Source organism: Cibotium barometz, chromosome 9, assembly GCF_041138505.1.
Source record: "Cibotium barometz isolate CiBa-2024 chromosome 9, ASM4113850v1, whole genome shotgun sequence".
Lineage (NCBI taxonomy): Eukaryota > Viridiplantae > Streptophyta > Polypodiopsida > Cyatheales > Cibotiaceae > Cibotium > Cibotium barometz.
Genome location: NC_141054.1, coordinates 25,988,625 through 26,132,803, shown reverse-complemented (window position 1 = coordinate 26,132,803; position 144,179 = coordinate 25,988,625). Strand labels below are relative to the sequence as shown.

The 144,179-nt window shown below is 40.8% G+C and overlaps 2 protein-coding genes across 4 annotated transcripts in view; both read left to right on the top strand.

Annotated features, from left to right (window-relative positions):
• The first annotated feature begins 23,120 nt into the window (after positions 1-23,120).
• Positions 23,121-87,183, top strand: LOC147635387 (E3 ubiquitin-protein ligase SDIR1-like). 3 transcript variants are annotated; one of them, XM_086802659.1, is made up of 9 exons: positions 23,121-23,278; positions 24,630-24,771; positions 48,052-48,109; positions 48,208-48,260; positions 48,370-48,610; positions 48,798-48,936; positions 68,115-68,163; positions 86,103-86,228; positions 86,337-87,183. In XM_086802659.1, the coding sequence occupies exons 2-9, from the start codon at positions 24,694-24,696 to the stop codon at positions 86,457-86,459; spliced, it is 867 nt and encodes a 288-aa protein (XP_086658785.1). In that variant the 5' UTR covers positions 23,121-23,278; positions 24,630-24,693; the 3' UTR covers positions 86,460-87,183. The 3 variants fall into 3 exon arrangements, with proteins under 3 accessions (XP_086658785.1, XP_086658787.1, XP_086658788.1); XM_086802661.1 differs by lacking the exon at positions 23,121-23,278 and adding an exon at positions 23,285-23,424; XM_086802662.1 differs by lacking the exon at positions 23,121-23,278 and adding an exon at positions 23,784-23,881.
• Positions 87,184-143,029: 55,846 nt separating this feature from the next.
• Positions 143,030-144,179, top strand: part of LOC147635386 (protein ALUMINUM SENSITIVE 3-like) — a 3,008-nt gene continuing 1,858 nt past the window's right edge. The window contains exons 1-2 of the mRNA XM_086802176.1: positions 143,030-143,336; positions 143,826-144,071. Coding sequence (XP_086658302.1) covers positions 143,073-143,336; positions 143,826-144,071 — 510 coding nt within the window. The 5' untranslated portion in view covers positions 143,030-143,072. The remainder of the gene's footprint in view (positions 143,337-143,825; positions 144,072-144,179) is intronic.

The following is a 144,179-nucleotide window of genomic DNA, read 5'->3' as shown; positions in this document are numbered from 1 at the left end:
GGAGATTAATTGAAGAATAAAAGAAACCCCCTCCCCAAAATGAGTAAATGCTCACATAAGATGAAGAGTGGACTAAGGACCAAAGGAAAGAATTAAAAAAACTGAATTTTGACACCTGAGTGTGGGGATCTCCCCTCATGAAGTAGGCGCCTTTTTCTCATGATTACCCCCAATTTTTAATCAATAAAATGAGATATTTTCATCTCTCCTCTCTTCTATTTCAAAACTAGATCCAAAAAGTAAGCTGAACTGACCCAAAAATGGTCAAAAATTGACCAAATTGATCTGAAAAATTCTAGAATCATTTTGTTTGGTTAGAGGCTCACTTTTTCCTATAAAGGGAAGCCTCCCTCTTTGTTAAAACTTAATGGTGTTTATGCAATGTTACTCTGCTCTCCTGTCCTGAGCCATCTACACTGAATTTTTTAATAATTCAATTGTTTTTGGTCTAATCCTCTCCAAAGCTTATTGGTGGCCACTCTTGCTTCAAACAAGAGTAGAACCCTCAATTCCTCAAGCCAAAGGAGAGCTTACAAGCTCCATGTAAGCTAATTTTCTTACTTGTTTAATGAAGAATCTATGGTTTTCTTAATTTTTATGAATTGTAGATGTTGAATTAAATTCAAATACTATGCCTTTGATAAAAAAGCAACCCCCTTCTCCTCTTTACATTCCAACCTTTCTTAATCCTAGAAAGATTAACTAAAGGAAAATTGTGTAGATTAGAGTTCTATAAATCTAATTTGGGTTAATTTAAGTTAAATAAAGAAAGAATGATAAAAATGAGAAATGGTCAGCCATACAAAGGAGATTATGGTAAAATTTTTCATAATTTTGTGGAAAAGAAAGTTTATTTTTATGTTATTTCAAAAGAGTAATTCCCACCATTTTTGCATCTAAAAGAAATATTCTAATTGCTCCATGTACATATTCACCTATGAGTATGCATGGATACACTAATATTCTCATTAAATTTGATTTTTATGCATATAGAAAGATGCACAAAGGAATTTTTTTAATTACAAAAGTGTTATTCTCATTAAATTTGATTTTTATATGTAGAAAGATGTATAAAGGAATTATTTTTATTACAAAAGTGTTATTCTCATTAAATTGGATTTTTATGCATAGAAAGATGCATAAAGGAATTTTTTTATTACCAAAGTTTTATTCTCATTAAATTTAATTTTTATGCATAGAAAGACGCATAAAGAAAAAAAATTTATTACAAAAGTGTTATTATCATTAAATTTGATTTTTATGCATAGAAAGATGCATAAAGGAATTTTTTTATTACAAAAGTGTTATTCTCATTAAATTTGATTTTTATGCATAGAAAGATGCATAAAGGAATTTTTTTTAAATTACAAAAGTGTTATTCTTATTAAATTTGATTTTTATGCATAGAAAGATGCATAAAGGAAAAAAAATATAAAACGTTATTTTTATAAAAGTTAATTTTTATGCATATATAGATACATAAAGAAATTATTTTTATTTTAAAAGTGTTATTCCTGTTTAATTTGATTTTATGCATAAATAGATGCAAAAAAAGGATTTTTATTTATAAAAGAGTTATTTCCACTGAAGTTGATTTTTATGCATAAATAGATGCATAAAGAATTTTTATATCAAAATTAGAATTCTCTTAAATTTTATGTTTAAATTATATGAGTATTTGATAAATGAATAATTAAATACTCTAAGAGAGAAATTTCTATCGTTTTATATTCACACGGATTATAAAAAGAGAATTCAGGGATGGATGGATGTGGATGTGTGTGATGAAAATGGATGTGAATGTGTATGTGAAGAATGGATGTGAATGTGTATGTGAAGAATGGATGTGAATGTGTATGTGAAGAATGGATATAGATGTGTATGTGAAAATGGATGTGAATGTATATGTGAAGAATGGATGTGGATGTGTATGTGATGAAGAATGGATATAGATGTGTATGTGAAAATGGATGTGGATGTGTATGTGATGAAGAATGGAGTGAATGTGTATGTGAAGAATGGATATGGATGTGTATGTGAAGAATGGATGTGAATGGATGTGAATGTGTATGTGAAGAATAGATGTGAATGGAATGTATGTGTATGTGAAGAATGGATGTGAATGTGTATGTGAAGAATGAATATGGATGTGTATCTCAAGAATGGATGTGGATGTATGTGAAAGAATGGATGTGGATGTGTATGTGAAGAATGGATGTGGATGAATGAGATGAGATGTGTTTGAATGAGATATAACGTGGATAGAATCAATGTGATGGCATGGTTATGAGAATGAATGTGGTGGATATGAATGAATGAATGTGATGGATATGAATGAATGTGATGTGATGGATGTAAATGGATGTGATGTAAATGAATGTGATGGACGTGAATAGATGTGATGTGATGTGAATCGAGATGTGAATGAATGAGATGTGATGTCATGTGAACCGGGATGTGAGTGAATGAGATGTGATGTAAATTGGGATAGATGTGATATGTGATGTGAATGAATATGATGTGATGAGATGTCGATATGGCTAGATGCGAGTGGATGAGATGTGGATATGGGTAGATGCAAGTGGATAAAATCTAATGCGGATAAATGAGAAAAGATGTGATGAGATGGAAAATGATGTGATGAGAATGGGAATACTTATGAAATAAATGAGAATTGATGTGAAACAATGTGGAAAGACGAGAGTTCGTTATAGAAACTATATTTATGACCTGTTTTTAAATGACTGTTTTATGTCAAGAATGCTAGTAGGGAAGCATTTTGACCATCTTGTGAATGAGATCATGGAGACCTAGCTAATAAAGTTGCAACAACTGACGGTGGAGGACGTTTCGCATAGCAAGGGGGGCCGAGGTCTTAACCAGCCTCGGTTCGATTTAAATGGTGAGCTTCCCGTACAGTGGATGAGGGACCAAGGAAGGAGCCTATGAGTGAAGCGCTAGGTGACCTGTGAAGGATCCTAGAGTGAAGCGCTAGGTGACCTGTGAAGGATCCTAGAGGGTGCTGACCATATGGTGCTCAGGCTCTGGGCACCAAAGATACCCACACGTGCGTCGTGGAAGATATTGGAACAAGGAGTAAGAGTTATTTTTTTAATTCGGGCATGGATCTGGTTGATTGACCTTGCTGGTCCTCAACGAATGAGTCCATGGCTCTTTTATATGGTTGTTAACCTTGCTGATCTTCAACGGAGATTCTATTTTGATTTTTTTTAAGTGAATATATTACTGGGTACTATGAGCTAGGAACTATCGAAAAGACCCCTTAGTGGATAGGTGGTGAGCGTTCTGCTTGCCAATGATGCCATAGGTACACCGATGAAGAAAAAATTAGAAATTAGGACTCAATCGGATATTTTGGAAGATTATGATCAATGATACTATAGTTTCATTAAAAGATTATTTTAAAGACAGCTGAATCTATGAAAAAGGCAATTTCATATTGGGTGTGTAAGTGGTGTGGCTAGTTTTAAGTTTGCATGAATATCCGGCTAGGGGGCCTGAGAACTCTTTTCCCTGGTACCCACGAGGACAAAACCTAACCCACGAGACTCTAGGCTGGACCGATGGATTCCTAAAATGAGACTCAATTCTGTTATGGTAGGACAGATGAAGTAAATCTCGGATAAAAATTATTCTATGGAAAAGAATCAATGGTTGTGCCTCTCAATGAGGAAAAAAGGGTTGGTCTCTATGATCCAAGTGCAAGTCTTTTCCTTGATCTGACTATGATACTTATGGGTTCGGTCAGATCGGTTCAGTTAGTTAAGGCTCTTGACTACGTTAGAGTAAAAATATCTTGGAGGAATTGCCCGTGCTTTCCGGGCGAGGGAAGTTTTTTCGGGTTCGGTTTTGAAAGAACCGAGGGATTAGTCTCTTGTCTGGATATCCGTGGGCGAGGCCCCAAGTGAGGGACCCTGCCCCACGCAAGAAGTGCTACTTCCGCTGCTAGCACCCCTGAATTCATTGCGTGGAGGAGACAGAGATCTTTCAGCTAGTATCAGAGCAAATTAGCTAAAGTGGGTCAACCGAGAAACCAAAAATGTCAAAAATTTATGAAGTAGCAGTAAAAAGTTGGAAATGTGTGATGAAATTCATACAAACTGATATTCAGACTGAAATTCATAATTTAGTAATTGGGTCTACCGCAATTGTATGGAGTCCCTAACTTGCTTGAGGCCTAGACATGATGGTATTTACCTTATAATTTAGTAATTGGGTCTCCAGATGGAACTACCGCAATTGTATGGAGTCCCTAACTTGCTTGAGGCCTAGACATGATGGTATTTACCTTATAATTTCAAGGATCGTGACTACCCGTATATACTGAGAGTATAACTACAGCTCTTTACTGGCAGTATATATACGAGTAAATCTAAGACCTTGAAAATATAAGCAAAAATGCTATCCAGATGATGAATTTGAATGTGGTTGATATGATTTTAAAACTCTGGTTGAGAACTGATGAGTTGATTTGGATTCTGATTGAAAAATGATGATTCCTGAATTTTGGTTGAAAAACGTTAAGCTGAGCAAAACCACAATGAGGATGAATGGGATGAGTCCTTGTGATGATGTTCATAACTTGAATGATGATAAGGACTTCAGTAAATCACTATGAGATTAGTGGATTGTGTTGATAGATTGCTACTATTAACACTTGACCCAGTGGATCAAGTTAAGGGATGACAAATTAAAAACCTGTATAACCGAAATTTCCATGGAGGAATGTTCAGATGGAAATTTCGATCTAATGGACCATTATTGTGTTAAGGATATGAATGATATAATTTGAATGAATTGTTATCTGATGATGAGTTCTATATAAGGGATCTTTATCCCAGGATTCAAGTCGGTTTAATAGACTATAAGGAACCCTAGAATCAATTGGATCTTAAGGGAAAGAGTTGTCCTCTAGTTTGCAAGATGAGAACATCTCATGTTTTTTAAGTGGGGTAGGATGTAAGATTCCTCCCTCCAGCTTTTGAAGTGTGCAAGTGTAAGAACCTCCCCTTCTGATCTTATAATTATTCCCCTCTCTGAAATAAAAGAAAGATCTTGTTTTACCCTGTTTAGGCCTAGAGAGAGAAAATTGTCTAGAGGGAGATAATTCAAAATTGAGATATTATTGGATATAAAAATCTTCCTAGTGTCTAAAAAGATTTCCCCTGAAACAAAAATTCAAAAAGAACTTTCCAATGTACAATTGGAATTAATTGAAAATAGGTATAAAGGACCTTAGCCTAAGGGTCCAGATTTTCAAAAAAATTTGGATTATGGCCCAATTAAGGTTCCTATGGACCAATAAAATTAATACAAATGTAGGGAGGAGATAAATTGAAGAATAAAAGAAAAACCCCCCCAAAAATGAGTAAATGCTCACATAAGATGAAGAATGGACTAATGACCAAAGGAAAGAATTAAAAAAACTGAATTTTGATACCTCAGTGTGGGGATCTCCCCTCATGAAGTAAGTGCCTTTTTCTCATCATTATCCCCAATTTTTAATCAATAAAATGAGATATTTTCATCTCTCCTATTTTAGATCCAAAAAGTAAGCTGAACTGATCCAAAAATGGTCAAAAATTGACCAAACTGATATGGAAAATTCTAGAATCAGTTTGCTTGGTTAGAGGCTCACTTTATCCTATAAATAGAATCCTCCCTCCTTTGTAAAAGCCTAATGGTGTTTATGCACTGTTACTGTGCTCTCCTGTCCTGAGCCATCTACATTGAATTTTTTAATAATTCAATTGATTTTGGTCTTATCCTCTCCAAAGTGCATTGGTGGCCACTCTTGCTTTAAACAAGAGTAGAACCCTCAATCCCTCAAGCCAAAGGAGAGATTACAAGCTCCATGTAAGCTAATTTTCTTACTTGTTTAATGAAGAACCTATTGTTTTCTTAATTTTTATGTTTTGCAGATGTTAAATTAAATTCAAATGCTATGCCTTTGATAAAAAGGCCACCCCCTTCTCCTCTTTACATTCCAACCTTTCTCAATCCTACAAAGATTAACTAAAGGATTAATTAAACTCTTCTTATTGTTTACTCTCTTGAATTTAGAAAATTGTGTAGATTAGAGTTCTATAAATCTAATTTGGGTTAATTTAAGTTAAATAAAGAATGATAAAAATGAAAAATGGTCAGCCATACAAAGGAGATTATGGTAAAATTTTTGAGAAATTTATGGAAAAGAAGTTTTATTTTTATGTTATTCCAAAAGAGTAATTCCCACCATTTTTGCATCTAAAAGAAATATTCTAATTACTCCATGTACATATTCACCTATGAATATGCATAAATATCGCTGATATTCTCATTAAATTTGATTGTTATGCATAGAAAGATGCATAAAGGAAAATTTTTTATTACAAAAGTGTAATTTTCATTCAATTTGATTTTTATGCATAGAAAGATGCATAAAGGAATTTTTTTAATTACAAAAGTGTTATTCTCATTAAATTTGATTTTTATGCATAGAAAGATGCATAAAAGAAATGTTTTTATTACAAAAGTGTTATTCTCATTAAATTTAATTTTTATGCATAGAAAGATGCATAAAGGAATTTTTTTAATTACAAAAGTGTTATTCTCATTAAATTGGATTTTTATGCATAGAAAGATGCATAAAGGAATTTTTTTTATTACCAAAGTGTTATTCTCATTAAATTTCATTTTTTATGCATAGAAAGATGCAGAAAGGAATTTTTTTTATTACAAAAGTGTTATTCTCATTAAATTTGATTTTTATGCATAGAAAGATGCATAAAGGAATTTTTTTTTATTACAAAAGTATTATTCTCATTAAATTTGATTTTTATACATAGAAAGATGCATAAAGGAATTTTTTTTAAATTACAAAAGTGTTATTCTTATTAAATTTGATTTTTATGCATAGAAAGATGCATAAAGGAAAAGCGTTATTTTTATAAAAAATAATTTTTATGCATAAATAGATGCATAAAGATATTCTTTTTATTTTAAAAGTGTTATTCCTATTAAATTTGATTTTATGCATAAATAGATGCAAAAATAGATTTTTTTTATAAAAGAGTTATTTCCACTGAAGTTAATTTTTATGCATAAATAGATGTATAAAGAATTTTTATATCAAAGTTAGAATTCTTTTAAATTCTATGTTTCTATAAGTATTTGATAAATGTATAATTAAATACTCTAAGAGAGAAATTTATATCATTTTATATTCACACGGATTGTAAAAAGAGAATTCAGGAAATATATTGAGATCGAAAAATCTCATTCATTCACATCCAGTTCACATCACATCACATCTATTCACGTCCATCACATTTATTTACATCACATCCATTTACATCCATCACATCACATTGAGTCATTCATATCCACCACATTCATTCTCATAACCATCCCATCACATTCATTCTATCCACATTATATCTCATTTATACACATCTCATCTCATTCATCCACATCTAATCTCATTCATCCACATCCATTCTTCACATATACATCCACATCCATTCTTTCACATACATCCACATCCATTCTTCACATACACATCCACATCCATTCTTCATATACACATCCATATCTATTCTTCAAATACACATTCACATCCATTCTTCACATACACATCCATATCCATTCTTCAACACATACACATTCACATCCATTCTTCACATACACATCCACATCCATTCTTCACATGCACATCCAGATCCATTCTTCACATACACATCCACATCCATTCTTCACATACACATCCACATCCATTCACATCCATTCACATCCATTCACATCCATTCACATCCATTCTTCACATACACATCCACATCCATTCTTCACATACACACTCACATCCATTCTTCACATACACATCCACATCCATTCTTCACATACACATTCACATCCATTTTCATCACATACACATCCACATCCATCCATTCATTCTCATCTATCTTATTCACATCACATCTCATTTCTATGCAAGATTTTCAGTTTGATTTTCTTTTGAATACAAGGAGTATTTCCTGAATCAGTATCCCCAAAACTTCTTGATCGAAGTTCTGAATTTTATACCAGAATTCCTCGAATTCTATAACCTTGATCCACAGATCAATTCGAAGGGTCTCAACTTAGTTTCTGATTTGGCGAGAGTTTTGAGTGTATTTTTCTAAACTGGTCACACCTTCTTTCCTCAAAACTGACGACACAGTTTGGTCTTTGTCATAGTCTGATTCAAGGTTCGAGTCGGATAAGATTTTTCCTAATCTGTCTTTCTCGAAAAGGTTTGATAATTCAGTTACTATTTTACTGAATTTCTTTCTTTGAATATTCATTTAACTGATTTCTAAATTAGTTATGAATTCCAATGAGGAATAGATTAATCATTTATCTGAATATTTCGATCTCAATAGATTTTTTGAATTCTCTTTTTACAATCCGTGAATATAAAACGATATAAATTTCTCTCTTAGAGTATTTAATTATTCATTTATCAAATACTCAAATAATTTAAACATAGAATTTCAGAGAATTCTAATTTTGATATAAAAATTCTTTATGCATCTATTTATGCATAAAAACTAACTTCAGTGGAAATAACTCTTTTATTAAAAAAATCCTTTTTTGCATCTATTTATGCATAAAATCAAATTTAATAGGAATAACACTTTTAAAATAAAAAGAATTTCTTTATGCATCTATTTATGCATAAAAAATAAATTTTATAAAAATAACGCTTTTATAATAAAAAAATTCTTTATGCATCTTTCTATGCATAAAAATCAAATTTAATAAGAATAACACTTTTGTAATTAAGAAAAAACTCCTTTATGCATCTTTCTATGCATAAAAATCAAATTTAATGATAATAACACTTTTATGATTAAAAAATTTCCTTTATGCTTCTTTCTATGGATAAAAATCAAATTTAATGAGAATAACACTTTTGTAATAAAAAAATTCCTTTATGCATCTTTCTATGTATAAAAAATCAAATTTAATGAGAATAACACTTTGGTAATAAAAAAATTTCCTTTATGCATCTTTCTATGCATAAATATCAAATTTAATGAGAATATCCTTTATGCATCTTTCTATGCATAAAAATCAAATTTAATGAGAATAACACTTTTGTAATTAAAAAAAATTCCTTTATGCATCTTTCTATGCCTAAAAATCAAATTTAATGAGAATAATAATTTTGAAATAAGAAAATTTTCTTTATGCATATTTCTATGCATAAAAATCAAATTTAATGAAAATTACACTTTTGTAATAAAAAAAATTCCTTTATGCATCTTTCTATGCCTATCAATCAAATTTAATGAGAATATCAGAGATACCCATGCATATTCAAAGGTAAATATGTACATGGAGTAATTAGAATATTTCTTTTAGACACAAAAATGGTGGGAATTACTCTTTTGGAATAACATAAAAACAAGCTTTCTTTTCTACAAAAATGGTGGGAATTACTCTTTTGGAATAACATAAAAACAAGCTTTCTTTTCCACAAAATTCTGGAAAGTTTTGCCATAACCTCCTTTGTATGGCTGACCATTTCTCATTTTTATCATTCTTTATTTAACTTAAATTAACCCAAATTAGATTTATAGAACTCTAATCTACACAATTTTCTAAATTCAAGAGAGAACAATAAGAAGAGTTTAATTAATCCTTTAGTAATCTTTCTAGGATTGAGAAAGGTTGGAATGCAAAGAGGAGAAGGGGGTGGCCTTTTTATCAAAGGCATAGCATTTGAATTTAATTCAACATCTGCAAAACATAAAAATTAAGAAAACCATACATTCTTCATTAAACAAGTAAGAAAATTAGATTACATGGAGCGTGTAAGCTCTCCTTTGGCTTGAGGGATTGAGGGTTCTACTCTTGTTTGAAGCAAGACACCAATTCACTTTGGAGAGGATTGGACTAAAAACAATTAAATTATTAAAAAATTCAATGTAGATGGCTCTAGACAGGAGAGCAGACTAACAGTGCATAAACACCATTAAGCTTTTACAAAGGGAGAGGCTTCTATTTATAGAAAAAAGTGAGCCTCTAACCAAGCAAACTGATTCTAGAATTTTCCAGATCAGTTTGGTTAATTTTTGACCATTTTTGGGTCAGTTCAGCTTACTTTTTGGATCTAGTTTTGAAATAGGAGAGAGGAGAGATTAAAATATCTCATTTTATTGATTAAAAATTGGGAGTAATGATGAGAAAAAGGTGCCTACTTCATGAGGGGAGATCCCCACACAAAGGTGTCAAAATTCAGTTTTTTTTAATTCTTTCCTTTGGTCCTTTTCCTCTTATGTGAGTATTTACTCATTTTTTTGGGGGGGGGGTCTTTTATTCTTCAATTTATCTCTTCCCTACATTTGGATTAATCTTATTGGTCCATAGGAACCTTAATTGAACCATAATCTAAAAATTTCTAAAAATCTGGACCCTTAGGCTAAGGACCCTTTATACCTATTTTCAATTAATTCCAATTGTACATTGGAAAGTTCTTTTTGAATTTTTGTTTAAAGGAAAATCATTTTAGACACTAGGAGGATTTTTATATCCAAAAATATCTCAATTTTGAAATACCTCCCTCTAGATAATTTTCTCTCTCTAGGCCTAAACAGGGTAAAACAAAATCTTTCTTTTATTTCAGAGAGGGGAATAATTATAAGATCACAAGGGGAGGTTCTTACACCTGCACACTTCAAAAGCTAGAGGGAGGAATCTTACATCCTACACCACTTAAAAAATGCGAGATGTCCTCATCTCGCAAACTAGAGGACAACTCTTTCCCTTAAGATCCAACTGAGTCTGGGGTTCCTTATAGTCTAGTGAACCCAACGGAATCCTGGAAGAAAGATCCCTTATATAGAACTCATCATCAGATAACAATTCAATCAAATCATATCATTCATATCCTTAACACAACAATGGTCCATTAGACCGAAATTTCTATCTGAACATTCCTCCATGGGAATTTCAATTATACAGGTTTTTAATTTGTCATCCCTTAACTTGATCCACTGGGTCAAGTGTTAACAGTAGCAATCTGTCAGCACAATCCACTAATCTCATAGTGATTTTCTGAAGTCATTATCGTCATTCCAGTTACGAATATCATCACAGGGACTCGTCGCATTCATCCTTATTGTGGTTTTGCTCAGCTTAACGCTTTTCAACCAAAATTTAGGAATCATCATTTTTCAATCAGAATCCAAATCAACTCATCAGTTCTCAATCAGAGTTTTAAAATCCTATCAGCCACATTTGAATTCATCATTTGGATAGCATTTTTGCTTATAATTTCAAGGTCTTAGATTTATTCATATATACTGTTAGTAAAGAGCTGCAGTTATACCCTCGGTATATACGGGTAGTCATGGTCCTTGGAATTATAAGGTAAATACCATCATGTCTAGGCCTCAAGCAAGTCAGGGATTCCATGCAATTGTGGTAGTTCCATCTAAAGACCCAATTACTAAATTAAGAATTTCAGTTTGAATATCAGTTTGTATGAATTTCATCACACATTTTCAACTTTTTACTGTTACTTCATAAATTTTTGACATTTCTGGTTTCTCGGTTGATCCACTTTAGCCAATTTGCTCTGATACTGAAAGATCCCTGTCCCATCCGCGCAATGAATTCAGGGGTGCTAGCAGCGAAAGTAGCACTTATTGCGCGGGGCAGGGTCCCTCACTCGGGGCCTCGCCCACACGGATATCCGGACAAGAGACTAATCTATCGGTTCTTCCAAAACTGAACCTGGAAAAACTTCCCTCGCCTAGAAAGCACTGGCGATTCCTCCATGATATTTTTACTCTAACGTAATCAAAAGCCTTAACTAACTGAACTGATCTGACCGAACCCGTAAGTATCATAGTTAGATCAAGGAAAAGACTTGCGTTGGATCATAGAGACCAACGCTTTTTTCCTCATTGAGAGGCACAGCCGTTGATTCTTTTCTATAAAACAATTTTTATTTGGGATTTACTTCATCTATCTTACTATAAAAGAATTGAGTCTCATTTTAGGGATCCATCAGTCCAGCCTAACCCCATCCAGTCTCATGGGTTAGCCCAGCCAACCGCCCAACCACTGTAGTGATGGGATCCATTTAAGAATTTGGTTAGGTTTTGTCCCGGGTACGAGGGAAAAGAGTTCCCAGGTCCCCTAGCCGGATATTCATGCAAACTTAAAACTAGTCACACCACTTATACACCCAATATGAAATTGCCTTTTTCACAGATTCAGCTGTCTTTAAAACAATCTTTTAATGAAACTATAGTATCATTGCTCATAATCTTCCAAAATATCCGATTGAATCCTAATTTCTAATTTTTCCTTCATCGGTGTACCTATGGCATCATTGGCAAACCAGAACGCTCACCACCTATCCACTCAGGGGCCTTTTCAATAATTCCTAGCTCATAGTACCCGGCAATATATTTACTTAAAAAAATCAAAATGGAATCTCCGTTGAAGATCAGCAAGGTCAACCAACAGATTCATATAAAAGAGCCATGGACTCATCCGTTGACAGCAATGTCAATCAACCAGATCCATGCCCGAATTCAAAAAACAACTCTTACTCCTTGTTCCAATATCTTTCACGATGCACGTGTGGGTATCTTTGGTGACCCAGAGCCCGAGCACCGTATGGTCAACACCCTTTAGGATCCTTCGCAGGCCACGTAGCGCTTCACTCATAGGCCGCTTCCTTGGTCCCTCATCCACCGTACAGAAGCTTACCATTTAAATCGAACCGAGGCTGGTCAAGACCTCGGCCGACCTTGCTACGCGAGACGTCCTCCATTGACTCTCCGTTAGTTGTTGCAACTTTATCAGCTAGGTCTCCACGACCTCATTCACAAGATGGTCAAAATGCTTCCCCATCATTCTTGACATAAAATAATCATTTAAAAATAGGTCATAAATACGGTTTCTATAACGAACTCTCGTCTTTCCACATTGTTCCACATCAATCCTCTTTTATTCCATAAGTATTCCCATTCTCATCACATCATTTTCCATCCCATCACATCTTTTCTCATTTGTCCGCATTAGATCTCATCCACTCGCATCTACCCATATCCACATCTCATCCACTCACATCTACCCATATCCACATCTCACATCATATTCATTCACATCACATATCACATCTATCCCATATCACATCTATCCCACATCACATCTCATTCACTCATATCCCGATTCACATGACATCACATCTCATTCATTCACATCACATCACATCTATTCACGTCCATCACATTCATTTACATCCATCACATCACATTCAGTCATTCATATCCACCACATTCATTCACATCCCGATTCACATCACATCACATCTATTCACGTCCATCACATTCATTTACATCCATCACATCACATTCAGTCATTCATATCCACCACATTCATTCTCATAACCATCCCATCACATTCATTCTATCCACATTATATCTCATTCATACACATCTCATCTCATTCATCCACATCCATTCTTCACATACACATCCGCATCCATTCTTTCACATACATCCACATCCATTCTTCACATACACATCCATATCCATTCTTCACATACACATTCATCACATCAATTCTTCACATACACATCCATATCCATTCTTCACATACACATCCATATCCATTCTTCACACACACATCCATATCTATTCTTCACATACACATTCACATCCATTCTTTACATACACATTCACATCCATTTTCATCACATACACATCCACATCCATCCATTCATTCACATCTATCTGATTCACATCATATCTAATTTCTATGCAAGATTTTAAGTTTGACCTGATGGATCCCTAAATTGAGACTCAATTCTGTTATGGTACGATAGATGAAGTAAATCCCGGATAAAAATTGTTCTATGGAAAAAAGTCAACGGCTGTGCCTCTCAATGGGCAAAAAAGCATTGGTCGCTATGATCCAAGTGCAAGTCTTTTTCTTAATCTGACTATGATACTTACGGGTTTGGTCAGATCAGTTCAGTTAGTTAAGGTTCTTGACTACGTTAGAGTAAAAATATCCTGGAGGAATCGTCTGTGCTTTTCGGGCAAGGGAAGTTTTTTCGGGTTCGGTTTTGGAAGAACCGAGGGATTAGTGTCTTGTCCAGATATCGATGTTGGGCGAGGCCCCGAGTGAGGGACCCTGCCCCGCGCAAGAAGTGCTACTTCCGCTGCTAGCACCCCTGAATTCATTGCACGGAGGGGACAGGGATCTTTCAGAAATAATAAAAATGATCGAGAAGGAAGCTCGAGAGAACAAAGATCTTGGGTAGTGCCACCATGAAGAAACTCAAGAACTAAACTTAGGTTCTACAGAAGAGCCAAAAAAAAAAGTAATCACCAGCAAAGATCTACCATTAGAATTTGATGAAGAAATGAGAGTTTTGTTCTACAAGTTCAAGGACATCTTTGCTTGGAAACACACTGACCTCAATGGCATAAACGTCGAGTTGTGCCAACAACGGATTCCCTTCAAACCAGATGTAAGACCAGTAAGAATGCAACGCTACCACATTATGACCCAACTATGCCAAAAGAGTGGAGGAGGAAATAGATAATCTCATAAAGGTGAGGTTTATTCAAAATCATCCTGTAGTGACTGGTTTTTTCCCATAATGGTAGTACCTAAGAAAAATGGAAAAGTCAAGGTATGTGTAGATGATAGGAAACTAAATGCTCAAACAATCAAGGATCCAATTCCTTTGTCGTTCACTGCTAGACAAGGTAGGTAGGCATGAGATGTACAGTTTTATGGATGGATAGAGTGGGTATAATCAATTATTAATAACCTCAAAAGACTGAGAAAAGACCACATTTGTCCACGGAATGGGAGGCATACATGTATCGAGCAATGCCTTTTGGCTTATGTAATACCCCAACCACATTCCAAATGATGCTTGATGGAATGTTTCTTGGACTTTTTACATAAATTTATGCAGATCTTGTGGATGACTTTACGACATACTCAAAGATGGGGGAGCATCTAATGTATCTAAGAAAGGTATTCCTTAGATGCCAAGAGAAAAAAATACCCCTAAATCCGTTCAAGTGTGTCTTATGTGTGTATAAAGGGGAATTACTTGGTTATATCATATCTCGGGGTATTCTCACATCCCCGAGTAAAATTCAGGTTATAGAAAAAATGATTTCCTCAACAACAGTCACCCAGGTTAGGTCATTCGTAGGTTATGTGAACTTATATAGGAGATTTATCCAAAATTTTACAAAAATAGCTACTTCCTTACATGAGCTCAAAAAATAAGATGTCAATTTTACCTAGGGGGAGTGTAAGGAATTGACATTCCAAGCACTCAAGACAATGGCTATCAATGCACCAATCCTTAGGCAACCTAGATGGGATGTAATTTCCATGTTCATGTAGATACATCAGGGACAATACTAACCTAACCTAAGGGAAAGATTGTTTTCCAAGTGTATTTTGCAAGTAGGAAGTTCTCGAACAGTAAGAAGGCCTATACCTCCACAGAGTGAGAGGCTTTGGGGATGGTCTATAGTGTCCAAAAATTAAGGCACTATTTTTCTTGGTGGAAATTTTTTTCTTATTCTATGCTGATCACCAGACCCTATTGTACATAATTAACAAAGTGGTGATCCAAGGAAGGTTACTAAGATGGATGCTGCTTGTATAAGAAATCAACTTTAAGATAATCCATAAGCTTGGGAAAACATAATGTGGAGCTGACTACATCTCGAAATCATGGAAAATAGAGAGCAAGGAAGGGAAAGTGAAGGATTAGTTTTGAGATGCGGAGCTATTCTTGGCCTCAATGATAGAACCAGAGTGGCAAGAATTCATCAATTACTTAGCCACAAGAGAGAGAGCAAGGAAGGGAAAGTGAAGGATCAGTTTTGAGATGCGGAGCTATTCTTGGCCTCAATGATAGAACCAGAGTGGCAAGAATCCATCAATTACTTAGCCACAGGAGAGAGAGGAACTAACTTCGAATCAAAAGAGGGCATTGGTGCTAAAGTCAACAAAATTCACGATCATTAAGGGATATATTTACAGACATTAGACTGTGAAGATGTGTTCTAAGAGAAGCTCGGAATAAACTAATTTTAGAAGCACACTCAGGACCGTTGGGTGGACACATGGGTTACAAGATCATAGCCAAAATAATCGTGCAAGCTAGCTATTGGTGGAGCAATGTCTACATCGATGCACACAAGTATTGTAGCCAATGTGACCAATGTCAAAGGACAGGAAGGCCCATGATACCGAGCGACATGATGCCTCTACAGTCCATACAAGCATTAGAACTGTTTATGTTTGGGGTTGGTTTTCATGGGACTTTTCAAAAAGGTGATGTCAAGACAAAACAAGTACATCATATTTGATACAGACTATGTAACCGAGTGGGTAGAAGTAAAGGTTGTACCAGACAACTCTGTATGAAACATGACATGGTTCATTTATGACTCAATCATGCCGCGATCAAATAGTTTTGTTGTATACAACAAGGTTTGGTTGCCCTTTTGAAATTGTAGTTGATCAAGGAACTCATTTCCTAAACAAATCCATGACTCCCAATCTAGGGAGGACTCCGAGAGCGAGAATGACTTTGACAAGGAGAATGACTCCGAGTCAAGGAATACGTCCAAGATAACAAGCAAAGGCTTCTATCCGAGAAATATAAATCCGAGTAGCTAACCTTAGCTCTTAGAGCAACGTTTAAAAAAAAACACCGAGAAAAGTTAGGAGAAATGGATATGAGGAATCAAGCAATGACTGAAAAAGGGAGGCGAGAAATCAAGCAATGATCAAAAAAGTTCCACGGTAGATTTTCACAACAAATCTTTGCAATACGGTTAAGGAGACCAAGAACGATAAAGAATAATCCATTATAATCATTAAAGATTCAAACTCAAGGCAGTGCAAGATCCATCAAAATAAGAAAGTGGAGCAATAACCATTCAAAAAGGATGGACCAACAATAGCATGTCATAGAATTATGAATTATTCCAAAATTTATACAACCAAGGGGCATGCACCACCAAGAAAATACCATGTATGTGACACAAATAGCACTTTTAATATTCTTTACTAATTATGTGTGATTCATACTCCTATTTTACCCACCTTGCACAAAAGCTTGAACTTTTGATTCCAACATCATTCTCTTAGCTAGCTAACTCTATAGATCACCAAGCAAATCGTCTTATGCAAGCATGGTGATGGTTAACCACCTACCCTTTCCCGTAGCCAACGCAACATTCAAGGGAGATGGCCAGCTTCCAGGCTTAACCATCTTGAGGAATTCTACAACTTATAGTGGTTTCCACCTCGAGTGAACATCAATGAAGAAGTAATACTACAATTACGAAAGGTAGTATACTCTTATTGTAGGACACAAGGTGGAGCTGTCATGCTACAAAATATCAAAGACTTTCTCTACTTGCACAATGAGGAAATGTGAGAAGATGCACAGAGGACAACATGCTCACATAAGTGTTACATGAGAGCCACAAGAAGGTCTTGCATCAAGGTATTAACTTCAACAAAATGAAGAATCAACAAGAAGCCTCTTTTTATAGGTTTATCACAACCAGGAAAGGAAATCACTAAAATATTGGTCATAGTGATGAAAAAGGTGGTGCAAGAAAATGAGATTTTAGCAAAGGAAATTAATCACCTGCACCTATTCCATGCTTGAACCTCATGATGATGTATTTCCTCACTCTTTCTGGTAATCTATCCCTAGAAGCATAAACCCATCCATGCCAAGGCATATTGTTCAATTGTATAAGAACTCAAGGATTGAAAAGGGGAGCCACAACTCTAAAAAAGACAGTTAAGCTGTACATGGAGGAGTTCAGCTCAGGGATACAAGAGGTGAGGAATAGAAGAGATAAATAATTTATCAAGTCAACATATAAAATGACACACGATATCGTGCAGCAACAGTGGGAGAAGAAAAGCAGAGACCTCATGCAACACACAAACATGCTACAGCATAGTAGCTGGAAGTCAAAGCCTCAATAGTTGCCTCAAGGACAGTGCAAAAAAATGAAATCCTAGGAGAATGAAAGCCTTAATCAAGAAGTAGAAGAGTTTCTCCAAACCGAGAATGATTTGCTGGATCTAGTGTCATTTGTAACCAACCATAGGAAGACACATGTAGCAGACCGAGAATGATTGCCAAGATCCTAGGGCAGGTATAAAACCTTGATAAACTTTGTAAAAAGGGTTTTGAGAGTTTGTAATTCCTAGCTCCATTGAGTCTATTTTGTCCTTACTTGAGCACTAAAGCTGTCTAGGCAATCTGTACTCTCACTATTATCATAATATGAATCCTCATTTGTATATTTGGTGACTCTCTAGAATATAATGGCAAGTTTTGTTGCTTACATAATATCAATTGTTGTATTGAGAAGGAGAGTGAGCAAGTGAGGGTGAAATCATTAAACATGTTCTTGAATTCCACGAGTAAACCCCGAGAAATGTGTTAGCGAGTACCTATAGAAGCCTATAGGTGATAGCTATATGCTATTTGGCAATCCAAATCCAAGCCTCTCAAGGTAAGGAGAGAAGTAGATTACGGTTGATGGTGGACTGATTCCCGGGAGAAGCACTTCTAGTACCAAGTAGCAAGAGTGTGAAGACCCGAGGAGAAGTTCTGCCATCTATAAGGGACCGTCTACATTGATATTCCTTTGATTTTCATTGTATTAGCACTCCAACATCATTTGGGGGCTCAAATCATAAACACAAATACCATCATCCAAGCCACTTGTCTCCTTGGTCAGCTCCACAACCATAGTAGTCTCCTCAAGAATCTCCTCACCTACTAGGGAACCATCCACCATCTCCATCTCTTAAGATGAACTCAAATATGCATTCTTCTTGTCCACATATACCTTTGAATCAATTCTGGTATCATACCAGGCACAACTCTTCAAAGAAACAATTTGTGGAAAAGCACCATCAAGTCCCGCAAGATTGAACTCCACTTCCTCGATACTATGCAAATGTCCTGATCCCTAAAATGGAAGCACATATATGTTAAATTTGTGGAAGAAAACCTTGAACATAAATGGCCAAACAAGTAGGAGTGGTCCAAATCACCAAATAATGCTACCAAATGATCCTAACATTAATATCAATCATTGAGGGTTCAAATCTCTAATTAGGGTTTTGCTATTCCTTTGTTTTTCATCATATTAGCACTTCAACATCATTTGGGAGCTCAAATCACTAATCCAAAACATGGTATTTTTTTTTTTACATTTTTGCTTAAAATGGGATTAGTGCATAATTAGTGGAATTTTAGTTTTGCATTGGTCATATTTGTACTCATATTGATTGTACAAGGGTAAACACTAACCATGACATCATTCAAGTGCTAAAACCCCCTTCATAATCATGGGCATGAGATTGATAGTAGATAGGTTTATGGGTGAAGGCTTCCACACATGGCAAGTGAAAATCAAGTATCTACACTTTAATGAATGAGAAACTTGTTCAAGATGTCACTTGAAGCCTACAACTCTTTATAAATTGGGGATAACTAAAAGGGATTGATTGAATTGGCTTCATGCCTTTAGAGGTGAAATATTAAGGAGGGACATAGGTTATAACCCTGACATGGGCGAATTTGCAATAATATGGCCTAGAAGATGGCTTTAAAGTATGGTTAGGAATAGGGCTTGGGGCCTATATGTGTGAGAAGGTGTACACATAAATGTGTGTTAAGCTTATAATGTGTGGGTAAGGATTCACTCTAGCCCAATTGGGCTAGAAGTTGGCTTTAAAGTAGGCTTAGGAATAGGGCTTGCGGCCTATATGTGAGAGGAGGTGTAGACATAAATGTGTGTTAAGCTTATAAATTGTGGGTAAGGATCCACTCTAGCCCATTAGGTAAATATAGGACAACCAACCATAGTTTTCTTTTTTGTAGTTTTCTTTTTTGGGAGTACCCCTCCCAAAATATACAGCCAAAGGTTGCAACCCTCTCCTGTTTACCCCTTCCCCCATACCTCTCTCCTCTTCTTTAAGGCTCATTTTAAAATTTTAACAATATGTAAAACAAATATATATTCCCTCTGAAAAGACATATTTTTGGTGACCATCCACCCCCAAAGCCCCCTATTTAGCCCTTTTTAGGCGATCTTCTCTTGTAATAGGAGAGGGAATCTTAGCAAAAATACCAAAGCATCTTAAATTTTTTGGTAGTTTTTTTTTTTGCTTTAAATTTATACATGTGAGTGCCAAGGCCTCCATCGATTTTTTCAGACCCATTAATCTAGTGGCTTGACACACCCAAGCCTAATATATACGTATATCCTTGCAGATGATTACCATTCAGATGCCATACTACACATGGCCACCACAACGAGGTTTGGTAGCAATGTTTTTTAAAGTTCTCTATGTGTATACATGCATGTGTTAGGTGATCTAGCTATAGGGAGGTACAAGTTATCTATACAAGGGTGTTTCACTAGCTCCTACAATTTTTGCAAGAACCTCTTAACTTCTTTAAATATTATAATCCAACCAATACCTCCACATATACTTCCAATATGTTTACATAGAGTGTGAGATGTATAACATGGCACAAACCATAACTACATAGCTCTATTACTATAGAGTGTGAAATGTATAACCTGGTACAAACAATAACTATGTAGCTATTACTAAAAGACAAAATAAATTATGTAAGCTGGATAATGTTAAAGGCTACAAAGTGCAACACATTAGTATCAAGAGATCTTAATGGTTTATCTTGTGAGCCATTTTATGAAAACTTTCATTTCACAGCAAGGTAGTACCTCCCTTTACAAGCTACTTTGGTATAAAGAGTGCTTGTAAAATGGCAAGTCACTTCTCATAAAAAAAATGAACGTACTTTTTCCAAGATTCAAGTGGAGGTCATATTATTTCAAGATGTCTTGAAAAGTTTGCATTTTCATGGAACACAAAGTAATGCATTGGTTTAAAGATTGAAGAAAGTGCTTTTCATCTCATAAAAGTGCTTCAACATAGTAAATTTTATTTTCAAGTGTCCAAAATGAGCTTTCATCACGGCCAATAACATTTTAATGATTCTCTTAGCATGATTGAAGTGTAATTGCAAACTTAGTATACAGATTTTGGTGTGGGCATGTGCAAAGGTTGTAAAGGGTATAGGTTAAAATCATTATTATTTTATAGTTTAAGCAAGTTAAAAAGAGACACATTAGTAATGGGTTAATTAGGACTTATTTGAGAGGTGTAAAGTTCTTGATGATAAAAATATCAAAAAAGGAATTTGGTTTGTACTTTGGAGATTGTCTGGTTGGTGAGATTCTTTGTGTAATGCATGCATGAGTTAATTACAATGAGATTACGACCTATTTGTGAGGTGTTAATATCAAAATGGGAATTTGGTTTGTGCTTTGGCTATTATTTGGTTGTAATTATAATAAACCCCTCATCTCTTTATAAGCCTAGTATGAATTACATGTTGGAACACACACAAAATTTATGGACCAACATTCATTTAAATCACTCTCCTTTTTTGGTTTGGTGGAGAGTTGGCACATCGTTCTAGAATGATTGGCCCTCATCTCTAGATAAGGTTGTTGAGGGTCCCAACAAGGATTTGGTGAAGAAAGCAACATGGGACTTATTAATTTTAAGTTTGCCACATGAAAGCAACATGGGACTTGTCAATTTTGAGTTTGCCATGAAACAAGAGTGCAAACAAGCAAGTGTAAAACATCATGATACATTAACTATTTTCTCTCTCTCTCCCTTCCTCCCTCCCTCCCTCTCTCTCTCTCTCTCTCACACACACACACACACACACACACACACACACACACACTATATTATATATATATATATATATATACTCTCTCTCTCTCCCTCTCTCTCACACACACACACACTATATTATATATATATATATATATATATATATATATATATAGAGAGAGAGAGAGAGAGAGAGAGAGAGAGAGAGAGAGAGAGAGAGAGAGAGAGAGAGAGAGACTCTCTCCTTGTTTGTGTTTGATTTTTCACACACAAACCCATGCATGTGTGAGTGTGCCTGCACGCACGCACATTTGTGCACGCTAGATGTAAAAATTTACACTTCTAAGTATTGAATTAAGGATATTCTACTTTTGGCATTCATCACACAACATTAGAACTAAAATATAAACATAGACTAGATGATTGGTTTTGAGATGTATACATATAAGATATTCACAAACATGGCACGTCTGTGTTTAAGTATAGATTGTGGCAAATTCAAGTACAAGGTTGCATTTCTTGCAAGGGGCGCTTTACACGCTTTCACAAGTGGTTTTCTCATGAGTGCGCCTCTAGTTAGGCTATCTTACGAGTGCTTGCTTAAAGTTGCAAGATTGACATGATCTTCATGAATTGTATGATCATCTTTCCTACATGGTCACTTAAAGTGCATTGACCACTTGTGCATGTTCTTAAGACACAAAAAATGATGGAGTTTAAGGAATGGGAATGATTTGAGGCTTTATAAATTAGCACGTTGCCCTTGGGCAGGGGGACTTGTCCCCACTTGTCTAGTGCCTACAACTCACTTATACCTTAATCTAGCTATCTATCCTTATCCTCTAATTAATTAAGCCTATGACACATTAACGGGCATACCTTGTTTAAGAAAGAAAAAAATATGTACATCAAATGCCTAAGATCGGATGGTGAGAGGAAGAATATTTCTTCAATGATGGTGGGTAGAGGATGATGTGTAAAGGCCCCTAGCACCTTAAGGACAGACACATGTACCCATACACAGATGTGCACACACACATATATATACACAAAAAATATGTGGTGATAGATATCACATATATATACGTAATAGATGTCACATATATATACATACATATACGTAATAGATGTCACATATACTATAATGCACGTCTATATATATACATATAGATATCACATATACTATACACACATACAGATGCACATATACATGTACATGTGTAGTATTGCTTAGGCAAGTGTAGGTGGATCTCATCATGTACATGTACATGTGTGGTATTGCATGTACTACACATATACATATACTACACATGGACATGTACATGTGTAGTATTGCTGGACTCTAGTGTAGGTGGATCCCATCATCTGGAATTCGGTGGGTTGCAAGTCGATTTCACCGTTTCTGGCATACACCCACAAGTGCTGCAGCAGCAGCAGCAACAGCACTTGCAGAAGATCGCAACAGGTCATTTTTTTTCCCATTTTATTTATTTTTTCAGCAGTTCACCTTCTGAAAGGAGTAGTTTCGCCTGCTCGTAAAACAAATCAAAACAAAGTAGTTCCGCCTGCAAGTCTTAGCTCGTTTCCGAAACCCTAATTTTTTAAGTCCATGTAAGCCTCTTAATTTTTTTTTCTTAACTCGCTTTTGCTAATGAGTTTACTGTAATTATCTTTAAAATCTGATGATCCTCTCTGCATAACAATTAAGAGGCCTTGTAAATTTTTTCTTTCTTAAATATTTGTGGGTGGGTTCGCTTTTGCTAATGACTTTACTGTAATTATCTTTAAAATCTGATGCGTGCATGTCTCTGCACAACAATTAAGAGGCCTTGTAATGTTTTCAATGCAAATTGGCCTTAGTCCCATTTTAATTTAGGTTTGCATAAAGGATCTGCACTAACTTTGCTAAATTGAGGCGTGTTTTTTTTTTCATTTTTTTTTCATTTTTTTTTTCATGAGAGGTGGTACAGAATTCAGCTTGTCTGATGGGCTTTGTTCAGGGCCGGTTTTCAAACTCCGGCCCTCAGTTTGAGAGGCCACGAGCTACACCAACTCACACACCCATTAGGCATGCTATTTTCTGTGTTTAACAATTCAGAGGGAGGTAGGCAGGTGTGTGCGTGAGTGCCTGCACACGTGTGTGTTTTCTGTTGGATTTTTTATTTTATTTTTCGTTACAAGAAAAATGGCTGCTAAATTTCTCATGCCTGAAGCAAACCATATGCAGCATGGATGAGGCCAAAAGCAAGTTTCAAAAAAACAAAAACAAAAAAAAAAACCCTTTTCCATGGCCTCTTCAGCAACCTAACAAGGAAAACATGCAATATAAAGGTGGTTGAACCATTGCCTTCAAAAGGATTGAACTGATTTTTTTTTTTTTTTTTTGGAGTAGCCCCTATTGCTAACTTGTTTCTAGAAAGAAATCACAACCATTAATTTTTTTTAATCACAAATGAAATCACCTGCTTGACAAGCCATAGTGTGACTGCACTAGCCACACATCCATGGGTGAGAATATTAGTTATTTTCAACAGACAATTTCCTTGCTGGTGGTGGGATTTGAACCCGTGCGCTTTTTAAACTAGTGTAGAGGATTCTAGTGACTCTTTTTTTGAGGGACAAATCAACCGTAGACCCATTTGTGTTTTCTGGCAAACTCAATCGTGTCAAGAAAAAATGCCCATTTTGCGTACTTCAACATAATATCCGTTCACGTTAGCTGCATAAATAAATTTTTATTCAAAGAATTTTTGAAATAAGAACTTACCCACATGAAAGACACACACAATCTTGATGTGGGTTTTTGTCAAGTGCAGGTGACAACATTCGAACAGAAAACAAATCACTCTTTGTTGAGATTTTGGAAGCTAGTCTAGAAGTATGAGTTTCGTGTTTCGAGGATCACGTGGAGATTTGGAGAGTGGCTTTGCTGATTTCATCCCTGAACGTCGTAATGTGGTACATTCTTCTTTCCTTTTCGTCCCGCCTGCTCGTTGAAACACTAAAAGGTTGAATTGTTTTCGCATTATCTTCATAATCTTCAGGAGCTTTGTCTTCACAATTATAATCATCAGCATTATCACATCATCAACATTACCACTGTCATCATCATCATGGTTGTCGTCACCATCACACCATCACATCATCATGGCTATCATCATCCTCATCCTCATCATTGTCATCGTCATCATCCTCATCATTGTCATCATCATCATCATCATTATTTTCATTGTCGTCGTCATCATCATCATCACCTTATCCCATCCCATCGTCATCTTCATCATTGTCATGATCGTGATCATGATCATCACGTCATCATCATCATTGTAGTCGTCAGCTCATGAGCATCACATCATCATTGTCACGTGCATCCCGCACTTGGATGCCACGTGGACATATCTGAATAGTAGGTGGAGTGGTTACTAGCCCTTTGTGAGCCCTTGTTTGGGATGAGTCAATGAGGAGTCCACACATCCAAATCTACTCCAAGATTTTGTATCACATTCTAGGCTTTGTAGCATCCTTCATCCATCCCTTGTAGATTTTCAGCACCCATACAATACCTTTTTTCCTTCACGTGACACATCTTCTCTATATCTCCTTCATAGAAGCTTGCACGATAGGTCCTCCTGCTAGAAGAAGAGCAAAAGCCATCATTGAGTCCATGAGCCCAAGCAATGTGCAATGGACAATGGATTTCTACTCTATACAATGCCTGGGCTAAAACTGCGTTTCGGCCCTGAGACCTGCTGGAAACGCGTTTTCGGCACTGAAACATCTCAAGCAAAGAGAAACAACGCGTTTCTCATGTTTCTTATTGGTGAGAAACGTTTCCCAGCATGAGAAACGGCCGTTTCAGGTTTGTCAATGACACATGGCCCCAACTTTTGAAAAAACCCAAATGGGCACGTGCCTCAAGACGGCTGTTAGGTGTGGAATCTACACAACTGAAAAAAACCCAAAAACGGACTGGCCGCTAGCGTATCCTCATCGAAACGTGTGGCCCGTACAAAAAACGGCCTCTTTAGTGAGGAGAAAAAAAGAGGGCCAAATCGGCTTGCTATTCCGTATCAATCTATGAGAAAAAAATGCCCAATTTGATGCTCTTTCTGTAGCGAAGAAAAAAGCCCCATTTTTCAGCTCTTTCCTTTTTTATTCCACTCCCTCTGCACTACAAATCCTCTTGCACATCCCCTTTTTTTTTTGTGTTTACCCCTTTTCTTTTCCATCCCAATTCTTGCAGGCTTGTCACTCTCATGGCATCTAGGCAGCCACATCTTGAGAGAAAACGAGAAGGAATTCACCCAAAGTGATATTGGTGGCAGCAGGTGGATATTGTTAATAAATATAACTCCAAGAGAGGTGGGGCAAAAAGATTTCGTTGCCAACATGGTGGTCTAGAAAGAGGTGGCTGTCCAAAGCGGGTTGAAGCCCCAAACTGATATTAGCAGCCAGTAAGATAGAAAGAGCAATGTAAGGTGCTCAAGATATATAGGTCGATGATAACGACAACAATGACACTGAAGTGTAGTAAAAGACTGTATTCTTGTCAATGTCATTGTCATTGTCACTAACCAACTGTTGTCTTTTTGAAACACTATTCTTATTGTGTGTTGTAGTCCTTTCCCAGTCTATCATGTTCTACTGGTCGTTAGAAATGGCTACGTTCACATGGTAGTCATCATTATCATCACGTTCACGGTAATGGTGATGGTCATCGTCATTCTGTATTGTCTGTCAGTTGCTGCTGTATCACTTCAGATGTTGCAGTTGATTTCCCAACTGTTGTCCTTATCATCTTTATCTTTAGGGTCACAGTCGTGGGAGTTGGCTGAGGTTAGATCTGGACTGGAATCAGCCTGCAAGAAAAAACAGAATGAACAGCTCCTGCATTTGCCTGTCACTATCATCATTAAGCTTCTGTGCCTGCTCCATCATCATTAAGCTTTGATACCTGCTGATGTGTGACAATCCCCTCTGGCCACCTGCTGTCAATGTCTGCACAGAATGCTGACGAGTCTGTTGCCTATTGTCTTGCCCAGCTCCATCAGAGCTGCCTCCTCAAGGGTATGATGTATGCGAACGGTAGTTGGTCTGCTGCTCTGTTTAGGAAAATGGGTCTCCCCTGCTGTGGCTGCCAGTTTTCTTCCAAAATGCAACGGCATCTAAGTGCCATTCCCTAATACAAGAGCAAGGTTCACAACTTATAGACACAGTGCAACATGAGCATAATGACAATAAGGGGCATTTTTTGAAATGTGGTGGATTTGAAAGCCCTAAATTTTGCGATTAATTAACCATTAAAAAGACCAATTTTAAGACAGCAATTAACCAACTCCACATAACACAAATTAGATAGTACACCACACTAGGGTCGGAACAGCCACACCACCACCACCACCACCACCACCACCACCACACCCCCCCCCCCCAACCCCCTCTCTTCCTTTTTCCCTAGGGCCAAGGAATAGCTTTATTCCAGTAGAGTAAATCGGGAACAAAATTAAGATGCAGGCAAAGCTTCTATTGCAAGTGGGTATCGCTCTTTAATTAAATGTTTCTTTAAAAAGCGTCCCACCCGCCCCTGCATTTTCCTTGCCCCCACCGCTTCCTTCTCTCGTTAGCTGTGCTAGAGCTGGACAACCCTTCTTCGTGTCCATGTCTGCAACCCCGTCCTCATCGGTTGCCTGCAAACCCACCGTCGCCGCTTGCGGGCCTGGCCATACGTACACGCCGCCTACCACACAGGCTCACTGCCCGTTGACCTTGAGCGCTTCCCACCTGTAGCCCTTGCCTGCATGTAGCCTGTAGCGCTTGCTCTACTATGGACCCAAGACGGAGGGAGAAGCATGATCTTTCAGGGTGCAAGCAAAACCCTTGAAGGTTCTTCCCCCTTGGCATATGCATCTTCAAATCGGTCCAATTCAGCAACATTGAGCAGTCACTACATCCCTTCACCGCACTCGTATGCATCAAGGTTTTCATGAGAGAAGGTTGAAGCAGATGGGATATGGCTTTTGGACGCAAGAAACGGGCTCTCGTCATCACTCACACAAGCACATTCAGCAATAAGCCGACAACTCTGGCGGCTCCGACTGTAACTTGGTTGAACACAATGCTAATCAATACACTTGAATACACTAAGATTTGATGGACACTTGCTCAAAAATATAAGAAGTAAATTGCTGAATTGACAAGAGACACACAATGAGCCGGAACGGCCGACCCCTCCCTCAAATAAAGTATATTGATCTTGGGAGAATCAAGTACATAGTGTCATGGGCATTTCTAACCAGATTTCCATACCAATGTATATGAATACAGTATTGCAAACAAGTGGTTGTCGATGTAGGCTTGCAATCCACACTACCCTCTCAAGTGTCCATGTTCCCTACCATCTGCTCTCTATTGTTCCACCAACACATGGTAGCAACAATCTGCAAGAGAGCACTTAGGACAAGAGAACACTACACAGGGTATGTGATCTTGTAATCCGGTTTCTCCCTCCTGCTACTTGCTCCCATATTTAAGCATAAAAGCTTACCAATAGCAAGTAGAGTCCATGACAGCGGAAGTTCGATGGAAGTCCTTGGAGTGTTGAGATCTTTGATTTGTCGCCTTTCTTCGCGACAAAAGTCTTCAAGAGGATGAAGGGAACCTTGGGAAAGCTTCCCCTATGGTTCAACTTGAGAAAGGAAGGCTGAAATTAGAGTTTTCAGCAAAAAGACCAAAAATTACAGCAAAAATGAGAGTTGTTTTGCTGAATTTCAGTCATTGGGAGTGAGTAGGAGAGTGATTAGAACTTGGAAACACTCTTGGAAGCTTGGAAAACACCCTAGCAAGTTGGGTATGGCTATATGGAGAGCTTGGAAATGGAGAGAAATGGTTGAAAAACAGAGTTTTCAGCCTCCAAAAATCTTCAAGAAGAGAAAACACGAATTTTCTCTTAATAAGTAAGTGAATTGGGGTCCAATCAGGTGAAGGGACATGGGGAGATGCCCATTTATGAGTAAAAAGGGGAGGATCAGGTCCTGGACATTGAGTCTTGTCCGCCTCGGGACTTCAATGAGTGTGAACTTGGAAGCGGTCATAATTTATAAGTGACTTTTGGACACCCAAACTTTAATGAAGTGGGAACACACTCACTTATAAATATTGGCTAAGTCCTAAGGGCTATTTGAGCCTAGATTGGGTAGTACTTACCACCTGTTCACATGCCACATAACCATGTCAGCAGACAGTTTCACACGCACGGTTCACGGGCGGGCGTCCCCTTACCTGGAATCATGCTTAGTTCCATACGTCGTACGGATCTGGCAGTACGTACGAATCGTACCCTACGATACCGTACGGATCTGTACGATCAGGTACGAAATTTGCCTGTTTCTGCCCGTTGGAAGTAGCCGTTTCTGCCAGTTGGAAGTAGCCATTTTCTGCCCGTTTTTCTGGCCGTTTTCTGTCCCTTTTTCTGGTTGTTTTCCTTTCATCTCTCCTGAGTCCTTCTATAAAAGCCTCAAGGACCAAGCCTCTCCTCCATCTACTCCAAGCCTCTCCTCCACCACCTTCTATCTACTCCAAGCCTCAAGGACCAAGCCTCTACTCCAAGCCTCTCCTCCACCCTCCTTCACCCTCCTCCAAGCTCCTTCCATCCCACTTGAGCCTCTACTCCAAGTTTTCTTCCTCCAAGCTCTTCCCATACTTCATCTTCTCTACGCTCTCCACGCTTTAGTCCTTCTCTTATCCATCATGCCTCGGGAGAAGCATGAGGCTTTTGATTTGCATTGTCTCAATGTGGAGAAGGACACCAAGAAGTCCAACTCCCATCATTGGACATGGCGATATTGCGGCAAGTCATACACCAGTGGAACAACAAGGCTTCTCCAGCACCTTTCAAAGATTGGGGGACAAGTTGCCCCATGCAAGGAGATTCCGCAAAGCATTGTCGATGACATTTCGTGGAAGATGAGCGGCGGCTCAAATTCAAGTAGAGGAGCATCATCAACACACGCACCGGCACCACCACCAGCACCACCATCGGCACATGATGAAGCGGCCACCGGCTCTTTCATTGGTGTATCCTCCACTGCCACTTCCACGGATGCACGGTCCGCCTCCGCACCGGGCAAAAGGCAAAGGGTGGTGGAGCGTGAAGGGATGCAACCCTCTCTCCACCAAGTTACGGGTAGTGTGAGGTTCGGTTGTATTCCTAAAGGAGCGGCAACGCCTTGCAGAGATAGAGATTGCTCGCACCATTATTGAATGCAATCTTGCCTTCAATGTGAATGGGAGGATTAGGGTTAGAGTTCATGTGGGAGACATACACAGAGAAACAAGGGAGAGAGAGAGAGAGAGAGAGAGAGTTGTGGGGATAAGTCAACTCATCAAGATGAGTGTGTGACTCCCCTATCACACATGTATATTGCACTAGTACACATAGTGTACTTAGTACATTAAAAGTACTAAGTGTACTATGTACTATAACTTATGGGCTTGTACACACTATAAGGGTGGGCATAATGCCTTTACCCCAACAACCTCCCACTTAAAGGCAAAGTGCCCTTAAGTAAAGGAAAAGAAAAGAAAAAAATCAGCATGTACATGATAATATACAAGGCCATATCAAGGCTGAAACTGGCCTCATCCAATGCCCATCAAGTGTCTGCAATGAGCAAACCGCTCCGGAGGCAAACTCTTTGTCAACAGATCAGCCGGGTTGTCATCCGTATGAATCTTAACAAGCTGAATTTGCTTGTTCTCTATCACCTCTCTGATGAAGTGATACTTCACATCCACATGCTTCGTCTTTGCATGAAAGACAGGGTTCTTTGTCAACTGGATGGCACTCTGACTGTCACAATGCAACAATGGAATATCCCCTGTATAACCCAAATCAACCACTAACCGAGATAGCCATCCTTGCAAGCCTCTGTGGCTGCAATATACTCGGCCTCTGTAGTAGATAAGGCTGTGCACTTCTGCATCCTGGATATCCATGACACAGCACCACCTGTGAATGTAAATACATAACCGGTAGTAGACTTCCGGTTATCTGGATGACCGGCATAATCCAAATCCGTGTAACCATGCACTAATGCATCCTGTTTGCCAAAACAAATGCACATATCCTGTGTGCCCTTCAGGTATCTCATGACACCTTTCACTGCTTTCCAATGCTTCTTGCCAGGGTTGGCCATGTATCTAGAAACCACTCCCATTGCAAATGCAATGTCCGGCCTAGTAGCAACCATGGCATACATGAGACTGCGACAAGCTGAAGCATACGGAATCTTGGCCATATCAGCCTTGCCACTATCTGACTGTGGGCTGTCCATAGCACTGAGTTTCACATATGGAGGCAAAGGAGTACTAGTCTTCTTGCCCCCGTCCATATTGAACCTCTCCAAAACTTTGCCAATGTATTCCTTCTGAGACAAATACAACACATGCTGATTTCTGTCCCGAAGTATCCGCATACCCAAGATGTGATTTGCATCACCCAAATCCTTCATATCAAAGGTTTGATGCAGTCTCTGCTTCAAGGCATCCATCTCCTTACGAGATTTCCCGGCAATCAACATATCATCAACATACAAGATGAGGATTAATAGACTGCCATCCAAAGCTTTCTTGGTGTACAAGCAATGATCTATGTCACTTCTCCTGAATTTCTGGGATTTCATGAATGTATCAAATTTATGATACCATTCCCTTGGTGCCTGTTTGAGCCCATAAAGACTCTTTTTCAGCTTGCATACAAGCTTCTCCTTTCCACTTACTGCATAATCCTCTGGCTGTTGCATATATATCTCCTCATGGAGATCACCGTGAAGAAAAGCAGTCTTCACATCCATCTGAATCAAGTCCAGATCATCATGCGCAACCAAAGCTAACACAGCTCTAAGTGTGGTCATTTTGACCACTGGAGAGAAGATCTCCTCAAAGTCCACACCATATTCCTGCTTGAAGCCCTTAGCCACTAACCTGGCTTTGTATCTTGGCTTTGCATCTGGTGCAACTTTCAGCCTGTATACCCACTTGCATGGCAAAACCTTCTTGCTTGCAGGCAAATGCACCAACTTCCATGTTCCATTTTTGTGCAGAGAATCCATCTCTGACTTCATGGCACGCTCCCATAGAGCTTTGTCTGCCCTCTGTAAAGCCTCCTTATAACATGAGGGCTCTCCACAGTCAGTGAGCATCAAGTAGTCAACCCCTGGAACAAACCTGTGAGGGGCTCTGGAGGGTCTTGTGGACCTCCGTACCCAACGACCATCATTTGCAGGTTGCTGTCCTGCCTGCATATCACCCATTGGTGGCTCCCGTTCCATGCCATAAGGCTGAAAAATCATGCCCGGTATCTCCTCTAACTGTGGTATATCCATAGGGATATCTTCTCTGGCTGTCCATTTGGACCATTTTCAGCACCATTTAAGGGCTGGTTTTGCTGCTGTAATGGCTGATTTACAGCCCTTGGTTGTTGTCCATGATGTCCATCATCATCAAAGATGACTCTGCCAGGCTCCTGTTGCCTTGCAGGCTCCTTATACATGCATGTTTCATAAAAAATGACATCATTGCTGCGTATAATCTTTCTATTCACGGGATCCCAAAGTCTATACCCCATTTCACCTCTATCACCATATCCTAGGAATATGCATTTGTGAGACTTAGGATCAAGTTTGGTGCGCATTTCCGTGCGTATGTGCACGTACGCAACGCAACCAAACACTCTCAAGTGCTTGTATGACGGAGGCTTCCCTGTCCATACTTCCTTTGGCACTTTCCCACCAAGCCTCGTGTTAGGTGACCTGTTTATAAGATGAACGGCTGTCATAACAGCTTCAGCCCAAAAACCATGAGGTAATGCAGCATGTGACAACATAAAACGGACCTTCTCCTGAATGGTCCTGTTCATCCTCTCTGCTGTCCCGTTTTGTGGAGGATCATAAGGAGTAGAGAGCTCCCTCTTGATGCCCTTAGCATCACAAAAGTCCTGAAACTGTTTGGACATATACTCTCCACCATTGTCGGAACGCAAAGCCTTCAGTGTTTTGCCAGTTTGATTCTCAACATGAGCAACAAACTTCTGAAACACTGAGAATGTATCACTCTTCAAACGAAGAGGATAAACCCACACCTTACGTGTGGCATCATCAATAAAAGACACAAAGTATTTTGCCCCTCCCAAAGAAAGCTGAGGCATCTCACATACATCTGTATGCACAAGCTCTAACTGAGCATCTTTCTGTCCAAGAGCTTTCTTGTGGGGGCACTGGAGTTGCCTACCATATATACAATGCTCACAAAACTGAAAACTTGAAAACTTTAGAGAAGGCAAGTAACCCAAACGAGACAATTGCTCCATTCCTTTGACACTCATGTGTCCCAACCGGCTATGCCACATAGAGATTTCCGGCAGCTCGGTTGCATTTACATTAGCATGGTGACAAACACATGCATGCATGAAGTAAATAGTGTCCACCTTAGAGCCTCTGGCAACAACCAGTGAGCCCTTACTAATTTTCCACTTTCCACGACCAAATGTGGTAACATAATCAGCATCATCAAGCTGTCCAGTAGAAAGCAGGTTCTTCTTGATCTCAGGCACATGCCTGACATCATGGAGCATAAGCTGTGAGCCATCTGAAAACACAAGCCTCACATCACCTCTGCCAAGAATCTTGCATGCATGGTTATCACCCAAATAAACCACTCCTTCATTGCCAGCAGTATACCTGACAAACAAGTCTCTGCATCCTGTGACATGAAAGGAGGCACTTGAATCAATGATCCATGAGTGCATACCATGACCACCTGTAAGAAGTGAATGGGCATCAAGTGAAGACGTAAATAGGACCTCATCCTCACTGTCACCTGCATGTGACACATTGATTTCTTCAATCTTGACTCCACTTTTGCCCTTTGGCTTTACATCTTTGGCTTCATCTTTGTCTTTGTCTTTGCCTTTTCCCTTTTCCTTTTGATCATTTTTCCATTTGTAGCATTGCTTTTTGATGTGTCCCTTCTTGCCACAATAATGGCATTCCAAATCCTTTTTGGAGCGGGACTTGCTCCTTCCCCGTTCTTGGCTTTTTCCCCTTTGCTGGGATCTCCCACGTGCATTCATTGCATTGGACTTTCCAACAGAGTTGTTTTTCCTGTTCATCTCTTCTTGAAGAAGAGCACCCTCAACATCTGCATATGACAGCATAGCATTCGAATTGCTAGTGGCTGTCTTGAATGTGTCCCAACTCTCTGGCAAAGTGCATAAGAGAAAGGTGGCTTTGAACTCATCGTCCATTGCCAACTTTTGATTTATAACTTGGCTGACAATACCATTAAACTCATTTAGATGGGCTGTCATAGACGCCCCTTCCTTCATCTGAAGACCTATGAGTTTCTTCAACCAATACACTTTGCTTGAGGCACTTTGCTGGGCATACAAGTCCTGCAATCTCTGCCACATTCCCCAAGCTGTCTTCTCTTCTCGAATGCTGAAAAGTAAAGAGTCTGACACAGACAACATGATAGTAGATCTTGCCAGCACATCCATATCTTCCCACTCTTCAGCAGTAAGAGAAGCAGGCTTTACACCCCTTTCTTTGATAGGCTTGTGCTGCTTTTTCTGGAGCAACACATTATAGCACTGGGTTTGCCAAATATCATAGTTATGTGAGCCTTCAAGCTTCTTGATGTGAAGCAATGAAGAGCTCTCACCTGTAGTTGCCATAGCAATATGCAACCTGTCAATGCCTGACTCCCTGCAAAATGTGCAAACACTGCACCAAAAGCACACAAAGTGCTCACAGTTGTTCTCCCAAGCTTTATCTCCCACTGCGGAAGCACAAATGCAACTCTACTCCCACCTTATGTGATGAAATCACCAAAATCTGGTTGGTGCAGATTTAGGACAGCACCTTAAATGTGCTCTGTTGCCCTTCCAAAGTACTATACAGCAGTACTAAGTGCTCACCAATGATGTACCAAACCTGTACCGGCAAGTACAGCAGCTGAAATTGAGCCTTTTGCTCACTCAAATCAGTGTACAGCCATGTCAAAACTTGCACAAAGCTGTGCCAAATCTGTACCAGCAGGTACAGTAGCAATAAATGCTCTCCTGGCTGTCCAAATGAGTGAAAATCAGACTTTTACAGTCCTGAACACTGCATACAACAGTCCCAAACAGAAATTGGGCAAAAGCCCCTTGATTGCAAGCTGATTTCTGAGGATTCAAGGCATAAAAGTCTTGCCTGCTGCTTTGCCAAGCTTAACAAGCATAAAATCTTGAAAAGCCCCTTGATTTAAGATCAATTTCTGATCATACATGGTACATTGACACACATGAAGGCATCCAGAGTCTTCGAAATGCTTACCCCTGGCCACATATACATCCAATACATGAAAGCCCCTTGATTTACAGGCACATTGAGTGCTTGACAGGCATCAACACGTTGCCCAAAGCATCAAATACGAGTGCCTGCATGCAAATCAACCAAATCGGCACAAAAGCCCCTTGATTTGCACTGCAATTTGCTGCAATTTTGCCCAAATGTGCGATTTCTCACATCATACAGCATGTATGAATGTTTAAATTGTACAATTACATCAAAAGCCCCAAATTTCGACATCCAATTTCCTGCAAATTGATCCTGATTGTGACCAATGTCACCCAATTTTTCCAATTTTGCTCAGAAATTGAGCAATTCGGCACCTGTACCTGCTCAATTGATTGAATTGATAAGAAATTCCCAAAATTGAAGGCAAATACCTCTTAATTTTTGAATTTCTCTGAGATTTGCAGGCTGAATTTCTGTTGATGCTGTTGCAGAAATCTGATGCAGAAAGGGGGGGGACGCTTCTTGCTGATGTGCCTGCAGTGCTGCAGTTGTACGGATGGCTGCATCTACCACCAGCTTGTGTGACCGGCTGGTTGGGTTGCTTTGTAGTCGGGCTTGGGGTAGAATGCGGCCACGATGTTGCCTAGAGCCTCAGCTCCATACCAGGCTGCCCGCAGGACGATGTTAGGGCTTTCTTCATTTCCAGACGAGGAGGTGTTGCTGCTGCTGCCATCAGGACTGCTGCTACTCTTGCTCTCTTCTGCATATACTACCACGTGGTTCCGTCGGGCTCTGTATATCGGAGCTCCACGGCGAGAAGAGACAGGCGTGATCGGCAGCACGGCCGGCAATCCTTGTTGATGCGATGCCGCCTCTGCCTAGTGGCCGTCTCGCAACACTCCAACGCAGGTTGCCGCCTCCGCCGACCGGTAGCCAGCACTACACGTCGCCAGTGCTCGTTGCTGTGTTTTCGCCGCCTCCTTCAGTGGCTTGCACTGCAGGTACTCGCTCACGCCCAGCAGCCAGCTACGTGTCCGCCTGCCTTCGCCTAGCGCAGGTAGCCAAGGTTGAATGCGCTGGCCTCCTCGCTACCTCACGTATTGCTGCCCAGCGCAGTCGACGTATTGCTGGCGGCGTTTAGCTCCTCACCTGCTGCGAGCCTACGACTGGCTGTGGGAAATCCTTTGCACCTTTTCCTCCTGGTTGCTACTTCTCTAGCAACATGGGCCTACGAAGCTATGAGCACCCTTGAGAACAAAACCCTAAAACCAGGGCTCTGATACCAGTTGAATGGGAGAGTTAGGGTTAGAGTTCATGTGGGAGACATACACAGAGAAACAAGGGAGAGAGAGAGAGAGAGAGAGAGTTGTGGGGATAAGTCAACTCATCAAGATGAGTGTGTGACTCCCCTATCACACATGTATATTGCACTAGTACACATAGTGCACTTAGTACATTAAAAGTACTAAGTGTACTATGTACTATAACTTATGGGCTTGTACACACTATAAGGGTGGGCATAATGCCTTTACCCCAACACAGTGTACTCCAAAAGGAGCAATGGAAGAAGATGGTGACGGCGATTGCGAATGTGGGCCCATGTGAGGGGTGGACGGGGGTCTCTTACACGGCTATGCGCACGAGGAAGATTGATGAAGAGAAGGAGAGAATTGATCGAGCCCTTGACCCGATTCGAGCCGCATGGACGAAGTATGGATGTTCTATTCTCACAGATGGATGGAGTGATCAAAGGAAGCGTGGCATTATCAACATCCTTGTGTCTTGCCCGCTTGGCACATACTTCTTGTGTGCGGTTGACACTGGGAGAAGGGGGAGAAAGACTACCGGGAGTTTCATCTACCGCCATATTAGGCAAGCGATCATAGAGGTAAGCATTATTTTACTTGAGTGTGGCTGATTTTGTCATTTGTGCAAAGCCCTCAACTCATATGATTTATCTACCATGTAGGTTGGGGCTCAAAACGTGGTGCAAGTCATCACCGACAATGCATCAAATTGTCGACGCATGGGCCGCGTGCTTGAGGAGGAATTCCCCACCATTGTGTGGACTCCCATGTGCGAGTCATTGCATTGACTTACTCATGGAGGATGTGGCGAAGCTCAGGTGGGTGAAGAGGATTGTGCAACAAGCTACATCTATTGTCAACTTCTTCATGCTAAAGGTGAAGGTGCTTGCTATGTTTCGTGAGCATAGCAGGCTTGACTTGAAGAAGCCATCCGCCACCCGCTTTGCCTACATGTGGCTGGTTTTGGAGCGTCTATACGATGTGAGGCCTGCCCTTCGCCAGACAGTTGTTTCCACCATGTGGAACGAATGGGATGAGCACGTCACTGAAGAGGCCAAAGCCATGCAACGCTTTTGCCTAGAGGAGAGATTTTGGACTAGAGTCCGAGCAATTGTCATTGCTATGACTCCATTCTATAGGCTCTTGCGGATGACAGATTGCGAGGGGTCCACCATGGGCCTTCTTGTCCACTTCTTTAGAGCTGCCCTTGTGGAGTTGGAGGCTTGCACAGACATTACATTTGACGAGCGAGCACAAATCATGGAGATTGCACAAAAGAGATGGAGGTGGATGCACAAACCAATCCACGGGTTTGCAGCATTGGTACATCCAGCCTACAAGTCTCCAGTAGTTTGCACCGATAGGGAGCTTCGACAAGATCGGGATGCATATATGCTTCGAGCTGTGCCAGTTGATGAGCACAATGCCTTTCTAGAGGAGTTGGGCTGATATGTTGATCAGAGAGGTCAAACCTCCTTTTCGTCTCCCACTTGCTGGAGGAGGGAGTCACTTGTGAAGCCCCTTTTTTGGTGGGACAATTTTGGGTATGGACTAGAGCATCTCCAATCCATAGCCTGAAGGGTCCTAGCCCAGGATTGTTCTACGGGTGCATGTGAGAGGAACTGGAGTTCCTATTCTCTCATACACACGAGGATACGCAATCGACTGAGCACACGACAGTTGGAGCGGTTGGTCTACTGCCGCACTAACTTGCGCATGATGCAGGGCATTCTTAGAATGGGTAGTCCCAAGCAGGTAAGTGACAAGTCTAGACTGTAACTTGTCATGACTCAGAACTGTTAAGTTTTGTGTACACTGTACAGACTCTAACTTTTGTGCCTTAATATGTAGGTCAATGTTGACACTTTCACGTTGACGAGTGAAAACTTTGCATGTGTCAATCAACAACCTGATGAGGAGGAGGAGGCAATCTTCATGGAGCTCTATAGTGAGCTTGTGGCAGCAGATACTCGCAGCACCAGGAATCAACATGGACGAGGCCGAGCAGTTGGAGTTCATAGGCCTTTGCCTTCGATATCGGCAAAGGGTGGCCTTCGCACATATGTGAGGCGGGGATCCTTGAGCTCCAATCCCCGCCTTCATGATGATATTCCATTGCTCCCTCATGATGATACCCCACTGCCTAGAGAGCCCTTGTTTGATGATGATGGCAACCTACTTAGCGAGAATGATCCCAGAGTGTCTCGTCCACCTTCGAAGAGTCCTCTTCAGAGAACTCTCTTGATGGACACTCTAGTAGTGATCATGTTGATGATCATGTAGATGTTGGTGATGATGTAGACTTTTGATATGTTATAGCTCTCTAGGCATTGGGCATCTATCTCCTTCTAGCCCATCGATGATGTATTGTAGTATGTAGTATCATGTATGTACGCATGTTGGCTGTCGCCCATGCCATGAGTTTTTGGCCTATCCTTTTGTATCAATTTTGTACTCTAATGGCATGATGACATTATGTTCATGGTTCTACTATTTTGTAACTTCTTGTCTACAATTTTTAAGTTTAGGAAGTATTTTTTTTAAAAAAAACGTACTAATATCGTACCTTACCTCAAAAAATTAAGGTACCGATTAGTACCGTATTTTATCGTACCGTACCGTACCGTACCTTTCGTACTAACTAACCATGCCTGGAACTACACATTGGTCAAGCAAGCATGAAAACAACATGCAATTTCAATTGCAAGCAAGCACATAAAGATGCTATGCAATGCAGCATTGGTATGGACAATCCCCGTTCATGAGACTATACCAAAATAGACGTGCTCCAGGCAAGGACACGAGGTACCAGACCCAATGGAAAACCAATCCACCAAGCATTTCCGGGCATGTACACGAAGGCACAAATCCCAACGGAAAGCCAAGTCTACAGTATCACATGAGTGGCATCAATCCCGGCCATAAACAACTGCCATGGACACCAGTCCAATGTACATACATGATAAGAAACCACGGGTGGACCAATTGGGTGGCCAAATGGTGACATCTCCCCCGTCCCCCGGCTTCTAAACAGTTGTCTGCAGCTGAAAAGCATCCAAATATGTCTGAAGCACATACGGGCAATCTTTGAAGAACTGTTCATCTACCCATTTAGCATCAATGGGAAGATAGTTCTTAAACTTCACAAGGTAACGCCTCACAACTTTGCCTGCAGCAAGCTTGCGTTCCTTGTGAGACACAATCTGCTCTGGCTGCAAGATCTCCTCAAGCTCATCCACTTCTGGTGGATCCTCAATGACCATTTCACTGGGCTCCGGCCCTACATACTTGCGAAGGAGACTCAATTGAAAAGCATTGTGTATGTGCCAATGACTAGGTAATGCCAATCTGAAAGCCACTTCATTGATTTTCTCGATCACTCTAAAAGGCCCATAGTACCTAGTTGCAAGCTTAGGATATGCACCCTCTTTGTTAGGTCTCTTTGCAAGGCTTGCTTTCTCAAATTTTAGCGATACCCAATCATTCTCTTTAACATCCAATTGCCTTCCTTGCAATGGCTGTCCGCACCTGAGCAAAAGCAATATTCAAGTCTCTTACATACTCATCAGTTGCAAATATCTCATCCTTTGTGCGAAGGATGGGTGGCAACCTTACCATAAACTATCTCAAACGGGGCCTTTCTCGTAGATGCATGCACCGTGTTGTTGTAAGCAAATTCCACAAGCGGTAAGTACTTCTCCCAAGAAGACTTCTGATCCGCCACAACATTTCAAGAGATCCAACACGGTTGACCTTGCAGCCTCACTTTGCCCATCCGTTTGAGGGTGATAAGCTGATGAGAAGTCCAATTTGGTGCCCATATTATCAAATAAGGCCCGCCAAAAGAGACTTGTAGTCCTGGGATCTCTATCCCCCACAATGGACTTCAGCATTCCATGATGTTTGAACACTTGTGTAAGATATATTTTAACCATATGCTCAGCTTTGATGGTCTTTTTGATTGGCAAGAAATGAGCTTGCTTGCTAAACTTGTCCACAATTGTCCAAATTGCATCATTACCCTGTTGGGTACGTGGCAAGTCCATAATGAAATCCATTGTAATACTTTCCCATGGCTGTGTGGGAATAGGCAATGGTTGAAGCAAACCTGGTGCCTTTTGCCTATCAAATTTGACTTTTTGACAGGTGATACATGCACGTACATGTGTCTCTATGTCCTTCCGCATACCTGGCCAAAAGAAATACCGCTCAATCATGTGCGTAGTAGGCATTATGCCTCTATGACCAGCATATGGAGGAGCATGGCACTCATCCAAAACCATTTGCCTCATGTCAGACACTACACATAGGCAATTATCTTTCATGAGATAACCCTCTTTGATCACATATGAGGCATGTGCATGACCAGCCATCAAATCAGCCCAAATAGTGGCAAAATCAGCATCTGTATGATACAAATCACGCATGGTAGACAAGTCCCCATGAGAGGCAACCGAGATAGCTGCTACATACGGCTTTCGTGACAATGCATCGGCCACTACATTCTTCTTTCCCGGCGTGTGCAGGATCTGAAAATGAAACATAGAGAGGAAATTGGCCATCCTCATATGCTTCTCTGACAACCTAGTTTGAGTAAGAAAATACCTCAAACTCTGGTGATCTGTCTTCACAGTGAAATCAGTCCCAAGAAGGTAATGTTTCCATATAGTAAGTGCATGAATTACAGCCAAGAGCTCTTTCTCATAAATGCCAAGAGATAGCTCTGCATCATGCAATCTACGACTCTCATAAGCCACGGCATGTCCCTCTTGATTAAGGACAGCTCCTATGCAATTTCCAAATGCATCACATTCCACACAAAAAGGCTTTTGCAAATCCGGAATGATGAACAATACTGGACCATGAGTAGTTGCATCTTTCAATTTGAGGAATGCATCTCTCTCTAGATTAGTCCATTTGAACACAACCTTCTTCTTTGTCAAATCATGTAAAGGAGAAGCAATCCATGCAAAGTGCCGAATGAACCTGCGGTAGTAAGAGCATAATCCAAGAAAACTACGGATCTCATGCACCGAACTCAATTCGGGCCAATTTCGAATTGCATCAATCTTTGCAAGATCCATCCGCACTCCATCTTTGGACACAATATGCCCAAGATAATATATCTCTGATAAGAAGAGCTCACTCTTCTTTGCATTTATGAAGAGTTTATGCTTATGGAGCTCTTCAAAAACAATGACCAAATGAGCTTTATGCTCTTCTTCGGTCCTCGAGAAGACTAGGATGTCATTAAAGAAGACACGTGTAAATTTCCTGTACCCACGGAATATGTGATCCATCATTCTATTGAATGTAGCCGGGGCATTTGTAAGACCAAAAGGCATAACAAGATACTCATAAAGCCCAAACGCTGTCCTGAAAGCAGTTTTGTGTACATCTTCAGACACTACACGCACTTGATGATACCCACTCTTGAGATCAATTCGGCTAAAGCATGCCGATCCATCCAACTTGTCAAGGATGTCATCTATACGTGGAATCGGAAACCGATTCTTGATGGTAAGCTTATTCAAAGCTCTATAATCCACACATGTACGAAAGGATCCATCCTTCTTTTGAACCAAGAGGACGGGTGAACAATATGGGGAAGAGCTTGGCTGAACCAAACCCTTCTCAAGAAGCTCATTCACTTGCTTCATGATCTCCTCTTTTTGGGATGCACTTACACGATAGGCTGGCCTATTAGGTGGTGAGCTACCCGGCACAAGATCAATGCGATGATCTTCTGGTCGTACAGGTGGTAACTCATTTGGTAACTCATCAGCAAAACAATCATTGTGCTCTTGCAAAAATTTCAGTCTATCATTACTAAGAGTGTTTACATGTACATTATTTTCCTCAACATGATCTCGTACAAAAATCAAGTACGCAAAAACACTCTTTTTCATTACTTTCTTAATTTGTACATGAGATACAAGGAGAATGGTATCACCCTGTTCACCACCATCAATTACATGCTCTCGGCCTTTATGCATGAAGGTGATCCTGTTGGTCTTGTAAGCCTTGCACGGATCAATACGTGTATGCCAAGGCTTTCCAAGCAATACATCACAGCCATTCAAAGGCGCCACAAGAAAATCCTCATGATCCACATAGCCTTGAATGTGTATGCGCAATTTGCCAAAAATAGGCATGACCTGCACTTCTCTACTAACAAAGGCAGTCCCTACTTCAATTTGAGGACCCATGTCCTCCACTTCAATACCCAAAGCAACTGCCATTTGTGTGGATATGAAATTTTTAGATGCACAATCATCAAACATGAACAAAGCGGGCTGATCTTTGAGCTGTTCCCAAGCTTTACATACAACCCTATCTTTGCTATCATGTGAAGTGTTGCCCTGCACATCCGGAACCATATGCACATTAGGCTTTGATGCATTTGCATTATCACGCTTCTTCTTGTTTAGGCATGCCTTTGCAATATGCTCGGTGCTACCATAAGTAAAGCATTTTCCCTTACTCATATATTGCTTTTTCTATTCCGGAGTGAGACCAAAGTCTCTCAGTTTGAAGGGACGCTTCTTGGTAGTGTTATTTTGAGCCTTTGTACCATTTTTATCTTGGTTTTGGTCTGGAGAGAGAGACAGACAAATAGAGAGAGAGAGAGATGCTAGAGACAAAAGAGGGTATGGTAGAGATATTAGTATAGTAGAGAGGGTATAGGATATGTAACAGCATCTTTGACCCATGCAAAGCCATGCAATCGAACATCCAACTCTATACAATAATCCTTTTTAGGTGGCTGTCCATCATTTTGCAGGTTTTGGACAGCCCTCTCTTTGCCTTGAAATGAGGGTTTAGCCTTATTGGATCGACTCAATTTGAGTTCCACTTGCTCGGTGGCGGTGGCGGCTGCGATTAATTGGTGTAAGGTATGACCAGGATACATTTGTAGTCCCGCTTTGTACACGGGTTGCAATCCCGATTGAAACCTTCTCTTCCTTTCCGCCTCGGTGACATGCATAAATGGAGACACCTCCAAAAGCACTTTCCAAAACTTTTGTACATATGCATTTACTGATTTCCCCTCATTTTGCTTTACCCAATCCCACTTCATTGTTATCTCATTCAATGCATTGGGAGGCAAGAATTGAGCATAGAACCTCTCCTTGAACTCTTACCATGATCAAAGAGGATTCGGTGAGAGCTTCTCCGTGAGCCACCAATGGGCAGCAGTGCCTTTCATGAACATGCTTACATGCCGGATCATAGATTTCTGAGTGAAATCCTCATCACTGAAAGCAATATCAAATTGGGTAATAAAAGCAAGTGCCTTTGATGCATCATATTCCCATGATGTGTCAAACTTCACGCTTTGAAGTCACGAGACTTTGATGCATGTGTGTGCATCTCAACATGTTTTCTCCCACGTTTGTCCCTGTGATTGGCATCATTTTTGGACCAAAAGGTGATGCATAAGGCATAGATACATGTGCCCTGTAAGCATGAGGCATGGCTGGCCCCTCAACATGCATTGATACATTTTCAGCCATAACTTCTCCCTCACGAGCACACTCGAAGGTGTGAGTGGCATGAGAGATACGCGGAATACCTGCACCAACAGAAAATTGCAGCCCATGATGCATGTGTTGTGCATGCACCGGCAATGGCATTTGACATACATTTTGACCACTGCCATAAACATTGTATCCTTCACAGGCTACATAAGGTGTTCTTGCATGGCGTGACGTCACTGATTGTTCCTCTCCCATAGCATGGAGATTCATCCTCTTAGACATAAGTTCTTGTTCCGGCACTTGTGGGGATTCCAAGACATGTGGGATGGTTGCCTTTTTTGCATAGGCATCCTCGGTACGAGCCAAGTATGCATGTGCTGCATCCCTCGGTTACATGTGCAACTCTTGAGCAATCATTGCCATTGCATGATCCATATAAGATTCAGCTTTCTTGGCCTTTAAATGGTCATGTACCAATGGATCCTCGCGGCAGTAGAGATTCAATTCTTCTTGTTGTGCATGGAGAAGAGCTTGCATACGAGTAAGTTCAGTCCTCAAGACTATGGACTCTTCTTCGTGCATCTTCTCTTTGCCACGGGATGGCTGTCCCACATATTCATGTTCCCTATTGTGCACCACATGAGTTTGCTCATCCTGTAAAGCATTGGAGACATGCATTTCATTGTCCCTGCCTCTTGTATTAGCATCTCCAACATTCATTATATGGCTGTCCATAATGTTCTAAGTGTAGAGATAGCTAGTGTTTACGGTGATCGTCTCTTACGATAGAAGTGAAAGAGAACCGTATGCTCTAATACCAATGTAACTTGGTTGAACACAATGCTAATCAATACACTTAAATACACTAAGATTTGATGGACATTTGCTCAAAAATACAAGAAGTAAATTGTTGAATTAACAAGAGACACACAATGAGCCGGAACGGCCGACCCCTCCCTCAAATAAAGTATATTGATCTCGGGAGAATCAAGTACATAGTGTCATGGGCATTTCTGACCAGATTTCCATACCAATGCATATGAATACAGTATTGCAAACAAGTGGTTGTTGATGTAGACTTGCAACCCACACTACTCTCTCAAGTGTCCATGTTCCCTACCATTTGCGCTCTATTGTTCCACCAACACTTGGTAGCAACAATCTGCAAGAGAGCACGTAGGACAAGAGAACACTACACAGGGTATGTGATCTTGTAATCCGGTTCCTCCCTCCTGCTACTTGCTCCCATATTTAAGCATAAAAGCTTACCAATAGCAAGTAGAGTCGATGACAGCAGAAGTCTTTGCGATGGAAGTCCTTGGAGTGTTGAGATCTTTGATTTGTCGCCTTTCTTCGCGATAGAAGTCTTCAAGAGGATGAAGGGAACCTTGGGAAAGCTGCCCCTATGGTTCAACTTGAGAAAGGAAGGCTGAAATTAGAGTTTTCAGCAAAAAGACCAGAAATTACAGCAAAAATGAGAGCTATTTTGCTGAATTTTAGGGAGTGAGTAGGAGAGTGATTAGAACTTGGAAACACTCTTGGAAGCTTGGAAAACACCCTAGCAAGTTGGGTATGGCTATGGAGAGCTTGGAAATGGAGAGAAATGGTGGAAAAATAGAGTTTTCAGTCTCCAAAAATCTTCAAGAAGAGAAAACATGAATTTTCTCTTAATAAGTAAGTGAATTGGGGTCCAATCAGGTGAAGGGACATGGGGAGATGCCCATTTATGAGTAAAAAGGGGAGGATCAGGTCCTGGACATTGAGTCTTGTCCGTCTCGGACTTCAATGAGTGTGAACTTGGAAGCGGTCATAATTTATAAGTGACTTTTGGGCGCCCAAACTTTAATGAAGTGGGAATGCACTCACTTATAAATATTGGCTAAGTCCTAAGGGCTATTTGAGCCTAGATTGGGTAGTACTTACCACTTGTTCACATGCAACATAACCATGTCAGCAGACAGTTTCACATGCACAGTTCACGGGCGGGCGTCCCCTTACCCGGAACTACACATTGGTCAAGCAAGCATGAAAACAGCATGCAATTTCAATTGCAAGCAAGCACATAAAGATGCTATGCAATTCAACATTGGTATGGACAATCCCTGTTCATGAGACTATACCAAAATAGACGTGCTCCAGGCAAGTACACGAGGTACCAGACCCAATGGAACACCAATCCACCAAGCATTTCCGGGCATGTACACGGAGGCACAAGTCCCAACGGAAAGCCAAGTCTACAGTATCACGTGAGTGGCATCAATCCCCGGCATAAAGAAGTGCCATGGACACCAGTCCAATGTACATACATGATAAGAAACCACGGGTGGACCAATTGGGTGGAAAAATGGTGACACCGACATAGCAGAATCTGATGCTTGGGCCACTGCGAGAGCCTAACCCTAACCCTAACCCTAATCCTTCATCTCCATGGACTATGGCACCTTCGCTTCCGCATTCCAAAGGCCCTTTTGTGTTGAAGCAGCTAGACATGGAGAATGTAGACCAAAAGGGACATATGAAGCATAGAAGGGATCGCATACTGTGACCTTGCAACGCAAGAAGTTAGTCGTGTGGTGGGAGATGCCGCCCCTGGAATGGAACGTTGGGATGGAGGGGGCGCAAACGAGGCTACCCAAGGTAAATAAATTCCATGAACCAATTGATAAATGTTCCTTTTGTACCCTACGCTTATTTCCGATTGCAAGGAGTGAGAACAATCTCCACATGGTCAATGAACACCATCAATGCTCTGGGGCGGCAAGAACTTGTTCCAATGGATGCACATGGTAGCAACCGTGCATTTTCACCCATTTTCAACCATGCATTTTCCTTCTTTGAATCATTGAGATTATAATTATCAATCATTTTAAAGATTGATCAGTTGTATGTGTCTCTTTTACCAATGTAGGGTTTGGGAGCATTTAATTCAAGTTTTTTTGACTGATTAGCTTGCAATAAGCGATACAAAATTTTTACTTCTTCTTGTTGTTCTAGTTCAGAGGAAAGTGTACCCATATCTTCTGTTGCTTTTGGTGTGGAGATAGAGGCTCTGGAACTAGAAGCACCGGAGCGGCCATCATGAAGCTCTCGAAGTTGACTGTTGCGCCATTTGTGAGTGAGGGCAGACAAGGTTTGCTCGAACTGCAGCTGAGAGTTTGTGGGAAGTGCAGCCAAGGTACTCGACCAACTTTGCAAGGTGGGAGAGAGAGAAGCGTGAGCCTCCATGCTGCCAACTCCTTGGTATATGGCATGGGCTGCTTGCCAAGTTTCAATAATTTTTTCCAAGTCCCAAAGCAAAGCCTCAAGCTGAATTTTGGCCTACTTTGGAACCATGCAAAAAGACCACCACCTATCACATAAAGTGGCAGACACACGGTCTTGTAGCCAGTAGTTCTGGGCGTCCCCGGTGCTACAAGACTGACCCACGATAACATAGGTATCAGTACACGAAAACAAGGCATACTTTTAGTAAATCATCTAGGCAAACACATGCAAACATGAGCAAAATGCACATGCATATGAAACTTGGAAATCCCAATTCTCAGAACTTGTATCCATCCCCATGGTTGTAGTCACACTAGGTTACCCTGGTGTGTATGTGTTCCCAATCACACTGGTGGCACATCACTGCCAGTCTCATTGGCCTCTCATCTAGTCATACTAGTACAGCTAATTGCATTAGCTTTTTCCAGTCACACTGGAGATGTGGAGTACTAGTCACACTAGCAGAGCCACCTGCCTCTAGTCACACTAGAGTAGAAGTAGTTCCAACCATACTGGCTAAAAATAGACACAAGGGCTAGTCACACTAGTAATCATCATGTCCCAGAAAAGAGCTTTTGGAATTAATGATGCTCTTACATCATAGCTAAGCATGCTTAGGGAGCCAAATAGTAACATTTTTTTCCTAGCAGGACATGTTTGTACTATGATGTTGCCAACTGCTCTAGCTTGAGTACTAAACCCTTTGGCCTGCTGATGTGCAGGTCCAAGCTTTGAACCTTGGCACCTAATCTCTTGAAAAGAAATGCTAGAATGTCAAATTTGTTGCTTGAATATCTTGGAGACAAAAAGCTGATATATATGTATATTTTTTATTAATCATTTGATCAGAGGTTTCATGGAAATGGAAGGTCCATCAATACGAACTCGATGGCATTTCTTGTCACAGGTAAACTGTACCCAGATCATATTGCCATTGTTGGCTCTGCAGCTCTGCATAGGTAAGGACCCATCGGCACAGTCTAATTGTTTTCTTGGTTTTTACAGTGCTTTTGCTGTTTATGATCCTAAATTCACATCAAATGTCACCCAACTTCTTGGTATTTACCTAGATTACCAGCTTTTATATCTTTTAAGAGTTTCTTTTTCATTGAAGATGGTTGTGTTTCACAAACAAGCAAGGGTTTGTTTGTGTTGGTCCTTTTACAGCTTTGGCTGGGAATGGGCATTTTTCTTATGGCGACGGGTCTACGAGTGTATGCTATATGCCAGCAGCTGCAGGCCCAAGCACAAGCACATGCTGCTGCAGCTGTGGCTGCAGCCGGAGGCTTAGTTGGTCACACAGAGTTTCGCCTTCGTATGCCCCCATCCATAGCATTTGCAACAAGAGGACGCTTACAAGGCCTCAGACTGCAGCTTGCTCTACTTGATCGGGAGTTTGATGACCTTGGTGGGTGTTGCCTATTTCCACTAATCTGCACACTGATACTGTATTACAATTTGATGGAGGTGTTAATGGAATCGGAGAGCTAATGTAATTGAAACGTTTGTGAAACTACATGTTTGAACTTCAAATCGGTGTATGTTTTTGAAAAACTGTTCACTTTTGCCTATGTTTTTGGAGTTTCTCTGAACAGATTATGATGCATTGAGAGCATTGGATGGAGATAACCCCCCTGGTGTGGCATCTCTAAGTGATACAGAAATCAATGCTCTTCCTTTGCACAAGCACAAAGCACCCTCTAACCAGTCAACGAGTGGTAATCAGCTGGGCAGGCGAGTTCTTGACAGCATTGGTCTTTTTGCTTGAGAAAGAAAGAAAGAAAGATATATTAACGTCTGCGAAAGGCAAGATATATTAACGTCTGCGAAAGGCCAAAGTGGTCTATGAGACCAAAACATAGTACACAGCTGATGGTGTCTCATCAAAAGTAAGACAAAAAGGACTTAAAACAGCTATGAAAGGAAAATACTCCTATTGAGGTACAACAGAAGTGTATAATATCTACAACTAGCATAAGACTGGTGTAATCTGCTCATCTCAGTGTCTCTCTCATGGGGTGCTGTAAGAAAGAGAGACTAAAGTGGCGGGGCAGTCGTCTCCTGTGGCGGGTGATGATGGCTCTAATCCACCGGTGATGAAGCGGCCGTGGACGAGGTCCTGGTAAGCGTGAGCGTCTTGCTGGACAAAGTGCTATGGCTCTGTCAAGGGTGACTACTCTTGAAGGACGTCTGGCTCTCCGAGGGGGTAGTGGAGGTCCTAGTCGTATCTGCCGGGGTGGTCCCAAGAGAGAGAGAAAGAAAGAAGCTTTTTGAACGTTGTAGGAACAATCCCAAGAGACCAAATATGATCTATCTGACGGGAGTGAGATTCGAACACGAGACATGTTGAATAACAACACGTCTACCCCACACTCCAGTCCCATACCTCGGCTGCCAGGTTGGCATTGATATCTCTCCCGAGCAGCAGCTCGCTCCGTTTCTTCTCAGTATTCGGAAGAAGCTTCTATATTGGAGCTTGGCGAGGCTATCCCTTTGCAGGCAGAGTGGTTGTGGTGGTGAACTAGGTACTGCTTGCCACCATGTGGTACATCACCTTGTGTTGGGCCTTTTCTCGGGCTTGTATTGGCCAGGTACAACGTTTGATCCGGAACTTCTTGTGGGCTGGAAGTGATGGGAGGCCAGCCAGAGCCAAGGTGGCATGGAGAGTGATCATTCAGCCACGTAGCAGAGGGGGGTAGGTCTCATTGATCCAGCTATATAGAGCTGTGCCCTGTTGGGCAAGTTAATTGTCAGAGGACTCCAACCCGGTGGTGAGCCTTGGAAGGATTTCCTCTTGGCCCGGATTTCAGCCCGCACTCTGAGCCTTGGAGGCCCGTGGACGCAGAGTACTAGATGGATCTTCACAGAGATGTGAGCCCATGGTTTTAGTCCTGCCTTTGAGGACAGATTCGCAGCCAATCTACTTCGTGCTTGGGATCATCTCATGCCATCCCTCAGACAGATTGTTCCAGTGGCCTCAGAGGAGCAGCTTCGGCAGCCTTTGATCTGGAACCCCCTGATCCGTTTACCCAGTGGCCACATGCTAGGGGCCCGATCGCACATATTGTGAGGATTATGTTGTTAATCCCTCATATGGTGTACTAATTACTACATAAGTACTTAACTTAGAGAACAAGAGACTTCAGGAAAACACTTGAGAGAAGATTGAATTGAATTGATTAAACTGAGTACAATAGGTCTCTTATATAGGAGATGAAGAGACACATTTGAAGAGGCATGTCCTTTGATGAAAGGACATGACCATAGACGAAAGGATACAACTTTAGGCTAAGGGATGTGTCTATTCGATGTAGAGGCACAACAATTCATCAAGGGATACAACCATTCGTCGAAGGGATGTGGCTATTCGATGAAGAGGTACATCCTTTGGCGAAGAGTCGCAACCAGTCGAATGATGTGGCTCTTCGATGATGAAGAGGTACATCCTTTGGCGAAGAGTCGCTGGTTACTCTTTCTTTCAACAGGAATCAGCAATGAAGAGAGGATTTGATACATACATACGTCACAATCGTGACATTCCCTCCCATTTAAAATAAAACCCATGTGTCAAATGATAGACATCCGTTTGTCAAAGAATTCCTGAAGAAGATTAGGGTATTGCTGCATTTCTTCATCTGTTTGCCAAGTGGAATCTTCAAGAGTTGTTGTTGACACCGAAGAGGTATTGTTTAAATATTCATATGCAGCAACTGAAGTCATGCTGCAAGAGTCCGCAGTATCCGTTGTACCATTCAAGGTAAGGTCTTGAGTCTTCAAAGTTGACTTAAGGTTCTCATTCACCACTGCATCGAATTTTCTGGTTAGAGACAAAGACTTGAGTTTGTAAGGGCGGTGACGAGGCCATTGTTTTTGCCTGGATCACGGCCGGATTGGGTTGTCACACACGAACCATAATTTCTTAAATCTTCAGCTTGTTCAGCGGGTATTAAGGCTTCCGAAGTAGAAGGGCATGGCTCGCGAGGGAAAACTTGTCCATCATTGCGGCCTTCATGACCTAGTGCTCGACTGGGGTCAGTCATCCTCTTCCGAAGATAAATCCTTCATCTCCGCACTAGTTCCAGCCATAGAATTAAATGTGTCGACCACAGGCTCGCCCTCTTGAAAAAGTTGACGATGAGTCCTGGCAATGGAAGCTTGAAACCGGCGTTCAGCAACTTGACGGGCGGTGAACACACTTAATCACACTTAAATCGCTTTACGAAGTTAAAGAATAAATTTGGAAGAAGAAGAAAATAAATAAGTGGAGCTAGAGTGCTCCTGCACAAAAGACCAATTGGCCCCAAAGCGTGGCGCCCTCACAGGTATTTATTTATAACTCAAGGTCGGCGTAGCCCTTGTACAATTTCCGAGAAGATTCCTCCTTGATCCACGGGGTGGAGATCTCCTTCTAGCTTTCACCCAAGATGTGTTGTGGGATACAAGAGCCTTGGCCCCTTATTTATACAAGTTTGGGGGGAAAAGCATAGCTCTATGCTTTCCCCCCTTGAAAAAATCTATTAAAAAGGCTCTTTTTTTCCAAATACTATCGAATAGCTTTCCTCTTCTCTTTTTTTTAAATTAAAAAAATACATGGCGCTTAAGCGTTTTTGAAAAAAAGAAATCCACGTTGATTTTATTATTTTTTCGCTTTTGGGCTGCCCGACGCTTTTCCTCGCGTTTGCTTTCCTTCCCGTTTTGCTGCCCGGCGCCCACGCTTCGCTGTTGCCCGCCTTGCGCTTGCTGCACGGCGCCTGCGCTTCGCTGCTCTGCAGCGCCTGCTTGCCTGCCTACGTGGCAGCCGGCTGCGTTGAGCTTCGCTTCTCTCTCTAGCTTGTGCGCGTGCCTGCCTACCTACGTGGTAGCACCAGCACCAGCAGCCGCCTCAGCTCCTGAGCAGCAACCATCCGCCACGTGTCAACGCCAACAGTCAGCCACACGTGCAGTCCAGCTGTACCTGCACACGAGTCAGCTGCGAACTGAGTTGACCCACAAGATGCTGCTCCTGCAACAAGATAAGAGAAAAAAACATACATATGCATATGAACATGCACACACATGTACACACACACACACACCAAACATGTATCTGCATCCACACACGTGTACAAACTTACACATGCATTTACAGGTAAACATGATTAGTGAATGCTAAACAGGTTTAAAACATAATTACAATGCTTAAGAAAAAGGTAAAATACTCAGTTTGTAACACCCACCATAGCTCGATGCAGCTCTCCTCTAAGGACACCTCGTCTCTGAAAGCACTGAGGCTCCCCTAAGCCTTGAATGTTCCATGAGACAATCCTCATATCAATCTTTGTGTGAGGCGGAACTACCGGAACTACCCTCCACTTGAAGAGTCTTGGGCGTGGGCTTAGATGGGTAATAGTCACGATCTGTCCTGGGGCAGAGTCACGCCAAGTGGGCGTGGATCCTGCCGTCCATGTACTGCCACTCTGCCCGAGCGTGAGAGAGTGCATACTCTGTGCTCCATCAATCACAATGGAGGTATCTGTAAGAAGGGGAGAGAAGTACTGTGAGAGAGGTATGCATGAACACAAAAAGCAGCACCTCCAGGTTGAAGGTCACCATCTCCCCTCCCTGGTCTCGGTGTGCTGATCCACCAAGCTCCATCCTGGCCAAAGGCCATAGATGAGTAAGAATGTCTGTGATCCGGAGATCCTGCAGATGATGTGACAGCTCAACTGCATGATCCTGTATGGTAGCGGCCACCGACTCTGGATTCCACGGTTGCGCTCAAGGGAAAAGAGAAGATCATCGTGCCATTCTCTGGCGTAGAGGGTCTAGAGTGGTGGAAGACATTTTTTCCTACTTTATTTATAAGCTTTTAGCCATTATTAGCCCCTAGTTATTATTATTAGCCCGTGGCTTTTATTACCAATCTCACGAGCAATCTAGACCTCCTCTTGCTAGTGCCCTTAGTCTACATGTGAACCCTCTAGGTCCCCACGCCCTTGGCTAAGTCTTAACCCTAACTCTAATCTTGGGTTAATCCACGTGTTTCCTGCCCTAGAACCCAGGCCGGTTGGGATGTAACGTGCTTCCTTCCTTAATTCAATTCGCGTCCTTACGAATGCATAAGGAGAACAAGCTTTTGTAAGCAAATCCTCAAATCCGAACATCCATCCATAGGATTTACTCAAGTCTACTGCCTCTTATCTAAGCCAGTGTGAGACTCCTCTTGCAGAACTTGCTATAAAGATCCAATTGCTTACTGTCAATCCAACTCTCGTCCAAGAGCTGAATTCCAATAGGACAACAAGTCACAAAGTGCAACAGGCTCTACCATAACAACCATAGCACAACTTGTTAATCATACGGTATACCAAATGGCATCTTGCTTAAGTTGTTGTCAGACACTAGTTCACTTAATGTGCAAACAAGTCCTAATGTACTTCCAATGTGTTTTCACATAACCAGTAGATACTCATGTCTTATTTAGGGCAAGTATAAAACTTCCCATCAAATTCTGCGTATATCTGTGTTCGAAAGCCCGAAGATCACATACGACTCTCAAACAATCCTGTGTATGTGTTTATAACAGGTTCCATCCCTAACATGTTAATGAGTTACGCCTTAGCGAACAGGTGAGAAGTCTATTACTCAAAGAGTAACTTGAGTAAATTATTATGTTACTCTTTTTCTCACTCCCCCAAAGTGGGATTGAAGATGTCCTTATATAGAGACCCTACTTCCAAAAGCAATCGGGACACTTAATCCCTCTTTAGGAGGTTTTTTTCCCGTGCTAGTATACACCCATCTTGGGGTATACTTATCATCTTTGTACATCACACATTCATTATCAATCTATCATCTCATTGTGTGCTCTCTTGAGCTTCTCCACTGTGTGTGTGTATGTGTGTGTATTCCTGCAACCATATTTCCAACATTCGTCCTTGTGCTGCTGCCTACCCTTCACCCTGAGTCGCCTATCTTCTTGAATCGGATCAAGGAGCCCTTTCGGATCAAGGTTTTGCGGTCATATTTTCATTTCGGGCGCGCTTTGGGGACCATTCGCACAGTTTTTGGTTTTCTACATACATCTTCGGGGACCGAATTTACATTGTTCTTCATTGGATTCTGGAGGAGTTTTGTTAGATCTACTACAGACCGATGTGCAGATGCACGAGAAAGCATCTACAGGCTTCTCTTCAGCGACATCTATCTCTGCATCTTATGAGTATCACTATACTCTGCATTTCTTTCATACACCTTGCAGGTCTCCATTGTTAGCAACCTTATAAGCAGCCACCTTGGTTGCATCAAAGAGCACTCAACACTTCGTAGGTTGCGTGATTACTTGCTTGGGTATTATCAGAAATGGCAGACGGTGATGTATTTTGGATGTTACCGCTGAGAATAAGCTTGATAGAACCAACTACCCGTTATGGTCCTATATGATGCGGCATGTATTGGTAGCCAAAGGGCTGTGGAATGATGTGGTCAGTACTGAGAAACGTCCTGGTTCTTCTGATGAACATCATGCAGAACTCACATCTGCAGACACGGACTCAATTTCACATGGTGCATTACCACAGCATAGCATACCTCTTACGCAAGAACAAACAAAGTGGGATGGAAGAGATGCGCAAGCATATGCGTTGCTTGCTTTGTCAATTAAGAGGAGTATCATTCCTCACATTCAGTTATGGAGGACTGCTAAAGATGCTTGGGATGCACTTGCATCATTGTACAAGGTACATAATGAAGCACGTGCTACTTATATACGCAAGCAATTAGAGTTAGAGCATATGGATGAGGGAGATTCCATGGACAGTTTCCTTATAAAAATCAAGGATTTTAAGGAGCAGTTAGCCAGTGTTATGAAATATATCTTGACAATTCATTGGTGCCTACTGTCTTGAATGCATACCGGACTTGTATCAAGGTTTTGCTTCTACCATCAAACTTATGATAAAAGGCAATCTAAATGCCTTCAAGTTTGAGGAGTTGCTTTCTATGCTCTTGAAAGAAGAGCAATCAAGGCAAAACAAATTTGTCATGTGTACAGGAGATCAGGCTTTTGCTGCCAGTCTCTGCCATTACTAAGGCTGGTTTAGTGGTTCAATTTGAGGATGACAACTGTATTGTTCATGATCGCAGTGACGGCAAGACAATTGCTGCTTTTGGTCTTTATAGGCTAGATGCATATGAAAGACAAAGGCATACTGCATGTATAGTTTTTGCCACAAAGGCAATGGGTGATGCTAAGTTGTGGCATGCACGCTTTGGTCACTTGAACTTTGGTAGTTTGTTGCGTTTGCATAAACATGACATGATGTCTGAGTTGCCACATCTTGAAGCTTCTATCAAACATGTTTGTGAGGGTTGTATTCTTGGAAAATGCAACGGGCGTCATGTCCCAAAGATGGTTCAGATAGAGCTGTCCAAAAATTGCAGTTTATACACAGTGATGTATGTGGTCCTGTGAAAACAACATCTATTGGGGGCTACCTCTATTTTGTCACTGATTGATGATTGTTCCAGACATACCTGGGTATATCCATTGAAACAGAAATCAGAGGTTTTTATGTGCTTTAGGAACTTTGCTGACATGGTTCAAAATGCTTCTGCATGTAAGATTGGTGCCCTGCGTACTGATCTCGGGAGGGGGGGGGGGAGGGGGGGGTTATATGTCTAAGGAGTTTCATGCATACATGGTGATCATGGGATAAAATACCAATGTACTATGCCATATACACCTCAGCAAAACGGTGTAGTTGAACGTAAAAATAGGTCTCTCATGGAGATGGTACGTTGTACGGTCAAAAGTCAGGAGTTACCTCATGGTTTCTGGCTAGAAGTAGTCATGTATGCAACATATGTTTTAAACAGGTGTCCTACAAAGGCTTTGTATACAATTACGCCTTTTGAAGCTTGGAATGACATAAAGTCCTCTGTGGCTCCCTTACGCATTTTTGGTTGTCTCGCTTATGCACTTGTGCTTTAGCAACTTCGCAACAAGCTTGATGAGATAAGGCTGTTAACTGTATTTTTCTGGGATACAGCTCGGAAGGTAAGGGTTACTATCTCTATCATTCTGCTACCAAGCGGATTCCTGTGAGTAGAGATGTTGTATTTGTGGAAGATGCAATTGAGCCCTTGCTTTCATGTAAAAAACAACAAAATGTATGTTCGCAGGACATATTCGACACTCTCCTTCCATTGTTCAATGCAAGACACATTGATATAGAGCACTTGGGTAATCCAAGGGATGCTGAAAATCAGCCCACAAAGGTTACAAATCAGCATGTTTTTCAGCCCATAGATCAATCTATTGAGGAGGCAAATGTGGATGATGCAGTTGATGAGGAAAGAAGAGAAATTGTGGAGTCAAAAAGCATGCCAAAATGGCTGGTGCAAACACTATGTGAGAGCAAATTGGTCACTTCTTTGCCTAACAGAATATGTGCAGGCTCTCATCATACATCTCTTGTTGATGCACGTTATGCTCTTATTGCCAGTTTATGTGATGAAGAGGAATCTGTCTTCTTTGATGAAGCAAAGGAATCCAAAAATTGGATGAGTGCTATGCAATTTGAGTATGATTAGATACTAAAAAATGATACATGGGATTTGGTAGACTTGCCTCTTGGCAAGAAGGCCATTGGTACGGAATCGGTTTACAAGCTCAAATGTGGAGCGGATGGCAGTGTTGAGCGATACAAAGCTAGGCTTATTACAAAGGGTTATGCACAAGAGAAAGGCATTGACTATGGTGAAACCTTTACACCCACATGTCGTATGACTACCATGCGAACTATCATTGCATTTGCAGTACATAAAGATTGGAATGTACGTAAGTTGGATATCAAAACTGCTTTCTTGAATGGAGATTTGCATGAGGAGGTCTATGTATCTTAGCCTTGTGGTTTTGTTCAGAAAAGTCAGGAATCAAAAGTATGCAGATTAAAGAAAGCTTTATATGGTCCTAAGCAAGCTACTTCTAGCTGTGAAGTTGAGTACAGGGCAACATTTATAGCTACAATTGAGTGTGTTTGGCTTAGGTGTCTTATTGTTGATTTAGTTATTGGTGAGTCCTCAGTCACTACCATCTTCACTGATAGTCAGAGCGCTATTGCAGTTGCGAGGAATCGAGTTTTTCATGCTTGCACAAAGCACATTGAGGTGCACTATCATTATGTTAGGGAGAGATGCTTTGCATGGGAAATTAGCTTGGCTTATGTGCCAACATAGGACAAATTGGTAGATTTATTCACAAAGGCTCTCCAACGAGAGAAGTTTGAAGCTTTTCATAAAGCTTTGAACTTACTTCCCTTTGGGGACTAGTTTGGGCCGCCTATTACACTCCAAAGAGCGTGGCACATCTTTGTACTTCTAGTGCGAGCCCACCCTTGTTCACATCATCACTCCCAGGGGGGATTTGGAGCCATATTTGGTAGTGATGTGTGAACACACTAGGACCAGCCGGGGTACTTTTTTTCCTCTTTAGGAGGTTTTTTCCCCGTGCTAGTATACACCCATCTTGGGGTATAGTTATCATCTTTGTACAGCACACATTCATTATCAATCTATCTCCTCATTGTGTGCTTTCGACTGTGTGTGTGCGCGCGCGTGTGCATTCCTACAACCCTATTTCCAACAATGTTGAATTACATCCACTATTGAGCAATCTTGAATCTTGGATATGCAACTTGATCTTAGGCACTTAGTCCTAGACGGAGAAGTTCCAAACTTCTTCTCTCTCTCATGTACAATTCTGAGACTGCCTCATGCATCACCATGCATTAATATCACTTGGCCATTATGCGCGAGTGTTTGAGGAATCACCCTACGGGTAATATGTCATGCTTAGACAACCAAGAAAGTTCCTTATCTTGTGAGTGACCCCTCATAGCTACCATAGATTAACTATGCCCAAGCATAGAGCGTTCTAGATCAGAAACCCATGAAGCCTTAGGAGATCCTACATGAGAATACACAGTGGCGTCCCATACCACTAGCGCACGCTCCACATAAAAGCCCTATTAAGCATTTGATCATAGGTGGAATGGCCAACTTTCCCCCCTATATCGTAACGTTGAAGCAACTGAATTTCTCCCTGACCAACCAAGGTCAAACCTGAGGGTCAATCTGATCCATGCAAAGTCAAGGATAAAAGATACCACCACACTCCAATCTGTGTCATGGGCTCCCACAGTTAGCACAATTGGCTGTCTATAATAAGCCTTCCGGAAACCTAAGCCTAGGCAACTTCAAGTATGACCAACTCCACAAGCCTGTGTCATGTGCATGAATATGCCATGGACATTCTCAGAGATTATCCAGAAGAGGCAGCCAGAAAAAGACAGCTAGAACCAGAATTTAGGAGCATTAGGTGCAGAAGAGGCAAGTTTGGACTTGGAGGAGGACCAGGGTGCTGTCAGCTGGGACAAATAACTGTTGGCTGTACTAGAAGACAAGGCGACTGCATGCGCTGAATTTTATGAATAAAATAAGCAAGGCGGCTGGCCGACCAGCAGTCGGCCAGCTCTCCTTGTGTACAAAAGGCCTATAAAGGGCACATGAGCTCATTGTGTTAGTCATTCATTCCTCTAGGGAATGGGTCCATCATTAGGACAGTTTTTGGGTGTTTCCCACCTTTTATGAAGGCAGCCTATGGCTGTAGATTAGGAGTACCTTTTTGTACCATATAAATATACTGAATTTCCAGCTCGCTCTCTCTCTCTCTCTCTCTCTCTCTCTCTCTCTCTCTCTCCCTTCTGTCTGCGTTTTTGCATCAGCATGTTCTAAGTGGTGTTTAGGGCTGAAAGAAGACTCCCCAAGCTTCCGCGTGAGCATTAGGGTCAGCAAAGGGAAACACTGAATCAGTCCCATATGATGGTGTACAGGTCCAAGGTACAGGAAAGTACACGGATACGAAGCCCAAGGCAAGGAACACAGAATCGGGAAGAGCTCGCAGGAGGTTTGTTGGTGGTGTTCCACAAAGCCAGAGGGGATGACAGTCCTGTGAGCCAGATAGGTTCTCGGGCAACAGTCCCAAGGGAGGATATCCTCCAAGGGGTGATGTGAGAGTGCCAGACTCATTTCTTAGGAATGAAGACCAAGATAGTGTTTAGAGTCAGGGCAAGAATGAATTGGGGACTAGATGGAACAGATGCATAGATCTTATTCAGAGACAGAGTGGTTTTGGAACCGGGCCGGGTTTTTGGTGAAAAGGGTTGCCAGAGTTGGATGGTTAACAGAGGGACTCCGGGAATAGAGTGGGATGATGACAGTCATCCAAGAACGGGTTGGAATCCCGTCATCAAGTTTAGCAGAGGGGGATGTCATGTGCATGAATATGCCATGGACATTCTCAGAGATTATCCAGAAGAGGCAGCCTAAAAAAGACAGTTAGAACGCTGTACCAAAAGACAAGGCGACTGCATGCGCTGAATTTTATGAATAAAATAAGCAAGTCGGTTGGCTGACCAGCAGTCGGCCAGCTCTCCTTGTGTCCAAAGGGCCTATAAAAGGCACATGAGCTCATTGTGTTAGTCATTCATTCCTCTAGGGAATGGATCCATCATTAGGACAGTTTTTGGGTGTTTCCCACCTTTTATGAAGGCAGCCTATGGCTGTAGATTAGGAGTACCTTTTTGTACCATATGAATATACTAAATTTCCAGCTCTCTCTCTCTCTCTCTCTCTCTCTCTCTCTCTACTCTCCCTTCTGTCCACGTTTTTGCATCAGCATGTTCTAAGTGGTGTTTAGCGTTGAAAGAAGACTCCCCAAGTGTCAAATCCCCACGGATCCCCTGGTGATTGATCTTGGTTCGAAACTCGAATCCTGCAAACAAACGAACAAACAAACAAGCAAGGGGGTGCAGGCCTGACTCACCTCCCAACCATGACAGCCGTGGGCAAGCCCACAGTCTTGGCTGTCCCCACCGAGCCATGAGCTGACCTAACTAGGATGACATTCCGACCAATCTCCTCCTCGCGACGTTCCATACCGCCACGAAGCTGCCCTCGTGGGCCTCGAGACTCCTGTCGGCCTCGGCTGCATAAAGCAGGTGCATGTCTGCACTAGATCCAGGCTCCAAGACCATAGAGCTCTCACAAACTCGCGAGACTCTCTATATCCCAATAACTAACCTTGGCCACCCTTTTATAGGCTCTTGGCCGGTCATCGGGCGTCCACACTTGGGCGCTCGCCCGTCCATACTTGGGTGCCCGCTCGTTAGTATATCCCTATTTCAGCTCGTCAATCAGCCTGCCTAGTTCCAAGCTTCCCCAAGCCTCGAAACTAGTCTTGCGTGCATGTAGCACACGGTAGATACACACTGTGCACATGACATACTCCCCTTCCTCTAAGAGCTCACTCCTGAGCTCACTAAAAAGCGAGGGTAATCTCTTTGAAGAGTAGTCAATGTCTCCCATGTAGCGTCCTCCTCAATACGATTCTTCCACTTGATCTTGTATTCCGTGATAAGCGTATTACACGATCTTCGTTCACGAAATCCAAGAATCTTTTCAGGGTCGTGCGGAACAAATGTCATGTCCTCGACATCTATAATTTCTTGAGGAGTAACTAACTGATCTGCTCCACCCAGTACTTCCTTAAGTCTACTGACATGAAATACAGGATGAACTTTCACATGAGAAGGCAAATCCAATTCATATGCAACGGAACCAATCCGTCGTGTAACTCGAAATGGTCCACAGTATCTAGGGGATAATTTCGGAGATCTACCTGTCCGTAAAGTCTCGGAATCTTTCGGAACTCACAAATACACTATCGTTCCTTCAGAGAACTCTCTAGGGGAACGATGTCTATTAGAATAAAACCTGTCTCGGTCTTTAGCACTTCTAATAGATTCCTTTGCAACTTGTAACATTTCCTGCATATCTTGCAAAAAATTACGTGCTGCATCATGCTGAAGTCTTGAGAATCCTACTGTAACAGGTGATCTTGGTTGAAAACCATACATAAGCATGAAAGGACTAAACCCTGTACTCGTATGCTTAGTACTGTTATATGCAAATTCTAACATAGGAAGATAATCCTCCCATGAACTCTGTCTTTTGGATACATATGCTCGAAGCATATCCTCCAAAATTTGATTCACTCTTTCAGTCTGGCCATCAGATTGAGGATGATCAGAGGAACTTATATTCAAAGTTGTTTCCAACTTCTCAAAAACAAGTTTCCAAAAATCACTCGTAAACTAAGAGTCCCTATCACTGACTATGTCCTGCGGTAACCCGTACTGTCTAAATAATCGCTCGATGAACTGCCGAGCTAATTGCGTAGCTGTAATAGTCTTTCGGGTCGGTAAAAATCTAGCCATTTTTGTCAAGCGATCTACCACAACCCAAATAGAATCGTGGCCTTGATGTGTTCTTGGCAATCCGGTAATAAAATCCATGGAAATACTTTTCCATTTATTACCTGGGATTTGCAAAGGATGCAACAACCCAGTCTGTCTAAAGCGTTCAGCTTTATTGGCCTGACAAATTTGACACTTGGGCGTCGTGACACTCCTTAAGAATCTTGGACCTAATGTCCGAGATCTGTGGTACACAAATTTTGTCATTACGGAACAGTAAACCATTTTGAATCATCCACTGGCGTCTTGCAGCCTGAATGGTAGACTGCTCAGTCATCGAGTCTTGGTCAATCAATGAGCTCCCGTCTTGGATCTTCTGCCAAAATGGACCAAAATAACTATCAGTCCTGCAAAGCCCTCTTAATGACTGAAATAAGTCAGTAGAAATCTCGGTGAACGACAAAGTAGTCACCTCTTGAATTCGACTAAGCGCATCTGCAATACTATTCATGGACCCTTTCCGATAACGGATCTCAAAATCAAAATCTTGCATTAACTCTGCCCAACGAGCTTTCCTTCCTCTCAAATCATCCGCATCACATACATACTTGATTGACTGATGATCAGTCAATACCACAAACTTGGAGCCATATAAATAATGTCTCCAAACCTTGAGAGCATGAATCACAGCATAAAGCTCCTTCTCAAGGGTTGGCCAACGAGATTGAGTGTCGTCTAGCTTTTTACTTTCAAAAGCAACCGGTCTACCATCTTGAAATAAAGCAGCCCCGATAGCATAGTCACTGGCATCAGTTTCAAGAACATAAGGCTGACTAGGATCAGGCAATGCTAAGATAGGTGCTTCCTTGACTTTATCTTTCAAAAGTCTGAAGGCCATATCCAAATCGTTATTCCAAGTGATAGGCTGATTTGACTTACGTCCACGACCTTTCAATAAGTCGGTCATCGGTAGTGTGAGCTGAGTGTACTCCCGTACAGATTTCCGAAGAAAAACAACAAAACCGAGAAAAGAACGAAGTTGTTTCACTGTTCGCGGTATAGGCCAGTCCAGAACCTTCTGAACTTGGTCATAGTCAATGCTCAATCCATCTCTAGTGATCTTGTGTCCCAAGTAAATGATGTTGGTCATAAAGAACTCACATTTACTTAACTTAGCATATAGTCGATTCTGTCTTAAAATAGATAAGACAATCGTGAGGTGTCTGACATGATTCTCAAGAGTACGACTATATATCAAAATATTATCCAGGAACACCACCACAAATTTCCTCAAATGTTCACGAAAAAGATCGTTCATCATTTGCTGGAAAGTGGCTGGAGCATTGGTTAACCCAAAAGGTAATACGAGAAACTCGTAATGGCCATACCTAGTCCGAAAGGCGGTTCTTTTGACATGCCTTTCATGAATACGTATTTGGTGATAGCCAGTAGACTCAATTTCTGCACAAGTTTGTAGTTAACAAAGTTATGCGAACTGCCAGGGTCTAAAAGAATGTGAATCTTATGGCCATTCACTTCTCCATAAACTCGGAGAAGATCATGCAAGTCAAATACTTTAGAATTGAACAGACAATCAGAACAAGTACTAGGGCGAGAAAGTACAGTAATTGACGTACCTGCCAAAGACAACTAGTTAGCTGCCTTTGGCTTGGGTCCGGCGTTTGACTTGGTACCCTTTTGCTTCGGGCACTCATTACGCATGTGTCCTTTTTCTTCGCAGATAAAACAACGTCCTTCCTTCTTGAGCTTTAAAGCCCCAAGGAGTCGTTTCTTCTTCGCTGGTGTCGAACTTGAATTCTTCGAAGGTTGGTCCGAAGACTTGCCTTCAGTCGTGTTAGCCATAGGTGCGGAGAACTTTTTTTAATGCTTGTTCCCCTGCGCGGTAATGTTTCGACTTGGAAGAGACCATCGTATCATCATAGATACGAGCTGAATGAATGGCCTCGTCCAATGTTTTACATTTGTTATTTTTAACCTGTAATCGGTACGAGTCTGGTAAACCAGCTACGAAAAATCCCAAAAGAGTAGTGGGATCCATCTTTGTAGCTTTCATCTGCAAGTCACGAAACTTCTGGAGGTAGACCTCATAAGTGAGGTGCTGCGAGGTCATGGTCAAAGCTGAAAACCGGGCAACAACATCGTAATCATCCTCTTTCTTGAGGAATTCTTTCTTGAAAACGTCGTCGAATTGCGCCCAAGTCGTTGGCTTAGGGTTGAGTTCCTTCCACCAAAGCAAAGCTTTGCCGGACAGGAAACCTGCTGCTAACTGTATCTTCTTTCCATCATCATATGGATGAAACTGAAAGTGAACTTGCCACTTATGTAGCCACGTGTCCAGGATCTCCTTGGTGCGTTGCTTTTGCTCACCCCTGAACGGTTCTGGAGTAATGTTGGGGCCTAAAGTTGAAGCCAAGGTATCCATACCCGAGAAAGTAGAGAGGGTAGTGGTCAATAGAGCAATGGAGTTCTGCAAAGCCTGCATCTGGGCTGCGATTTGTGCTTGACGTTCCGTCGAAGAAGCTTCGAGAGCTACTTTGAACTCTTGGAAATCTGATTTTGACACAAAATCGTCCAAAAGATCGGCATCGGTACTTTCCGTAGCCGGCAAGCCTTCGCGTTCAACGAGGGGCTCCAACTCCGATTCTTGGGTCGACATCGTGAAGAGGGTACGTGGAGAGAAAATTCGATCTTTGCACAATGAAAGTACAAGGGAACTTGAGAGCTTGAAAACTTGAGAGATGTGTGGCAAGAAGCCCACTTGAGGGGGTTTATAAAGGTTTCCCAAAAAAAACTAAAAGCCCCCAAAAGCTATGCTTGGCTTTTTCTTTGCTTTTGTGTTTTTTTTTCTTGAATAAAATATATATATATATGTATATATATATATATATATGTATATATATATATATATATATGTATATATATATATATGGATATATATATTCTATTGTCTTAAAAAAAATAAAACACCTTGGAAACCTTGGAGGAGTTTTTAAACCTTAAAAAAAATTTAAAACTAAAAAAAAAACGAAAGCTCTAAAAAAGACGTAAGCTTTTCTTAGGTTTTTTTTCTTTCCCCCTGGATTCGCCCGCCGGCGTGCTGCGTTGCTGATGTCGAGTGCTGCACTGTCGATGCCTGTACTTTCGCACCAGCCTGCGCGTGCGCGTGCTCGTGCGCCTACCTATGCTTTCTTGCGCCAACCTGCACGTGCGACAGCCCAAGTAAGCATGGCCATAAGGCCACGTGGGCCTGGGCACCTGCCTTGCGTGGCCTGGGCGCCTGTACTAGGCTGCATAGGCCTGGCTACGTGGGCCTAAGCGCCCGCCAGCCTGCTGGCCGCCTGGGCAGGCCTGGCCGCCTGTAGCTGCCGGTAGCCCACGCCTACGCAAACCTCAATACCCGGCCAGCAGTACAACTGACGTTCTCTCACGATCTCTCTCTCTTACGCGTTCAACAACCTGCTTTTTTTCTTTTTTCTCTCTCTACAGTACATGCGACTGCACAAACGATTCAGGCCTCTTCTTGCAAAGCAATCAACCCTTCTAAACCTACCATCTCCCATCAACATGGGTCTCTTTGATGAAGAAAAACACATACTGAAACTGAAAACTACAGTATGCACAGAAAAAACAGCAAGCTTTTTAACACATACCTTTCTTCGACCTCTTCTTCTCTACCTACCGACTTGGTCATTCACGAGGTATGCTCTGATACCACTGTCAAATCCCCACGGATCCCCTGGTGATCGATCTTGGTTCGAAACTCGAATCCTGCAAACAAACGAACAAACAAACAAGCAAGGGGGTGCAGGCCTGACTCACCTCCCAACCATGACAGCCTTGGTTTATCCCACAGTCTTGGCTGTCCCCACCGAGCCACGAGCTGAGCTAACTAGGATGACGTTCCGACCAATCTCCTCCTCGCGACGTCCCATACCGCCACGAAGCTGCCCTCGTGAGCCTCGAGACTGCTGCCGGCCTCGGCTGCATAAAGCAGGTGCACGTCTGCACTAGATCCAGGCTCCAAGACCATAGAGCTCTCACAAACTCGCGAGACTCTCTATATCCCAATAACTAACCTTGGCCACTCTTTTATAGGCTCTTGGCCGGTCATCGAGCGTCCACACTTGGGCGCCCGCCCGTCCATATTGGGTGCCCGCCCGTCCATACTTGGGTGCCCGCCCGTTAGTATATCCCTAACTCAGCTCGTCAATCGGCCTGCCTAGTTCCAAGCTTCCCCAAGCCTCGAAACTAGTCTTGCGTGCATGTAGCACACGGTAGATACACACTGTGCACATGACACCAAGCTTCCGCATGTTACAACCTACCTGACTCAACACCATGTCCTAGGTTATGCCAACTCGTGACAAGGCTACTTGCCACCAGCTAACTAGTGGCTATCCGGATAACATCAAGGGTTTAAACTTTATTCCCACATCCCTTAAAAGAGCCATGTCTACTAATGTAGAAAGCATGCAAGACAATAAATTCCATTGCAGTTTGGCAAAGGACCTCTAAAAATTTAAATTTATTAAGTAGAGGTTGTACAAAAGTACCTAAAATACAAATATCACGAACTTGTCATCCATCATTTTTTTACTGGCTCAGGGGATTCAGTTATAAAGTATGTAACCTATCACCTGCGTTCAACAGCAGAAGGATATTTTTTATTTAATTTTTTGAGAGAATTTTATTTATAAAAGGGCGCCATTAATAGGATTTTGGAAAAAAGTTACATATTTATATTGAAAAAGGGTTAATTTTATATATGCAAAATGTATAGATAATGGATTTTAGATATAGGCCTTGAACGTACGTGTTATACTAGGTTTACATGTAGTGAACTCTCCAAAAGTTATTTAATCATGCCTATATAGAACCTTGAAGAGGGAAATACCAAGACTACGGTTATGAGAGACATTGCAGGAAAATTCCACTAAATGCAAGAAGTTAAACCACCGATGAGGTTCTTGGGTACAATAAACACTAAGTATATCTTCAATGACTTGATTCGTTCTCTTTGTTTGATTATCTATCTCAGTACTCGTTTCCAAATGAGTGCGTTTTGCCTCAACCAAGGTGGTCTAAAATATGGATGCAAACTCTCTCTCACTGACTATTCGATGAGGCAGACCATGAAGTCTTACTATATCTTTAACAAAGATGTGGCAAATTGCAATAGTCTTCTCAACATTCCCAGACCTACTGCTTTGTATAGTGCCTCCAGAGATGAATGAACAACCCATTTGTCCTCTAGTGGGATATGCTTTTGTCCCCCACTAGAGTCTCTTACTGGACTCACCAAAAAGTGTGGATTCTGACATGAATGCCACGTAGCAATAGCCTCTTGACACCATTGGATAACAGTGTGGTCATCTGTTGGTGAAAGCTTGGGGAACCCATCAACTTGGGGTTCGACCCTACCCTCCCATGCGGGACACTGGAAAATGCGCTCCTCATTGGTGATCTCACTGTCATCATCCCGTATGGGACCCTTGAGAAAGCTTTTGTGATCACTCTTCAACAAAGCTTTACGTGCTCTAAGTCCGTTGACTTCACGGAATTATTGCCCACTTACTCCATATATCTCTCCTGCACACGAAACTTGCATGCAAACTTCGAGAAAATAAAGAGTGGCGGAAACATTACAGGAAAGTTAAAGAACAGCTGAAGGGGTAGATGATGAGAAGGGTCACGAACAGAGAAAAAATCTCGCGTGAACGAGGGCTTAGATGAAGATCAACAGCTTGCTTTGTGTGCCTTGAGAGCTTCCTGAGTTGTGTTGCGTGGAAGAGCGAGGCCTTGGTTCCTCTTTAAAAGTTTGGGCCTTGCTCTCTAAAAAAGTTACTATGCCTTGCTTTCGGCACCTAACGCATCATCTTCATCATCAGCTCTACCCCCTGCGCAGCACACCACAGTAGCAGCGCGATGATCAACGCATATCTTGAAAAGCTACTAGCCTTTTGGAGGTTTCTCCAACCTCTTCTTTGGTTGCTTCCATGTCTTTTCGGAGGCCTGCATGCTCCTCCCGGAATCCTGATTTGGCCTCTTGAATCTCTGCTGTGATTGCTTTCTTAGCCTTCTCTAGTTCTGCCTCCTTGTGCATCTCTTCTTGTATAAGTCCATACATTTCTCCATGCATGCAGCCAGGCATGCGTCCTTCCAGGCTTCCATCTCTTGTCAAAGCCTGATGGGGTTGTAGAGCCATTTCGAAACCTCATTGAGTTGCAGATACGAGGGGAATCCAGATTCCAAACACATGGATCATCATAAGATTGGAATGGTCCTCTTATCTCTGAGACGAGTGCGTTTCGGTGTGGTGTAGCATGGAGGGTGGTCTCTCCTATTGAGCTTCGGGTCGTCGATGTATTTTTCATGTCGTGATCTGAGGGTATCTAGCAGCAGCTAGATGTTTGGACGTCTGGATGGAAACTCCCACATGCCATAGGATTCACAGAAAATTATCACGATTTGAGTTTTCTATTGAAAGATTGGGTAGGCTAATTGCATTATGCACTGCTTCAGTGAATCATTTAGTGATCAAAAGACTTGAAAACACACTGATTTGATGCTGATTATTGAAATCTGATAATGCAGTGAAAATGGCTCGTCTTCACAACAAGTTACCGCAAGTGAGACTGAATCGGTTTGTCTCCTCCCCCCCCCCACAAACACCCACCCACCCATCCACCCACACACCTACAGCCACAGCCACAGCCACAGCCACACACTTTTTTTTAGTAATGAAGCCACAGCCACACACACACACATACACACACAAATACTCCTGACCTTGGATGTCTCTGTCTCTCTCCTCTCTATCTCACACACATACACACACGCACACGCAAACTCACATGCCCTCACCCACACACATAAGCTTGCTTATGTGCAGATGTATGAGCATTCATGTTTTTTTTTGTCAAAAAAATAAATAAATCTATAAGATCGGTTTTCAGCATCGGCTAGTTTTTTTTTTGATACATGTTTTTAAAGATTTTGGCGACATTCAGGTGTGCTTGTGCTTGTGTTTTGTGTCGAGACCAGGTTCTATCAACATTTTCTTTCTTCAGGAGCATCACTTGTCAGCTGGTCATACCCGCAAATGCGGGAAGATTTTACCAGGCAGGAGCCACACCTTTTGGTCACCCACTTTTGGCCCATCCAAGGCAGAGTATGTATCTCAGTTAGTGAGCAGCTTCTTGTGGTGGTGGTGGATTCCAGCACCATAGCTCTAGGGAGAGGGTGATTATCACACTTGGGCCTGGAAGGATTTTCTCATGGCCCGTATCTCCGCCCGCATTCCAGTTCCAGGCGGTCCCTCCTCCGATCCCGAGATGCCAGAGGCCCGGGAGCGGAACCTAGCTGGGATCCGAGGCAGAGATAGGCTCACCTTTGACATCGACCATCCCTCCAGAGTGGCTCACACTGGTCTAGGACCCACCTTCCCCTGAGTGGGTAGGTCTTTTTACCAAAAATGATATCCCAATAGCACTGGCCTAGATCCCACTGCAGCCACATCAGTGGTCGGCCCTCTTATAACCATAATCTCCACAATCTCTCTTTGGCCACTTTGGCCAGGGGAGGGTCAACGTGCCATCTGTGGTCATGAAATCTGATCACTCTCACCCTCAGTAAAGTGCAGCTACTGAGGTCCTCTGTCAAAAGGGGGATCGGCTCAATCTGCCTGCCCTGTGGCCCTATAGAGAAATTCACGAGGGTGTCTCCATCTGCACCATGGACTGCCTAAGCTGCAAGACGTAGATGCCAGAGGTTGATAGTACGCCAGCAATGGCAGTACACTGGTAGACTTAGGGAATCTCTGCGTGTTTCCTCCGTAAGTTTTGGAAATGACTGTGGGACAGCTTTCAGCCACGGAAGATTACTCTCTTCCTTTGGCAGATAGCTCACAGGAGCTTGGCAGTGGGCATCTTGTTGGCAGTTGGAGGTCGGCAAGCCTTCTGTTCTAAGTGTTGACGCCCCAGGTTTGGTTGTGGGTCCTCCGTATCTTCACCATAGACCAGGCATCTACCCGCATCATCACCAAGGGGGCGGTAGTGTGGGCTTCTGAGCACCGGCCCTAGCATATGCGGAGATGGGACATGACCTGGCCCTTCTCCTCTTCCCCGCTATCAGCAGTCTCAGCAGGGAGGAGTACCACAAGCCCTGTTAGAGGTGGGAGATAATCATTAGTATAGCAGCATGGCACATTTGGCGTGCTCGCTGCAGCAAGGCCATAGAGAGTACTACCACGCCACCGGATGAGTCCATCCAGAGCATATGGATGAACATCATACACACCGTCCGTGGCCAGTAGGAGAAGCTACAAGGTGGCTCTGAGCGTATGGGGAAGCGTCAAGAGGCTTTTTTGCGGACTTGGAGCAGCGGTTACTTGGCATTACAGGGCACATGTTTGGATGTTACCCCCCCTCCCCCCCCCCCCCCCCCCCCCCCCCCCACACACACACAAAAAAAAATAAATAAATAAATAAAATCGTATGAGATAGCCTTCCTCCGAGAGCGGCCAGCGAGCAAGGAATGGCTCCTCTTTGTTGTGTTTTTTCTTTCATGTCTCCCTTGATCGAGACTGGGTCATGTACTTAGCTGTTTTGGCTGTATTTTTGGTAATTAATGGAAGGATCTGGGAAAAAAAAGCGTGGACACCAAATGACACCGGATCAAATTTTGTGCATTGGGCATGCTCCCACACATTTTAACCATGGGCACCCTCTTTTAGCAATTATGGGCTGTCCACCCTCCCAATTAAGCAATGCTGGGTTGTCCACCCTTCTCTACCTGACCCTCTTTTAGCAATTGAGCTGTCCACCCTCCCAATTAAGCAATGGTGGGTTGTTCTCCTTTCTTCACCTGACATTTGGCCAGGTTTCTATCCCTGGTAGTCCTTCCTTCACCTAACCCCCCTAATTCCTCATCATACTTGTACATCACTCTATTGGAATATAACATTCCTTAGGGGGGTGCTCATTCCAGCCCTAATGTAGTCTTCTGTGCATTTTGAACAAGTGCTAGAGGAGTGTGTGTCTTGGAATCGTCTTTTCAATCATTTTCAAGGTTTATTGTTTAAATGTATTTAAGTGACAAATTTCAAGTTAACCTGGTTTCAATGCGTTTGCAAGAAAGGATCTTAGGATATAATGCCAGTTGTACGAATCAAAATGCACAATGGTGCCATGGTTAGTTAGTACGAAAGGTATGATACGGTACGGTACGATAAAATACGGTACTAATTGGTACCTTAAAATTTTTTGAGGTACGGTACGATATTAGTACGTTTTTTTTATAAAATACTTCCTAAACTTAAAAATTGTAGACAAGAAGTTACAAAATAGTAGAACCATGAACATAATGTCATCATGCCATTAGAGTACAAAATTGCTACAAAAGGATAGGCCAAAAACTCATGGCATGGGCGACCGCCAACATGCGTACATACATGATACTACAGACTACAATACATCATCGATGGGCTAGAAGGAGACAGATGCCCAATGCCTAGAGAGCTATAACATATCAAAAGTCTACATCATCACCAACATCTGCATGATCATCAACATGATCACTACTAGAGTGTCCATCAAGAAAGTTCTCTGAAGAGGACTCTTCGAGGTGGACGAGACACTCTGGGGATCATTCTCGCTAAGTAGGTTGCCATCATCATCAAACAAGGGCTCTCTAGGCAGTGGGGTATCATCATGAGGGGGCAATGGAATATCATCATGAAGGCGGGGATTGGAGCTCGAGGATCCCCTAATATGGCAATGGCAAGTGCACACGCTCTTGACAAACAGCTCCCTATAGGCTGCAAAGGGCGATGAATGGCTCTCTAGAAGACTGAAATTGCTCCACGCAACAACAACAACAACAACCACCCAAAAGAAAAAAAACAAAAACTCATTTCGTACGGTATCGTACGAATCCGTACCGTACGGCAGGTACGTACGGTTTCAGCCGTACGACGTACGGAATCAACCTTGAATGGTGCATATAATATGTGATCCTACATGTCACATGATGAAAGTGTGGCATCATTGCCTTAGCTATGGGAATGTGTGGAGAATGTGAACTGTGCTGCTGTTAAAGGCATGGAGAAAGCATGCTCTAGTGCCTATTTATTTGGAAAGTCCTGGCCCAGTAGGCTAGCCTTTTGTAAGCCCTAAAAACATTTAGTAGTAATAATTCTAACGTGTTTACAATGGCCTAAAAAAGTGCTGTTACATATCCTGTATTGACAGGTTCTCCCTAGGGACGGGTGTCGATTCGGAAAGCTAGAGTGCTTGGGGGGTCCCGAGACCTCATGTGAAAGGACCCATTGGAGGAGCCAAGTGTACATGAGATAAAGAGCCACCTCGCTTCATCTGGAAAGTAGTCGAGCATGACTGAAGGGGAGTACATAGCAAGGGGAGTCTTTGATACATGGTTGGGTGGATTGAATAGAGCAGGCCCTTTCTAGGTCATATTACACTGGTGAACCCGTTTTACTGCACACAATCTTTTGAGCACTCTCACATCGATTGTTTTCATTCTTTAGAAGCTTCTTTTATCAAGCATGCTAGAACCGCAGCTCACACAGCACCCATACGCTCTTTTTGTACTTTTCCTTTGGTGTGATTTCCTGCTCTTTCCATGTCACGTAGAACCACCTGCGCAGCACCATGTGCTCTACCGTAGCCCTACCAATCGTGGCTCTTACCTTGCTTGGCTCTTTTCCCAGCTCTGCTTTCTCTATCATTCGTATCTTCTCTACCTCTTCCCTACTTTGAAGAGCACACTAGGCATTTCAGCCCTAAGCGCACACTGCTCACCATCTACAGTCCGCGATTCTTTTCACTTGTTTTCAATCATGTGAATTCTCTAGAAAGTTTTGGAGGACGTGCCATGTTGGTGGCTCAGTAGAGTAAGCTTTGAAAAGCTTACCTTGCAGCTGGCTTGTGTCATCTATCTGAGGCATCTGGATCTTGCAGCCTAGCTGCATAGTATATGCAAAGAAGGGGGCATCCAGAGTCTCCTCCCGATCCGGTGGATCATGCCAAGTCCACTCTCCCGGGTCCCACTGAAGGTGTGTGAGAGGTCGGCATTGCCAGATCCATAGTTGCCATAATCTCTCCCCGGCCACCTTGGCCGGTGCTGGATCTATGTGCCATTCCCGTGCCCAAACACCAATCACCCTCACCCTGTGCAACGTGCAGCCACTGAAATCCTCGAAAGGAAACTCAGATCTCTTTAGTCTGCCATGGGATCCAATAGAAAAAGTGAGTAGACCACTGTCCTCACCTGCTCCTTGGACCGCCATTAGGATATTGTGTCTAGTAAACATGCCTAGCCACACTGGGGGGTTGGGTCGGGGGGAGTCAACCACTCCTGAGGGATACCTGAGTCGATGTCGATGCTCAGCCTATCTCTACCCCGGATCCCTTTCAAGCTTCTCTCTTGCACCTCCGGGGGTAACTGCCTGTGGACGATCCAATCTCCAAGAGACCTGGTTGGTCCCATGCTCAAGGCGCCCCAAGAAACATGCGGTCGGGCCCCTAGCATGTGGCCACTGGGTAAACAAATCAGGGGGTTCCAGACTAAAGGCTGCCGTAGCCGCTCCTTTGAGGCAATTGGATCTATCTGTCTGAAGGCAGGCCTAAGGTGCTCCCTAGCACGAAGTAAATTGGCTGCAAATCTGTCCTCAAAAAGCTAGGCTAAAACCACGGGCTCGCATCTCTGTGAAGATCCATCTGGTACTCTGCGGCCAAGGGCCCCCAAGACTCGGAGTGTGGCTGAAATCGGGGCCAATAGGAAATCCTTCCAGGGCTCACCACTGGGAAGGAGGCCTCTAACAATCAATTTGCCCAGTAGGGCACGGCTCTGTATAGCCAGGGCAATGAGGCCTAGCCTCCCTCTGTGACATGGCTGAATAATCACTCTCCATGCCACCTTGGCCTTGACTGGCCTCCCATCACTTCGAGCCCATAAGAAATTCTAGATCAATCATTGTACCTGGCCAATACATGCCAGAGAAAAGGCCCAGCATGATGTGATGTACCACATGGTGGCAAGAAGTACGTGGTTCGCCGCCACCACCCTGTGTGCTAGGGAGAGCCTCACTGAGCTCCAATATAGAAGCTTCTTCCAAATACTCAGAAGAAGCGGGGCGAGCTGCTGCTTGGGAGAGATATCAATGCCAACTTGACAACTGAGATATCGAATCGGAGTGCCCCCCGGCCCTCGGGATCCACTGTAAATCCTCAACTAGTCGCCAAGTCGGGGCGGGTGCTGAGCCTACCCAAAAACCACACGACTTGTGCCAGCTGATCTGTGCTCCTGATGCGCGGTAGAAAACCTCGATCGCCTTCGCAAATCTCTAATCGGCTCTGGGCTGCCTCCTGCAAGAAACTCCTGATCTCTCCTAAGCCATCATCCAATGTGCACACAATAGAGCCTGAAAGAAAATCCAATCCCGCCCATATTTGCTCCATCTTGCTGCATATCTCAGGATCCTGAATGAGGCTGTCCGGAATCCTCGAGCTTACATGCCTATCATGCCTCCAAGGGTTCTCTAAGGACAAAACAACCGGGGCGTGATCTGAAAATGAAGTACCTGCCAAAATACCAATCATACCCCCTCGGCTGCAAGCCACTCATCAACATAAAACCTATCAAGTCTAGAGAGGTTGGGGCCAGTGCTGCTCCTATCCGATCTCAAGAAGCAAAGGCTCCCAGGGCTACGCACAAACACTGGAAGATGCCAAGGGTCCTGTCCCTTGACTCCAAGAATCATCTGCTCCCAGGCTGAGTACTCTGCTCCTGAAACTATGGCCATGCCACCTCCAAGTCTGTCCTCTGCTGCCTCTATCATGTTAGTCACCGCCCAAGCACCAAAAGTCAACCTGAAGGAGGGCCTGCCATACTGAGCTCTAGAAGAGGGCTCTACCTTCAGCAGCGTTCAGAGTATAAACGTTGAGGAAGCCAACGCTATCCTCTCCCATAGTAATGGTAATCCACTGTGCCCGCCCGGGGACGACGACTTTTGAGCTAGTCACTGCCGGCAGTAGCTGCTCAATGACAATGACAGATACACACCCCTCCCTGTGTCCCTGAGGGGTTGAAGGATGGGGACCAGAAAGTATGACTCCTGCTTGGAAGAATCTTCTCGCATCTATGGGTGTGCCCTTCTGAGAGATGTCCTGGAGGAAAAGAATGTCTACGGGTCCCCCCACTATGGCCCTCTGAAGCTCATGTCGTAGGACGCCTCGTCTATGAAAGCATTGAGGCTCCCCTAAACCCTGACTGTTCCATGAAACAATCCGCATAGCAATCTTGGTGTGATGCGGCATTAGTGGAACTGCCCTCCACTTGAAGAGTCTTGGGTGAGGGTTTAGACGGGGAATAATCACAATCCATGTGGGGGCGAAGGTGCGCCAAGTGGGCACTAATCGCGTCCTCTATGTGATGCCACTCTGTACGAGCATGCGCATATGCATGCTCTGGACTCCATCGATCACAGTAGAGGTATCTGTAAGAGGGGGGAAGAGGTACCGTAGTAGAAGTATGCATGAACACAGAGAGCAGCACCTCCAGATTGGAGACTACCATCTCCCTGTCCTGGCCTCGATGGGCTGAACCTCCAAGCTCCATCCTAGCCAGAGGCCAAAAATGGGTGAGAATGTCGGTGATGTAGAGATAGTGGAGATGGTGGGAGAGCTCAACTGCCTGACTCTGGATGGCTATTGCCACTAACTCAGGATCCCACTTTCTCCTCGGGGCTGCACTGAAGGGGAAAGAGAAGATCATCGCGCCATTATCTGGCGTGTAGAGGGCTTGGAGTGGTGAAAAACCACACATACCCGAACAGGGGCTACTGTCTCCTCAAACATGTCGATCCCTTCCGTCTCGGCGGCAGACACCAAAAGAAACTATAGTCCACAGACTGTCCCTAGCATCCTGGGGGCCCCACTTGGGGACTCTGGCGGGAGAGCCCTCACCGGGGAGGCGGCAATGGTCATCTCTACTGGCTCGGAAAATCGGTGAATCAAGCGACAGATTGATGCCGCCGGTTGCCTCCGCTTCGGGTCAGGGGCTGCTGGGGGCGACGAGAGTGCTGTGGAGAGGTAGAAAGGAGGGGAGGGGGATGATAAAGGTGCGGTGGAGTGCGCTGCGGCGGGTAAAGTCGGTGTTGAGACTAGCGGAGGAGGTGGGGGAGGCGGTGTTGAGAGAGGGCGGAGAGGCGGAGAGGCCGGGGAGGGGTGTTGATGTGACGTGTTGGGGTAAAGGCACTATGCCCACCCTTATAGTGTGTACAAGCCCATAAGTTATAGTACATAGTACACTTAGTACTTTTAATGTACTAAGTGCACTATGTGTACTAGTGTAATATACATGTGTGATAGGGGAGTCACACACTCATGCTATTCCCATGAGTTGACTTATCCCCACAACTCTCTCTCTCTCTCTCTCTCTCTCCCTTGTTTCTCTATGTATGTCTCCCACATGAACTCTAACCCAAATTCTTCCTTCTCCCACACAACTGGTATCAGAGCACAGGCAAAGGCAAGAGAAATTGCGGACTGAATTTCAGTCGCATCTGTTGGGTAGAGTCGCTGCAAAACCATACAGGCGCTGATTTCTCTCCTGGCTGCTGAGCTATGCAACAAGTGTGGCAGGCAGTGCAAGAGTAGCAGCGCACAGTGTGTAGACAGCCACACAACCAGTTGTAGGCTTGCAGCAAGGCGCCTGGCCACCTATGCGAGTGGCGCTCAGCAGCAAGGCGTGTGACCACAAGGTGTGTGAAGCGAAGACTAAGCAGGCGTGAGCGAAGAAAAAGGCCAGCGCATTCAACTTGGCGCTAGGCGAAACAAACGAACACAGGCTGCATACCAAAACCAGGCAGCGTACCTAGGCGAATACACAAGGCGCATACCCCGCTACCCCGCTACCAGCGATAAGGAGTGTAAGGCTGCAACGCCTACGTGGTGGTGGTCAGGTGAACACACAAAGCTCTTGTCGACGGCTGGCTACGAGGGGAACCCATGCATTCAGGCGCATACCCAGGCGGGCACCCGTCAACAGCACTGACGACCCGGAGCTGAACGCGCAGGGAATTGGTGGATTCATTGAGTTCGACACCTGCATGGGCCACCTCCAGAAACTCCTCTCGGTCGCAATTGGGAGGCAAGTTCCATAGCTTGAGCTTGGTCGCCTTCAGCAATACAACCAGAGCTCCTCAGCTATTGCCTACCTGCACAACAAGCAGCATCATCAGCACGACTCCCCCCCCCTTTTTTCTGCAATCAAAAATTACAAGGTATTCTGCTTCAATTTTTTTTTGGGGTTTGCAATTGAGCAAGTACAATCATCAATTGAGCAGGGTGCCGAATTGCTCAATTTTGAGCAAAATTGGTAAAATTGGGTGACATTGGTCACAATCAGGATCAATTTGCAGGAAATTGGATGTCGAAATTTTGGGCTTTTGATGTAATTGTGCAATTAAGCAGTCATACATGCTGTATGATGTGAGAAATCGCACATTTGGGCAAAATTGCAGCAAATTGCAGTGCAAATCAAGGGGCTTTTGTGCCGATTGTATTGATTTGCAAAAATTGCAGCAAATTGCAGTGCAAATCAAGGGGCTTTTGTGCCGATTTGGTTGATTTGCATGCAGGCACTCGCAGTTGATGCTTTGGGCAATGTGTTGATGCCTGACAAGCACTCAATGTGCCTGTAAATCAAGGGGGTTTCATGTATTGGATGTATATGTGGCCAGGGGGAAGCATCGTGAACACTCTGGATGCCTTCATGTGCGTCAATGTACCATGTATGATCGGCAATTGATCTTAAATCAAGGGGCTTTTCAAGATTTTATGCTTGTTAAGCTTGGCAAAGCAGCAGGCAAGACTTTTATGCCTTAAATCCTCAGAAATCAGCTTGCAGTCGAGGGGCTTTTGCCCAATTTCTGTTCAGAACTGTTGTATGTAGTATTCGGGACTGTAAAAGTCTGATTTTTACTCATTTGGACAGCCAGGAGAGCATTTATTGCTACTGTACCTGCTGGTACAGAATTGGCACAGCTTTGTGCAAGTTTTGGCATGGCTGTACACTGTTTTGAGTGACCAAAAGGCTCAATTTCAGCTGCTGTACTTGCCGGTACAGGTTTGGTACATCATTGGTGAGCACTTAATATTGTTGTACAGTACTTTGGAAGGGCAACAGAGCACATTTAAGGTGCTGTCCTAAATCTGTAGCAACCAGATTTTGGTGATTTCATCACATACAGTGGGAGTAGAGTTGCATTTGTGCTTCCGTAGTGGGAGATAAAGCTTGGGAGAACAACTGTGAGCACTTTGTGTGCTTTTGGTGCAGTGTTTGCACATTTTGAAGGGAGTCAGGCATTGATAGGTTGCATATTGCTATGGCAACCACAGGTGAGAGCTCTTCATTGCTTCACATCAAGAAGCTTCAAGGCTCACATAACTATGATTTTGGCAAACCCAGTGCTATAATGTGTTGCTCCAGAAGAAGCAGCACAAGCCTATCAAAGAAAGGGGTGTAAAGCCCGCTTCTCTTTCTGCTGAAGAGTGGGAAGATATGGATGAGTTGGCAAGATCTACTATCATGTTGTCTGTGTCAGACTCATTACTTTTCAGCATTCGTGAAGAGAAGACAGCTTGGGGAATGTGGCAGAGATTGCAGGACTTGTATGCCCAACAAAGTGCCTCGAGCAAAGTGTATTGGTTGAAGAAACTCATAGGTCTTCAGATGAAGGAAGGGGCGTCTATGAAAGCCCATCTAAATGAGTTTAATGGTATTGTCAGCCAGGTCATTAATCAAAAGTTGGCAATGGACGATGAGTTCAAAGCCACTTTTCTGTTATGCACTTTGCCAGAGAGTTGGGACACATTCAGGACAGCCACTAGCAATTCGCATGCTATGCTGTCATATGCAGATGTTGAGGGTGCTCTTCTTCAAGAAGAGATGAACAGGAAAAACAACTTCGTTGGAAAGTCCAATGCAATGAATGCACGTGGGAGATCCCAGCAAAAGGGGTAAAAGCCAAGAACGGGGAAGGAGCAAGTCTCGCTCCAAAAAGGATTTGGAATGCCATTATTGTGGCAAGAAGGGACACATTAAAAAGCAATGCTACAAATGAAAAAATGATCAAAAGGAAAAGGGAAAAGGCAAAGACAAAGAGAAAGATGAAGCCAAAGATGTAAAGCCAAAGGGCAAAAGTGGAGTCAAGATTGAAGAAATCAATGTGTCACATGCAGGTGGCAGTGAGGATGAGGTCCTATTTACGTCTTCACTTGATGCCCATTCACTTCTTACAGGTGGTCATGGTATGCACTCATGGATCATTGATTCAGGTGCCTCCTTTCATGTCACAGGTTGCAGAGACTTGTTTGTCAGGTATACTGCTGGCAATGAAGGAGTGGTTTATTTGGGTGATAACCATGCATGCAAGATTCTTGGCAGAGGTGATGTGAGGCTTGTGTTTTCAGATGGCTCACAGCTTATGCTCCATGATGTCAGGCATGTGCTTGAGATCAAGAAGAACCTACTTTCTACTGGACAGCTTGATGATGCTGATTATGTTACCACATTTGGTCGTGGAAAGTGGAAGATTAGTAAGAGCTCACTGGTTGTTGCCAGAGGCTCTAAGGTGGACACTCTTTATTTCATGCATGCAGGTGTTTGTCACCATGCTAATGTAAATGCAACCGAGCTGCCGGAAATCTCTATGTGGCATAGCCAGTTGGGACACATGAGTGTCAAAGGAATGGAGCAATTGTCTCGTTTGGGTTACTTGCCTTCTCTAAAGTTTTCAAGTTTTCAGTTTTGTGAGCATTGTATATATGGTAGGCAACTACAGTGCCCCCACAAGAAAGCTCTTGGACAGAAAGATACTCAGTTAGAGCTTGTGCATACAGATGTATGTGAGATGCCTCAGCTTTCTTTGGGAGGGGCAAAATACTTTGTGTCTTTTATAGATGATGCCACACGCAAGGTGTGGGTTTATCCTCTTCGTTTGAAGAGTGATACATTCTCAGTGTTTGAGAAGTTTGTTGCTCTTGTTGAGAATCAAACTGGCAAAACACTGAAAGCTTTGCGTTCCGACAATGGTGGAGAGTACATGTCCAAACAGTTTCAGGACTTTTGTGATGCTAAAGGCATCAAGAGGGAGCTCTCTACTCCTTATGATCCTCCACAAAACGGGACAGCAGAGAGGATGAACAGGACCATTCAGGAGAAGGTCCGTTCTATGTTGTCACATGCTGCATTACCTCATGGTTTTTGGGCTGAAGCTGTTATGACAGCCGTTCACCTTATAAATAGGTCACCTAACACGAGGCTTGGTGGGAAAGTGCCAGAGGAAGTATGGACAAGGAAGCCTCCGTCATACAAGCACTTGAGAGTGTTTGGTTGCGTTGCGTACGTGCACATACGCAGGGAAATGCGCACCAAACTTGATCCTAAGTCTCACAAATGCATATTCCTAGGATATGGTGACAGAGGTGAAATGGGGTATAGACTTTGGGATCCCGTGAATAGAAAGATTATACGCAGCAATGATGTCATTTTTGATGAAACATGCATGTATAAGGAGCCTGCAAGGCAACAGGAGCCTGGCAGAGCCATCTTTGATGATGATGGACATCATGGACAAGTTACAACAACCAAGGGCTGTAAATCAGCCATTACAGCAGGAAAACCAGCCCTTAAATGGTGCTGAAAATGGTCCAAATGGACAGCCAGAGATGGCAGAAGATATCCCTATGGATATACCACAGATAGAAGAAATACCGGGCATGATATTTCAGCCTTATGGCATGGAACAGGAGCCACCAATGGGTGATATGCAGGCTGGACAGCAACCTGCAAATGATGGTCATTGGGTAGGGAGGTCCACTAGACCCTCCAGAGCCCCTGACAGGTTTGTTCCAGGGGTTGACTACTTGATGCTCACTGACTGTGGGGAGCCCTCATGTTATAAGGAGGCTTTACAGAGGGCAGACAAGGCTCTTTGGGAGCGTGCCATGAAATCAGAGATGGATTCTCTGCATAAAAATGGAACTTGGAAGTTGGTGCATTTGCCTACAGGCAAGAAGGTTTTGCCATGCAAGTGGGTTTATAGGCTCAAAGTTGCACCAGCTGCAAAGCCAAGATACAAAGCCAGGTTAGTGGCTAAGGGCTTCAAGCAGGAATATGGTGTGGACTTTGATGAGATCTTCTCTCCAGTGGTCAAAATGACCACACTTAGAGCTGTGTTGGCTTTGGTTGCGCATGATGATCTGGACTTGATTCAGATGGTTGTGAAGATTGCTTTTCTTCACGGTGATCTCCATGAGGAGATATATATGCAACAGCCAGAGGGTTATGCAGTAAGTGGAAAGGAGAAGCTTGTATGCAAGCTGAAAAAGAGTCTTTATGGGCTCAAACAGGCACCAAGGGAATGGTATCATAAATTTGATACATTCATGAAATCCCAGAAATTCAGGAGAAGTGACATAGATCACTGCTTGTACACCAAGAAAGCTTTGGATGGCAGTCTATTGATCCTCATCTTGTATGTTGATGATATGTTGATTGCCGGGAAATCTCGTAAGGAGATGGATACCTTGAAGCAGAGGCTGCATCAAACCTTTGATATGAAGGATTTGGGTGATGCAAATCACATCTTGGGTATGCGGATACTTCGGGACAGAAATCAGCATGTGTTGTATTTGTCTCAGAAGGAATACATTGGCAAAGTCTTGCAGAGGTTCAATATGGACGGGGGGAAGAAGACTAGTACTCCTTTGCCTCCGTATGTGAAACTCAGTGCTATGGACAGCCCACAGTCAGATAGAGACAGGGCTGATATGGCCAAGATTCCGTATGCTTCAGCTTGTGGCAGTCTCATGTGTGCCATGGTTGCTACTAGGCCGGACATTGCATTTGCAGTGGGAGTGGTTTCTAGATACATGGCCAACCCTGGCAAGAAGCATTGGGAAGCAGTGAAAGGTGTCATGAGATACCTGAAGGGCACACAGGATATGTGCATTTGCTTTGGCAAACAGGATGCATTAGTGCATGGTTACACGGATTCGGATTATGCCGGTCATCCAGATAACCGGAAGTCTACTACCGGTTATGTGTTTACATTCACAGGAGGTGCTGTGTCATGGATATCCAGGATGCAGAAGTGCACTGCCTTATCTACTACAGAGGCCGAGTATATTGCAGCCACAGAGGCTTGCAAGGAGGCATTATGGCTATCTCGGTTAGTGGTTGATTTGGGTTATACAGGGGATATTCCATTGTTGCATTGTGACAGTCAGAGTGCCATCCAGTTGGCAAAGAACCCTGTCTTTCATGCAAAGACGAAGCATGTGGATGTGAAGTATCACTTCATCAGAGAGGTGATAGAGAACAAGCAAATTCAGCTTGTTAAGATTCATACGGATGACAACCCAGCTGATCTGTTGACAAAGAGTTTGCCTCCGGAGCGGTTTGCTCATTGCAGACACTTGATGGGCATTGGATGAGGCCAGTTTCAGCCTTGATATGGCCTTGTATATTATCATGTACACGCTGATTTTTTCTTTTCCTTCATTTAAGGGCACTTTGCCTTTAAGTGGGAGGTTGTTGGGGTAAAGGCACTATGCCCACCCTTATAGTGTGTACAAGCCCATAAGTTACAGTACATAGTACACTTAGTACTTTTAATGTACTAAGTGCACTATGTGTACTAGTGTAATATACATGTGTGATAGGGGAGTCACACACTCATGCTATTCCCATGAGTTGACTTATCCCCACAACTCTCTCTCTCTCTCTCTCTCTCCCTTGTTTCTCTGTGTATGTCTCCCACATGAACTCTAACCCAAATTCTTCCTTCTCCCACACATGACGGATCCATCGGAGAGGAAAGCTGAGGGGAAGGGCCCGCTAGGGACTCAGAGAGGCCGGCCGACCTCTTAGAACACTGGGGGTTGGGGGGGGGGGATCTCGACGAGTGATTGGCTACCATACTGGTGGGGCCGGAGGGGCCCGCTCCGGGACTGGAGAGGGCATGTCACCAACGGGAAAATGCTGAGATAAATGCTCGTAACGGTTCTCTAACAGAACCGAATCCTCCTGAGATCTGCCAGCCTGGTGCGCTCCGGCGATGCTCGGCTCTGGTGGTCGTCTGGCGGCCCGGGCGCAGTCCAACCGTCTGCCACTCATTGTCCGTTGGATCACCCGAAGTCAGGGCCTGGTGCTTTGCTGCCTAAGGGTTTCCCCCTCGGGCCTCTCTCTACCCCCTAGTGAGGGTCAGCATGAGAACCGCCTTTGTGGGGGGGGGGGGGGGGTGTCTCTCCTAGACTGCCGCCGAGGGAAAGCTCTAGCTAAACGACCCATCTGTCTGCAAATGAAGCATTGGCTTGGAAGGCCGGAATACTCCACACGCTGCTGTATGGGGTCTCCTCGGAGGCTAGGAATAGATATACAATGCGGTACAGACTCCGGCGAGGCCACACAGATGCGGAGGGATGGAATCCCAGTTGCCTTCGGGAGGGCCGAGGCAGCGGTGGGGGGGACCCATCGCTCTCCCGATGGCACCACCAATCACCGGAGAAGAGGAAGGTACTCCTTCCTAAGGCCTGGGAAGCAAACTGCCCGAAACGCCAGCCAATGGATTAGACGCAGGATCGAAGCCGTGATCCCACTGTGCAAAGAAGGATTGTGCCGTACGCTGTGCAAGGGGACTCAGCTGCATGACTCAGTTTGATGCCGATGGGGATTTGAACTCCACCTGGTAGTATCCGCGCCCCAGAGGGTGAATATCGGTGATCTTTGCAAGTTCTCCAGTGAGGCTGGCCTGAAAAAGATCCTTGAGCTGTCCGTGCGCAGGGGCAGCTACCAACAATTTTGTAGACTAGGTGGAGGACTCAAGCGAGGCAACAGTGGTTGGCAAGAACCTGTAGATCCGCTTCGGAGAAGGAAATGCAAGCAATAGCGGCTTCGGTTGGGGATGGTGGAGCTGCTGCCATGGAGTCCTCATGAGGGTGAAGACCAGAATAAACCGAAGCTTGCTGAATAAAGCTGAAGACCCCAGAAGCCAGGAAGCATCAACTTGCACGGGAGGGGAGAGAGGAGAGGGGCGGGGAAACGAAAAGAGAAAGGAAAGAAAAGGGGGGAGGGGGGGGGGGGGCAGCAAAAAGGGGGAGGTGGGCAAAAGAGCGGATAGGGGCAAACAGGGGGGGAGGACCGTGCAGAGAGGGGATAATCAATGGCCATAGAGTATTAAATGGCAGGTAGCTATCAATAACTTATGACGGAGAGTCATGACCATGTTGAGGACTTTATGGCTGGCGGCCATAAAGTAGTTGGCAGACGGCCATCAGGCTGCAGGTGATCTTCAGGACCCTATACTGGTAGCTATAGTTAGTTATGGTCTGTTATGGCTCGTTGCCAAACACAAGTGGCCATAGAGGCTCTTGGACAGTAGTCCAGGAGTAGGCTGAGAGATGGCTTGGTTATAGACCACCACCAAATGTGGTTCAAACCAAGATATGGCTTGATTGTGGTTTGCTGCGCATGGAAACCAAGTCAAGATTTGGATTCCTTGATTATAGAGGTGACTAGATCAAGACATGGCTTGATCATGGTTTCGCAGGTTGTGATCCAATCAAGAGTTTCTTGTCCTTTGCAAGACTTGGATCCCTGTCAGGTGCGGGCAACTGATTAGAAGTCGGGTGGATGTCACCAACCCTCTGACTACCGACACGTGGTACATGTCGGGGCTGGATATGTGTATGCATCTCATGGATGGGTCCACGAGGACATGACATGATGATTTAGACATGTGTATGGATTTCTTGGATGGTGCCCATGAGTAGTCCAATGGCATGACGAGACGACTCAGTGAGAGTGGTGACTCTTTTGAGTTGTGGGTGGTGCACGTATGGACTATGGGCGGTTCTGGTATGGATACTGGCCAGTACAGGTGTACTGTAATGGCTTTGCGGGATATTTGGTGTACAGGATAGCAGGGTGGTTATCCAAGTCAAGAAGTGCTCATGCATGCATGATGGATGCTGACATTATTTTCTTGTGTGTGAGACTGTCTTTTTGTGTGGACATTGCATGGTATTTTTATCTATGAAATGTCCGTGGGATTGGGGACACCTGGGCACCCTGTGGACGCGTGTGTGCATGACCCATTTGGGACTTAATGCACTGTTCTTATGAGTTTTGTAGGTGTCAAGTGTGCACTTAAGTTATTTCACAGCTTATTTTCATTTATTACTAAGGCTTGTGCTGGCAGGTACACACCACATTAAAATGAGGACGAACAAGTTTTAAGTTGTTCACACAAGCTGGATTAGATATGCGGGCACTTCTGGGCTGGGTGTCTGGCAGATATGAGGTCATGCATGTGTAGCACATGGACATCCTGTTTTAGCATGTGGGAACCCAGAAAAGCATGGGCTGAATTAGGGAAAGCCCTATCTCATCTAGGTGTGCATCTTTCTAGGGTTTTTGGTTCTGTTGAAGGTGGCTGACTGGAGCTGGTCAACTGTATCTGGAGCCTTATATGTGATGGTCGACTGCATCTAGAGCCTCTTCTTTGATAGTCGACTTCTACACTTGATTTTTGGGAGGGCCTGACACCATGTACTAAAACAATTTGCTGCACATGTGTAGACAAGGACGAAAGAAACACAAGGCCATAAGACAACAATTCAGATTATTTTAAATCGACAAGAGTATGCAAATAACAATTTATTATAAAGGTGGTGCATAAGCATTTTAAAAAAAACTTCCTTTATAAAAAGGTTTCTTTATAAGCCTTTTTTTAAAGTGGGTTGCCTGCGTTAGGGCTGGTTGGGCTGTTTATAGGTTGTTTTGGACCGCATAAACCTGGTCGTACAGCTCCGAGGCAACATACAGGATTCCAGGAACTCATGTGTGGTATACAGGTGCCGGAATCATGCTGAAATTGGTTGGTCATCCTGAAAACAGGTTAGAGAGCATTGTTTAAAGAGGCCTACCCTAGAGGACTTGGCTCCTCTCGTAAGACTTGGCCAAGCATGGGAACACCTGGTATGCACGAAGCAAGGCTGGATAGCTTGTGAAGACGTTCGAAGCATTGGCAGGGTTGGGGCGAAACGCCTTAACGAGCTGTGGGCATAGGAACGGTGTGACCTTGTGGGCATGCGAGTGGTGTGACTGGTAGTCATGGACTCGTGAGTGTCATCCGGCTTCGTGACTTGGTAGCCCCTGGACATCTGTTTTATCTCATTTTCCCTATGCTGGCACATCATGAACATGCTGAGTTTGGGATTGCTCGTACCTTTGCCCTAACAATGCTTATTCAATAGGTTGAGGCTGTCAAGGTAATCTGTGGCTTGCCTATGAGATTTGTCCGAAAAGCCAATATTTTGTGTGTAGAGAGTCAAGACGATCACTGGGCATGCTCGTGCAGGCATGTGCATGCCTGTGTGTGTTGATTTGCCAAGTTGCATATGAGAAATATGAATTTTGGGACTTGGGAGTTCTGGCCATGCAGTTCATTCAGACAAAATTAACTTGCTTCTTTTTATTGTTTATTCTACTCAGAAAAAAACAGACATGGTCAGTCCTGATACTACCTCAAAAGGTCGAGATGAAGACTTGACATGCAGTGTGTGCCTTGAACAAGTTACTGAGGGCGAGCTTGTAAGGAGCCTTCCATGCCTCCATCAAGTGAGTTTTCATAAATGCTGCTATTTTTTTTTTCTATACACGTCTACTTTTCTGCTTAAGTTCCTACAGTTAATTGATGATGACTTTTGATGTTCTTGATATGGGCAGTTCCATGCAAGTTGTATTGATCAGTGGCTAAGGCAGCAGGCGACTTGTCCAGTATGTAAGTTCAGGTTGGGCATGGGGTGGCAAGATGGGTCCAACTCACGCAGTACGGCATTCATGGTCTGATACCAATTTTCCTTGCATGTATGTTGATGTGGACCTGACATTGTTTCCTTTCCAGGCCTTTATCTCAATCATCATGTGCATATACATGCTTTGGAAGGATAGCCTAACTGATTTTGTAACGTATGCCAAAGGTGCATCAAAAAAACTGTCCTACACCGTGTTAGCTCCATAACTGTGGGGACAAGTGCACCATGTGCATGTTTACACCATGCAATTTTGTGCATGCTTTCTTTATGGGCACAAGCTGTTGTATGATGAGGCATTGGGTGGTTCAATGTGCCCTAGTTTTGGGTTCATGGACGCTTCACAGACAGTGAAAAGGTTTTGTTAAGTTTGCAGAATCCACCCTCAATGAGCAATACAAGTATGTATCCTACAGAAAAACAAATTAAGATGGGGCTTCGCCCTGTAGTTGTCCCCTCATGTGAGATGCCATTAGCTGACTTGTTCTTTAAGTAAACCTACATGATGGTGATGTTCTTGGTATCCGGACGACCAGGCCATCTCAGCAACTGTCTCTTTAGTTGCACATGCAAATTCGTTTTAGAACTTGAGAAGTGTTTAAGGTTATTATAGAAGAACTTGACATGACAAAGCTCCATACTTCTGGTGGCATCCATGGAGAGACTCAAATTTTCAGAGGTTTGTCAAGAATTCAATATATCACAAATATATACAATTTCCATCATGTTGAAGCTACAAACATGAAACTTCTTAAACTTAACATTGTTTCGTCTTTAGTTGCCCTTTGGTTAGTTCATAATTCACATTTGATGTTTTTTTCCCATTTTTAGCTTTGACAAGCCAGCCACATGATGCATTATAATACTTTATTTAATAGTATTGTTGTTTTATATGTTGAATTAAACGCAATTGAAAAGCCTAGAGGTAACCAACGTGATCCCAAAAAATCCCAATTTTCTTCTACTATGTACTTGGCCTTTGTTTCTATTTCACCGAGAGATCCATGTACATCTTGGCTACGTCAAGGATCACCCCTCTAGATTAGCAACCCATGCACTAAAACCAATTGTTTCTACTTCCTTGGAATGGCAGTTCATGGGCTTGTGGGGGTTCTAGACGAACTTGAGAGAGAGAGAGAGAGAGAGAGAGAGAGAGAGCAAGAAGAAGAAGAAGCCCGAGAGAGAGAGAGAGAGAGAGAGAGAGAGAGAGAGATGATATTAACACTAGTTTGGTATTGGACATTCAAGACATTTATATGTGCTAATAAATAAAATATTTTTTTATTGAGGGATCATATATTATAGGAAGGGATTTATGTAAAATATTTGTTGTCAAATTGGACATTTTCATGTCCCTCAAGGTATCACATAGCACATGATTATTTAGTTCATTTATTGATTTTAGTTCCAATAGAAATGATTTTTTTCTACACTAAGTGACTTTACTGCAATTTAGTACACTTGTGATGGAATTTTCTTCTTCAAGTTGTGTGTATTCTCTAGAAAAATGTGTTGCCTTGGTCACTTTATAGATGTAATTGAGTGGGATGAAAAAGCCTAATTTGGTAACTAAGTCTTTTCTTGAAACTTAAAATTATGTAAAGAAAGCCTTTGTAAGGAAAGTCTAATGAGATATAAAACCAACATGTTAGGATCCTTTTTTGGTCTCCTACTTTTGTGTTCTACATTGCCTCCAAACTATTGTTAACATTTACAATAAACTTGAATGGTCTGTAAGGCCAAAAGATGTTACATATGATCCATGAATAAATCGGATATCAAGACAACATATAAACCACTCCATGGGTAAACATGCTTTCACCTATCGTGAGACGCTTTGTTATCTTACTTGCTTGAACGGGCACGTATACTTGCAGTCTTATCTTGTGCTTAATGTCAAATAGGGAAAGTCTATAAGAACTTCGTGTACACACTTGCTTAAGACTAGTAATAGAGGTTGGATCATTTTTATGTTTGTCGAGAAAATGTAAAAGAAAGTAGCAAAGAGAATCATGTCGGAGAAAGGCACACACAAGGACACATCTTCAACCCATTGGCCATGCACATCATGTGCATGTTGCATTACGGTAGGCATCATTTTTTTTTTCATCTCACATCTCATGGCATACATAAACACATGCACATGCACGTGCAATTATTGTTGTCAAAGTAGGTACATCTCTCGATGGGGGGGACGCAACCTTGGCACATAGTATGATCCAGTGCTTGGAGAACCCTCGACTTCCCACGTATCTCCGATGAGCTTCCATGCATGCAACATCTAATTTGACTCAAATTCATCCCAATAAAACCTTGCCCATGGCCGATATGTTTTCCACAAAAAGAAGTCCAATATTTAGACATCACACTATGAGCTCGGGGTATAATATCATGTCTTGCCAAAAAGATCGAGACTACCACCTCTACCATGGAAATCATTGCATGGTGGTCCTAGAGCTCATTCCGCTAATCATAGACTGTGGACCACTTCTACCAACCACCTTATTTCGAAGGGTCCCATCCATTTCCACAATAGAAAGAGGCCTTGCATGAAGAACTTGCTTGAAGAACTTCTACATCACCTATACCTTTCATGCCACCTTGACAAGTTGTCAATATGTTTGTCATAACACATGACGAGAGTACATGTACATACACCCACAATCAGCAATACATGTGCAATCACTGTTTGCACACCTAAAATATACTATTGCACTACTGTAATAACTAGAGTTTGGACAGAAATATTTCCAACCCAAAACTTCCCAGAAGTGTTCGAAAACAGCTTGCAGTGGCCAAACAGAGGCCAAAATGCGACCAAAATGTAAATTTGGTCGAACAATTTCAGTATAAAGTATTTCCACACCTACAAAGACAACTCCTTAATTGGAGACGTGTAGCTCCCCTACCCAAACCATATCACTTACTCCCGCATGCTAACAAGTTCATGACATCCATCCACACCTTTCCACCCTGGCAACATTTTTATCATCATTGAATTGGGTGATGCGAGGACGCATCACCATTAAGAAGGATGATATTTCAACCACTCTGTTGGTTAACATGGTTTCACCTACCCGACCTACCATAAGGCATTTTTTTTCCATCTTACGTGCTTGAAGGCACTTATCTTTTGTAAGATGGTGCTGGAACATTAAAGCGGCCTTACCTTGTGCTTAATGTTAAATAGGGAAAGTATAAGAACTTTGTAGACGTACTAGAGTACCATTTTAAAGTTTGATTGGCCTAGTGTGAAAATTAGTCACTTATATATGTCATTTTTGACAATACAAAATACACAATAATTTTCTTTGCAATAGAATACTTGTGATCTCTTCTGTTATCTTGTTTTGTCTTGACATCACCTTTTTGAAAAGTCCCATGAAAACCAACCTCAAACATAAACAGTTCTAATGCTTGTATGGACTGTAGAGGCATCATGTCGCTCGGTATCATGGGCCTTCCTATCCTTTGACATTGGTCACATTGGCTACAGCACTTGTGTGCATCGATGTAGACATTGCTCCACCAATAGCTAGCTTGCATGATTATTTTGGCTATGATCTTGTAACCCATGTGTCCACCCAATGGTCCTGAGTGTCCTTCTAAAATTAGTTTATTCCGAGCTTCTCTTAGAACACATCTTCACAGTCTAATGTCTGTAAATATATCTTAATGATCGTGAATTTTGTTGACTTTAGCACCAATGCCCTCTTTTGATTCAAAGTTAGTTCCTCTCTCTCTTGTGGCTAAGTAATTGATGAATTCTTGCCACTCTGGTTCTATCATTGAGGCCAAGAATAGCTCCGCATCTCAAAATTGATCCTTCACTTTCCCTTCCTTGCTCTCTCTCCTATGGCTAAGTAATTGATGAATTCTTGCCACTCTGGTTCTATCATTGAGGCCAAGAATAGCTCCGCATCTCACAACTGATCCTTCACTTTCCCTTCTATTTTCCATGATCTCGAGATGTAGTCAGCTCCACATTATGTTTTTCCAAGCTTATGGATTATCTTAAAGTTGATTTCTTATACAAGCAGCATCCATCTTAGTAACCTTCCTTGGATCACCACTTTGTTAATTATGTACAATAGGGTCTGGTGATCAGCATAGAATAAGAAAAAAAATTCCACCAAGAAAAATAGTGCCTTAATTTTTGGACACTATTGTTATATGTACATTATGTGTGCTATGTTATATGCACATTATGTGTGCATATACTAGGAGGCTAATCCACATTAGTCTTGTGAGCATGGGAGCATGGGAACAAGCTCTAGTGGAGCATGGGTTAGGACTAACCTTAAGGATTAAGGTTAGGGTCAGGCATCCAAGGGTCACACATGGGGAATGGAAAGTCAAGAGTCACTTGAGGGCTCTCCTATATAATAGGGGCATGGGGCACACTCAAGGGGGCTTGGAGGCTTGGAGATTTATGCTATGGTCTCTTGTGTAGAGGTCCATATCTACTCATCTACCATTTCACACTATAGCTATATGCTATTGGATTGGAGTTATACCTCTTGGATGGTATGGGACATCAAGGTAGAGGTATGATGTATTTCATTTATGATTCATGTGTGCATCCCTTGGGCTCAGGGGTGGTTGGGTCATTGAGTTTATGCCTGATTTATGCATGTTTATGCATAACAATTATCTAGAGAGATCTTAGGGTTTTAACAGTGGTATTAGAGCAATCTCTATTTAATTGTTCTTGATTTTTTTAAGTAAATTTTAATATTTACTAATAAAAATATTATTTTGTTGATTTGTGTTGATGAATTGCACATGGATCATCGATATGGTGATTGGAACGTGTGTTACTACAATTCAATGGGCGAATCGACGTTGCGGGGAAATTCCGTGAGTTAATGCTATTTTTTTCTTTTTTTTTATGGTTTAAATCAAGCATTAATGGATTTTTTTACAAAAATACCACATATTTTATGGTGGATATTTTTGGAAGAATGGATTCCCTGAATTTCTAGAATTTTTAGAAATTTTTTCTAATTTTTTAGAAAATTTTTTGAGCATTTTTATGATTAAAAATATATTTTTATACATTTTTTTGCGGGTTTTTCCGCAACAATGCGATCAAATTTCTGTCAATTTTCTACTGAAAATGGATATAAGCTTAAAAAATCTTATTATTTTTATTTTTATTTTTTTAAAAAAATAAGTTTTTTATTATTTAAAAAAAAGCTTTTGATAATATTTCAAAAAAAGCTTGAAAAAAGCTTGAAAAATAGTCAAAAATTACAGGATTTGAGGAAAAAATCTCTGAAAATTTTTTCTTGAAACTTTTTGGCTTTTCATCTTCCGGAAAACCTTTGGCTTTCCATTTTACCGAAACCTTTTGGCTTTCCGAATTCCGGAAAAACTTTTGACCTTCCGTATTCCGGAAACCTTTGACCTTTCACATTCCGATTTTTTTTGTCTTTTCATTTTCCCAAAACTTTTGGCTTTCCGTATTCCGGGAAAACCGTTGGAATTCCGAAATTTTTTGACCGTTCGTATTCTAAATAAGTTCGGGGCAATTTAAAAATTTTAAAAAATTCTTGAAAATTAGTAGAAAATTAGACAAAGGTTATTTTAAATTTTGGAAAAATGTGGGGTTGGTGTTTGGCATGTGGTGTGTCCATTCGGGCACTCGTGACCATTCAAATTCCTTTAAAAATATATTTTTTGACCCAAAAAATTAGAAAAATCCAGTAAAATTGTAAATTTTCATTGGATTTGAGAATTGTCGGGCGGAATTAGAAATTTCGTGAACGATGGGATTCTCGAGAAAAATTAGAAAATTTCTAGAAATTATTTTTAGAAATCCTAAAAATTGGTATTTTTGAAATATCAATGGTATTTTGGCAAATTAAATTGCTAATTTTTTTTTGAAAAAATATAGGTTTGGAATGCCATAAGATAGGTTTGGTGGAATTCAAAATTATCATATTTTGAGGTCCTATAAAATTAGGAAAAATTAGGAAAAAAATTATGATAATTTTTTTCTCGAGAATTTAATATTTTCGAGGGTTATTTAATGTTGAAGTACATTTTCTCGTGCTGACATTAGATAGATGCGAGTTATTCGCATATTATTAATACGGTTATATCTCGTATTAATGTATATTTATGTTTGGATTAATTCTAAACGATGTATTCATGATTTTTTTACCATTGTTTAGCCATTCTTTTTGGACATGTTCCTTAAATTCTTTTGATGGCTATAATTTACGTTTAAAGTGTGTTTCACCTTTGACACTTTTCCATGATAATTTATTTTGCACTTGTTTAAGTGTGGTTTGTGCTTAATTTCTTAAGCCTAAGACAAATTCTATCATAGGTCAGTTGATTGGTTTGTTTTGGTGGATTTTATTGGATGTTTTCCAAGTTTTATATGGACTCATCAGGTTCTACCTAGATCACTTGTGTCTAGGGGTTTTTTATTGAGTGTTACACACATGTGTTTCACTTTCTTACTTTGGAGTTTTATTTGAACAACACAACGTTCATATACTCGGGATGATGAGTTGGCCACCAATTTTAATGCTTCTTTTGGCATGATTTATGTCCATTAGATGGTATGCATTGATCAACTATGGTTTTTATGGATTTAAGGAGCTTCTATGCTTTTATCCATGGTTTTATAAGGATCTTTTGCATAATTTCATGTGCTTTGAAGATAGCATTTGCCTTCGTTTTTGCACATAATTTTGGAGTATATTTCTTATACTCTTGTATATATTCCAACTCGGATACCTAGTTTCTTATATATCTAGGTGAGTTATTTTTCTACCCTAACTTTATTGTGTTTTGGGTAGTTATCATTAGAAAGACGTTAATAATTCAATTTCTTTTCTAATGATATACTCGGAAGGAGTTATTCCTTGATGTAGTCTCAGGTATATAGAGACACGTTTTAGTATGTGAAAGTCTGGATAAGGCCATCTTATTCCTTTTATACAGGATTTTTATTCATATTTCCTAGACGGCATACTAGGGAGTTTCAAATTGTTAAGGTATGTATGGGTGGTATCATGGTGGTATGGGACGCTAGTGATCCCTCACATATATTATCTTATGGGATAATTTGGGCTCAAGATTGTTGCTTTGCTTACATCATTTAGTATGTTGACCTCGACATTCAAAGACAATCTTATTTTCTAAATTCAGTAGAAGTTATAGTGTGGGCATTCTCTAGATAAACATCTCTATAGCCTACATGTTTTGATAAGGGTAATCTCATCGACATTTTCACTTGTTGAAATCTCTTTCTTTAGAGTTCAAACAAGTTTATCTTGTTGTGTTCGAATAAGAAAATTTGGATTCTTCCTTTGTTGGCATTTCTTTCTCTAGTTCCATACTTTAGGTGATTTATATAGTCAACCTGATTGTTTACGGATGGACATATGTGACTCATCGAGACGTTGATGACTCTCTATGTTGATATGGGTAACTCGGGACGTTGATTATTCCATATGCAGATGTGGGTATGTCGGGGCGCCGATGAATCCCTGGTTTCTGCTATTATAATGCCATGCTTTCCTACTTTATTCCGAAAGGTTTACAACGAGGAAGTTACTTGGAATGTGAATTGCTCTGATCATCCGCAGTCTGGGCAAACAGAGCGTATGAATCAGATTATAGTGTATATGCTTCGTGCATATGTCTCTAGAAAAATCATCATATTGGAAAAAATATCTTCCAATGATGGAATTTGTCTATAACAGTTTTAAATTTACAGCTATTAGTTTTTAGTCCGTGCATACTTATGTATGGGTATCAACCCAGGGCACCTATTGATGTCGGTCTTAAGGACATTGAGCTTGATGCATTGAGGGATTTCTTGCGTGATATGTAGGAAATGCTGACCGAAGCTCGGGATTCTATCAGGAGTGCTCAAGATAGGGTACGGTTTTATGCTGATTGGGGACGCTTATCTCGGTCTTTTGAACCAGGAGCGTTGGTTTATTTTAATGTTCCTAAAGATTTTCAGACTTTGTCAATGGAAAAATGCTCAAATTTATCTCCTAGATATTGTGGTCCATTTTTTCGAGTTATACATCGAATTGACACGGTTGCATTTGAACTTAAAACTACCTCCACATGTTAGAGTTCATCTAGTCTTTCATATCAATAGGCTGAAAGGGAAACTGGGAGGTGGGGATAACACAGTTATTCCTCAAGAACTCGTTGAAGTCGATTATTTATCCTATGTTCCACATGAACCTGATAAGGTACTTGAATTTAGGAAAAGGAAACTTTGTAGTTGACTAATCCCTGAGGTTAAAATTAGGTGGAAAGATAGGGAAATAGAGGATTCAACTTGGGAGTTGTTTGATATTGTTCAGTGCAGTTCTTCTTCTTTTCATTGCAAGAGTGCAATGTTTTGAGAGAGGGGAAGTATGTTATATGTACATTATGTGTGCTATGTTATATGCACATTACGTGTGCATATACTAGGAGGCTAACCCACATTAGGCTTGTGAGCATGGGAGCATGGGAACAAGCTCTAGTGGAGCATGGGTTAGGACTAACCTTAAGGATTAAGGTTAGGGTCAGGCATCCAAGGGTCACACATGGGGAATGGAAAGTCAACAAGAGTCACTTGAGGGCCCTCCTATATAATAGGGGCATGGGGCACACTCAAGGGGGCTTGGAGGTTTATGCTATGGTCTCTTGTGTAGAGGTCCATATCTACTCATCTACCATTTCACACTATAGCTACATGCTATTGGATTGGAGTTATACCTCTTGATGGTATGGGACATCAAGGTAGAGGTATGATTGGAGTTATACCTCTTGATGGTATGGGACATCAAGAGGTCCATATCTACTCATCTACCATTTCACACTATAGCTACATGCTATTGGATTGGAGTTATACCTCTTGATGGTATGGGACATCAAGGTAGAGGTATGATGTATTTCATTTATGATTCATGTGTGCATCCCTTGGGCTCGGGGATGGTTGGGTGGTTGAGTTTATGCCTGATTTATGCATGTTTATTCATAACAATTATCTAGAGAGATCTTAGGGTTTTAACAACTATAGACCATCCCCAAAGCCTCTCACTCTGTGGAGGTATAGGCCTTCTTACTGTTCGAGAACTTCCTACTTGCAAAATACACTTGGAAAACAATCTTTCCCTTGGGTTAGGTTAGTATTATCCCTGATGTATCTACATGAACATGGAAATTACATCCCATCTAGGTTGCCTAAGGATTGGTGCATTGATAGCCATTGTCTTGAGTGTTGGAATGTCAATTCCTTACACTCCCCCTAGGTAAAATTGACATCTTTTTTTTTTAGCTCATGTAAGGAAGTAGCTTTTTTTGTAAAATTTTGGATAAATCTCCTATAGAAGTTCACATAACCTACGAATGACCTAACCTGGGTGACTGTTGTTGAGGAAATCATTTTTTCTATAACCTGAATTTTACTCGGGGATGTGAGAATACCCCGAGATATGATATAACCAAGTAATTCCCCTTTATACACACATAAGACACACTTGAACAGATTTAGGGGTATTGTTTTCTCTCGGCATCTAAGGAATACCTTTCTTAGATACATTAGATGCTCCCCCATCTTTGAGTATGTCGTAAAGTCATCCACAAGATCCGCATAAATTTAGGTAAAAAGTCCAAGAAACATTCCATCAAGCAGCATTTGGAACATGGTTGGGGTATTACATAAGCCAAAAGGCATTGCTCGATACATGTATGCCTCCCATATCGTGACGAATGTGGTCTTTTCTTAGTCTTTTGAGGTTATTAATAATTGATTATACCCACTCTATCCATCCATAAAACTGTACATCTCGTGCCTACCTACCTTGTCTAGCAGTGAACGACAAAGGAATTGGATCCTTGATTGTTTGAGCATTTAGTTTCCTATAATCTACACATACCTTGACTTTCCCATTTTTCTTAGGTACTACCATTATGGGAAAAAACCATTCACTACAGGATGATTTTGAATAAACCTCACCTTTATGAGATTATATATTTCCTCCACTCTTTTGGCATAGTTGGGTCATAATGTGGTAGCGATGCATTCTTACTGGTCTTACATCTGGCTTGAAGGGAATCCATTGTTGCCACAGCTCGACGTTTATGCCATTGAGGTCAGTGTGTTTCCAAGCAAAGATATCCTTGAACTTGTAGAACAAAACTCTCATTTCTTCATCAAATTCTACTGGTAGATCTTTGCTGGTGATTACTTTTTTTTTTTGGCTCTTCCTTAGAACCTAAGTTTAGTTCTTGCGTTTCTTCATGGTGGCACTACCCAAGATCTTTGTTCTCGAGCTCCCTTCTTAATCATTTTCATTATTTTTGAAAGATCCCTGTCCCCTCTGTGCAATGAATTCAGGGGTGCTAGTAGCGGAAGTAGCACTTCTTGCGCGGGGCAGGGTCCCTCACTCGGGGCCTCGCCCATGGATATCCGGACAAGAGACTAATCCCTCGGTTCTTCCAAAACCGAACCCAGAAAAACTTCCCTCGCCCGAAAAGCACGGGCAATTCCTCCTCTAGAATATTTTTACTCTAACGTAGTCAAGAACCTTAACTAACTGAACTGATCTGACCGAACCCATAAGTATCATAGTCAGATCAAGGAAAAGACTTGCACTTCGACCAATGCTTTTTTCCCCATTGAGAGGCACAGCCGTTGATTCTTTTCCATAGAACAATTTTTATCCAGGATTTACTTCATCTATCGTACCATAACAGAATTGAGTCTCATTTTAGGGATCCATCAGTCCAGCCTAACCCCATCCAGTGGGTTAGCCAACCGCCTAACCACTGTAGTGATGGGATCCATTTAAGAATTTGGTTACGTTTTGTCCTGGGTACTAGGGAAAAGAGTTCCCAGGCCCCCTAGCCAGATATTCATGCAAACTTAAAACTAGTCACACCACTTACACACCCGATATGAAATTGCCTTTTTCACAGATTCAGCTATCTTTAAAACAATCTTTTAATGAAACTATAGTATCATTGATCCTAATCTTCCAAAATATCCGGTTGAATCCTAATTTCCAATTTTTCCTTCATCGGTGTACCTATGGCATCATTGGCAAACCAGAATGCTCACCACCCATCCACTCAGGGGCCTTTTCGATAGTTCCTAGCTCATAGTACCTGGCAATATATTCACTTAAAAAAATCAAAATGGAATCTCCGTTGAAGACGAGCAAGGTCAAGCAACAAATCCATATAAAAGAGCCATGGACTCATCCGTTGAGGACCAGCAAGGTCAATCAACCAGAACCATGCCCGAATTCAGAAAACAACTCTTACTCCTTGTTCCAATATCATCCATGATGCACGTGTGGGTATCTTCAGCGACCCCCAGAGCCCGAGCACCGTATGGTCAGCACCCTCTAGGATCCTTCACAAGTCACCTAGTGCTTCACTCATAGGCCGCTTCCTTGGTCCCTCATCCACCATACAGGAAGCTTACCATTTAAATCGAACCGAGGCTGGTCAAGACCTCGGCCGACCTTGCTACGCGAGAGGTCCTCCATTGACTCTCCGTCAGCTGTTGCAACTTTATCAGCTAGGTCTCCATGACCTCATTCACAAGATGGTCAAAATGCTTCCCCAACATTCTTGACATAAAACAGTCATTTAAAAACAGGTCCTAAATACACTTTCTATAACAAACTCTCATCTTTCCACATTGTTCCACATCAATCCTCATTTATTTCATAAGTATTCCCATTCTCATCACATAATTTTCCATCTCATCACATCTTTTCTCATTTATCTGCATTAGATCTCATCCACTCGCATCTACCCATATTCACATCTCATCACATCATATTCATTCACATCACATATCACATCTATCCGAATTTACATCACATCTCTTTCACTCACATCCCAATTCACATGACATCACATCTCATTCATTCACATCCCGATTCACATGACATCACATCTCATTCATTCACATCCCGATATACATCTATTCACATCTATCACATTCATTTACATCACATCCATTTACATCCATCACATCACATTTAGTCATTCATATCCACCACATTCATTCTCATAACTATCCCATCACATTTATTCTATCCACGTTATATCTCATTCATACACATCTCATCTCATTTATACACATCCATTCTTCACATACACATCCACATCCATTCTTTCACATACATCCACATCCATTCTTCACATACACATCCATATCCATTCTTCACATACACATCCATATCCATTCTTCACATACACATTCACATCCATTCTTCACATACACATCCATATCCATTCTTCACATACACATTCACATCCATTTTCATCACATACACATCCACATTCATCCATTCATTCACATCTATCTGATTCACATCACATCTCATTTCTATGCAAGATTTTTAGTTTGATTTTCTTTTGAATACAAGGAGTATTTCTTGAATCAGTATTCCCAAAACTTCTTGATCGGAGTTCTGAATTTCATACCAAAATTTCTCGAATTCTATAACCTTGATCCACAGATCAATTCAAAGGGTCTCAACTTAGTTTTAGATTTGGCGGGAGTTTTGAGTGTTTTTTTCTAAACTGGTCACACCTTCTTTCCTCAAAATTGACGAAAGAGTTTGGTCTTGGTCATAGTCTGATTCAAGGTTTGAGTCGGATAAGATTTTTTCCTGATCTATCTTTCTCGAAAAGGTTTGATAATTCAGTTACTATTTTATTGAATTTCTTTCTCTGAATATTCATTTAACTGATTTCTAAATTAGTTACGAATTCCAATGAGGAATAGATTAATCATTTATCTGAATATTTCGATCTCAATATATTTCCTGAATTCTCTTTTTACAATCTGTGTGAATATAAAACGATATAAATTCCTCTCTTAGAGTATTTAATTATTCATTTATCAAATACTCATAGAATTTAAACATAGAATTTAAGAGAATTCTAATATTGATATAAAAATTCTTTATGCATCTATTTATGCATAAAAATAAACTTCAATGGAAATAACTCTTTTATTTAAAAAAATCATTTTTGCATCTATTTATGCATAAAATCAAATTTAATTGGAATAACACTTTTAAAATAAAAAGAATTTCTTTATGTATCTATTTATGCATAAAAATTAAATTTTATAAAAATAACACTTTTATAATAAAAAAATATCCTTTATGCATCTTTCTATGCATAAAAGTCCAATTTAATAAGAATAACACTTTTATAATTAAATAAAATTTCCTTTATGCATCTTTCTATGCATAAAAATCAAATTTAATGAGAATAACACTTTTGTAATTAAAAAAATTCTTTATGCATCTTTCTATGCATAAAAATCAAATTTAATGAGAAGAACACTTTTGTAATAAAAAAAATTCCTTTATGCATCTTTCTATGCATAAAAATCAAATTTAATGAGAATAACACTTTTGTTTAAAAAAATCCTTTATTTAGCTTTCCATGCATAAAAATCAAATTTAATGAGAATAACACTTTTGTAATAAAAAAATTCCTTTATGCATCTTTCCATGCATAAAAATCAAATTTAATGAGATAACACTTTTGTAATAATAAAATTCCTTTATGCATCTTTCTATGCATAAAAATCAAATTTAATGAGAATATCAGTGATATCCATACATATTCATAGGTGAATATGTACATGGAGAATTAGAATATGTCTTTCAGATGCAAAAATGGTGGGAATTACTCTTTTGGAATAACATAAAAAGAAACTTTCTTTTCTACAAAATTCTGGAAAGTTTTGCCATAACCTCCTTTGTATGGCTGAGCATTTCTCATTTTTATCATTCTTTATTTAACTAAATTAACCCAAATTAGATTTATAGAACTCTAATCTACACAATTTTCTAAATTCAAGAGAGTAAACAATAAGAAGAGTTTAATTAATTCTTTAGTAAATATTTCTAGGATTGAGAAAGGTTGGAATGTAAAGAGGAGAAGGGGGTGGCCTTTTTATCAAAGGCATAGCATTTGAATTTAATTCAACATCTGCAAAACATAAAAATTAAGAAAACCCTAGATTCTTCATTAAACAAGTAAGAAAATTAGCTTACATGGAGCCTGTAAGCTCTCCTTTGGCTTGAGGGATTGAGGGTTCTACTCTTGCAAGAGTGGCCACCAATTCACTTTGGAGAGGATTAGACAAAAAACAATTGAATTATTAAAAAATTCAATGTAGATGGCTCAGGACAGGAGCAGAGTAATAGTGCATAAACACCATTAAGCTTTTACAAAGGGGGAGGCTTCTATTTACAGGAAAAAGTGAGCCTCTAACCAAGCAAATTGATTCTAGAATTTTCTAGATAAGTTTGGTCAATTTTTGACCATTTTTTGGGTCAGTTCAGCTTACTTTTTGGATCTAGTTTTGAAATAGGAGAGATGAGAGATGAAAATATCTCATTTTATTGATTAAAAATTGGGAGTAAGGATGAGAAAAAGGTGCCTACTTCATGAGGGGAGATCCCCACACTGAGGTGTCAAAATTTAAATTTTTTAATTCTTTTCTTTGGTCCTTAGTCCACTCTTCATCTTATGTGAGCATTTACTCTTTTTTTGGGGGGGGATTCTTTTATTCTTTAATTTATCTCCTCCCTACATTTGAATTAATCTTATTGGTCCATAGGAACCTTAATTGGACCATAATCCAAAAATTTTTGAAAATCTGGACCCTTAGGCTAAGGTCCTTTATACCTATTTTCAATTAATTCCAATTGCACATTGAAAAGTTCTTTTTGAATTTTTATTTTGGGCGAAATCATTTTAGACACTAGGAGTATTTTTATATCCAAAAATATCTCAATTTTTAATTACCTCCCTCTAGACAATTTTCTCTCTCCAGGCTTAAACATGGTAAAACAGGATCTTTCTTTTATTTTAGAGAGGGGAATAATTATAAGATCAGAAGGGGAGGTTCTTACACCTGCACACCTCAAAAGCTGGAGGGAGGAATCTTACATCCTACCCCACTTAAAAAACGTGAGATGTCCTCATCTCGCAAACTAGAGGACATTTCTTTCCCTTAAGATCCAACTGATTCTGGGGTTCCTTATAGTCTGGTGAACCCAACACGATCGTGGGGTAAAGATCCCTTATATAAAACTCATCATCAGATAACAATTCATTCAGATCATATCATTTATATCCTTAAGATCCAACTGATTGTGGGGTTCCTTATAGTCTGGTGAACCCAACAGGATCGTGGGATAAAGATCCCTTATATAGAACTCATCATCAGATAACAATTCATTCAGATCATATCATTCATATCCTTAACACAATAATGATCCATTAGATCGAAATTTTCATCTGAACATTCCTCCATGGGAATTTCAATTATACAGGTTTTTAATTTGTCATCCCTTACCATGATCCACTGGGTCAAGTGTTAACAGTAGCAATCTGTCTCAGCACAATCCACTAATCTCATAGTGATTTGCTGAAGACATTATCATCATTCCAGTTACAAACATCATCACACAAGGACTCATCCCATTCATCCTCATTGTGGTTTTGCTTAGCTTAACGCTTTTCAACCAAAATTCAGGAATCATCATTTTTCAATCAGAATCCAAATCAACTCATCAGTTCTCAACCAGAGTTTTAAAATCCTATCAGCCACATTCGAATTTATCATCTGGATGGCATTTTTGCTTATAATTTCAAGGTCTTAGATTTACTCGTATATATTGCCAGTAAAGAGCTGCAGTTATATCCTCGATATATACGGGTAGTCATGGTCCTTGGAATTATAAGGTAATTACTATCATGTCTAAGCCTCAAGCAAGTCAGGGATTCCATGTAATTGCCGTAGTTCCATCTGAAGACCCAATTACTAAATTAAGAATTTCAATCTGAACATCAGTTTGTATGAACTTCATCACACATTTTCAACTTTTTACTGTTACTTCATAAATTTTTGACATTTCTGGCTTCTTGGTCCACAATAACCAATTTGCTATGATACCAGCTGAAAGATCCATGTCCCGTCCGCGCAATGAATTTAGGGGTGCTAAGTAGCAGCGGAAGTAGCACTTCTTGCGTGGGGCAGGGTCCCTCACCCGGAGCCTTGCCCACGGATATCCGGACAAGAGACTAATCCCTCGGTTCTTCCAAAACCGAACCCGGAAAAACTTCCCTCGCCCGGAAAGCACGGGCGATTCCTCCAGGATATTTTTACTCTAATGTAGTCAAGAGCCTTAACTAACTGAACTGATCTGACCAAACCCGTAAGTATCATAGTCAAATCAAGAAAAAGACTTGCACTTGGATCATAGAGACCAACGCTTTTTTCCTCATTGAGAGGCACAACCGTTGATTCTTTTCCATAGAATAATTTTTATCCGAGATTTACTTCATCTATCGTACAATAACAGAATTGAGTCTCATTTTAGGGATCCATCAATCCAGCCTAACCCCATCCATTCTCGTGGGTTAGCCAACTGCCCCAACCACTGTAGGGATGGGATCCATTTAAGAATTTGGTTAGGTTTTGTCTCAGGTACGAGAGAAAAGAGTTCCCAGGGCCCCTAGCCGGATATTCATGCAAACTTAAAACTAGTCACACCACTTACACACCCAATATGAAATTGCCTTTTTCACAGATTCAGTTGTCTTTAAAACAATCTTTTAATGAAACTATAGTATCATTGATCATAATCTTACAAAATATCTGATTGAATCCTAATTTCCAATCCTTCATCAGTGTACCTATGGCATCATTGGCAAACCAGAACGCTCACCACCTATCCACTCAGGGGCCTTTTCGATAGTTCCTAGCTCATAGTACACGGTAATATATTCACTTTAAAAAACCCAAAATAGAATCTCTGTTGAAGATCAGCAAGGTCAACCAACAGATCCATATAAAAGAGCCATGGACTCATCTGTTGTTGAGGACTAGCAAGGTCAATCAACCAGATCCATGCCCGAATTGAGAAAATAACTCTTACTCCTTGTTCCAATATCTTCCACGATGCACGTGTGGTGGGTATCTTCGGCGACCTAGAGGCCGAGCACCGTATGGTCAGCATCCTCTAGGATCCTTCGCACGTCACCTAGCGCTTCACTCATAGACCGCTTCCTTGGTCCCTCATCCACCATACCAAAAGCTTACCATTTAGGCTACTCACAAGACCTCGGTCGACCTTGCTACTACGCGAGACATAAAACAGTCATTTAAAAACAGGTCATACAGTTTCTATAACGAACTCTCATCTTTCCACATTGTTCCACATCAATCCTCATTTATTTCATAAGTATTCCCATTCTCATCACATCATTTTCCATCCCATCACATCTTTTCTCATTTATCCACATAAGATCTCATCCATTCGCATCTACCCATGTCCACATCTCATCACATCATATTCATTCACATCACATATCACATCTATCCCAATTTACATCACATCTCATTCACTCACATCCCGATTCACATGACATCACATCTCATTCATTCACATCTCGATTCACATCACATTCATTCACATGCCGATTCACATCACATCACATCTATTCACGTCCATCACATCCATTTACATCACATCCATTTACATCCATCACATCACATTGAGTCATTCATATCCACCACATTCATTCTCATAACCATCCCATCACCTTCATTCTATCCACATTATTATATCTCATGTATACACATCTCATCTCATTCATCCAAATCCATTCTTCACATACACATCCACATCCATTCTTCACATACACATTCACATCCATTCTTCACATACACATCCATATCCATTCTTCACATACACATTCACATCCATTCTTCACATACACATCCATATCCATTCTTCAACACATACACATTCACATCCATTCTTCACATACACATCCACATCCATTCTTCACATACACATACACATCCACATCCATTCTTCAGATACACATCCACATCCATTCTTCACATACACATCCACATCCATTCTTCACATACACATTCACATCCATTTTCATCACATACACATCCACATCCATCCATTCATTCTCATCTATCCGATTCACATCACATCTATTCACATCACATCTCATTTCTATGCAAGATTTTCAGCTTGGGCACTTGTAGTAGCCTTGGACACATAGAGAGAGAGAGAGAATTCCTCAAACTCTATAACCTTAATCCACAGATCAATTCGAAGGGTCTCAACTTAGTTTCTGATTTGGCGGGAGCTTTGAGTGTATTTTTCTAAACTGGTCACACCTTCTTTCCTCAAAACTGACGAAAGAGTTTGGTCTTTGTCATAGTCTGATTCAAGGTTTGAGTCGGATAAGATTTTTCCTGATCTATCTTTCTCGAAAAGGTTTGATAATTCAGTTACTATTTTACTGAATTTCTTTCTTTGAATATTCATTTAACTGATTTCTAAATTAGTTATGAATTCCAATGAGGAATAGATTAATCATTTATCTGAATATTTTGATCTCAATAGATTTTCTAAATTCTCTTTTTACAATCCGTGTGAATATAAAACAATATAAATTTCTCTCTTATTAGAGTATTTAACTATTCATTTATCAAATACTCATAGAATTTAAACAAAGAATTTAATAGAATTTTAATTTTCATATAAAAATTCTTTATGCATCTATTTATGCATAAAAATTAACTTCAGCGAAAATAACTCTTTTATTAAAAAAATCCTTTTTTGCATCTATTTATGCATAAAATCAAATTTAATAGAAATAACACTTTTAAAATAAAAAAAATTTCTTTATGCATCTATTTATGAATAAAAATTAATTTGTATAAAAATAACGCTTTTATAATTAAAAAAATTTCTTTATGCATCTTTCTATGCATAAAAATAAAATTTAATAAGAATAACAATTTTGTAATTAAGAAAAACTCCTTTATGCATCTTTCTATGCATAAAAATCAAATTTAATTGATAATAACACTTTTGTGATAAAAAAAATTCCTTTATGCTTCTTTCTATGGATAAAAATCAAATTTAATGAGAATAACACTTTTGTAATGAAAAAAATTCCTTTATGCATCTTTCTATGCATAAAAAATCAAATTTAATGAGAATAACACTTTGGTAATTAAAAAAATTCCTTTATGCATCTTTCTATGCATAAAAATTAAATTTAATGAGAATTGTTGAAATTAGGGTTGCAGGAAAGCACACAAAGCTTGGAGAAGAAGAAGCAAGAATGCACACAACACAAAGTGTATTAGATTGTGTCAATGTACAAAAGATAAGTTAGCCCTAGAATGATGGGCGTATATACAAGCCGGGGGAAAAAACCTCCTAAAGAGAGAAAAAGTGCCCCAGCGGTCCTAAGTGTGTTCACACACATCACTGCCTATATAAATGGTAACAAATCCCCCCTGGGAGTGATGGTGTGAACGAGAGCTGGCACTCATGTATAGGGGAGTGCCATGCCTGAAGTAGATCAATCCACAAAGGGGAGCAACCCTAAAGCTTTGCGGAAAGCTTCGAACTTCTCACGAGGAAGCGCCTTTGTGAAAAGATCGGCGAGGTTGTCCTGTGTTGGCACATAGGCCAAGCTGATCTCTCCTGCTGAGAGTCTCTCCCTGACATAGTGATAATGCACCTCAATGTGCTTTGTGCGAGCATGAAAAACTGGGTTTCTCGCAACAACTGCCAATGCGCTCTGACTGTCAGTGAAGATAGAGGTGGCAGACTCCTGTCCAACACCCAAGTCAGCCCCCATAAGTCGTCTAAGCCACACACACTCAACCGTAGCTGTGAAAGCTGCCCTGTACTTAGCTTCACAACTCGAAGTGGCCATAGTAGGTTGCTTCTTGCTTAACCAAGATATGCATAAGCTACCGAGCATGAAACAAAAACCACTTGTAGACACTCTTGTGTCATAGCAACCAGCCCAATCTGAGTCCGAAAAAGCATGCAAATCTAGCGACAACGATCCCCCTTGGGATAAAACAACCCAAGATGTATGGTGCCAGTAGCGCAAGATGCGTTTAACTACCTTCCACAATGCTGAGACCCTGGGCTATGCATAAACTTGCTCACCTATGAGACTGCAAATTGAATGTCCGGCCTCGTAATGCATACATAAATGAGGCAACCAACAACTGTCTGATAGAGTGTGACATCAAAGTGATCTCCAGTATCATGAAGACTCAACTTCAAACCTGTCTCCATTGGAGTAGCAATAGGCTTGCAGTCTTCAAGGCCAAATCTCTGTAACAATGTCTCAATATACTTTGTCTGACACAAAGCAATACCTCCATCACACTGCTTAAACTGTATCCCCAAATAATGATGCAAATTCCCCAAATCTGACATCTTAAAAGAGGCATTCAAATCAGCCTTAAAATCAGCAATATGACTCTCATTTGGTCCTGTGAGCAGCATGTCATCGACATTGAGAGCAATGATTAGATGTACATCATCCACACGTTTAGCATTCAAAGTGCTTTCTGTTGGACTATTCTGAAAACCATGTGCAGTCAAATATGCATGTATCTTTTCATACCAAGCTCGTGGAGCTTGCTTTAAACCATATAAAGCCTTTTTCAACCTGCACACTTTGTTTTCTTACCCTCTTTGAACAAAACCACGAGGCTGCAATACATACACCTCCTCATGCAGATCTCCATTCAAGAACGCAGTCTTTATGTCCAACTGATGTACATTCCAACCATTATGAGCTGCCAATGCACAAATGCTACGAATGGTAGTCATAAGATAAGTGGGAGCAAAGGTCTCATCAAAATCAATGCCCTTTTCTTGAGCATAACCCTTTGCAAAAAGTCTAGCTTTATAGCGATCAACACTGCCATCCGGCTTTCATTTCAATTTAAAAACCCACTTACATCCAATGGCCTTTTTACCAATAGGCAAATCACACAAAGACCGTGTACCATTCTTCATTATAGCATCATATTCACTTTGCATTGCAGCCAACCAATTTTTTGATTTTTGTGCCTCATCAAATGAAAGAGGTTCTTCCTCTTCACACATACTAACACAGCCAAAGCATAATAATCTGATGCATAAGAGGCATGCTGAAAACCTGAACGAGTACGACTAGACATAGGTGCATCAATTTTACTATCACGCAAGGTTTGCACCAGCCATTTAGGCATACCTCTAGCCTGCTCATTTTCAGCCCTATCCTCATAGATTACATCCTGTAAATCTGCATCAAAAATAGGCTGATCTATGATGTCGTTTGAAATCTGCATAGGCTGAATATTTGCCTCATTAGGACTTACATTTGAATTCCCACCTGTAAACAGAGGCAACAGCGTATCAAATACATCCCATGAGATCACACCTGTCTCTTTGGTACATGATAACAAAGGTTGTACAACATCTTCCACAAAAATAACATCTCGACTAATCAAGATATGCTTTGACTACAGATGATACAATCTGTAACCCTTGCTCTCAGCACTGTAACCAACAAAAATGCATTTGACAGCCTTATCATCCAATTTTCTGCATTGTTGCATAGGCACTAAAGCATAGGCCAAGCAACCAAAGACACGCAAGTGACCAATAGAAGGCTTCTTGCCATGCCAAGCTTCGTATGGAGTAATAGACTGCAAGGCCTTAGTGAGACACTTGTTGAGTACACATGACAGCCTCAAGCCAAAATGCATGTGGCAAAGCTTGGCTCTTGACCATACATCGTGCCATCTCCATAAGTGACCTGTTTTTTCTCTCAGCAACATCATTTTGCTGAGGGGTATACGGCACTGTACATTGGTGTTTTATCCCACGACTAGCCAGAAATGCATCAAACTCTTTAGACATGTACTCCCCCCCTCGATTAGAACGGAGTGTGCCCACATTACAATTGGATACATTTTCAACCATAAGCAAAAATTGTTTGAAGCACAAAAACACTTCGGGGACTTTGCCTTTAGTGCCTTGAGTAATCATCAATGAATGTCACGAAGTACAAGTGTTTACCAAATGACGGAGTTTGCATAGGCCCACATACATCACTATGTACAAGTTGCAATTTGCGAGTGGCCCACACAGAACCATCCTTTGGAAATGCAAAACGCTGCATTTTGCCCAAAATACAGCCTTCACAAACATGTTTCAATGGTGCCTCAAGAGGGAGCAAGGTAGCAACCATATCAAATTTCTGCAAACGCAGCAAACTAGCAAAGTTTAGATGACCAAAACGAGCATGCCATAGTTTTGCATCTGAAACTGCCTTTTCATCAGAAACTGCATTTGCTGAATCTTCCACACACTTGTCATAAGAATTGAGCCTATACAGCCCACGAAACAAGGTGCCAGATACAATAATCGTATCACCAGAAGTCAAATCATGAACAGTACATCTGTTATCCACAAATTTGACTACAAGTCCAAGTCTAGCAAGCGCAGAGACAGACAATAGATTCTTCTTTATCCCTTGCACATACAAAGCATCTGAAAGTGTGAAAGCGTTGCCATTTGCAGCAGTAAGCATAATTTTACCAATGCCCTTCACTGGGTAAGAAGCATTATTGGCACATGTGACAGTATTCCCATTAGGGACAGCCTCAAGACAAGTGAATATATCACGATGCGAGGTAATGTGCTTTGTAGCACCACTGTCAAAATACCATACATGAGAGTCAACAGAAACTGCCAAACATGCATCATGTACAGATGGGTCATACTGGCAATACACGCTAAACACCCATTCTGTATCCTGCATAACATTTGCTACATTTGAAGAAGCATCCGCTATTATGGCTGCATTTGACTCTTTCTTCTTTGCCTCTTTAGCCTTTAGCTTAGGGCAATTCTTAATGACATGATCATTTGCCTTACAATAGTTGCACCTGATCTTTTTCTTGCCTTTATCAAGAGCCTTCTCAGACTTATTGTTGCTACCTGTGGAAGGAGAAGAAGTTGCAGACCTATTAATAGGAGAAGAAACAATGGAAGGGGCTGCCTTACCACTTCTTCTTTGCTGGGCAGCAATAAATGCATGATCAACTGCACGTTGCCTAGCCCTGTTTTGCCTGGACTGTGCTTCTTGCAAGAGCTTGTTGACTAAATTATCATACTTGACAACATCAGGTCTGTCCTCAGTAAAAACAAGTCTCCACGTGGAAGCAAAAGTCTGATATGACTCAGGTAAAGCATCAAGAACAGTCTGCACAAGAAAATGATCAAGAATAATCTCACCTGCAGAAATTAACTGTTCCTTGAGATCTTTAATCTCAGTAAGAAAAACATTCATGTCATCATCTTCCTGCATAATCTTCGATTCTAGCTCTTTACGCAGGTAAGAGATTTTTGCCTCGTTAACGACCTGCATACAAACCAGCTAGAATATCCCAAGCCTGTTTTGCTGTTTTAGCTGAACGAATATATGGGGTGATGTTACGTTTGACAGAAAGTGCAATCAAGGCATGAGCCTGCGCATCTTTACCATCCCAACGAGCTTGTTTAGCAGTGGGTAAAACAGCAGCAACAGTAGAGCTGCTAGAACCTGCAACATCCTCAACAGATCCTACATCCACAGAACCTAGACGTACATCCATACCCTGCACAATGTTCCACACTCCTTTTGCAACTAGAACATGTTGTATCATGTATGCCCAAAGTGGGTAGTTGTTGTCTCCATCCAATTTGTCATCAGCAGATAACATGCAAAATACATCATTGCTGTTATCAGCCATGGCCACCACTGATTGAAACTGATGGCCATGCAAAATACATCATTGCTGTTATCAGCCATGGCCACTAACTGAAACTGATGCAAAAGCTACCTATAATGAAGCAAAGACTGAACAAAAAACAACTCGTGCTATGTAGCACGGTCTACAATAGAACATGTATGCCTATTTTGTTGAAAACTGCACTGTCGAAATTTGTACAGAAAATGACGAAAACACCTGTGTAGAACTTGAAATGCAAAAACGGAGCCCGAAACGACCTGAGATGCGATTTCTAAGAACGCAAAGCTGTATGGGCTTATTTGCAGAGTTTAGGGACCTGCAACCACTCGTGAAAGCTCACCTCAATCAGAGAACATGAGTTGGAGGGTGCCGACGACGTAGCCGTGGGAGCCGATGCCTGCTCTGATACCAATTGTTAGAATTAGGGTTGCAGGAAAGCACACAAAGCTTGGAGAAGAAGAAGCAAGAATGCACACAACACAAAGTGTATTAGATTGTGTCAATGTACAAAAGATAAGTTAGCCCTAGAATGATGGGCGTATATACAAGCCGGGGGAAAAAACCTCCTAAAGAGGGAAAAAGTACCCCGGCAGTCGTGTGTTCACACACATCACTGCCTATATATATGGCAACAAGAATAACACTTTGTTGATAAAAAAAATCCTTCATGCATCTTTCTATACATAAAAATCAAATTTAATGAGAATAACACTTTTGTAATAAAAAAAATTCCTTTATGCATCTTTCTATGCATAAAAATCAAATTTAATGAGAATAATAATTTTGAAATAAGAGAAATTCCTTTATGCATATTTCTATGCATAAAAATCAAATTTAATGAGATTTACACTTTTATAATAAAAAAATTTCCTTTATGCATCTTTCTGTGCATAACAATCAAATTTAATGAGAATATCAGGGATATCCATGCATATTCATAGGTGAATATGTACATGGAGTAATTAGAATATTTCTTTTAGACTCAAAAATGGTGGGAATTACTCTTTTGGAATAACATAAAAACAAGCTTTCTTTTCCACAAAATTTTGGAAAATTTTACCATAACCTCCTTTGTATGGCTGACCATTTCTCATTTTTATCATTCTTTATTTAACTTAAATTAACCCAAATTAGATTTATAGAACTCTAATCTACATAATTTTCTAAATTCAAGAGAGTAAACAATGAGAAGAGTTTAATTAATCCTTTAGTTAATCTTTCTAGGATTGAGAAAGGTTGGAATGTAAAGAGAAGAAGGGGGTGGCATTTTTATCAAAGGCATAGCATTTGAATTTAATTCAACATCAGCAAAACATAAAAATTAAGAATGAAAAGATGCAGGGGGGAAGAGAGCTTGAGCTCTTGCAAGCACACACACACACACACAAAACCCTAATAGAGAACACACAAGGTGAGAGGCTGAAAATCTTCTTCTTCTCTTACTCAACACTCAACACACCATATACAAGAATAAGAGTACACACAATATGAAAGGTACTCAACCAAATACATACACGGGTTCTCTATAGTGTGAACCCGACTAAATGAGCTAGCGCTATAACTATGCCAGTCTCTAGAATGGCTGTCACATAGCCTGTCATCCCACTGGCCGCATATCACCCAAGATCTCACCAACCATGCCAGTGGTGTAAATGTAGGGCATATCCCCCAGGCGGGTCATCAGTGGCCACCGCCTCACTAGACGAGCTCGATATCTCAACACTCCCCCTCGAGCTCAACTCCATCTCATGTACACCAAGCGAAGCCCTGAATCTGCGGAGCTTCTCTGTACCCAATGCTTTGGTGAAGATGTCAGCTACCTGATCCTCTGTGCTGACATAAACAAGGTCAAGGTCTCCTGCTAAGACCTTCTCTCTGACGAAGTGGTAGTGGACCTCTATGTGCTTCGTACGAGCATGAAAGACTGGGTTCCTGGCCAACTGTATACTGCTAATGTTGTCACTGAAAATGACAACTTGTCTATCCACCACTGATAGACCCAAATCTACAAGTAGCTTTCTCAACCAAGCTACCTCACATGCTGCCATAGCAGCTCCTCTGTACTCGGCCTCTGTACTCGATAGAGCAACCGTAGGCTGCTTCTTGCTGCTCCAAGTCACAGCAGCACTCCCCAAAGAAAACATGAATCCACTGGTAGATCTTCTATCTGAGATACTACCAGCCCAATCAGTATCTGTGTACCCATGTACACATATCTCTATCCCAGTCTCATAGAATAGTCCCCAATAATGCAAAGTAGACTTCACATACCTCAGTTATGCGTCTCATTGCATGCAAATGCGGTTTCCGTGGAACCTGCATAAACTGACTCACCAACCCAATAGCATAGCTCAAATCTGGTCTGGTGATCATCATGTAGATCAAACTTCCTACTATGCATCTGTACATAGTAGGATCCTCCAAGATCTCTCCTGAATCTGCACTCAACTTGCCATTCTGATCCAATGGCACGGAAATAGGCTTACAGCCTGTCATACCATACTTGGACAACATGTCCAAGCCATATTGTCTCTGCAGTAATCCAATACCATGTGGTGATCTAATCACCTCAATGCCCAAGAAATATCTGAGCTCCCCCAGATCCTTCATCTCAAACTTCTGTCTAAGCAAGATCTTTACATCAAAGATCTCTGCATCATGGTCCCCCATGCTGCATTGGCTACATGAAAGCCAATAGTGACAAGATATTCAAAAATCTTGTCAGACCATGCTCTTGGTGCTTGCTTTAAGCCATACAAGGCTTTCTTCAACCTGCAAACATGCTCGGGGTGACCCACATCCTCATAACCAGGTGGCTGCAACATATACACCTCTTCTTGCAAATCCCCATGCAAGAATGCATTCTTTACATCCATCTGATGTAAAGACCATTGCTTTGACGCAGCCACTGCTATCACAACTCTCACCGTTACCATCTTGGCAACTGGGCTGAAAGTTTCCTCATAATCAATCCCATATGTCTACGCATATCCTTTGGCTACCAATCTAGCCTTGTACCTGTTTATGCTTCCATCACTGTTATGTTTAACTTTGTACACCCACTTGCATCCAATGGCTTTCTTGCCTTCAGGCAATTGCACTAAATCCCAAGTTTCATTTCCATATAGTGCATCCATCTCCTCATCCATAGCTTTCTCCCAACACACATTTCCAACAGCCTCATCAATGCATGTGGGCTCAACAACCTGCACAACCTTTGCCATATATGCATAGTGATGTGCCACATAACCATCATAGGTAAATCTCTGCATAGGATTTCTCACTCTCCCAGATCTTCGCAGCTTCTCATTCATGGCTTCCATAGCCTTCTTTACACCAGGTGTTCTCATAGCTGGGATCCCAAGCTCCTCATCAAGGCTCATATCTGAGCCACTAGACTCTCCATCAACATGAGAATGCCCTGCAGAAATGTCAGGCATACCAAGGGACTCAACCACTTTCTCTTTTCCTTTACGTGATGTAGTAATCACATTTGCAGGGCTGGTATTATGACGCAGCCTGCCACTCCATGGTCTGTCAATAGACCCACTAGATGAGGACTCTCCTAGTCCACTCAAAGACTGTGATTGCTGACCTGATTTCTGTGCAACCACACTTCCACTCAAATCAGCCCCAACAGCTTCTTTTTCAGCAGCATACCAGCTGCTCATCTCATCAAAGACAACATCCCTGCTTACCCTCAACTCACGTGTAGCAGGGTTATAACACCTGTATCCCTTTTGCTCAAGGGAATATCCAATAAACATACATTTTTCAGCTTTCGGATCCAGCTTAGTTCTCAGCTCATCTGGCACATGCACATATGAAATGCATCCAAAGACTTTCAGATGAGACAAATCTAGTTTTCTGCCAGTAAACCTCTCCTCTGGAGTTACATCATGTATGGCTGCAGTTAGAGTCCTGTTCATGATGTATACTGCTGTAGAAACAGCCTCAGCCCAATAGCAATGCGGCATATTCTTCTCTTCCATCAATGCTCGCGCAATCTCAGCAATGTGCCTGTTTTTCCGCTCAGCAACTCCATTTTGCTGCGGAGTGTATCTGCATGTAAACTGTCTCCGAATACCATTCTTCTTCAAAAATTCAGAGAACTCATTGGAGAAGTACTCTCCCCCTCCATCTGACCTTAGGCACTTTACATATTTTCCTGTTTGCTTTTCAACCAAAACTCTGAAATTCTGAAAGTGAGTGAACACCTCACTCTTCTCTTTCATGAAATATACCCACACTTTCCTTGTGTGGTCATCAATGAAAGTCACATAATACCTGCAGCCTCCCATAGATATGGTCTTCGTAGGACCCCATACATCTGAATGCACAACATCTAGTGCATTTCTGCTCACATATCTATTACGTGGAAACACATGCTTTGTTTGCTTCCCAAATTGGCATGCTTCACATATTTTCTGCATACCTTCCACTTTAAATTTTGGAAGCCCTGTCACAATTCCTTTTGTCTGCATAGACTTCAATCTCTGCACATTTACATGTCCAATTCTTTTATGCCATATGTCTGTGTCTGCAACAACTCCTGAACCATTTGCAAACATTGCAGCACTCATTTCAGGCATGTCTATATTCAACGTAAACATTCTGCCCACTCTGTTGCCTTTTGCAACCAACCTGCACTTGTCTTTGAAATCTTCAACATAACACCCATCAGGGTTAAACCGAACCTGCAAACCCTGCTCAATCATCTGGCCAACTGAAACCAGATTCTTTGTTATGTTCGGTACATGAAGTACATCTGCAAGGTACTTCACTTTGCCATCATGCATAGACAATGGCACATCTCCAACGTGGGCAATTGGATGAGCAGTGTCATCCTCTGTTTCCACAAAACCTGGTCTTTCCGGGTTTTTCATCTCCTTGAACCACTCCCCATGACTCGTCATGTGGTTCGAAGCGCCTGAATCCACATACCATACATTATGTGCTGCATCAACATTTTCAGATATGGCATTCACAACATGCTGCATAACAAATAACCTTTCATTATCCTCATTATTTCTGCTTGAGGATGCATAGTTGTTTGCTGCACTTTCCCATTTTGCATGTCAGCCTGCTTCTTATAACATTCTACCTGCACATGTCCAGGCTTACCACAATAATAGCATTCACGTGCATCATTATATTGCCTTTGCCCCCAATTTCCACGGCCTCTTTGACTCCCCCTGCCTCTGAATTTGCCTCTTCCACCTGCGTGTTGTTGTTGTTGTTGATTTTGGGACTGTTGTTGTTGCTACTGCTGCTGCTGGCCATAATTCTGATTACCTGTTCGGCCACCTCCTTGACCGCGTCCATGGCCTCCTCTACCTCGTCCTCTTCTTGAACTCGTGTAGAAGGTTTGTTGCTCTGAACTGTTTTTGCTTTGTGAAGACTGTTGGTCTTCACCCAAGTTCTTCTCTTCGATAATCAGCATAGACACCAAATCTGTAAAGATGGGAATGTTTTCCCGAGTCTGAATAGACGTCTTGAACGCCTTGTATTGTGGCCCGAGACCACGTAGACAGACCTCCACCTTATCATCATCATCTACTGACACACCAATAGATGCAAGGGATTCTACAATACCCTTTATCTTCAGTGCATAGTCATTCACAGACATGCTCTTTTTCTCCACAGTATGAAGTTCATTCTTCAACTGTATCTTACGTGCCTTGGTATTTGTTTCATAGAGCTTTACCAAGGTATCCCACGCCTCCTTGGGGGACTTGGCATCCTGAATGTGCCCAATCATGATGTCCTGTATACTAATGGAGAGCCAATACATAACCTTCCTGGCTCCTTGGTTCCAGTCTTTAAACTCTTTCACATCTCCAGCAGTCGGATTTATATCCGGTATCTCCGGTGCCTCTTCATGCTCACCTTCTATGTAGTCCCAATAGCCTTTTCCCATCAGGAAATTCGTCAACCTGAACCTCCAAGCATGGAAGTTATTCTTGTCAAGCTTCTCAGCCACAATCTGAGTTATCCCATCATTTGACATCTTGCCAAACACACAATTTTACCAGAAACTGCACTCTGGTTTTTCCTGCACAAATGCTATATTTTCTGTAGCGGTACTGTAGTACTCTCAAATGTCACCAACAGTGACTTCAATGTGCATACATACACCCAATGGCAACTGTAGACCTCTTTGCAGCACCCACAGTGTCTGCACAGTCAATCTGTCTTCCTACAGTTCTTAAAACAGAGATCTGCAGAGAATCGATGACTTACCCGCAGTGCTCGAAATCGCCTGCTTTCTGAACAACGGAGGTCCAGACGCGCCCAAAACGCGTTTTCGGCCCGAAAAATTCAGTCCGATAGCTTTACTCCCGCGAAGAAAGCTCCTCAATCAGAGACCGTTTGCTGGTGCCTCCTGTAGAGCTCCCGACAAGGGTGTAGTCACCAACACAAATAGGGAAGAGTAGTTGAAGCTCTTACCCTCGTACCACTTCCTGTGGTTCTCTTGCTTGCAGCTTAGCCCTTAGCACGAACCAGGCTCTGATACCATGAAAAGATGCAGGGGGGAAGAGAGCTTGAGCTCTTGCAAGCGCACACACACACACACACAAAACCCTAATAGAGAACACACAAGGTGAGAGGCTGAAAATCTTCTTCTTCTCTTACTCAACACTCAACACACCATATACAAGAATAAGAGTACACACAATATAAAAGGTACTCAACCAAATACATACACGGGTTCTCTATAGTGTGAACCCGACTAAATGAGCTGGCGCTATAACTATGCCAGTCTCTAGAATGGCTGTCACACAGCCTGTCATCCCACTGGCTGCATATCACCCAAGATCTCACCAACCATGCCAGTGGTGTAAATGTGGGGCCTATCCCCCAGGCGGGTCATCCAGTGGTGGCTACCGCCTCACTAGACGAGCTCGATATCTCAACAAAGAAAACCATAGATTCTTTATTAAACAAGTAAGAAAATTAGCTTACATGGAGCTTGTAAACTCTCCTTTGGATTGAGGGTTCTACTCTTGTTTGAAGCAAGAGTGGCCACCAATTCACTTTGGAGAGGATTAGACTAAAAATAATTAAATTATTAAAAAATTCAATGTAGATGGCTCAGGACAAGAGCAGAGTAACAGTGCATAAACACCATTAAGATTTTACAAAGGGGGAGGCTTCTATTTATAGGAAAAAGTGAGCCTCTAACCAAGCAAACTGATTCTAAAATTTTCCATATCAGTTTGGTCAATTTTTGACCATTTTTTGGGTCAGTTCAGCTTACTTTTTGGATCTAGTTTTGAAATAGGAGAGAGGAGAGATGAAAATATCTCATTTTATTGATTAAAAATTAGGAGTAATGATGAGAAAAAGGTGCCTACTTCATGAGGGGAGATCCCCACACTGAGGTGTCAAAATTTAATTTTTTTAATTCTTTCCTTTAGTCCTTAGTCCACTCTTCATCTTATGTGAGCATTTACTCATTTTTGGGGGGGTTTTTCTTTTATTCTTCAATTTATCTCCTCCCTACATTTGGATTAATCTTATTGGTCCATAGGAACCTTAATTGGACCATAATCCAAAAATTTCAAAAAATCTGGACCCTTAGGCTAAGGTCCTTTATACATATTTTCAATTAATTCCAATTGCACATTGGAATGTTCTTTTTGAATTTTTGTTTCAAGGGAAATCATTTTAGACACTAGAAGGATTTTTATATCCAAAAATATCTCAATTCTGAATTACCTCCCTCTAGACAATTTTCTCTCTCCAGGCCTAAATAGAGTAAAACAGGATCTTTCTTTTATTTCAGAGAGGGGAATAATTATAAGATCAGAAGGGGAGGTTCTTACACCTACACACTTCAAAAGCTAGAGGGAGGAATCTTACATCCTACCCCACTTAAAAAACGCGAGATGTCCTCATCTCGCAAACTAGAGGACAACTCTTTCCCTTAAGATCTAACTGATTCTGGGGTTCCTTATAGTCTAGTGAACCCAACTGAATCCTGGAAGAAAGATCCCTTATATAGAACTCATCATCAGATAACAATTCATTCAAATCATATCATTCATATCCTTAACAAATAATGGTCCATTAGATCGAAATTTCCATCTGAACATTCCTCCATGGGAATTTCAATTATACAGGTTTTTAATTTGTCATCCCTTAACTTGATCCACTGGGTCAAGTGTTAATAGTAGCAATCTGTCAGCACAATCCACTAATCTCATAGATTGATTTTCTGAAGTCATTATTGTCATCCCAGTTACGAATATTATCACAGGGACTCGTCGCAGTCATCCTCATTGTGGTTTTGCTCAGCTTAACGCTTTTCAACCAAAATTCAGGAATCATCATTTTTCAATCAGAATCCAAATCAACTCATCAATTCTCAATCAGAGTTTTAAAATCCTATCAACCACATTTGAATTCATCATTTGGATAGCATTTTTGCTTATAATTTCAAGGTCTCAGATTTACTCATATATACTGTTAGTAAAGAGCTGCAGTTATACCCTCGATATATACGGGTAGTCACAGTCCTTGGAATTATAAGGTAAATACCATCATGTCTAGGCCTCAAGCAAGTCAGGGATTCCATGCAATTGTGGTAGTTCCATCTGAAGACCCAATTACTAAATTAAGAATTTCAGTCTGAATATCAGTTTGTATGAACTTCATCACACATTTCTAACTTTTTACTGTTACTTCATAAATTTTTGACATTTCTGGTTTCTCGGTTGATCCACTTTAGCCAATTTGCTTTGATACCATCTGAAAGATTCATGTCCTGTCCGCGCAATGAATTCAGGAGTGCTAGTAGCAACGAAAGTAGCACTTCTTGCGCGGGGTAGGGTCCCTCACTCGGGGCCTCGCCCACCACCACGGATATCCAGACAAGAGACTAATCCATCGGTTCTTCCAAAAATCGAACCTAGAAAAACTTCCCTCGCCTGGAAAGCACTGGTGAGTCCTCCACGATATTTTTACTCTAACGTAGTCAAGAGCCTTAACTAACTGAACTGATCTGACCGAACCCGTAAGTATCATAGTCAAATCAAGGAAAAGACTTGCGTTGGATCTTAGAGACCAACGCTTTTTTCCTCATTGAGAGGCATAGCCGTTGATTGTTTTCCATAAAACAATTTTTATCTGGGATTTACTTCATCTATCGTACCATAACAGAATTGAGTCTCATTTTAGGGATCCATTAGTCCAGCCTAACCCCATCTAGTCTCGTGGGTTAGCCAACCGCGTAGCCAACCGCCCAACCATTGTAGTGATATGATCCATTTAAGAATTTGGTTAGGTTTTGTCCCGGGTGCGAGGGAAAAGAGTTCCTAGGCCCCCTAGCTGGATATTCATACAAACTTAAAACTAGTCACACCACTTACACACCCAATATGAAATTGCCTTTTTCACAGATTCAGTTGTCTTTAAAACAATCTTTTAATGAAACTATAGTATCATTGATTATAATCTTTCATAATATCCGGTTGAATCTTAATTTCCAATCCTTCATCGGTGTACCTATGCCATCATTCGCAAACCAGAACGCTCACCACCTGTCCACTCAGGGGCCTTTTCGATAGTTCCTAGCTCATAGTACCCGGCAATATATTCACTTAAAAAAATCAAAATGGAATCTCCATTGAAGATCAGCAAGGTCAACCAATAGATCCATATAAAAGAGCCATAGACTCATCCGTTTTGAGGACCAGCAAGGTCAATCAACCAGATCCATGCCCGAATTCAAAAAACAACTCTTACTCCTTGTTCCAAGATCTTCCACGACGCACGTGTGGGTATCTTCGGCGACCTAGAGCCCGAGCACCGTATGGTCAACACCCTTTAGGATCCTTCACAAGTCACCTAGCGCTTCACTCATAGGCCGCTTCCTTGGTCCCTCATCCACCGTACGGAAGCTTACCATTTAAATCGAACCAAGGCTGGTCAAGATCTCAGCCGACCTTGCTACGTGAGACGTCCTCCGTTGACTCTCCGTCATTGTTTCAACTTTATCAGCTAGGTCTCCATGACCTCATTCACAAGATGGTCAAAATGCTTCCCCAGCATTCTTGACATAAAACAATCATTTAAAAATAGGTCATAAATACAGTTTCTATAACGAACTCTCGTCTTTCCACATTGTTCCACATCAATCCTCATTTATTTCATAAGTATTCCCATTCTCATCACATCATTTTTCATCCCATCACATCTTTTCTCATTTATCTGCATTAGATCTCATCCACTCGCATCTACCCATATCCACATCTCATCCACTCGCATCTATCCATATCCACATCTCACATCATATTCATTCACATCACACATCACATCTATCCCAATTTACATGACATCTCATTCACTCACATCCCGATTCACATGACATCACATCTCATTCATTCACATCCCGATTCACATCACATCACATATATTCACGTCCATCACATTCATTTACATCACATCCATTTACATCCATCACATCACATTCAGTCATTCATATCCACCACAGTCATTCTCATAACCATCCCATCACATTCATTCTATCCACATTATATCTCATTCATACACATCTCATCTCATTCATCCACATCCATTCTTCACATACACATCCACATCCATTCTTTCACATACATCCACATCCATTCTTCATATACACATACACATCCATATCCATTCTTCACATACACATTCACATCCATTCTTCACATACACATCCATATCCATTCTTCATATACACATTCACATCCATTCTTTACATACACATCCACATCCATTCTTCACATACACATCCATATCCATTCTTTACATACACATTCACATCCATTTTCATCACATACACATCCACATCCATCCATTCCTTCACATCTATCTGATTCACATCATATCTAATTTCTATGCAAGATTTTAAGTTTGATTTTCTTTTGAATACAAGGAGTATTTCTTGAATCAATCCCAAAACTTCTTGATTGGAGTTCTGAATTTCATACCAAAATTCCTCGAATTCTATAACCTTGATCCACAGATCAATTCGAAGGGTCTCAACTTAGTTTCAAATTTGGCAGGAATTTTGAGCGTATTTTTCTAAACTGGTCACACCTTCGTTCCTCAAAACTGACGAAAGAGTTTGGTCTTGGTCATAGTCTGATTCAAGGTTCGAGTCGGATTAGATTTTTCCTGATCTATCTTTCTCGAAAAGGTTTGATAATTCAGTTACTATTGTACTGAATTTCTTTCTTTGAATATTCATTTAAGTGATTTTTAAATTAGTTACGAATTTCAATGAGGAATAGATTAATCTTTTATCTGAATATTTTTATCTCTTAATATATTTTCTAAATTCTCTTTTTACAATCCGTGTGAATATAAAACGATATAAATTTCTCTCTTAGAGTATTTAACAATTCATTTATCAAATACTCATAGAATTTAAACATAGAATTTAAGAGAATTCTAATTTTGATATAAAAATTTTTTATGCATCTATTTATGCATAAAAATTAACTTCAGTGGAAATAACTCTTTTTTTTTAAATCCCTTTTTGCATCTATTTATGCATAAAATCAAATTTAATAGGAATAACACTTTTAAAATAAAAAGAATTTCTTTATACATCTATTTATGCATAAAAATTAATTTTTATAAAAATAACACTTTTATAATAAAAAAGTTTCCTTTATGCATCTTTCTATGCATAAAAATCAAATTTAACAAGAATAACACTTTTGTAATTCAAAAAAAATCCTTTATGCATCTTTCTATGTATAAAAATCAAATTTAATGAGAATAACACTTTTGTAATTAAAAAAACTCCTTTATGCATTTTTATGCATAAAAAATAAAATTTAATGAGAATAACACTTTGGTAATTAAAAAAATTCCTTTATGCATCTTTCTATGCATAAAAATCAAATTTAATGAGAATAACACTTTGTTGATAAAAAAAATTCCTTTATGCATCTTTCTATGCATAAAAATCAAATTTAATGAGAATAACACTTTTATAATTAAAAAAATTCCTTTATGCATCTTTCTATGCATAAAAATCAAATTTAATGAGAATAACACTTTGCTAATAAAAAAATTCCTCTGCATCTTTCTATGCATAAAAATCAAATTTAATGAGATTTACACTTTTGTAATAAAAAAAATTTACTTTATGCATCTTTCTATGCATAACAATCAAATTTAATGAGAAAATCAGGGATATTTATGCATATTCATAGGTGATATATGTACATGGAGTAATTAGAATATATCTTTTAGATGCAAAAATGGTAGGAATTACTCTTTTGGAATAACATAAAAATAAACTTTCTTTTCCACAAATTTCTCAAAAATTTTGCCATAACCTCCTTTGTATGGCTGACCATTTCTCATTTTTATCATTCTTTATTTAACTTAAATTAACCCAAATTAGATTTATAGAACTCTAATCTACATAAATTTCTAAACACAAGAGAGTAAACAATAAGAAGAGTTTAATTAATCCTTTAGTTAATCTTTCTAGGATTAAGAAAGGGTGGAATGTAAAGAGGAGAAGGGGGTGGCCTTTTTATCAAAGGCATAGCATTTGAATTTAATTCAACATCTGCAAAACATAAAAATTAAGAAAACCATAGATTCTTCATTAAACAAGTAAGAAAATTAGCTTACATAGAGCTTGTAAGCTCTCCTTTGGCTTGAGGGATTGAGGGTTCTACTCTAGTTTGAAGCAAGAGTGGCCACCAATTCACTTTGGAGAGGATAAGACCAAAATTAATTGAATTATTAAAAAATTCAATGTAGATGGCTCAATACAGCAGCAGAGTAACAGTGCATAAACACCATTAAGCTTTTACAAAGGGGGGAGGATTCTATTTATAGGAAAAAGTGAGCCTCTAACCAAGCAAACCGATTCTAGAATCTTCCAGATCAGTTTGGTTAATTTTTGACCATTTTTGGTGGGTCAATTCAGCTTACTTTTTGGATCTAGTTTTGAAATAGGAGAGATGAGAGATGAAAATATCTCATTTTATTGATTAAAAATTAGGGGTAATGATGAGAAAAAGGCGCCTACTTCATGAGGGAGATCCCCACACTGAGGTGTCAAAATTCAGTTTTTTTAATTCTTTCCTTTGGTCCTTAGTCCACTCTTCATCTTATGTGAGCATTTACTCATTTTTGGGGGGGTTTTTCTTTTATTCTTCAATTTATCTCCTCCCTACATTTTAATTAATCTTATTGGTCCATAAGAACCTTAATTGGACCATAATGTAAAAATTTCTGAAAATCTGGACCCTTAGGCTAAGGTCCTTTATACCTATTTTCAATTAATTCCAATTGCATATTGGAAAGTTCTTTTTGAATTTTTGTTTCAAGGGAAATCATTTTTTCACTCCATGCAGGAGATGGTCATGGTATGCACTCATGGATCATTGATTCAGGTGCCTCCTTTCATGTCACAGGTTGCAGAGACTTGTTTGTCAGGTATACTGCTGGCAATGAAGGAGTAGTTTATTTGGGTGACAACCATGCATGCCAGATTCTTGGCAGAGGTGATGTGAGGCTTGTGTTTTCAGATGGCTCATAGCTTATGCTCCATGATGTCAGGCATGTGCCTGAGATCAAAAAGAACATGTTTTCTACTGGACATCTTGATGATGCTGGTTATGTTACCACATTTGGTAGTGGAAAGTGGAAGATTAGTAAGGGCTCATTGGTTGTTGGATAATTCTCCCTTCCACTTACTATTCCGTTAAAGCCCATCTTTCATAAGAAGCTTGCAAAAAGAGGGAAAAGATTGCTTACTAGATAATTAGAGAAACTAATTATTTTACTAATCTAGACTATCCTAGGGTGCATAGCTACTCATCAAAGGATGATGGGTGGTTCTGATACCAACTTAAGATTTGTATCTAAGAAGATTAGGGTTAAACAGGATCTCCAATTCCATCAAATTTGATCATCATCCTTAAGATGTGGATTGGCTTTGTTTTGCCCAAATATGAACCTCTAGGTACTATGATTATGCTAACTTTCAAATGTTATCCTAAGCATATCTTCTAAATATTCACGTGGCAGTGGAAGAAGGTTACACAAAACCCTCTATTTAAGGGTTTAGAATTTATTGCCCCATTAGGTTGGTCTCTACAGTTTTTCTGATGGCACCTATTTATGCTAGCCCAGCTTTGAGGCTGCATTGTTATTGATGTGATTGCTCTTGTGGATCCCTTAAGTTTGAGGTAATCCCAATCATTAGATCTTTACCCTTCGTGGGTTCCTTGTTTCTTGTTCAGAATGGATAGGCATTGGAACCAAGTTCCAATGCCTATCCATTGGATGGAGGATCTTCTATTATGGGGAAAGTGAGACTCTTGCTTGGTGTTTTGTGGGATGTTCATCGAAAATAGTACAGAAAAAGAGATATGTCCGGATTAAATCAGGGTTGTTGGGCTGCTTGGCCATGGCCAGCTTGGGATAAACCCAACTAAGATCAATACCAAATGTTTGAAACATTGTGGTATCCAACATGGTTTTACCACTTCGTAAGGGTGCGAAGACCTTGAGTTTCTTGTCCTCTACTCCCACTCTCCTTGAGTTTCTAAGTAATATGTCATTGGAGCTTTGCCCAAAGATAGGGCAGTTTGATGCCCTATCTTTGGGCATCAAATACAATAGATCATAGTCAAGCTTGCAAATGGAGCTTGGCCACACATAAGATTCCTCAGTCTTTCTAAACTACCCCCCTTGACTCAAAACAGAGTAATCGATGAATTTATGAAGCCTTTTATAGCACAAGGCAATACAAACATTTAGATGGAAAACATAACACACACACAAGATTATTTTTCAGATTAATGTCAAAGGCATGGTCGTTCCATTTGATAAATGGACACTTGTATAAGAAGAAAAAGAACCAGGACCAGAGTGGTGAAGGTTCTTCTTAAAAGAGATCCCGTCATGACCGTAAAGCGTCCAAATTTCCGTCGAAGCCCTTTTCCTCAGACAATGTGAAGTCTGAAAAAAAGGAGAAGTCTTTCAAGAAGAAAGCTAAGAATGCGGCGATTGCTGAGGCTGTCCAGAAAGGTGCTTGCTTCTCGTGTGGGAAGCAAGGCCATGAGATTAAAGACTGCCCAACCAAGAAGGCGAAAAAGTAACAGGGCCGCCCGTCAATCCAGCTACACGAGATCTCAAGTAACTCTGATATTTTAAGTATTGAAATTCACCACTTAGCGCACAGTTCGTGCACAATTTGACTCAATTGGATATTAGTTGATGTCAATTGGACTCAATTGGGTGTTAATTGATGTTAATTGAGGACTCAATTGACATCAATTGGGTACCAATTGAGTGCAATTGGTGTCAATTCGGCTCAATTGGCATCAATTGGATATCAATTGACTAGGATTGATGTCAATTGAGCTCAATTGACATCAATTGGGTGTTAATCGATGTCAATTGAGTCCAATTAAGCCCAGTTGTGTCCAATTGGGTGTCAATTGATTGAATCCAATTAAGTTCAATTAAGCCCAATTGAGTCCAATGGGGTGTCAATTCATGTCAATTGAGCCCAATCGATCAATTGACACCCAATTAGACTTAATTGATACTAATTAGACTCAATTAGATATTAATTGATATCAATTAGACTCAATTGGAAAGTTTTAAAATCATATCACAACCACATTCAAATTCATCATCTGGATAGCACTTTTGCTTATATTTTCAAGGTCTTAGATTTACTCGTATACATACTGCCAGTAAAGAGCTACAGTTATACCCTCAGTATATACGGGTAGTCATGGTCCTTGGAATTATAAAGTAAATACCATCATGTCTAGGCCTCAAGCAAGTCATGGACTCCATGCAATTGCGGTAGTTCCATCTGGAGACCCAATTACTAAATTATGAATTGCTGTCTGAATATCAGTTTGTATGAATTTCACAACACATTTCCAACTTTTTATTGTTACTTCATAAATTTTTGACCTTTTTGGTTTCTCGGTTGATCCACTTCAGCCAATGTGCTCTGATACTAGCTGAAAGATCCCTGTCCCCTCCGTGCAATGAATTTAGCGGTGCTAGCAGTGGAAGTAGCACTTCTTGCGCGGGGCAGGGTCCCTCACTTGGGGCCTCGCCCACGGATATCCGGACAAGAGACTAATCCCTCGGTATTTCCAAAACCGAACCCGGAAAAACTTCCCTCGCCCGGAAAGCACGGGCAATTCCTCCGGGATATTTTTACTCTAGCGTAGACAAGAGCCTTAACTAACTGAACTGATCTGACTAAACCCGTAAGTATCATAGTCAGATCAAGGAAAAGACTTACACTTGGATCATAGGACCAACGCTTTTTTCCTCATTGAGAGACACAACCATTGATTCTTTTCCATAGAATAAATTTTATCCGCGATTTACTTCATCTGTCGTACCATAACAAAATTGAGTCTCATTTTAGGGATCCATCGGTCCAACCTAGAGTCTCGTGGGTTAGGTTTTGTCTTGGGTACCAGGGAAAAGAGTTCCCAGGCCCCCTAGCTAGATATTCATGCAAACTTAAAACTAGTCACACCACTTACACACCCAATATGAAATTGCCTTTTTCACAGATTCAGCTGTCTTTAAAACAATCTTTTAATGAAACTATAGTATCATTGATCATAATCTTCCAAAATATCCAGTTGAATCCTAATTTCTAATTTTTCCTTCATCGGTGTACCTATGGCATCATTGGTAACCAGAACTCTCACCACCTGTCCACTCAGGGGTCTTTTCGATAGTTCCTAGCTCATAGTACCTGACAATATATTCACTTAAAAAAATCAAAATGGAATCTCTGTTGAAGATCAGCAAGGTCAACAACCAGATCCATATAAAAGAGCCATGGACTCATTCGTTGAGGACCAGCAAGGTCAATCAACCAGATCCATATAAAAGAGCCATGGACTCATTCGTTGAGGACTAGCAAGGTCAATCAACCAGATCCATGCCGAATTCAGAAAACAACTCTTACTCCTTGTTCCAATATCTTCCACACGACGCACGTGTGGGTATCTTTGGTGACCCAGAGCCCGAGCACCATATGGTCAGCACCCTCTAGGATCCTTCACAGTTCACTCATAGGCCGCTTCCTTGGTCCCTCATCCACCGTACAGGAAGCTCACCATCCTAATTTCTAATTTTTCCTTCATCGGTGTACCTATGGCATCATTGGTAACCAGAACGCTCACCACCTGTCCACTCAAGGGTCTTTTCGATAGTTCCTAGCTCATAGTACCCGGTAATATATTCACTTAAAAAAATCAAAATGGAATCTCCGTTGAAGATCAGCAAGGTCAACAATCAGATCCATATAAAAGAGCCATGGACTCATTCGTTGAGGACCAGCAAGGTCAATAACCTAGATCCATGCTCGAATTAAAAAAACAACTCTTACTCCTTGTTCCAATATCTTCCACCACGACGCACGTGTGGGTATCTTCGTGACCCAGAGTCTGAGCACGTGTGGGTATCTTCGATGACCCAGAGCCCGAGCACCGTATGGTCAGCACCCTCTAGGATCCTTCGCAGGTCACCTAGCGCTTCACTCATAGGCCGCTTCCTTGGTCCCTTATCCACTGTACCAGAAGCTTACCATTTAGGCTGGTCCCATGCTCATCGAATCAATTTTTTATAAGTATTAAGAGTAAGAGGCTTCATGACCCTCTTTACAGGTCTAGGCGCACAAGGAACCTTCCCAATTAACTCAAGGATTACCTGTAAGATTCCTCCCTCCAGCTTTTGAGGTGTACAGGTGTAAGAACCTCCCCTTATGATCTTGTAATTATTCCCCTCTTTGAAATAAAAGAAAGATTATGTTTTACCCTATTTTGACCTAGAGAGAGAAAATATCTAGAGAGAGATAATCCAAAATTGAGATATTTTTTGATATAAAAATCCTCCTAGTGTCTAAAATGGTTTCCCGTGAAATAGAAATTCAAAAAGAACTTTCCAATGTGCATTTGGAATTAATTGAAAATAAGTATAAAGGACCTTAGCCTAAGGGTCTAGATTTTCAAAAAAATTTGGATTATGGTCCAATTAAGGTTCCTATCGACCAATAAGATTAATCCAAATGTAGGGAGGAGATAAATTGAAAAATTAAAAGAAAAACCCCCAAAAATGAGTAAATACTCACATAAGATGAAGAGTTGACTAAGGACAAGGTTTATTAGTAAAAAACTATGAGTATTACTAAAAAAATGAGATATTTTGGGTATAATGATTCAATTTTGACACCTTGGTAAAGGAGAAGGGAGCTCTTCAAGGAGGCACCTATTTCACATGTGTGGTGGAGTTTTAAACTAAAAAATATTGTGATATTTTTATCTCTCCTCTCTCCTAGATCAAACCAAATCAAAAGGGAGCCAAACTAGGTCCAAATCTTGTCCAAATTCAGCCAAACTGAACGTGGAAAATTCTAGAAACTAGTTGGACTTGGTTAGAGGCCTCCCTCACCTTTAAATAGATCCTTAGCCCTTTGTAAAAAAAAATATGAGAATTATACCATGCCAGTATTATACTGAAATAATGATATTTTCTATTATCCTCTAAAAATCCCTACAAATTGAAGAGATTGGAGCTTCTCTCTCTCTTCAATCTTCCTTGGAGACTTCATCAGCATACCAAACCAATTGATTGGTTTGGGGCCTCTACTTTGATCAAAGAATCAAGCAATCTAGGAGGTAAAATGTGGTTTATGATTTTTCTTCTTTAATCTCCAAATGTTTCTCTCTTCTCAACCCCTCTCAAGCTTGAGAAGCATTCAATTGAATGGCTTTTTAAATGCAATTGAAGTTCTTTAATGAATTTTATGATAAAACACATAAATTTTCATTTATGCTTAAGTTAAATGTTTTTTTAAAGCATGTCTCTCTCTCCCCCAAAGAATGGTCATTCCTATGACCAATTCTATATTCAAATGATGCTTCTCATGAAGCAATTCTCTAATCTAAAAGTAATTTCTATGCTTGTCAAATTAGAGGCCAAATAAGTGGCTTTTTAATGCTTTTATACTATTTAATTTATGAAAAAATTAAGAATCAAGTCCATAATTGGATATTGATCCAATTAATGGTTATTCTAATCATAGGGATATTACTAAACTTTATGCTTTCAAATTATTGAGAATTATCAGTAATAGCAGTGGAGCTATGGTAAAATTTTTAAAAAATTAACACATAAATCATTTTCATAATATGAAAAGAGGACTTCCTACCATATTCTAGGATTAATAATCCTAGATTAATTGAATGATTCTCATTATAATCATGGAAATTTTGATTTTATGTTTATGCATAAATAGTTAATTAGAAAAAAGAGAAATTTCTAGTAATTCATTTTTATGTTAAAAGAGTAATCCCCATGACAATGGAAATTCATGTATTCCAATGAAGTAAGAGAAAAATTGGGATGCTAAAATAATGTATATTTTATTTAAAAATTAAAGAAGGATTTTTGTTAAATTTATCTTTTTGCATAGAGAAATTTAAATGGTGAAAGAGGAATTCCCACCATATTGGAATTCAAATATTTAAATGAGAAAAGTGTAATTTTTAGCATATTGGAATTAATGAGTATTTTAATTAAATTCAAAGATAAAATTTAGATAAATTTATTTTATCTATGAGAAATATTTAAATGTTAAAAGAGGAATTCCTATGACATTTGGAATTCCATCATTGAGACGAGAAAAGAGAAATTCCTAGCATATTGAATTAATGGATATTTTATTTTTACTTTATGAGAAATATTTGATGATAAAAGAGGAATACCCATGACATTGGAATGCAATTAATTAAATGCAAAAAGAGGAATTCCCATGGTATTTGAGATCCAAGAAATTAAATGAGAAGAAGAGAAATTTTTAGTATAATTCAATTTATGATTAATTATCAAAAGTGAAAATATGGGTAGAATTGATTTCTGTAAATCCCATGAATTCTTTTATTCAAAAGAGGAATATTGAATATAATTCATTTGAGAAATTGAGAATGAATATGAAAATAGTCGTCGAGAAAAAGAACCTTTAATTAGGCCAAACAATTGGCAAAAATTTAAAAAAAGTCCCATTATCGGGATCAACCTAGAAAAAGCTACTAAATGAGATTAGCATGTGAATGGATGAGATAAGGTGAAAATAGGATGCGTTAAGATGTGTATGGGATGTGATAAGATGTAAACGGGATGCGATAGAATGAAAATGGATGTGATAAGATGTATATGGGATGTGATAGAATGTGAATGGATGTGAATGGATGTGTATGGGATGTGATAGCATGTGATAAGATGAAAATAGGATGTGATAAGATGTGATGTAATGAGAATGAATGTGGATGTGTATATGGAAGAATGTGGATGTGTATGTGGAAGAATGGATGTGGATGTGTATGAGAAAGAATGGATGTGGATGTGTATGAGGAAGAATGGATGTGGATGTGTATGTGGATGTGTATGTGGAAGAATGGATGTGGATGTGTATGCGAAAGAATGGATGTGGATGTGTATGCGAAAGGATGTATGTGGATGTGTATGTGGAAGAATGGATGTGGATGTGTATGTGGAAGAATGGATGTGGATGTGTATGTGGAAGAATGAATGCGGATGTGTATGTGGAAGAATAGATGTGGATGTGGATGTGATGTGAATCGGGATGTGAATGAATGCGGATGTGTATGTGGAAGAATGGATGTGGATGTGATGTGAATCGGGATGTGAATGAATGAGATGTGATGTCATGTGAATCGGATGTAAATGTATGATATGGGATGTGAATGGATGAGATGTGATGTGATGTGAATCGGGATAAGAATGAATGAGATGAGATGTGAAATGAATGAGATGAGATGTGATGTAAATTGAGACAGGTGTGAAATGAATGAGGTGTGATGGGATGTGAATATGGGTTGATGCGAGTGGATGTGAATATGGGTTGATGTGAGTGGATGAGATGTGATGAGAATAAATGAGGAAAGATGTGATGAGATGGAAAATGATGTGATTGGATGAGAATGGGTATATATATGGTGGATGAGGGTTCGGCCGAGGTCTTGACCAGCCTCAGTTCGATTTAAATGGTGAGCTTTCGGTATGGTGGATGAGGGACCAAGGAAACGGCCTATGAGTGAACTGCTAGGTCACCTGCAAAGGATCCTAGAGGGTGCTGACCATACGGTGCTAGGGCTCTGGGTCGTCGAAGATACCACACGTGCATCGGGGAAGATATTGGAACAAGGAGTAAGAGTTGTTTTTTAAAACCAGGCATGGATCTGGTTGATTGACCTTGCTGGTCCTCAACGGATGAGTCCATGGCTCTTTTATATGGAGCTGTTGGTTGATCTTGCTGATCTTCAACGGAGATTCCATCTTGATTTTTAGGGTACTATGAGCTAGGAACTATCAAAAAGACCCCTAAGGGACAGGTGGTGAGTGTTCTGGTTGCCAATGATGCCATAGGTACACTGATGAAGGAATGATTGGAAATTTGGATTCAACCAGATATTTTGGAGGATTATGATTAGTGACACTATGGTTTCATTAAATGATTGTTTTAAAGATAATTGAATCTGTGAAAAAGGCAATTTCATATTGGGTGTGTAAGTGATGTGACTCGCGTTAAATTTGCATCATGAATATCCAGCTAGGGGGCCTGGGAACTCTTCCGTGGTACCCGAGACAAAACCTAACCAAATTCCTAATTGGATCCCATCACTACAGTGGTTGGTTAGCTGGCTAACCCATGGGACTAGGCTGGACTGATAGATCCGTAAAATGAGACTCAATTCTGTTATAGTACGATAGATGAAGTAAATCCTGGATAGTAATTGTTCTATGGAAAAAGAATCAACGGCTGTGCCTCTCGATGGGGAAAGAAGCGTTGGTTTCTATGATCCAAGTGCAAGTTTCTTCCTTGATTTGACCAAGAGACTCACAGGTTCGGTCGAATCAGTTTGGTCAGTTATGACCCTGACTACGTTAGAGTACGTTAAAGTAAAAATATCCTGGAGGAATCGCTTGTGCTTTCTGGGCGAGGGCAGTTTTTTCGGGTTCGGTTTTTGAAGAACCGAGGGATTAGTCTCTTGTCCGGATATCCGTGGGGGCGAGGCCCCGAGGAAGGGATCCTGCCCCATGCAAGGAGTGCTACTTCCGCTGCTAGCACCCCCGAGTGAGGGATCCTGCCCCATGCAAGGAGTGCTACTTCCGCTGCTAGCACCCCCGAATCCGTTGTTGCGAAGAGGAGGGGGTAGGGATCTTTCATTACCCTAGCCCCATTGTATGACTTAGCCTTTCAATGCGAATGCCTCTATAGCTAGCCAAGATGCACTGTAAACCACAAGTGGAACCATACTAGACAACCATCAACACCAGCACAATTCTCTCTCTCCTCAATCTAAAAGCAACTTCCTTTGACATTCAATGATAATTGTACATGTGAAAACCTTGAGGTGATGGGAGAAAGCAAGAGATTTTTTATTTGCATTTGTTACAACACTAAAAGCAAACTAACTAAAGTAAAGTTGACATTATCTATATTTCAAAGTTACAATATCTAACAAGCCACACTTGTGATTACAATTGGATCAATTGAGATCATCTTCTTCATAAAACTTAGCATGTAGGATCTCCTCTGGTAGATGTGGGGATAGGTGAAGGTTTCCCATCCATTTGGGAAGTTTCAGCAATACAAACCATTCATACAAATAGTTCACAAATACAGTTTCTATAATGAACTCTCGTCTTTCTAAATTATTCCACATCAATATGCGTATCCATTCTTAACCAGATACATCATTTTCCATCCCATCACATCAAATACAGTTTCTATAATGAACTCTCGTCTTTCTAGATTGTTCCACATCAATATGCGTATCCATTCTTAACCAGATACATCATTTTCCATCCCATCACATCAGATTCATTCACTTCACATAACATCCATTCCTTTCTTTCTTAAATTACATTACGTCTCATCACATCCATTTCTCATTACATCTCATTCATTCACATCTTATATCATTCATTCACATTCTGATTCACATGATATCTCATCTCATCCATTCGCTCATATCGATGCCATATCCATTCACATACATATTTGCATTCATTATTCCACATACACATCCACATTCGTACATCCACATCCACATCTACATCCATACATCCATTTTCACATCCACATCCACATCCACTTCTACATCCATACATCCATTTTCACATCCACATCCATACATCCATTTTCACATCCACATTCATATATCCACATCCATACATCCACATCCATTTTCACATCCACATTCATACATCCACATCCACATCTACATCCATACATCCATTTTTACATCCAAATTCATACATCCACATCCATACATCCATTTCCACATCCACATCCACATCCATCATCCACATTCATACATCCATATCCACATTCATACATCCACATCCATATATCCATTTCCACATCCACATTCATACATCCACATCCACATCCACATCCACATCCATACATCCATTTCCACATCCACATTCATATATCCACATCCATTCTTTCACATACATATATCTACATCCATTCTTTCACATACATACATCTCCATCCATTCTTCGTTCATTTTCATCTATCTGATTTATTTCACATCCTCATATCTATTTATAGAATACAAGAGAATTCTTATTTTTGATATAAGATTTCTTTACGCATCTATTTATGCATAAATTCCATTTTAAGAAGAATAACACTTTCGAAATAAAAATCAATCTTTTATGCATCTTCCTATGCATAACTTCATTTTAAATGAGAATGACACTTTTGAATTAAAATCCAATCTTTTTTTTGCATCTTCTCATGCATAAAATCAAAATTGATGAAAATAACTCTTCTAAACTAAAAAATAGATTTCTTTATGCATCTCTTTCTATGCATAAAATCAAAATTGATGAGAATAACACTTTTGGGTTAAAATAAATTCTTTATGCATCTTTCCATGCATAAATCCAATTTAGTAGGAATTACACTTTTAGAATAAAAGAATTTCTCTTATGCATCTTATTTATGCATAAAATCCATTTATGATGAAAATCTCACTTTTAATATAAAAAATTTATCTTTTATGCATATGTTTATGCATACAAATCATTTATGATGAAAATCAATCTTTTAATATAAAAGAATTTCTTTTATGCATCTAATTTATGCATAAAATCATTTATGATGAAAATCACACTTTTAATATTAAAAAATTATCTTTTATGCATATGTTTATGCATACAAATCATTTATGAAAATCACTCTTTTAATATAAAAGAATTTCTTTTATGCGTCTAATTTATGCATAAAATCATTTATGATAAAAATCACACTTTTAATATAAAAAATTTATCTTTTATACATACAAATAATTTATGATGAAAATAACTCTTTTAATATAAAAGAATTTCTTTTATGCATCTAATTTATGCATAAAATCATTTATGATAAAAATCACACTTTTAATATAAAAAATTTATCTTTTATGCATATGTTGCAGACAAATAATTTATGATGAAAATCACTCTTTTAATATAAAAGAATTTCTTTTATGCATCTAATTTATGCATAAAATCATTTATGATAAAAATCACACTTTTAATATAAAAAAATTATCTTTTATGCATATGTTTATGCATACAAATCATTTATGATGAAAATCACTCTTTTAATATAAAAGAATTTTTTTATGCATCTAATTTATGCATAAAATCATTTATGATGAAAATCACACTTTTATAATCAGAATAACAATTTCAATATACTTCCTTCTATGCATAGAACTTAATTCTAAAGAAAGTAACACTTTTTTAACAAAATATTTTTAGTATGTATTTTCTTATACCTAGGATGAAAATTAACACTTTAAGTATACATATACGATGGGAATTAGTCACGACACATACCTGAGCTCCCCATGTATATAAATGTTACTCACATTCTTGTCTTGAACCCAAATATCAACAATAGACAAAATGTCAGAAACCCTACTCAATTGAGCCACATTAGTCTCTAGCACCTTAAATATAACTTGTCTAACACTTGCAAGCTTGTGCCATTGTTTTCTCATATTGGAGTTCAATTGTAAAAGCTGACCATAAGGAATATCATCCTTTTTGTGCTTCACATTAGCCAAGAGAGTATAAGGGTATTCCCCCTCACTGTTAAAACCCTAAGATCTCTCTAGATAATTGTTATGCATAAACATGCATAAATCAGGCATAAACTCATCCACCCAACCACCCCCGAGCCCAAGGGATGCACACATGAATTATAAATGAAATACATCATACCTCTACCTTGCTGTCCCATACCATGAGGTATAACTCCAATCCAATAGCATGTAGCTATAGTGTGAAATGGTAGGTGAGTAGATATGGACCTCTACACAAGAGACTATAGCCTAAGCCTCTAAGCCCCCAGCCTCTCTTGAGTGTGCCCCATGCCCCTATTATATAGGAGGGCCCTCAAGTGACTCTTGACTCTCCATTTCCCATGTGTGACCCTTGGATGCCTGACCCTAGCCTTAATCCTTAAGGTTAGTCCTAACCCATGCTCCACTAGAGCTTGTTCCCATCCTCCCGTGCTCACAAGCCTAATGTGGATTAGCCTCCTAGTATATGCACACACAATGTGCATATAACACTCACCCAACTAGAAATCATCCATGCCTATCTTTCTTCTTCTAGCTCTAGCCTTTCCTTGGTTGCTAGATTTTGGCTACTCCATGGTTGCCTTTCCCTTCCCTCTCTTCTTCTTAGCTCTTGTTTCTTTACCTGCATCTTTAGATTTGGACCTCTACATCCTTGTCCTCTTATTGGCCAGCACATCAGCCTCATCCTCTTCTTCCTCAATGGCTTCAAGTACATTCACATCACCGAAAGGACCCTAAGGATGTGCTTGTCCTTGCATTGGAACTTGATTCCCATTGCGTGCATCCCTATTGCCAACACCCCTTTTACCTTTTAGCCTTTGAATGATAGGATACACACCTCCTGGCTCTCTCCTTGGTTGAGGACATTGAGGAGCTATATGGCCCCTCTCTTCACAGTTATAGCACTGGAAGTGCTCCATTCGATTCCTTTGTGGCATTTCTCCTTGTGATCTTCTAACTTGGTTTTGAATCACCTGTATAGCAAGATTAAGATTTTCAATTTGCTCGGTAAATCTTTGAATCTCTTGATGCAGACCATCTTGTCCTCTATTTGGCTCCACAATCCTTGGAGCCTCTACACAAAGCTCCATATCTTTCTTCCTCTAGCTCTAGCCTTTCCCTGGTTGCTAGATTTTGGCTACTCCATGTTTGCCTTTCCCTTCTCTCTCTTCTCCTTAGCTTTTGTTTCTTTACCTGCATCTTCAAATTCAAACCTCTTCATCCTTGTCCTCTTATTGGCCAACACATCAGCCTCATCCTCTTCTTCCTCAATGGCTTCAAGTACATTCACATTACCCAAAGGACCTTGAGGCTCTGCTTGTCCTTGCATTGGCACCTAATTCTCATTGCCTACATCCCTATTACCAAACCCCTGTTACCTTCTAGCCTTTGAATGATAGGATACACACCTCCCAGCTCTCTCCTTGGTTGAGGACATTGAGGAGCTATATGGCCCCTCTCTCTACAGTTTGATTCCTTTGTGGCCTTTCTCCTTGTGATCTTCTCACTTGGTTTTGAATCACCTGTATAGCAAGATTAAGATTTCCAATTTTCTCGGTCAATCTTTGAATCTCTTGATATGCAAACCATCTTGTCCTCTATTTGGCTTCACAATCCTTGGAGCCTCCTCTACACAAAGCTCCATATCTTTCTTCTTCTAGCTCTAGCCTTTCCCTGCTTACTAGATTTTAGCTACTCCATGGTTGCCTTTCTCTTCCTCTCTTCTTCTTAGCTCTTATTTCTTTACCTACATCTTCAAATTCTGACCTCTACATCCTTGTCTTCTTATTTGCCAACACATCAGCCTCATCCTCTTCTTCTACAATGGCTTCGAGTACATTCACATTACCCAGAGGACCTTGCATTGGTACCTAATTCCCATTGCATGCATCCACCCCTATTACCTTCCAGCCTTTGAATGATAGGATATACACCTCTTGGCTCTCTCCTTGGTTGAGGACATCGAGGAGCTATATGGCCCCTCTCTCTATAGTTGTAACATTGGAAGTGCTCCATTCGATTCCTTTGTGGCTTGTGATCTTCTCACTTGGTTTTGAATCACCTATGTAGCAAGATTAAGATTTCAAATTTGCTTGGGTAATCTTTGAATCTCTTGATGCAAACCATCTTGTCCTCTATCTCGCTCCATAATCCTTGGAGCCTCTACACGAAGCTTATTAAGAGACTAAGGTTATATAGAAGGGGAAGAGAAGGGTGTATGTGTGAAGGGACTTAAGGTCCACTAGCTCACCTATTTAAAGGTGGAGCTAGAAGGCTTTTAGGTATGGAGCAAGGCCTAGTTGTATTCATGAACAACTTAATAAACAAGATATTTTTCTTGTATTTTGTGAGTCCCTCTCCTCCACATACTTCTAGCATGAGCACCATGAATTCTAACATGGTATCTAGAGCCTTGGTTGATTAGGCCCTTTGTGGTGTAGAATAGGTCATTTTGCCTCACTTTTCCTTATCCTTTCACTTGTGGAACCCCGTGGCAGTGGAGGAGCTCAAGCAGCCCGTGGAGGCAACAACTCGCCGAGCTTTCATCCAGGTGCATACTTTCGTACAGCCCATCAGCTGAATTGGGCGCTTTCCATCGTGGCATTGCCGCCTGTGCAGGCCGACGCATATTCTGGCTACAATCATATGGTCGTACAGAAAAACGATGCCTACAGTTGATCATTAGCAACATGGGCTTAGGGATTTTGAAGCCCATTGTCTCAGGAGCATTCAGCTTGAATTTCATGTCCAATGGTATATCCTCGCGCACGCTACAGTAGAAAACCACGCAGCACTCCCTCAACTCCATTGAAGCTCTCCATTAAAGCTTCAAAACTTTTTCTTTTCTTGCTCTAATCCTCCCCTCTTTGCCCTAATCACCTAAGTGATCTTGTGAGGGCTTGTTGTTGCTGATCTTATTCTTGATTTTGAAGTAGTGATGGCCAACCACATGTGTGTGGCCAACCACATGAGGCATTCATAAGTCATCATCTTCAAGTTCACAAAGCTTTCAAAGTGTGCTTATGAGCACTAATAGTGTTGATTAACACTAATGAGGCTTCTAATCCAACAAAAGGGAGTTATTTCAAAGTGTTTTTAAACACTAAGAGTGTTATTAAACACTAATGGGGGTGAATCTAATCACCAATACAAGTGTCATTAGACGCTACAAATGTGCGCTTAAGCACTAATTATATTTTTTAAATCCTAACAGTGATCTTAATCACCAAACAAAGTGTTGCTTAATACTAATGTGGTCTTAACCATCAAAGGAGGAGGTCTTTAACACTAAGGAGGCTCTTCTTCACATCAACATTGAAGGCCGGGCACACACCATAAGTGCCACATTATAAGTCTTCATCGTCAACCCGCTTCTATGCTTACCTTGGCAAGCTTCCAAGGAGAAATGGTGCAACCATGAACCATTGTCTTCATCCCATAAGCCAAAAAGGTTGAAGTTTTTTGGTTTTTTCATTAACAAACTCAGTTTTTGAGTGGTTTAAAGTTGGGCACATGTGCACTAAGTGCGCATCTTTAATGTTGTTGTGTATCACCCTTGAGGCTCTTATTTGTAAGAGGCATAGGCATGACATAAACCATATGCTCTCATTTCCCAAGCCCAAGGCATGTTATTCCACTGCATATACAACATTTTCATCTTCTAAGATGAGTTGTAAGGTTGAGCATAGCATCACTAAGTGCTCTACCTTGTTGTTTGTCATGTTTTTAAGCATCTCTTGGCATTGTCTTTGTAAGAGGCATAGGCAACATTATGAGCCATGCCCTCACCTCCTTGAGCCAAGAATGATGTACCTTATTGGTTTGAGCATTTACCTCAACACTTTCATTAAGCTTGTACCTTCAAACCCTAATGGGTATCATGTAAGCAACATGCACAAAACCTTGTACCTTCAAACCCTAATGGGTATCATGTAACCAACATGCACAAAAGCTTTTGTTGTAATTATGGAGTAGACACTGCCCTTGACCAATCCATAAGGCAAGTGGTAAGACCCTCCCTTTCCCTTTCCCATAAAATCTACCTCATAACCATTACTCTAAGAAGGAAGGCCCTCATTACCCATGGAAGAGATATGGTATGCAAAAAAGCAATATCTATGTGCAAACCACTTAAGCAAGGGTGGTAGCCTTGTTTTGATCATTATGTGAGAATGGTCAAGGTGGAAAGCATGTGGAAACAATGGCATAGCATGTCAACTACAAGAGGTCAAGCAAGCACAAAGAGTGGGGTGCACCATCATTAAGGTGCGATAGAGCCATTCAGGTATATCGATGATGCGGAACCATGGTGAGCACAAGCCTGGCCCATGGTATGACCCATCTCTTGGACCCTCCTTAAATCGGTAGGAATCTTATGTGGCCTCATCTTTGACCACACCACCCATTGATTCACACTGCCTCTATCCCATGTGCTCGATAATGCCAAATCCGAGCCCCATTATAGTCATAAGAAAATCCCCTGCTATGACCCGAGTAGATGTCATAATCTTGAATCCCCAAGAAAAGGGATGTCAAGTAAATGTCAAAGAAAGCAACAAAGAGAGTTAAAGAAAGTAGTTGAGTTGGATAAGACTTCGTGTGGGCACACCTTTCACCCATTTCCCATGCACATCACCTACATATTTCACTATGTGCATCGCATTTTTTTTCCATTTTGCATATGGCAGCACACACAAATGTATGCACCTACAACTAACCTTGTCCATGCCAACTCTCAAGGTACATCTCTAGATGGGGGGACCATGGCATGTACAAGCCTATCCCATGGTACGATTATACCCGAAGCACACGGATGGGTGGACAACCACATTGGTTAGCTTGTAAGCAGTAATATTGTTTACTCTCCACTTTTTTCTATAATTTAGTGCTTTTTACTATTAAGATTATGCTCCTGCTATTATGTATTCTTACACCCAACATGTAAGGATATACTAGACAAGCTTTTCATGCTACACGCCAATTATGTATGAAAATGGAGTAGGAATAGAAATGTGTATTGCCAAACTAGATGAGGTTTTTTCATTTGAAGAAATTTATCAATGTGTATAATATAAAGGGAGTGTACTCAAGTTTAGTTTTACCATTTTTAAGGGTTCATGGCTTTTCATTTGAAGAAATTTATCAATATGGTATAATATAAGGGAGTGTACTCAAGTTTAGTTTTTCAAACTTGTTCAAGTTTCCTTGAATAATATTCGAGACTTGTCCCAAGGGTTTGGGATGTATTTTAAGTTAAATTTTTCAAACTACTATTTCAAGTTTCTTTGAATAATATGTCCCATGGATTTGGGTTGTATTACAACTTTAATTTTTCAAACTTATTTCAAGTTCCATTGCATAATCTTTGGGACTTATCCCATGGGGGTTTGGGATGTATTCCAATATGAATGAAAATATAATATCATCCATAGAAGGAAAAATGGCCTATGGGACCTTTGGCTACAACCAAAGCTATATACAAATAGTCTCTTTCCTTAGGGGGGGAACAATGTGAAACAAGTACGGTATATCTTTATAAAAATAGGCATGGTGACTCATGTCAATTTCAAAAGCTTGGTTTTCATTCCTTGACTAACTTAAAAACCTCATGATCCATGAGGAGAGAGAGAGAGAGAGAGAGAGAGAGTCACTACTTACACACACACATGCACACACACACACACACACACACACAATGTATTTATGAGTACACATACATATGTACATCCTTCATTACATATATACATATGTACATCCTTCATTACATATATACATATGTACATCCTTCATTACATATATACATGCATGTATATGTGTCTCTACATGTGTGAATGTATGTATGCATGTCCACATTTATATATGTACGTACATTTTTATGCATGTATATATGTATATGCACACACACACATGTATGTACATACATTTGTACGTATGTATGTGCACACACACATGTATGTACATACATTTGTACGTATGTATATATGTATATGCACACACACATGTATACACACACACATGTATATACATACATACATTAATACATGCACACACACACACACACACATGTTTCTGTGTGTGTGTGTGTGTGAGAGAGAGAGAGAGAGAGAGAGAGTTATAAGGATGACTAGCATTATTCTAAGCATGGTTACGGTTCATGTAATTGATTTTTATGTAAAACCACACTAAGCGCTTCATGTAAAAAGATACGGGATGATCGAGCTTATGACATGTGTAACGGCAGCCAAGAGCAACAAAGCCTAGGTGTACATAGAGCTAGAAAACCAATTTAGGGCCCCTAATTGTTAAATGGGCGACCGGCCATTGTAAAAAGAGAGCTCATGTATACAAGTGAAATATGAAAAGGATACAATCCCATTATCACAATTGAGTCTTCTTCTTCCTCCTTCTTACTCTCTTGTGGATATGGTGGTAAGCTTGTGTGTTGATGCATGCTTACTTGCTTGATTGTGAGTGTGTGCTTATAGGTGATGCTTCCTTCCCTCTCCCTTCTTCTTCTTCTTCTTCTTGGTCTCCCTTTCTCTCTCCCTCTTGCACACATGATGGCATTGAGATAGGAGTAGAGCTCTCCGTAGCTCCTTCTCTCATTGCTCCCTATCTAGATCAAGGAAAGCTCCACTTGGGTGACACAAGTGGTGGTGGAGTGAGCCCCTAGCGGCTTTACATCGAGGAGTTAACCCTCTTAGGGTTGGCTAAGTGCATGTTCCCAAACCGACCCTTGCATCTTCTCTCCTCTCTTCTCTTCTTCTTCTGTCATGCAAGGAGAATGCTCATTTAGGTGAACAACAACATATAATTGGGGTATCATTATTGTCCCACTCTACACGAACCCATTATCACACATAAAGGCATTGGGTAGTGTCTTCATCTAATTGAACTTAAAGAGCTGTGAAGACATTTGATTAAACTTAAAGGGCCGTGAAGACATCAAAACAAGATGAGCTACCAATTGTTGCTATCTTTTCTTATTGGATCATGGGCATGAGCTCTAAGATAAGTACCAATTATTGCTATCTTGTCCTATTGGATCATGAACTCATGAACATGTTTCTTTCATGGCTCTTTATGTTCAAATGGATGAAGATATTTCCCATTTCTTTTGTGTGATAATGGGTTCCCAATTCCATAGTGGGTGCTATGGTGGGACAACAATGATACCACGAACTACATGTCATCTTTATCATGTTCTTGTAGTCATGGGTCCATTATACGAACATACGAATCAGTATTACTATACATTTCTATTTCAAAATAAACTTTCCCAAACTCTCACTCTTGTCCTTTACATTTAAATTTGTGTTTGTGTGTACTCGAGTATCCAAGATGCACTAAGTATTCATGTATTATGAGAGAGAACAAATGGTGGGAAAATAATTTCCCTTCTATAAGGCCGACCACTTTAACAAGATAGGACTATAACATTTTGAAACTTTACTTATTGCGAATGGATGCTATTTCACTACCTATGTAGTGACAATAACTTTTTAAAACTTTACCTATTATTTATAGGTGATATTCTCAATGGGGTGTATTCTCAATGGACAATGAGACTAGGCCTATATATTTTTAACATTTGTCCTATTGTTTATGTGTGCTATTGCATGACCTTTGTGATGGTGGAAATGGGGTATATACTTTTTTATATTCTCAATGAGCATGGGTGGTTGGGAAAATATTGATTGAATATTGTGGCAATCAAATACCAACAGAGATGGGGGAATGATATGTTAAAGGCATTACTGAATTGTATATACATAGGCAAGGATATGTAAACTTCTCTCTTTGCCACAAGATGATGTTCTCTCAAGCACCTTCCTCATTTTTAATAGGCATTACATGGAAAGATGTGGCAGAGGTTTTGCTTCATCTTGGAGCTTCCATCGCCATGTTTTTGGTTGCACTTGTAGGCTCTTTGACTGCAAAGCTACACATGGAGAAAGAGATGGGTGTCTCTTTCATCCGCCCAGTCTCTCAATTGGCCATTGTGGGTTTCTTCCTCCATTTCATTTTCTCTCAGAAGAACTACATGTGGAGTATTTTACCTTACCTTTTCATGGTAAGTCTCACTTCTTTTACCTTATACCAAATTTACAAACGTTGAATTTGTTGATGTTTCTTTTGATTAGACTATCCCACGTGATTTTGAGTTGATCAACATGTTTTCTTTTTGAAACCTTGCTTAGGTAATAATTTTAGCTAATAAGTCAGAAATAGCTTTAGTAGAATGTTGATACTAATAAATCACGCGATTTATGTAATGCTGGAGGCATTAGGAAGGTGCACTACATGTGCATTTGCAAGTTGTGTCACTAACACAATTGAGCAAGCTTCAGAATAGGTAACTAGAAAGTGAGTATTTTTTATTTTTATTTTTGATGGTATACTTGGATAGTATTGGCAAACATAATAAATAGTAGCTATTTGGATGGTGGGTGGGGAGGTAGTGCTATGGCATGCTCAATAATATATTGATTGAGGATTAGTTTTTGTTATGGTATGAGTGCTATAGCGTATGCTTATTTAATTTTGTAATGGTGGTGGGCAGGTGGGGGTAGCTGCTTACACTGCAGGGCAAAGGGCCAAGCGTGTGCCTCGCTCTACTTGTGTGGCAGGGACGTCAATATTTATGGGGACCTCCACGACCTTGGCATTTCTTGTGATATTGAGGGTGTTTCCTTTCACACCTCGCTACATGATCCCAATGGCTGGCCTGGTTGTTGGGCGCGCCATGACTGTCACGGGCATCACCTTGAACCGCCTCAGAGATGACATCCGGCTGCAACAAAACTTGGTAAATTTGTTTAAAAAAAATTTACCAGTTTTTAGAGATGCCTTCGCTGTCAATTTTTTCTTTTCAAAAACACCTGTTTCTGCTTCTTCTTCTTCTTCTTCTTTTTTT

Coding starts and splice junctions, on each gene's coding strand:
- LOC147635387 (XM_086802659.1), top strand. CDS start 24,694: ATGAGTTTCGTGTTTCGAGGATCACGTGGAGATTTGGAGAGTGGCTTT. Junction 24,772..48,051: donor TCCCTGAACGTCGTAATGTG/GTACATTCTTCT, acceptor TCATTTGATCAG/AGGTTTCATGGAAATGGAAG. Junction 48,937..68,114: donor AGTGGTAATCAGCTGGGCAG/GCGAGTTCTTGA, acceptor CTGATAATGCAG/TGAAAATGGCTCGTCTTCAC.